General features: G+C 46.8%; 1 protein-coding gene and 1 long non-coding RNA gene across 10 annotated transcripts; one reads left to right on the top strand and one right to left on the bottom strand.

The window, feature by feature from the left end:
• Window positions 1-23,316: 23,316 nt before the first annotated feature.
• On the top strand, window positions 23,317-108,809 carry LOC144941935 (protein MTSS 1-like). Of its 9 annotated transcripts, none has more exons than XM_078868443.1 (17): window positions 23,317-24,292; window positions 29,117-29,178; window positions 31,957-32,030; window positions 83,883-83,967; window positions 86,162-86,253; window positions 87,204-87,278; window positions 87,942-87,983; window positions 91,101-91,258; window positions 92,635-92,742; window positions 94,361-94,458; window positions 95,162-95,354; window positions 97,998-98,078; window positions 98,799-99,032; window positions 100,327-100,491; window positions 101,215-101,362; window positions 102,271-102,687; window positions 103,827-108,809. In XM_078868443.1, exons 1-17 carry the CDS (start codon window positions 24,221-24,223, stop codon window positions 104,597-104,599), a joined length of 2,877 nt encoding a protein of 958 aa, XP_078724569.1. In that variant the 5' UTR covers window positions 23,317-24,220; the 3' UTR covers window positions 104,600-108,809. The 9 variants fall into 9 exon arrangements, with proteins under 9 accessions (XP_078724569.1, XP_078724568.1, XP_078724567.1 ...); XM_078868442.1 differs by having other exon boundaries at window positions 95,159-95,354; window positions 98,802-99,032; XM_078868441.1 differs by having other exon boundaries at window positions 95,159-95,354.
• Window positions 108,810-109,549: 740 nt separating this feature from the next.
• LOC144942157 (uncharacterized) lies at window positions 109,550-113,605 on the bottom strand. Its single transcript, XR_013639320.1, has 5 exons — window positions 113,518-113,605; window positions 112,205-112,273; window positions 111,264-111,437; window positions 110,654-110,759; window positions 109,550-109,664 (listed from the first exon to the last, which is right to left on the bottom strand). It is a non-coding gene; the product is annotated as an uncharacterized LOC144942157 (long non-coding RNA).
• Between the last annotated feature and the right edge of the window lie 1,098 nt (window positions 113,606-114,703).

The raw sequence follows: 114,703 nt of genomic DNA, 5'->3' as shown, positions 1-114,703 counted from the left end.
GCAGCTCGCCACTTTACATGCAGAGAGGAGCAGAGGAGAGGAACGATTTCCCGACAGCCATTTGAAAGTCCAACCTCATACACTGAGGCATTTGAGTTTTACCCATCCCTGCTTCAGCTGATTTTGGCATCATGGCTCCACATCGCAAGCTATTGCAAAATCACGAGTCCTTCCTGTGCTGCTTGGATGTCATTTACATCCAGAGTCTTAGCTCAGTCACACCATTTCAGTCTTTCAGTTGCCCTGGTCAGTGGCCGCGGCAGTGAGCACGGTGGATGTTGGGGGTAGGAGGGACGCGGCGAGGGAGTTGGAGGAAAGAGATCAGGAAAGTTCATCTTTGAATGTAGACGAACAATTGGAGGATGCCAAAAAAGCATTGCGTTTCATATCCATGATTCCTAAGGCACATTCCTCTTCGGTACATATTTTTGTTGATTACATTTAATCGTATAAACATCGCAATTCCAGTACTGTCAATAAGAGACAACAATTGTACATTCACATCCCCTTGTCAATCCACTGCTGGGTGATGGCTTCCCCATCTCTTGCACATCGTGGTCGTTATTTGACCATACTTCACCACGGCCTTATACACAGAACATCAGAAAATGTATTATAAAATAACTGCATGCATTTGGAGTAACATACATATGTTGTCTAATGCTGTGTGTTTTTGGGACAATACACATTGATGTCCAATCTTCTTGGTAACTCTTAGAGTTCTTCACCAAAGTGCAGGAAATAGCATGACTTGAGACTGCTTGTTATTTATCCGCTCCGCATGCTGCCCCAGCGAAGTAATGCGTGGGAGAGTAAACACAGCAACGGCACAGTGTGACCCTCCATAGACAACATATGGCAGCAATTTGCAAGATGTTTGTAAGTGTGCTTACAAAATAATACGAACCCTTCGTCAATCCACTGCTGAATTAAACACCTCCCCACAGTGTGTCAGTCATCGGGGTTGTTTGACTATACTTCACCGCACTGGTCATTTTGGGTTGGTGAAGTGGGGGGAGGATAGGGGACATCCAGAACTCAGACCACCAGATTTGTCGCAGTGCGGTGCACGAACCACTGCACCACCGCTCACACTCGTCTTTCTTTGTTTACAAATCTGCTCTTCATAAAGCAGGGAATAAAATGACACATGTCTAAAGGGGTTATTATATTCGTCTAATTTTGAAGAACAACACAGTAATCAAATTAAAATAAACACTCGTCTCCTTCATGAAAATAATCATTTGTGGCAATTGCTGTGGGCTTAATCTTGACATGTGTGATGGTGACTTGACCCTGTCATTGCAGGTAAAGCCTCTTCCAGGAAAGCCTCACATTTGTAGATAGAGGACTGCGCTTCCTGACTCCTGTAAATTGTTGCCACACTGCAAGAACAATGAGGCCGGCCAGTGCAGCTCAAACCCAAGCTCCGCATAATTCGACCTTTCGCATTTCATAAATAGGAAACTTTTCATCATGACCCAGTGGCCCACTTAAATATGTGTGCCAATTTAATGCTCTCTCTCACGCGTTAATTCATTAAAAAAATCTACAAAAACACAACAAAATACGTTGGTATGATAATGAATTTGGGAGTCAAAGAAAAACCTTCCAAATATGTTCAAGCGTCATCATATAAGCTCACAGCAGTCACACACAGGACATGTTTAACAGCTGCCCACCACACTGAACATCACGATTTTGAGGGTTAGAACTCTCCGGTGTTTGACCCTGACCCAGGAAACAGTGATCAGTACTAAATCGCTGCGGAGCAGAGCACAGAAAATGTGGTCACCTCCTCCTTCATCGATGGAAAATGAATAACAGTCGACAATGTTCCTGCTGCGGTCACCAGAGGCAGACGATGGCGTCAGCTGATGTCACGCTGCCGCCTGGGCCGCCCACTGGCGATCCGCGGGCCAATCTCACCGACATTCATCAAGCCTCCTGAGAGGCCACTGAATGGCTTAATATTCGCGATATTAAAACGTATACAATGTTGCAAATATCACCGTGCCATTTGAAAGAAGAACAGTTTGAGGGTTAAACGGGAGGATTAATGTGAGGGAGTTTCCTACGGGTATCGGGCAATTAGGTAAGGGGTGACATGTTTTATATATATAATAATAAACGAAGTGTGCACTTGTTAGAGGTGCTGAGCCAGATTATTTTAAAGGGCAGTAATGTTAATTACTGTCAATACATATAAAGCATGTTGACAAAATACACATTTTGTTATAAATGCAATTGATTGCAAGTAGCATCTGTTGCTTATTATTTCATGCAATGCAAGCTTTCCTTATTACCAAATCACCCGGAATGCAACCCATCGCATAAGATCTCAGGAGCTAATCAGGCTTTAGCCTGGCGCGTGCTTAGACGAGTCACCACGTTATGTCACATATTTTCGAACGGCTGTGATGGTAGTGGAGGGCAGTGCAGCAACATCATCCACTGCCGCAGCACACTTGCTGCCTGCCTTCAGAACCCCTCACCGCCCACTGTGGTCGAGAAGAGTCAATTAGCCTCACCACGGCCGACATAGCGTGGTGAGGCCCTCATCCAGTGGGAGTACAAATGCAAAGCTTTGGAGTCACCGGTCACACAGAGTGTGGAATTAGCTGTGATCACCGAGTGTTATTATTTCACATCGCATGCCTTCTCATTGTTTAATTCGTGGCTTGCTAACAAGTTGGCTAAAACACGCATTCATGAACGTCTCCCATCAGGACGGAATCAGCATTTGCTCCACTTACGAGTTGTACCCCCGCGGGAGTGATCTGACCACGATGAGGTTGAAATGTTCCCCATGCCACACGCAATACATGGAGATAAGCAATTAGAGAGTGGCCTGCGTCCTCGGGGTGAGATCTCAGATGGCTTCTAAAGGTCGATCCTTGGCAAGGGAGAGTAGCAGATACTTGGGCAGCGTCAGGATAAGCACCGTTTATACCCAGTACTTAATTTCTCACGGAACAATCCAGAAGGTTGTTCCGGCTGGAATTGTTTTGGTCACACCACATTCATTGCGGTGAATCCAAACATCTCATATTGTATAAACTTATCAATATAATTATTGAGAATATATGATACACGACGAATAGAAAGCTCGAGGGTATAAATTGTGTGCTTTAGAGTTTTTGAACAACCTTGGAAACAAGGCGACAAATCAAATGGATTGACGTCTGTAACACTAAGAGCGAGGTGAATGGCCGGAAGACTTTCCAAGGACATCCATGGTACCTTTGTAAAATAAACCGAATGCTATGGAATGCGGAGAACAAAAATCAATCAGCCTTGTTCCACACTCATCCAAGATCTTGCAAAGATTGATCACAAAAAGAATGGAAACATCGGCGAATGATTGTGTTGGAGGGAAAGGGTGTGGGACGTGAGAAGCGATGGCAGTGGTGGGAATGCTGTGTGCAAGGAATATGGAGCGTGACAATGAGTTCATGTTAACAACACAACAACGACGAGAATATCAAGGGAAGGTGGAGGAAAATGTCAAGATTGACGGACAACTTGAAGAACAGACGAAGACATTGAGGCGTTTGGGTGCAATGATCACGGAAGATGGACGGCGTATAACGGAAATCAAACCGAGAATTGGTGGCCAAAGAGAACTGTGAGTGAAAAAGTCAAGACTTTGGTGCGGAAATTCTAGATTTGAAGCTTTCGTGACTGCAAGGATTCATATTCTTAGGTTTTTTCGGTAAAGTCACGTAGGTAAAAAATTAAAATTAATAAAAGTAAAATAAATTTTTTTTAAAAAAAATCACGATGTTTCGGTGGCAACACAAGCTTCCGTCTTCAGGTGGAACCGTCACAGCACGATAGCTGTATTTTTATTTTACTTTTATTAATTTTAATTTTTTACCTACGTGACTTTACCGAAAAAACCTAAGAATTTGGTGCGGAATTTAGCTTTGCATGGAGCGGACATTTCGATGCTGAGAAAGGTGGGAGTGAGACGGTTTGACGCGTTTGAGATGTGGATATGGAGAAGGATGCAGAAAGTAAGCTGGAGCAAAGAATGCCAATTAGTGAAAATTAATTGGATGAACGAAGCCATTAGAAGGAGAGAGAAGTTCGGGCATTTCGGCTCCCCCACCCCCTTCCTTTTCTGAGCAGCGCGCTTTCTGTTTGGGTTAACAAAAACGTGCATGAATTTCGAGCGTTAAATTAAATTATCTCAGATAATAAACTCGGTGTCTTTGAAACGTGAGTTTACAACAACACGCACACAAGCTCAATGCATATATTGCTCTAATCTGCATGTGAGTTTGATTACAGAAGACGCTGATACACTCGGTTGTGGGACGCTATTCCTGACTGAGAGTTGACGAGGGGTAGCAAATGGCTTTCGTGGTACACACAATAATTACACACCATCATGAGTAGTATCGAATATAAACGCGAAACATAATTATGGCTCACCTTTACCATACTAAGTTAGAAACACGCTGTTGATATTGCCAAGTCAAAAATAGGGCCTTATAGTACCGAATTAATGCTACTAATATGATTGCAGCTACGAATTGTATATTTGAATCACATTAGCGATGGATAAATAGGAATTACGAGCCGTATTAAGTGGTAGGTAGGCCTCGTGACCGTGGGTCGTATGACATTAAGTTATGGATCGATTCCAGTCCATTATCCATAGGCTGTCGACCACTCTCTTAAACAAACACTGCGGTGTCATTGGTGTGTGCAAAGAATTGTTTCCCTATCATGAATTGTGGTGATACACAGCCATGATCCGAATAAAACATCTTATTTTTTACATTGTGGTGAATTATAGCGGCCTCTAGTTGCTTAAGGTATTACATAACCCAATTCATTGTGAATCAAAGCACATATAATCTTACACGTACGGTGCGAAAAAAGTTCAACATAGATACGTGAGATAGGAATATAGATAGATATATACCATCAATTACTTCATGCATCATTGCACCCATGAGCAAAGTACTGTACAATACCGTGATGAATCTTCGTTATTTTCCATCTTATGTTGAGTTGAAGGCCTCTCTAGCCACTGCTTTCTGTCCTAGACGGTCGAACTTTGCTCTTCAAACGCTCGAAGTGGCCATGACTAAAAATACATCCAGACTCGGGAAGAAAAGGAAAACCACAATTACAGTAAAGCTAATCATCATCATCATCTGTGAAACGCGCCGATCTCGAGAGCGTTTGACCTCAATGCTGCAAGAATGTACCTCTCTCTCTCTCTTTACAAGGGGAACACTTGAAGTCAAGGTAAGGACTTGAGATCAAAGTTGCTGAGGATTAATCTTATCTGGGGCGTTAAACGTTCCCACTTGGAGAGGAGAGAAACGTCGCTGTTATCGATACCGGGGCTGGTTGCGGGAGGGGTGGCACGGGGCAGGATGTGACCCCTGGCGTGAAGACCGAGCCGCGAGTGGCTCTCCAAGGTGGCAGCTGTGATCTTGTACGCGGTCTTGCACACAGGGATTGTGGGGTGCGTGTTTGCGAAGGGCTGGCAACTCTGTGATGTTCGCTCCTGATTTAGAATGCTCGCCTCCTTCGAGGCCTCCCCATTCTCGAAGGGTTCGTGGAAAAGTCAGAAGCGGCGTGGGAAGATGCCACGGGAATGTCTCACTGTTGTCGTCTCTATTTGGACGCCCAGAATGTGTTCCAGGCTGTTTATTTTTACCTCTCAAAAACCAGAAGAAGTGAAATCGCGAGAAAAAAAACAAGGGATTTAAAACCTAGCTAAGAGCTGCTGCTGCTGCTGAGAGCCTTGTGCACTTAAACCGCGAGTGTTGCTGGCTTTTATAATAACACGAGCTACCAACGGCAGCGCGTGTGGTTTTTATCTGCCTGGGCTATCTGAAAGCAGTGGTATAGTGGCTGAAAGCGGTTTGGCCCTGTTGGCTAGCCTGATTACACCAGGATGTCATATGTGCTGCTGGGCCTTTTATCTCCCGAAGATGTGTGCAGCCATCCCCCGCTTGTTTGTGACGCCCCCGTGAAAGGCTCAAAGTGTGGTCCGTCCTCAACAATGCGGTCGCCCTCCGCTGTGAATGCCGCCACCTTCGCCTTTGTTCCCACGCCGCTTTCAGAGCTGGTCATTTTCACCAAAACACATTTTCATGAGTGACCTACACGCCTTCAGTTTGTGATTTCAGTGTCCTTGTTCTTCATCGGCAGTGATTTATCCACTGCTGGGCACGTTACCTCTGAGTTGCCCGCCACTCTGTTGTTAGAATTAGCCTCGACCATCAGTCCTGACATTACTTAACAACCAATGACTTGCAACACACCAATGTGCCGAAAGAAGAAATCGTTTAATCGCTGAATATCCCCTGATGTGACATATAGATCAGAAACATGGGCATGGACAAATAAAATAACACAGAAGCTGAAAAGTGCGCAAAGAAGCATGCAGAGGTGGCATGCTGGGAATTACGCCGAGTTTCCTCCTCGTTACTGCTGGTACTGTATTTACATTCGTTCACTTTCCCATTTTTGTAATACATTTTAAGGATTTTCTTCCCAGGTAATTTGTGTTCGTCGTTAATTAATCGTCCATTGTCCTTGCTGTCTCCCCCTGGCATTTGTTGGATAAAAAGGCTTTTCATGTGAGTCTTGGTCTGACAATAAAATGAAATTGGAATTATAAACACCGTGGATGAGCCCTCTTTCTGTCAAGACACAAACTCACGGCGAGTGGGGCTCTGAGGATTTCACTGTCAGCCACGGTCAATGGCTTTATTTCAAAGCCAAAACAATGATTTGGAAATGTTTCAGATAGAAATGAAAACTGACATCTGTGAACCAAGATTTGAAATTTGAAAGACTTGAATGTGTGTATTATATTTGAAAGTATGGCCACGTAATTTTCCTCCAGCAGTGTTCACCCTCCATATTTATTGGGAACCATGTATTAATGTATAATTCAGTTTTATACTTAATTAATGACTCACCTTAGAGAATCTCACAGAATGTCAACGTTATTGCACGGGGATATGTTAATGCATTTGGAATGCACATTTTCAATCTTCATCATCGTCCATGATTAACCCATCGCTGGATGAAGGTCTCCCCAAGTTGTTGCCATTTATTATGTTTCTACAATGTAATAATGCATCGAGCATCTGCCCATGATTTATTCATTCCATCTCCACGGTGGCCATCATCCCAGACACATTTCCTCCCTTAGCTGCTGCTCCGTCATGATTCTTTACCATCAGCCATCGTTCCTTCTCGTGAAACGTCGTGTCCAAGCACACTTTTATGAACTGCCACAATAATGTCTCATACGTTCTCTAAACCGTGCGTTCCTCTTCATATCCCTCAGTGTAAAATCCAGACGTGCATCTCTCCACGCGTCTCTGTTTAAATGAGACATTCCTGTGGTAGAATACGAGTCTCAATCAAGCAATGCTCAAAACTCAACGGATGCATCTCATGTTGCATTCTCACTTCCAATTATTTACACATATACCCTCCTCTTCTTAGCGTCACCAAACTCTCAATGATTTATCATGACTTCACTCGCAGTTGCATTTGACATATATCCTTATTTGTTTATAAACTAATACTATAGACACCCTATATACAGTGTATCTGTTTAATGTTTCTGTAACTTGATTTGAAATTGTACAATAATAAGTCTAAAGATAATCTACCCGAGCCGACTTACACTCGAGAACATGTATAATTTAACGTTTATTTATGTTTATAAAAGACGTGGCACAGTTGTGTTTCTTCTGAGTTCTATTCGCCTGACCGCCGCGCTGTGATTGTGTCGTCATTCGGGGACCCAGATCACTCTTGCACAGGAGACGAATCCTGTTCTGCCACCACCAACCCGCGACACACCACCAGCCCCATCGCACGCAACGCAACTCATTCCTAGATGCCCCCTCCCCATAGCCTTCCCCTCATCCGTCCACATGATAACAGGGAAAGACTTGTTTGTTACACATTTATTTCACTGCGAACGTGTTTCATTTTCGCTTGTCTTAAATCTATATACATTTGCATTTCATGGTGTACATAATTCATGCGAGGGTGGAGCGGTGGCATAGTGGTTAGGGTCTTGCCATATGCGAGTGATGTATGCAATGGGTCTGGTTCCCCTTCGCCAACCCACACCTGCCCAGCGTGGTGAAACATGGCCAGACAATCCGCGTGACTCACGGCATGGGGAGGCCTTCATCCAGCGGTTTATTTACAAATGGACTGTAACAAAAATAATGAATGTTAACATTGCAGCAGCCTGGGCAAAAAATGAATCTTGATCGGAGAAATTGATGGCAAAAAGGAAGAGATGATATCTGAAGGCCACCGAGCTCAGAAACACTGTCACGTCGACTGGGACATGCCAAGCAGCGCTCCCCCAGGAGGCTATGAAAGACTCGGTGAAGTAGAATGAGATGACAATTTAGTGCTTTAAAAAATACTATTCTTCTTTGAACAAATAAATCAAGAAATAACTGATCTATGAAAACCCAAGAGGGATAATAAACTACCAATCAAGTAATCCGATTAAGTATGGATGTATGTTGAACTTCTATCGCAATGCACACAACCAACCATGCCAATCGGAGGTGCGGGGGAAGGAGGACAAACTAAACATAGAAACCAGTTCTGAAGAAATACGTTTTCAGTCGATATGATTTAAAAGTGCATAGCTCCAGTGGCTTCCGAATATCGGAAGGAAGAGCGTTCCAGACGGCACATCTAAAAGCGCGCAATGCAGTGACCGCCTTTGCTCGATGGCCAGCCAAATCCGCTGCAAGGATGACCAGAGTTCGCGAGATGGTTTATACTTCTTGACCAGATCAGCAAGGTACTGTGTGTGTAATGAGTGCAACCTTATAATGTAGTCGAAACCATCTACTCCACTGAATTTGTTTCCTTTGCAACGGCACAAAGTGGCACAAAGTGGCACCACGCACAAATTGCACCTCTATTTTAAGCTACGTCTGAAGAATCAACACGGTTAATTCTAAATATATCCTCTCTCCACCAGCTGCAGCATTTCATCAATAATTGTACCCTGTCACTTCCCTGGTGACATCGACTACTTTAGACACCCGAGGTGGCACGCGTCGCATCTAAGTGCGGAATTAAATGTCTGAAATGTTCGCCCGCCGAGCTGCGTGGCACTCGGGCAATTAACAATTCAAGCACGCGTGCGACTCACTTCATTTATATCCTCGAGGACGAGCCGTGCGCTGCAATTCCGACTGAAATTACACGTTTGATCGCGTTCCTCGATAAGTAAGACGAGCAATCAGAGACGCCGGCTGCAGCGCGCGACGAACGCGCGGAACGTCAAACAGCTGCAGAATTTGCAACTCGCGTCTCTGCAGAATCCACGTGGGCTGTCACCCCCCACACCCCTCACCCCTCCGTGCTGCTCACGTGCCTGGCGCGAAGTTCCGATACCGCCTCTCCGCTCCACGCTCCTGAACTCGTGCGTGAATCATCGGAGCCACGTGCCACGCGCGGCTCAGCGCATTCCTCCGGCCCCTCGTAATTCACCGCCTGCTTCTTCTTCTTCGTCTTCTCCCCCCCCCCCTCCAATGCGATGTGACTGGCGGCTCCCATCCCTCCCTGCCAGCGCCGTGCCGTGCTGTCAGTCATTAGACTCCTGCGCCGCGGTTAACTTGACAATCGGGATTATCCCGAACTTTAGAGTCGGGCTCAGCGGCATTCTACACCTCCGCTGTCACTGCCGTGAATCCCAAATGATTTGAACAAGGAGCGCAATGAGCCTGCAAGACGTGCAGCTTCCTAACACGGCCGATTACACTTTTAATTAAACAAATGTGACATTACCGCGATATGACTGGAAGAGGGAGGGTTTGGGCTCGCTGTGTGCAGGGCAGCCAAGGGCGCGCGCTGTGTCTGCTACGTTCCGTGGCCCGGCACTCGTCGTGGAGCAGCGCACTATTTCTCAAGTCGCACTTGGTGAAATCGGCGTCTGATTTTTTGGGATTATTTAAGCGTATTTGTCCTCATGGCAAGGCCATGAATTGCTCAGCTAGAATTCCCACATCAGCATCAAGGCAATTGCAGCTGCCGGAAAGATCCCACACTTCAGCCATGCTCTGCTAACATTTACGGCTCTTTTTGAGAGGCTTCTACCCCCCCCCCCGGACACCAAAGACTCTTCCCACGCTTCAAGAAGCGCTCAGATGTTTTACTTTGGGACACAAATAGACATACTGTACACGGAGTAGTAACTAAATGTTTAGAATTTACTTTTCCAAAGAATGTAGTGCCTTTGATGGGTGTAGTGAAAATAAACAACCCTTCTGACAATCAAAGGCAGGTCATCTCGAGACAAAACAAATGTTTTCTTCATGGTGGCTCGTTACGATCTATGTCGTTCAACTGTTCTTGTTTCCGTGCCAATTTCTTTATGAACCCAGCAGAGTTTGTTTATGTCGCCAATTACCCCGCTGCCACCCGCTGGGATGCGGACATCTCGAGCCACTCAGCCAGGGTCCAGGCAGTAGCCTTGGTGGGTTTCATGAAATGGCCAGGTCCACCGTGGAGAGGGGAGCATGACATATAAAATAACAACTATAAAGTGCTCCACTGCTGCATCGGTTGCAGAGGGCTTCTGCCATTGCCGTGCACTCTCATAAGTCGGTGCACATTCGTCTGCGTTGCGCATATTGCAGGGGGGGGAGGCTGGGAGTGGACGGGGGGGGCGAGCATGAGCACAACAGATGTGCGAGCTGGACATTGCGCTCTCCGTCCGTACACATTAATGCGTTTGTCAATGTAGGGGCATTGCTTTAATTGCTGTGCAACAATGCTTAAGTGGTGTACATTAGCATAAATATACCATATATATTTGCGCATTTACAGCGTGAGTGTATTAAATGTTTTCGTAAATGAGCGGTGTGTTATAATTCATGTGGAAAAACATTGTGTGAGCATTAGAAGAAAAAAACGATGTTGGCACGCGGTTTTTGTAAATTTGTTCGGAGCAGAGACCACTAAGAGCAGCTGTTTTTAAGGAAATCGACTCTACGATGATTTATGATTAACAATAAAAATTGGTGTTGATGTTTTGAAGAATTTGTCTGCCTTTTGCACGGACTTTAGTGATACATTTTGAAGACGTTGACAACGTGTTGTAAACAGCACAGAGCAATGCGCTGAATTTCGCTGGGGCAATGCAGGACATTTTATGCAAATAATTCAGGGAAGCAAATCAACAAATTGACCATTCAACTTTAAAGTGAAAGTGTGACTGCGCTTTAGTAGCAATCGCTGGGAATTAGACGTTGCTGGTGGGAGGCGGGGGGCTAATCAGGGGGCTGTTTGCCATGACAGGAATCGGTCGCCAGCACAGCATGGCGGTGCCATGAGCTCATGGCCAGCCAGCTGCCAACGCTTCTGTCTTCAATTTCCTGCGAGTCTCACTCGAGGGCCATCGCCGCCCACTGGCTTCCGTGGCGACGCTTGCGCTATCAAAGAGGAATAAATCTTGACGCTTTAATTTGCCAAAGCAAAAATGTAAACGTCGTGCGTCCGGCCAGCTGTTGAGAGACTCTATCGGGCCAATTTCAAATTTGATCATAAAAAAAAATGCCGTTCTGCTATAAAAAGTAATTCTGCTGATATTAAATGTAATGTTGTTTTTATTTAAGGGCGAGCTATGGGGAGAGCAATTCTTCGCTGGCCAGAAAATGATGGTAATTCGTTTTTATATGTAGAGAGTAGGGCTCTGCAGGATAATTTGGTTGGCACTAAATGCCAAAGAGACACTTCACACTTCGCTGTTCGTGCAACACATGGGCAGAAGTGACTTTGGCTGTCACCTGTCCACCGATCGAGATTAACATCCCAGAGCATTCTACATGAAACCAAACCAAAAAGCAATACAAAACATTTGTTATACCGCATTGGCAGTGGTGTATAAGCACAAATAACAACAAAAAACTCAACGAGTGTATCAATAACACTGCCCTAAAGATAAATAAATATATAACAGACGACGTTTCGGGTAATGCCCCACCTTCCCTGACTTTTTAAACAATAAAAAAAAACAAGTGCTCAGTGCACACCGCAGTCAACGGTGCCGCTGCTCCCGCCAACGCCACGTCGCAGCCCTGGCCGGTCAGCGCTTTAATGAATATTCCCGTTTCTCTCTCTCTCTCCTCCTGTGCGCGGCTTCGCCTCCACGGCCGATATTGAAATGTGTTGTGGTTACGCGCTTTTGCGCGGGGGGACGCCGGCGCGTGAGGGCGCACCGAGGAGGCAGCGGCAGCAGCAGCATACCAAGTGGTGTAGCGAGGCTGCGGCGGTCCGCCTCGCGGGGGGTGTCCCCTGCGGCAGGGCCGTGCATTCCGAGGGCTGTGCGGCCAATCCACCTCGACCAGGAATGCGCGGGCGAGCGTAAATTGTGTCCAGCTCCGCGGCGATTACGCCGATGGATCCCGTGTGCTCGGTGCAATTTTCTCGCAAAGAAATCGTGGCGCTTGACTTCAAGAATAAAAACACGAAGCTTCCCTTGAGTCCAGGGATTAACTTTCACGTGGTAGATTTTTTGGGCCCTCCCCGCAAAGCCGCGTACAGGGACGGGGGGGGGGGGAGAATATTCTCTGCAGCTCAGTCCCGGACAGCTCCATTTCACATTAAGCCTCGCTTTAGCCCATCAGTGTTTGTTCTGTGTGTGCTATTCTGTAAATGCTTATTGTGTCACTTTTCACTGAAGAATATTTTTTTAAACTGCGATGTAATGCTCAAGCAGTTTTTGCAACTTAGTTGATTTAAGCATGATTATATGTTTTGCAATAAATTATACAATAGATATATGATTTTATATATCCAGATGTATACAAACTCTACATATACTGTATCAAGCATACGGTGTATATATTTGTAATTTGATGCATGTGTTTTATGTTCTGTCTCTCGGTGTAATTCGAGCGTGCACCTCTCCACAAGTCTTTAGTTGCATTGTGTGCATGTCCATGTTTACCCTCCATGTCGCAGCAGACAAAATACACGAAATAACAACGTGAATTTTTGGCACATTTGTTGTCTGCAAGGTATAAACATAATTTTCACTATTAAAACAAGTTAACAAAAAACTATTTTTAATGTTACCAGGTAAGGCCCACTGAGCTAAATAGCTCCTTTTCCGAACCGACCTGGCCACATATAATAGCTGAATGAAGCAGCTTAGCACGTGGACATTTCTCGCAGCCAAACACTCTAAACGCGTGTTTATAAATGTGGAGGGAACAACCGGAGGACCCGGGGATAAATCCACGTGACCACAGGGAGAGCATGCAAACTCCAAATATACAGGTGTCAGTCGGGATAGAACCCACGGTCTTCTGTATAACAGGCGAGGTAGTCAACATCTCGCCACTGTGGGACCCCCACGGCAAGTGAGCTTGAGCAGGGCACATCATGGGTATGAGGAATGATAGCCAATGGTCAAGACTGATGAGAGAATAGCAGTCAAAGGAGGGAATGTAGCCCTTTGAGGACGACCGCCACATAGATAAGAGCAATGAGATTATCTGATGTGCAGGAGGTGGATGGATAGTTGCATTGCAAATGGATTGTGGCAACTTGGCGATGTCATCATTCAGCAGTGGATAAATCATGGCTATTGATGTATCAATGTATTTTCACATGTTGGGCTGTCTATTTTTACACTGCAAGTTAAGTAGTAAATGCTAAATTATGGCTTGTGTTAAGAGGAAAAGGTTGGACCCCAATTAAAACAAGCCAGCGGATTGCACTGAAATCAATGCCTGCACCTGTACGCCCTGCAGCAGCCCTTATAAATCCACGCATGAGTTGGTATTTAGCTCAGGAACGTTCCATTACAAATGGGGGTGTTTTGCATTCGTGACCCTCTAACTGGAATCCACTAACATCTGCATGACAGAATACACGTTTCCCGATGGATGTGATGGATGTCATTATTATTTTGTTCCCAGCATGAAATACCGCTAAATTCAAAAAGGTGGAAAACAATCAGCGTGTCCTGCAGAAGTGGCCAATATCGTGCCCCACTTCATTATGAGAGGGGACTACACGAAGGTTTACACGTAAAAGGTTTTAGCGTCAGCGTTCGAGTCATCGTGTTGCGCCATGCTCATCGTACACATTTTATTCGACAGAGAAGGCCACTGACTTCCAGCCAGCAGACTTTGAGTGGCTTCTGCCACCCACAAGAATTCACAAACATGAAAGAGCGATGGTGAAATGTCAGTGGTACTATTGACGGTGATCAACCCCTTTGGGGTATCCGCCGACAGGCTTGTCGCGGTGTGTGGATGCAGTGTCTCCGACAGGCTGGTCGCGCGCACGTTCCGCGATGAGTACGGAGCGGTGGTCTCTGACAAAAGGTCATCGATAGCGGGACGATGGTTTCTGTGCTCGGGCACGTGCGTTCCACAGGGGTTGGCGGTGTCAACCCAACCCCTGCCCTTCAACCCCCCGTCAGACTGAAACCGACAGCTGCATGTGGGTGTTGAGGAAGACGGGTCGTACTGCGCCCCAGCCCAGCGCGAGGCTCTACCTCTTTCCTTGCATGAATCACGGCCTTATCTCCTTCTATCGGCTGCTCTGTGTTGCGTAAACGCACCTGCACGCGCCTGCGCCAACCCGTCCAAAATTCCAGCAGCGAATGTCACCGACTTAAGAGGTCCTCTCTCGGGCTCTTTCTCTCTCCGTTCGTCAACTGTACATACACGCACAGGGTCTGTGAAGATTGTTTCCGCGCTGCATGTACACGGCACGTTGATGCTTAATGTCATCCATGGAGCATGAAAAGGCAGTGGACCGTGATATAAAACATAAAAAAACAAACATGAAGACGTGCGTCTCTGATGGCGCATGCTGGGTGTTCCTCTGTAATCCGATCTTTCCATTTGGAGGCACAAGCTGGCATCGTGCCACCGCAGAGAATCACTCATGCCCACGAGTATACAAATATATAATAATGATGCGGGCGTAACTCTGCCAAAGCTGGTCCCAAGCCCAGTTGGAAAAAATATATAGCTGGCGCCTGGTAAGCAGCCGGCCGTAAAAATGCCGCCAAACTATGATTTACCGATCGAAGAGTGGTACCCATTTCAGACGAGCTGAAAGAAAATTGATTCAAATGGCTACGACATGTCATTAAAAGAGAGGAAAACCAAATCGGAAGAAAGCTGATGGACATGGAAGCACCAGGGCAGAGGCCGAGAAGCAGGCCCAGATGTGGAGATGGCCCAGGACACGAATGAGTGGAGTAAGAGGCCAAGTGAGTGGCAATAACGCCAGTGTGAAGGAGACGAAGGAGAAGGCGTGACGCACACTGCCTGTACGCGCCGAGCAGGACAGCGGCACTCGAGCCGCCGCTCTCATCAGCCACGACCAGCATCGACCGATGAACGAGGCCAGTAGGTGCGGCGGATTAATCGAACCTTATCGCTCTTGTTTTCATTTCGCACGCCCATCCGTCATCCGCTGACGCCATGGGGCAACATCACTTGGCACTGGGTCTGTGCCGCGCAGGCTGCGTGCACGCAAAACCGTGCGGTCGCATACGGGTTGAGGACATACCGGGCGTGCACCGCCAAGCCCATATTCTGGGCCAGGGCAACTCTTTGCAGTGGCCTATGGCATTGAAAGCATTGTCATTGGTTTCTTGTCCTTACCCGCACCTCTGATCAGCACGGTTGGTTATGTACGGTGCGAATAAAGTTCAACATACAACAGCCGAACGGTGCGAATAATAAAAATCCGAGTCCTCCAAGTGCCTCTCAACCCATCCAACTTGAGGGTTTCAGATAATCCCGAGTTTAAGCGATCCCATTAGTGTTTGGCTTTGTACCGCATGTTGTTCAGCACGAGGTCGGGTGATTCATATGCTGGGAGCTACTTCAGCTGCTCTACAGCGCAACTGCGAACACTTACGCAGTAGTACGGTAATGATTGTTCTCCATCCTACGAAGAGGTTTTACCTCCCTGTTACGTGGGTTTGATCCCAACCATGACGCCTGTATATTTAGAGTTTGCATGTTCTCTCTGTGGTCATGTGGATTTTTGTTTTTCCATTCACAATTAGAAACATGCCTTTAGAGTATTTGGCTACTATACATTCCCAAATGTTATGCCACTTCATTTGGATATCACGTGTGGCTACGTCGCTGCTGAAAAAGAGCTATATAGCTCAGTGGGCCTTACCTGGTCAAATTAAAAAAATAGTTTAGTTTAAATAAAGTGGCATCTTTTTGTATTCATCATTGGAAAGAGCACCCAAAGCAGAGGCAAAGCCACTCCACACGCACGCACTTACATACGCAGTAACACAGGGCTCCCACGAATTTGGAACTTGAGCGCACATGTGGGTGTCGAAATATGCTCGTGAAACTTTCTTTTCGGGTGTTAACAACCGCTCAGAGTTAAAGGGGGCACCGCCCGAAATGCGAGTTTTGTTATTTTCCTTCAAATAAGTTCTGGCACTTTTTGACTCGTGTAATGACGTTTGTCACGCGTAATTGCTTGTGTACTTGCGGGAACGCTTACGCTTTGTCAGTCACGGCGGCCGAGCCCATTTCACTTGTGATCGCTCGCACGCTGCTGCGATTTTGTAACTTCTTTTTTTTAATGGATTGCCACAGCCCACACTCTCCACTCTTTTCTTACACTACTCCCATGCGCATGCATTTTTTCAATTTACAGCTACACCCTCGACTGTTAAATCGCAGTACGTTTAAAACAGTAATAGGTATAATGGTTTTACATTTGAAAGAGAAAAAAACCCCATCTGCCTTCACCCATATGTGGGATTTTTACAGTAGCTTGCATGATAAGACCCTAGACTATGGAAGACGTCGTTAATCTCAATACGTATTGTCTTCATCACATTTACTTAAAGGGCTTAGTGAAAGAATGTGTCCTCAAGGACCACATTGCGACCAATTTTTATAGATTTATTTTTCATTGCAAATATTTCATTATGTGCAACATAAAATGTATTGCAAACTATTCTGTGCCATTGTAAGGTGGAGCAGCTTCAGTTGAAAAGTTTGATCAAATATCTTAAAAGAAAGCTGTAAAGTGTTAAACATAGAGGTGTAGGCATATGCGGCAAGATAGAGGTTAGCACGTGGCACAATGGTGTAAGAAGACCGTCATCAATCAGTGGATTTACAATTGTGGCGTTATTTTTCTCAACAGTATTACTATAAGATACAGTGGCATAGCTATTCGAGTGTGCCGGCGGTGTAACTGCACTGGGCCCACGGGCCAGAGGGGCTTAGTTGCCAGACTTTTAAGAGGGGAGTGGAAGGCAGACATGGGGCCCCGTTTGATTCCTTACATCAGGGCCCATGCCAACCACGCTACGCCAATGGTAAGATCTATAGATAGGTGGATCAATGTGTACGGACATTTGAGAATTTTAGACAATCCATAATTTTTAACTTTTCTCCAACACAGGTATATTATTACCGTCGGAATGCAGTTAGGATGCAAAAGATTGCACTTTACATGGCTCATTACACCAGGTGAAAATCTGCCACCCGTATGACCGTCAGCTGTCCCGTTCCATGCCAGGAAATCTCAGCTGGGTGCCGCCAGGAGGCGGGAGGAGGCAGCAGCAGCAGCAGTGAGGAGGCAATCGCTGTCGAGTTAACGAGCGGCCTGATGGGGCTCGGTCGGTGACCCCGGCCCATGCGCGGTCAACAACAGAAGCGACTTCAATGTAAGTCGCGTCACATTAGGGTAGAGGGTGAAAACAAGGGTGAGGCTGGTCGTGATAGCAGAGACGCGACGGAGAGATGGTGACATCGTAGCATGGCCCTGGGAAAACGTGGCCAAGTCCAGGAGGACAAACCTATCGGGGTAGAACGTTGATGAGCCCTCGGGGTAAGGACGAAAGTACAACTCGAACAAACGTCAGGGAAAGGCAGGGCCAACCAAAGCAAGTACCCAAACGTCCCAGGGTGGGAACGTTCTACAATTCCTCGGCGCACAGCACTTTGGGCTGAACTGACGCCCATTACCTTACCATTGGCTGTCTTTGATCGTTCTTCTCCAACAGTGGCATAGTGTGGTTGGCATGGGCCCTGCACACCCGATAGCCACGCTGCCATTCTATACGATTCTCCATGGTTAGATATCGTCCGGTCGAGTTAATTCTGTATTCTCTCTTTCTTTGTGCCATGTGACCTGCGTCTAAAGAACGAAGTGCGATGGTTTGTGCGCACGTACAAAGTTTAGCTGCCGGTACGGCAGAGACACGGACAGGACGTTGTTCGGATTTCTCATTCTTCATGCGAGTTGTCAGACTTATGGGCCTAATTAATACTTTTGCAGAGATTGTTTTTGTTTTCCCACGTGTCCGGTTGCAGCTCATGCGTCATCCGTTCCACCTTGTGCGTTCCTGATGCGGCGATGTGTCACTGTCATTGCTTCGATCTCCGCACCGCACCACAGGTTGGCTTTGAGATTCACAAAACATGCAACCCCTTGTCTGAGCTGCACATATGTAATAGAGCCAAATGAACGTGTGTGGCGCTTACATTATGCATTACCATTACCAATGCATTGTTTATTTATGTTAATAATTTAACGCAAGGACGCACTCAGGCGTTGGGTTTTGTCTGTGGCTTCATGTTGTTTGCCAACCTGCCGAGATTGCATGCATTCGCAGATGGCGTTCCAAACTTAAACGCAGACAGTATTTTTAATCGTAGACGTGCATCGGCTACAATATGGAAATACGCTCGCTGGGTAAATTCGTGGGCCATTCTTGACAGTTCTTGTTTTAAGCCCCCAGGCTCAATGAAACCTGCTCGCGTACCACTTTCACGTTTATTATTCGCATCTTGTACGTTGCACCCAGAGAAATCTGCCAAGCGATTGCCAGCGTGCATCTCGGCTGCTCACCTTGCATGAACAGTGCATTCTGCCGAAGATGCGAAGAAAATATTATTCGAAATGTGGAACGTCATAACGTCTGACCACTTCCCAGAATAATATTTTAACATGTCAAAAACATATGATTCTACCGTCCAATCTGTTTATGTATCAAAAACAAATGACAGCGCTTTGTCAATGCTCTGCTGGCTGAAGGCTACCCCATGCTATATCGGTCATGAGGCATGTTTGACCATACTTCACCACAATGGTCAGTGCTGGTTAAAGGGTGAGCTCAAGACCAAGAGTTGATATCGCGTCTCATTGACGTTAGCCTTGGCCAGGAATCAAACCCAAGGCCCTCCGGCTTCGTAGCAATGTGCGCTAACTGCACTACGCCCCTGCTCCCACGTCTGTAAAAAGAGGGCGTGAATAGCTCACAACCCGAGCATGGCCTTGCGACGAGCTGATTCTCTAAGTCATGTCTGACACTCTTAAGGCGGCACATGGCACTGCAGTCTCGCACTGCTCCACTGCGATAGTGAGGAGTCTGTGCGGTCTGCCTGAAGTGACCTTCATTGAAGCGACCTTCACTGAAGTGGCCTTCACTGGCCTGTTTAGTTTCCGTTCTCTTGTTTGCATGTTCCATGTACAAATCCAGATGATGTAGCTACAGTGTAGAGAGGTTTCTTTGCGTGTGAATGTTTTCCCTATCTACTGTTTATTAGAAAACCCTCCTGGCGTTATCCGAATACATGAAGTCTAAATCAATTGGCATATTTGTCAATGACAACTTCATTTGTTTGGCTTTGTTGGATGGTGGAGGGTTATGTATGTTGAACTTCTTTCGCACCGTATGTAGCCAACCGTGCTCGTTGAAATTATAGCTGCACGATCTACCCCAAAATAAATCAATTATGAGTAAATAAAAAGTGATGGCAATAAAGAATGCTTCCATTTGTCAAATATTGTTGGAAGCCAAGCAGGCCTAAGCCTGGCAAGTGCTTGTATGGGTGACCACTGTGCATTAACCGGGTGCTATCGGCTGTTACGGGGGATAGTTTGCCAGCAGCAGAGGGAAATGCAGCAACATCCATTGTTGCGCCACACTATGTTCCAACCTGCAGCGTGGTGAAGTCAAATGACCTCCATAACCCCATCAGCTTGGAGAGGCAGGTATGCAGCAGTGGAATGACCAAAGGGCTGTACATGCACATGTTCGATAAAAGAGTAAACATACTCTCTGGTTCTTTCGGCAAAGTCACGTAGAGAGAAAACAATTATAAAAGAATACGACGTTTCGGTCGCAAAAACAGGCGTCCGTCACCAGGTGACGTCACCAGGTGACGGACGCTTGTGTTGCGACCGAAACGTCGTGTTCTTGTATTATGTTCTCTACCCACGTGACTTTACCGAAAGAACCAGAAAGAATGGATTCCTGCAGTCACGAAAGCTTAAAATAAAGAGAGTAAATATACATTTGTAGTGTAGTAGCTCTTGACACCCAGGAGACTTGTAGTTACTACACGACACATTCACAGAAAGGGATTTAAAACTTTAAAATAAAAAAACCCAAAGAGTACACGCAGTCGCAGGCTTAGGGAACCCAGTAAAATCGACCCACGTGCATTGTTCATTCATGAGCATCGGCAGCCGTTCGTGTACTCCATACAGAGGTGTTTAACCACTGACACATGATCGCATGTCTGGTGACATCGCGCGCGTGCCTAACGATGGCAATAAAAAAGCAAAAGCCATAAAATACAAAGAGACGGTGCCTTGGACATTTTACAATTGCTTCAATAGGTGAGCTGGTCCTCTGGTCTCGAGTGAGCCCGGTCGATACAGACACCACGTGTGCATCTACGTTGCGTTGCTATCACTCCACACGGTTATTTTCGGTTGTTGTGCAAGCACTCCGAAGTGAAATAGTTAGATACACTCTTCTAGGTAGATACAATCATTTGCTCTCTCTCCGATGTGTTTTTCAGGTTGTACCGCGTGTTTTTCAGCACGGTGTGCTGACGTGTTGCTCCACGCGCTGAAAGCTTACACAGGAACTGAAGTGTCAGGCACCATGCGGATCAACACATGCTCCAGCCTGAAAAACACATCACAGGGCTATACAGCACAACCCCAACAACCTGCGCTGCAGATAAAGTGAATTACCGCCGTTTGTGTATTTACTTTTTCCCACTGTCATTGGCTCTCCATCACCGGGACCTTACATTCATTCTCAAAATGCACTTATTGCATCTCCAGACGCAGGCGATGTATCTTCGTAAATTTATAAACTTGTAAAAACGATCCATTCGAAGGGTCGATGACCAATGTTTCTAGAAACAGAGACAAGCTACACATACCCCTTGCCCGCGGTTCACCAACGTGTAGGGAAGCTTTGCTGAACTGGGCAGGCGCCCATGAACACACGCCGTGCCTGCCAACGTGTGCGTGGTGTGCACAGGTGTGGGTCTTTGTGTGGAGCGGCCCGTTCTCCCGATGAGGGTGTTTCCTAACAGCCCTGCCGTGTGGGGGGCTTTTATGACCCAGGGCAAAGTGCACTACAGCGCCTCCACCCCTATGCCAGCACCGGAGGAGGCTCACATTGATTGGTCTTTTGTTCACGTCCTCCATTCATGGAGGCAGGGACATTAACGACAAAAGCCGGGGCAGGGACGTGCATCCCAATAGAAGCACAGGCGTGCCCCCCCCCCTGCACGCCCCAGGTGTGGTGACACCGCTGGAAGGACATTGAGCCGCTCAAGACCGGCTCCGTTTCCTTCATCCTCCCCCAGGGATCGGCTGCTGCCGCTGGACTCCCCCCCCAACCCCCCTCCCCCTTTTTTGTCCGGAGACGTGTGTGCATGTGTCCAATTGAATTTCTTACAGCTGCATTTATGATCAGACACCGGGTGCCGCACATGTGAATCCGCTCAAGTGGAACAAAACAACCGAGATCGAGGGCTCCGCTGCTGCTCTCGTGGTAAAATCATCAGCGCCCGCGTCGGTGGGTAGGGGGGGGCAGAAACATTGCACTCACAATGAGCGCTGTATATACAATGCACATCAATTATCATACACGCTGAAGGCATGCCCGGCTATCGCCATATAGGGCTGTGTTTGTGTTCGAGTTAAAATAGAGTTTGTCCTAGAACTAGAGCTTGGGTTTCGGTTAGATTATGGGGAAATGCTTTGGCTTGGGATAAAGTTAAATCTCGGGTTAGGGCCAGAGTTCGGGTTGCATTTAATGTTGAGCTAAGGGTTCAGGTTTAGATGTTGGGCTTGAGTTCGAGATATGGTGAAGGTATTGGCTAAAGTCTGAGTGAGTTTTAAGACTTGGGTTGGCTCGAGCTATAGCGGTGCCAAAGCTGGCATCGACCTGGATAGACCGCAGCCAACGCAGCAGCCCATCACTTGAATGTTCCAATACTATGGAATTGATTCGCATCTGTTTTCACTGTGATTGCTAGGCCAGTGTAGCAGCACAATGCACGGCTCTGGCTTCGTTATTTATGGAAGGCGAAGATTGCGCAATGCAGCAAGCACAGTGCCCACTTTCCCCGGCACTCAATTTAGAATTCAAGCAGGGCATGGAATTTTAATTTGCCTTCACCATACAGCCCTGGCACACTCGGGCTGCGATAACTCATCAACACACGGATGGATGAATGATTAGTTGAAGGAATTGAAGCGTGGACGAATTAAGTCATGAATGATGGAAGCAAGGAATAACTAACTAAATGACGAAGTGATGCACACGTACACAAACAAAGAAATGAACGCACGCATAAATAAAGCGACGGATGCATAAACGAATACTGTACTTCGCTTCTTTAACGAGGTGAGAACACATTGAGACAATGTGTGGACACTGTATATGCCATGGTAGATCCGGTTTGGAGTTAACAAGAAGTGAAGCGAACGCACAAATCAATGCGCGGATGAAAGGGTGAATAATCACAGCAATTAGCCCATTGGGGAGACGAATTAACGAATCATTTATTTGGTTAACACATGAACAGAAAAATTCACTCTGGAACGATGAATGAAACAACGTATCAATGAGCCAAGCGAATGAATGGACATATTACCGAAGGAAATCATGAATGAACGGATCAAAGAATGAACGAGCAAACGGACGAGTGCATACATGAGAGATGGTACAGATAGACGACCGAGCAGCGAGTGAACAGAAAAATTCACGAACAAACGACCGAGCTGATGAACGAACTGGCGGATGATCGTGGTGATGATCGTGGTGATGGTGATGATGGTGATGATGGTGGTGATGGTGATGATGGTGATGATCGTGGTGATGGTGATGAGCGCGCAAGCGGCCACGCGGTGGCGTGCGCCCGTGCGCACGGGGGCCGAGGGGCGGCTCTGCTCCCCCTCCCCCCTCTCAGCCGCCCTCTCAGCCTCCCTCTCCTCCTCCTCCCCCCGCACAACAACAACACCACCACCACGAAGCGCACAGGCAGCCAGCGTCTCCCGGGCTCCCCGCACCTCATCCCCTCCGTGTCGCCCGGCGGCGGAGCCATGCATCCTCCGCTCTCACGCAGCGCGCACACGAGACGCTAAAGAGAACTCCGCTCTGGTCGACACCCACCACCAACCACCAACAACCCCCACAACCACCATCAACCTCCACAACCACCATCAACCTCCAGCACCGCTGCTTGAGAAGTCTCCTCCATCGTCATCGTCCGCACCGATCCCCTCTGCTCAGTGGCGCGGTCGTTTGCGTTGTTGGCCGCGCCTCTTCGCGCTGCTCGGTCGCAAACCGGCATCGTCGGCTGCTGATTTGTGGGAAGAAGAAGAAGCAGCAGCAGGACGAGGAGGAGAAGAAGGAGAGCGCTAAAGCAGCAGGGGGACACAAAAGAATCGGGAGGGGAGGGAAAGTGAAAATTGTCGCCGCTCTTGGAGCTGCTGCAGTTGGCGTGGGGATTGTCGCGATTTGCGCGCTCGGGGTCCGAGTGTTTGGTTAATCCGGAAGCGTAAACTTTGTTATTTGTGCAAAGAACTAAAGATTATTGTTCATTTGTAGTCACTTCGGCTTACCTCCTGCTCCTCAACACCAGCACCACCATCATCGTTAGGCGCTCTGGAGTCGAGGAGAGGTTTGTCAACCGAAAGGAATCTACTGATCATCCTCATTCATCTCCATCATCCTCCTCTGCCTGCCCACGTGGGGACACTTCGCTTGTGATCTCTCCGCCTGCTACATCCTTCCCATAAGTCGCCATCGTCGTCATCCTCATCACCGTAATCATCAGCAGCAGTATCAGCAGCAGTATCAGCATCAGCAGGACCTCTTCGTCTCTCTCGCCCGTGGGCCGTCACGATGGAGACGGTCATTGAGAAAGAGTGCGGAGCGCTGGGAGGGCTCTTCCAAGCCGTCATGAACGACATGAAGGTAATGTCCACACCGCAGGTCCACACCACCACCACTTGGTCCACATCACCACCACTTGGTCCACACTACCACCAGTGGTCCACACCACTAAGTCGACACCACCACCGGTCCACACCACCACCGGTCTACAGGTCCACAAGGCGCGTGTCGTCGGTGTCCGCTGAAAGTCTCACAAGCGGCATTGCTATAGTACTCGCAGACGGTAGAGCGGTGGCGCAGTGGTTAGCGCACTGCGCTGTGAACCCAGTTCTCTCCGAGTTCGAATCCTGGCCACGGCTCTCTTCTTTGGGAATTGATATCAGAACCGCATCTGGGCTCACCGCCCTTCCGCCTCGCCAACCCGCTTTGACCTGCGTGGTGAAGTATGGTGAAGAGGTACTCATCCAGCAGTGCATTGACAAAGCGCTGCACAACATTGTCCACTCGAAGATAAACACATTCAGTACCTAACCTCCGATTATCAGGGGTGGCTACGTACGGTGCGAAAGAAGTTCAACATACGGTATATGGCTTGTTTACTGTTAATATTTGTTTATGGGCTTTGTGAACCTGCGTCAAAATATACAGAAGACCGCATTTTGTCGGCCTTAGTGTCACAACCCACGGGCAATGAATGACGGTGGCTGTCGTATGTGTTTGTAAGTGTTTAGTCGGAGAATTGAAGCGATGTAGAACTTTGGTGTCGCCCCAAACCGAGTGAAACCAGTTCAACCCCTGGCTGTGTGGGACTGGGCACAGTGGGTTAGCTTTCGGGTTTATTGAGTTCTAAGATTGACTATAATTGTTTCAGATGTCAGCCTTCTAGCCCTGATATAAATTAGCTTTGCTGTCATTGTGTTCCGATGCACGAAGCCACATTTACATAAACATGGCTTTAAAGGCTTTTCTTCCTTTATTCCTGGGGCTGCTTCTCTAACGTTGCCAGTCTTGGTGCACTCGTAATGCGATTTTCTCAGATTATAATTTACATATCACCCAGGACCGTCTGCCTACTTGTCATTATTATATGGGTTATACAATATTGTATTAGTTTAAGACAATCGGGATAAACGATGCCGTAGAGGAGGGGACTAACATTTGACACAAATATTCAGAGACCGCAATTGAGGCAACCCTTGTGTTAGGCTATCGATGTTGTGATACAATGTCGGTGGTACGGAATAGTGTGTGTACACGTGCAGCAGCAGCAGCATCATGACAATCATGAGCCCTGCTCTATCCACTGCCGGATGAAAGCCTCCCCAAGCGGTCGCCACACGATGCCACAATGAGCGTCGCTGGTGGCCCAGAGAGCCCCACTCCAGTGGGGCTCTCACTCACTCGGAGGTGTTCCCCACTTTTGGCTGCAACTGGAAATGTCCACGTGTTCATGGCAAGGCCACTTCGTTGAGCTAGTAAATGTGGCCAGATCGCTTCTGGAAAAGAAGCTAAAATCTCGGTGGGCTTTACCTGGTAAAATAAACATTGATATATATATAGTTTTGTTTACTATACTTTGCGCTCCTGTCGTATTTTGGTATTGTTGTTATAACTTTCTGACTGGACATCAGGAAAAAATTGCTTTATAGCTCATCGGATTCCTCCAGTTTAAATAAAGATTCTGATTCTGGTTTGCTTTGTTGCGAGAGCACACGGAGAGCGCGTGGAGGAGGTGAATGCGCGGTGATGGATGAGTACGTGACTGCGATTATGCGGGATGGAGGTTACCGGGTCACGGGGTCAAGTGGTTGACTTTAACAGAGGGCAAGGAAATCGCACAAGATGGAGGAAAAATGGGTGCCGTGTGTAAGCTGTTGGAGTGGGGAGTGGAGTTTTTGCTGGCAATTTAACTTTTCGCCACACAGTAAGTCGGCATGGCCCTCTTTATAAATCAACTGCTGGATGAAAGCCTCTCCACATATTTTTGTCATGGGGGTTGTTTGACCATACTTCACCACACTGGGTCAGTTCATATTAGTGACGGGTGGGTGGGAGTCCAGAACCTCCTTAAAGACATCATTTGCCACTGATGTCATCAGCCAATGCTGAGAGTTGAACCTCGGTCACTTGATTCATAGCGCGGTGCGGTAACCACCACAGCACGTCGCACCTTCAGGTATACGAGGGAGTTGCCTGCCAACAGCCAAGCCATGCCGTCATGGGTCTTGGCTGCTGGGTGGAACTGCATTGCATATTGCTCGTTGTACAGGACACGTACACCCCTTGCGTCAATCTGCTGCTGGATGAGGGCCTCCCCACGTGGTGCGTGCCGGCTGTGAAGGTTGTTGGAACATCCTTCACCCCGTGGCGATCAGTGTGGCTTGGTGAATGTTGGGGAGAGTGCAGTACAGCAGCAATTCATTGTTTTGCTGCACAATCCTCTGGTGCACACACCACCACCTATTACACCCGTCTCTGTGCATGGTGGTTGCCCATTCGTGCACTGTCCGGGCTCAACGCCGACTTGGCTTTCGAGGCGTGATCAGACCGGCAAATCCCGGGGTGAGTTGGACAGAGGCAGCCGTGAAACAAGAAACATAACCGCACTTTTTAGAAAAGGGGCATGTGTAGAAATACTCTATTTAAAGTAGCATATACAATGCTAACGACCCATAGCGACCTTTGCGTGATCTATATTGGTATTTTAGCATCACATACAGGAGTTAGACATTGTTGACTGATAATGGAGTGGGTGTATTCTTTGTAAATGTTTTAACATGGGACGTGAAGCAATTTAGAACTTTACCTAGTCTTGCCCTCTGAGTAAAAAAATCAACCAGCAGGCTGGAACATTTTGTGGGGCCCAAATGAAAAACAAATGTAGATTTCAGATGCATCAAACATTGAAAGCTCTTGCATAATTGACTCATCCACTCATGATCATCTATGCACACTAAGACACATTGCTGTGTTGGGGTATGGTTATACGTGTGTATGTGTGATATCTGTATTAGGCGTGGAACAATATTTCATAACCAGTCATTGCTCAGGTTGCTTGGTTCGTAATGCAATGTGCCTACCACTACCCCTCCACACCTCTGATTAGCATGGTTGGCTATGTACTGTGTGAAAGAAGTTCAATATACAAACACTGAATAGCCCCAGTCACGGTGGGTGATGCGGGTGGGGCACTGATGATGCATATGCGTTCTGACATTGGGTGCGTATGCATCTCATTTCACAAGCCCGACGTGCGTGCGAGGCATCGATTGCAGGGTTAAACAATGCCAGGATGCGTCACCACTGAGCTTTCCCCCCCCTGTTCTCAATCTTTACATTGAATAAGAGGGCGAGGAAGGGCTCAACTTGTGTCATTTGAGACCGGCAGGAAACAAAATACATATTCATTGACATTTTTAATTTATGTTCAAAAGTTGTTTATTTTTGTTGTTCTGATTTACATTTAATTTAAGCAATGTGTTCAAGTGTAATCTCCTCATCCAGATTACTCTTGCAGGTAATTAGGTGGCTTATCTGCCGTGGCTGGTGTGCCTCCCTCCATAAGCATTAACAACAAAGGGTGCCCTGTACTACTGGCACAATTATAAGGGGCTCAAACTGAAGAGGAATATATGCGGTGAATGATTTAATGAAACGAAAATTAGAATAACTTGACTCGGAAGTGTTTGAAATAGTCTGGCTGGTATTATCCAGTTATATATTTACACATGTTTTCAACCAATCATACTTTTTCACAAATGTATTGGCAATCAGAAATTTAACCAGAATGCACCTGGGCTCATCGGATCTCAGAAGCTAAGCGTGTTGAACCTGGTTAGTATCTGGATGGGAGACTTCTGTGCAGACGTTTTAGTGTCACCTCGTATGCATGGTGGCTTTTTCTCCAGGTGCTTCAGTTTCGTCCCACGTTTTTTTTTACAGTCTTGAGTCTCGTTCAGGATTTTTCTGGGTAAATAAAGAACATTATTATTATTACAACAATATTACAATAACATTTTGGACCATTTTTCCAGTGGATTGTTACTAATATTGTGGTGCTTCCTGCTGGCAAGTGGCAATTATTTTGAATCCGGGTGGCAAGTAGGCAAGTAGCCATGGTGACCCATGATCGAGCAGACAAGGTGGCTGATTGAGAATTTTTTTTTGATTGGCACAGGATATTGATTCTTCCCCTGCCTAAAATTGGGGCACCTACCCCCACTGCCAAATACTTTCCATGTACAAATAGGCAGCCTGTAGAACCCCAGGGTTGGACGAAGCCACCAGTCCGTCGGGGCATTTGCTCAACAAGTCTTTCCTGAAGTTGAACCTCTCGCAGTCTCTGTCCAACTTAAATCTCAATGCTAATCAGCAGGAAGACCATTTAACTTGCCGTACATGTGTGGTGGTACGTGAAATGCCTGGTGGCCTGATAGTACAGTACAACCCCGTGCACATCTGCAGGCAGACACAGGGGGGCAATTCTAATTGTGTGATTGGGAAATACATTACAATAACAGTGTCATTGTACAATTGTAATTTCTGCTAACAATGCTGCAATATAAATAATTATCATTGACTCCAGGTCTGACCCCAAATCTTATAACGGAGAAGAGACCTGTCATCCAAATGAGCTTCTCTCTAAAATATATATGCAAAGAGGTGTCTTAAATCAGCAAATCGTAACAGGAGTTGCAGCATGTTTTGCATGTCAAGAAAACGTCACAATTCTTGTGTGTATGCTGCACATAGTCATTTTGGAATTGGTTCCCTTTTTATCGAGTTGTAATGATATGCAGTCAGCAGTGTCTTTGAGAGGCTGTGCTGGGCCCTCTGCTGTGTGAGCTGTCCTGTCTGTTGAAGGCTGTGCTCTGTGCTAAGGGTGGCACGTCTGTCTGCTCACAGGTCAGTTACCCGATCTGGGAGGACTTCATCAGCAGAGCTTCAAAGCTGCATTCACAGCTCAGGTCAGTTCCATGTATTCACATTTCATTACAAACGATTGATTACGACCCCACTTGGCAACATTTTATTAGCAAATGCAAATGAAGTGCGCACCAGTTTAGTAACATGAGCTTGCACCAATACAACATTGCAGTGTCCTCACTGACTTGGAGAAATGATTGCACCTTTTTATAAATGTACTGATCTCTCCGTGCTTGATGTCGACACTTTGAGATTCCAGCGATGGCTCTTGATGATCATCGAAGTGGAGTTTAATGGCCAGAGTTACACACCATCAAATTCACAGGCTGTGGATGCATCCTCGGGTAATGTGTGAGCACTCAGAGCAACTGACTGGAGAGAGGCGAGCGAACGGCGCGAGACATCGCAGTGGTGCGCCGGCGGCAGCCAGATACACACGCACACACACGCACACGCACGCACACACACGCACTCCCGCGTGTGTGCACGGGGCTCTGTCACCATGCGGTTTTTTTGGGCACTTAGAATTCAGCAGACGTTGCTCTCGAGTCCCTGCCAGAATGCTGCCTCACTGAGTACAAAGTCAGATGAATGGTTAAAGGTTGTGGCCAGTGAGAGGACCGTGGTTGGTGCTGACAGTGCATGACTGCGGGACTAACCTCGGGGAGCTGAGCGTTGCTATCGTTGCTGTGCCTGATTCGGGCTGACCAGCGATCGAACTCCCGAGCTGTCTGAACCTCTGCACGCGACGGTGGTTGCATTCATTATGCGCAGATTCTCCCAGAGGCACCGATGTGCGAAATTTTTGCCTTTGCTCTCGAGTAAAGCGTTGGCCGGCTGCGGAACGCAATTACAAATCCGTTAGTCCAGACATTTGTGACAAAGCCTAATTGGTACCAGACGATGATCTGATTACTGGCTACAGTTATGATGCATGCTTACAATATAATGAGGCCAAGCAACTTGGTTAGTTTTTGATTTCGCCCCAACCTGAAGTGGAAATGATGCAGATTATAACGCCCATGCGTATTACTTCTGCTTGCTGTATATATATGCAGCAGGCATATGTGTTATATAAATCACTGCATATGTGTTATATGTGTTAAATAAATCACCAAATCCATTATTAACACAGCCTCATATCCGAAAAAATGTCTGGTGGTAGGCTGGAATTTCTGTGCTCAGGCAGTATTAATGACGAATGTGGTGATTGATTTGGTGCGTGCACCACTCGCCATGAGCAACACAGTCACTTAATTTGCAGATGTATGTTTATATACCTGTGATCCACGTGTTGCAGTTTGCTACGTTTCATGATCATTCTTTTACTGCATTGCGTTTGTAATGGTGTAAGTGTTTTGACCCCAAGCCTCCCTTGGGAACCGGACGCTTTATCGCAAAGGGCTCCTATGTGGTTATAATTATTTATAAAGGTCATATTCCTTTGCAAAGTTGCGCTTATTGCACATTTAGTTTGCACTTCTAGGTAACAATTAAACTCGCGTAGGGGGAGGGTGTCTCTTCACAGCCAAATCGGCCTATTTTTTTTATTGCAAACACACCACTTGGTAGAAATATTCTTAATTTCTCTCGTCGTTACGCAAGGTACGAGTGTGCCGGTTTGAACTGCTTATGCACAATATAATCCGCAGTTCATTTTTCACACGTTCGTTTTTACTCGGGACTTATCCTTGCACGGAATCCGCGTGCCTTTCTTGTCGATTTGTGCCACGACTTGGCGTCATTGGCATCAACGTGCATGCCCGCCGCCGCTGTGTGGTCGTTGGCTTGTTTGCAGCAGCCTGAGGTCAAATGAAAGTCATAAGTTAAAGCACCACTAAATAAGACCAGACGCAGGTTTCTAAGCACGACAATGGGCATTGTGACCGAGAACACCGAGTGCGTGCATATACAGTACGGGTTAAATAAGACGCGGTGAAACATTAAAAGCAATGTCCTCTGACAGAGAAAAAAATCAACACAAATAAACCTTTTTGATCAGTCGACTTTCAAAAATGAACGCTGTATTTTTTTGCAGTTGCCATTTGTGCAATCAAATGGACTTGGAGCTATTTTGATTTAGACTTAGATTTATTTTATAACATGCCATTCTGTATTTTTTTCATTTAAAAAGCAGTTAATGTGACATGCTTCATGGATATTAACTGTAGGTTTGCCTTTTGTCCAATAAAAATAATTTTCATTTTTTCAAACTGCCAGGGTTGCACATTTTATGACTTGCATATATAAAATGCATTATAAAGTACAGAATAGTCTTTGCAAGGGTACACGCACATGAGAATATTCATTTATATATCATTAAATTTGTGTCAAGCTCCTGTATAATAACAGATGCAAACACAGTGTACGCCAGTACAGGCTAATTACCGATTCACTTGCGGTCTTACGGCTTGTGTATCCAAATTCTTTAAGTTGTTTGTTTCAATAGACACCCAGAAGCACGAAATCAGACTTGACACGCACCATGCGTCGGCCCACCACCCGTCGTTGTCTGCGCATTACCTTTCCACCAGGTCGTAGCGCGTACATTGGGGTGTTGGCAGCAGAGCAAATCCAGAAAAGCAAACACACCATTCAGCAAAGGCCGTGTTTTCATGACAACGCCATTCTAATGGACGGTTCTGCGATCCTCGTCCCAAATCCCATGAGCTCTCTTCGCCGTTTAAGCATTGTGATGGGGATTACGGTACGCGCCGGTGTGTGCGCGCCTGGCTTTTCCGACGATTGGCCGCTCAGACAGGACGACGCGCGTGGCATTTGGACGATTATTTAATTTTTTATACTTTGGGCTTTTGCAGGACAACGCTGACGGCAGCGGGAGCCTTCCTGGAGGCTTTTCAGAAGGTGGCGGACATGGCTACAAACACGAGAGGTGGGTCCCCGGGGGCCGCCGAGCGACCCCTTTCGCGCCCCCCTCACTTCCGCCCTGCGGTGCACGTGCACGCCACCCAGCCCTTTGTCAGTGTAATATCTATAATAATGAGTGTTTGGATTTCGCATTATTTTTTTAATAGCACCAGGCTATCATGAAAATGCTGCGTATCATGGATGGGTGTAGTTTGCCAGAAGCGGGTGGTGTTGCCATGCAATTTTACCAGACTAAGTAATTTTTGGGATACGTTTTCAAATTTGACATATTTGGACCACGACGCCTGCACACGCTTTTTCAAATAACGTCACAGGATCTTTAACATCCACTGCGAAGCGGACGGGGATTATTTAGTGGTTAACGCACCTGCAGTATTAAACAGGGTAGCTGCTGGGCTCGAATCGCAAACCTTAGCAACAAGCGACAAGCTAAACTAAACTCTAAACTATATTTATTTCATCAGGTAAGGCCCACTGAGCTATATAGCTATTTTTCAGAACGTGACCTGGCCACAAATTATAGCTCAACGAAGTGGCTTATCACGTGGAAATGTATAGCAGCCAAATACTCTAAACGCATGTTGTTTCTAAATGGGGAGGGAAAAACCGGAGGACCCGGAGAAAAATCCATGCGACCACGGGGAGAGAGACATTGCAAACGCCAAATATACAGCAGGCAATTGGGGTCGGGATCGAACTCATGACCTCCTGTATACCAAGCAAGGTCGTTAACATCTCCCCACCATGGCACCCCTGACCACTGCTGGATGAGAGTCTCCACGTGCCGTGTGGGTCGTGAGGTTTAATTGATCATACTCCCAACACCGCGTCGTATCCACACGTTGTTGATCCTTCGCGCACGCAGTTGTGCAGCCTCTACTGAAGTTCCCAATTCAAGCCTTGAGAGTAGCAGCGTCTTTGGGAGAGTGTTGACAGCGTAGGGCACCGGTTTGTGAAACAGAAATAATTCTGGTTTTCGAAAGAAAAAAAGTCATCCTTTGTACTCGAAGTGTTGGGGAATTAAAGCTGTTTTGACTTGCAGATGACAAACATCAGAGTTGTGGTTAATGGGCTGGTCTTTAATCACCAGACCACATGCTCGCCGAGGAATGCAGACTGCCCATCTTGTCTACGTCGATCACAGTCTGAAAATTCAAGATCGCCTCTCGCAGCCTCGACGCACAACTTGGATGATACTCATAGCACATTCAGCTTGTAATGGGCACTGTATTTGCTCAATGTCGAAGATAGAGGACTGGGACAATGACACAATCCACACTGCCATGGACATTTATATTTAGTCTTTATCGACAAATACTCTTAGAGTATAAATAAATATTGTTTTAATTCACAGAACACGTGGCTGTATTTGCGTAGGAAGAGCTGGTGTCACTTCATGCTTCAGATAAACTTTGCCAAAGCAGCTGATCCAGTTGTCATGAAACGCTGTATAAATACAGGTTTGACCAAGCACTAAAGCAATTATCTACTTCAGTGTGAATGAAACTGTTTCCATCTGGTGATGCCCCAAGTTTGAGTGTTTGCTTTCATAACCGGCAAGCGGATACATTTTAGCAGTCAAACATGGGGAAGGAGATTCGACGTTAAGTTTATTTTTTGAAACAAACATTAAGACATTTTGTTTTCCCCTCTTATTACAATACCAAGCGACAGACATGAGTTTGGTTCCTTTTTCACTGAGTGGGATTTTTTTTGCCTGGAGGCCTCGGCAATGCTGGACCTTGTGTGTGCACGTGTGTGTGTGCACGTGTGTGTGTGTGTGCACGTGTGTGTGTGCACGTGTGTGTGTGTGTGTGCACGTGTGTGTGTGCACATGTGGGGAGTGTTAGTGTAGCGCTACGAACCTGGCCACCCGAGTTTGATTCCTGCTCACGACTAACACGAGTGACGATTATCTGAATGGCAGCCCTAGCCTCTCCTCAAATGAGTACCTGGTGTGGTGTGGAAATCACCACTGGGGAGACAAAGGCGGCCGGGCGTGGTGTTGGCCACCCACCCCTCGTGTGCCGTGCCGGCCTTCACAGGTGCTCGCTAATAGCACTTGCCCCAAAAGTCTATCAAGGCTATATGGGGGATCTTTGTCTCGTGTGCACGTGTACCACGAGCCGAGTGGGGGCATTGTGGTGGCTCTGGAGGAAGTTGCCTTCGGCACGCCCTTTCCTCTGTACATTTGGTGGTGGTGGTGGTGGGCGGCCGCCACCGCCCTTCCGCTCACAATTGCCTTGGCGTGAAAATGCTCACGACAGGACATGCCCTGGGTGGCTCGTGCTTTGTGCCGCCCGGTTCTCCCAGCGCTTTGTGCCGCTTCTCAATGAGCCACCACACGGGGACACAGCCACACTCTGGAAGTTGATGCGGTGTGAGTCCCCGGTGCGAGTCTCACGGCGTGAGTCCCCGGTGTGAGTCCCCCGGTGAGAGACCTGTATGCGAACGCTTTGCCGGTGGTTATTCGTTAGGTTACTGGTAGGATCTGGCGAAGTTTGCCCCCTACTTAGTCAATGATAAGAGGAGTTCTCCTGTACTTCTATAAAATCTACACAACTACTGACTACTGTCTCAGCCCATGAGTTTGTGCACTGCTGTGTATTTAAAGATTCCCTCATCAGGATTTGTGCATAATCAGCAATGAATTCACCTTGTTGAATGGAGAAAAACTCCAATAAAAAAATATGATTTGTCCAAAACTGTAGTGGGTGCCTCTTGAATAATAAAATTTAATAATTTGCGTCCTCTTGTCAATGCATTGTCTGATGAAGGTCGCCACACGCCTTCAAGGCCATGGGGGTTATTTTACCATACTTCACCATGCTGCTCAGCGTGGATTGGTGAAGGGATGTCTTCTCTTAGGCATGTCTGAAACTTCTTGGGTGTCCGGACACCCACGACACCCACCAGTGGCTGTGCCCTGGGTGGAACAGTTCATTCCAAACAGGAGAGAGGCACCAGCTTTAAAAAAGAAAACAAAAAAATGTTTACTCCCGATTGTTTCCATGCCATCGGAGAATGAACGGTGTCGGGTTTGAGATATGTCTTATCAAAAGTCCCATCGTCTTTACACATCTTGTAAGAGGGCAAAAAACGGGAGTTTTACATTTTTTGCGGTTTTTGTATCCGACTCCGCCATCAACCTCCGACTGAAATCCGGATGACCAGCATCTCCGCTGTCCATGTGGGCTCCGTTTCATTGTTCCTGCTTTTACCCTGTGACAAATTCCATACTTCCCTTAAAGAAAACAGAACTCCAGCATGCCAACTCCCGAGATAAATCTGTGAAGGGCTGCGCACAGCTGTGTCTGGAAATTTAGAATGGGGCGTGGGTTGGTAGCGGCTCCAAAAGCGTTTCAGCGCTTGTGAAAATCATTGTAAAATATCTTGCCGGGATTCACTACCCACCTCCAATGCCATGTTGTAAGTTCATAAAAAAAAGTAGTAATTAATTAATTTCCAAGTTATACAATTTGCATGTCACAGAAGTGCAAAACGTGGAATTTAATAATATTTACAAAACACTGTACCCAGAAAGGCCTCGCTGCATCCTTAGACCTCTTTTTCAGGATATTCCTGCAGTGGGATGTTTGATCAAATCCATGAATGAGTGTTTGGTATAGGCTTAGAAGGGGGGTAACGCTCATAGCTCCACACAGATGGATTCAAGCATCCAATGCTGTACTGCCATCATTTTCGTCACGTTGAAGCCCAATCTTAATGTCTTTCAAGGAAGCCTGTGAATTCTCAGGAAGTGTTCAGGTTCAACCACGTGGAACTTTTTATATCTGACAGGATCAGATGCGTTCATGGTGATTTAGTTGCAATTTCTGTCTGTAATTTTAGAATTAACAAATACAATAGAATATTTATAGAACTGAAATGGGTTTTCCTCCCCTTGCATCGCAGCTTGTGAGGAAGCAGAACCGTTTGCTTACATTGATTTTTTTTCAGCAAATGTTTGCTGACCGCTGTTATATCTCTGAGCGTGCGCTGTGTACTACTGTGTGTGACCTTTTATTGACACAGATCTGATGCCAGCAAACTAGAGGTCCAATGTGTGTGCACACAGACTGCTTTGGTCGACCTGACCTTCACGTACGCAGGGATATGGTCTGAGAGGTTGTTCAACCGTGCATGTGGTGGCTCAGAGGTCCGAGCGCTGAACTGGCACCACTGAGTTCCTGAGCTCAAATCCAGGTCGGCAGGTTGCCTGTGAATAAACCGAATATTCAAGCGAAATTAGTTGATGGTCTCAACCCGATCATGAAAGACTAACACAGTGGGTGTAATTGGGTACACCACAGTTTTTTGATTGGTGCATGTGGTCGGCGATGGCGTAGGTACTCTCATCTCTCCTGAGACGTCTGTTCAGCGTGGAAGAATAGGCCAAGTGCCCTCTCGAGGGGTTTTTGTAGAGCTCCCTGCAGTAGACGCCAACGGTGATATGAGCAAGAAATTGCAGAGCTGCACCTTTACCTCCTTTGTTAATCCTACACGGCTTCACTTTCGTGCGTTGCCGACGGTACATCCCCGTTCGAGCCTGGTGTACGGCGCTCTGCACGGGCTCTCACTTTTTGCGAAGCGTTTGCGCTCGGTCGGAGTGTGAAAAGCTAAGAGCGCCGCTGCGGATCGCACGAGAATCCACGAGGGACAGCACCGCTGGGGGTCAGGCCAGCGGAGCGCCATCGTCCCAGAGATGAGGGCAGCTGTTGTGATTCGGCGTACCGAGTCGCCTGCATCCCTTTGTTGTGGGGCAGATTCTCAGTCTCAAGGTCGGTAACAACAACAACAAAGAACCGGCACGCCTTGTGCATCTGGGCTTTAAAAAAAAAAGGGAGGCTGAGATCCTAGGATCACTCGTGACTCCGGATGGCCAAGTGATATTTTATTTAGGCAATGCTAAAATAATCATCATCGTCTTAATCAGCCATGGTCAATTCGCTCCTGGATGAACGCCTTTCCAAGCCACCACCATCTCTCGTGATGCCAAAATGACCAACATGTATACTGTTTAACACGTAGGCTTTCGCGACCAATATCATCCATAAATGAGGTTTTTTGGGTTAGATCGCGTCAATATATAAATGTGTCATTAAAACCCACCACCACCCGACACAGCCAACTAGTAAGGGTTGTCACGTAAACAGAACGTGCCAATTCGTCACTAGTACAACACACCGGTGTGTTGGAGAGCAAAGCCACAACATTTACAAGATCAAAGGACTCGCATAATGCGCATGCAGAATGTACGTTGACTCATGAATCCCCCCCCCCCCACTTTGCGCAAGAGCGCAGAAGCGTGGTCACCACGTCTACGCCTCTATAAGGAACGAAACAGGTGGACTTCTCCACAAATCTGGCTGTCGCCTGATGAAGCTAGTTGTTATTACTGGCGAAACGTCGTACTCGGATTGTAAATGTTGTGGCTTGGCTCTCCATCACACCGTTTAGTGCTGTACGTGACAACCCTTACTAGTTGGCTGTGTCGGGTGGTGGCAGGTTTAACGACACATTTATATATTTACGTGATCTAACCCAAAAAAACTCTTATGATATTTATACTGATGGTAAAACGTGAAACGAGAAAGATAAGGGTCTGTTTCATGAAAAAAAACTGAAACCTAAATACATTAAAGCCTATTTTGTCAATGGACCTTCTGGACCAGTGATCTGTAGCCGCTTTTAACAATACAAACGCTTAGAATAGTTTAAATTTCAGAGGCTCATCAGCAGGGCTTGACCCATTAAAATGTTGGTATTTATATTTATTTATGTATTACTCTTTACCGAAAGAACCAAAGAGTATGGATTCCTGCAGTCACGAAAGCTTCAAATCAAGATATATATTGTTAGCTCCAGTCCAGAAGGGTGATTCACAGTGGTTTTATTTTAAAATATATATATTTAGTTTCTTGCCAATGTCTCTTTCCTTGAAGGTAAGTCTCTGAAGAAATATGTGGTCATCGATGACAGAGTTACACAAACTGCTGCTGTTAAATGAAAATTGTACGAAACAATAGCGGTAACAATACATTTGAATAATAATTAAAGAAAGGCGTCCTACATATGAAACTGTGAACGTATATTTTCGATTACGATGAGAAAAACCCCCACCCACTCCTCTATCCCCCCCACAGGAGGTTTCTCCACAAATCAAATTCCTCACGCCCGCAGTAGGCAGCGCTGGAGGTGCCGTGTGCCTGAGAACACATTAGCGACGTGAGACTGCCTCTCGGAGGCGCATTTTAAACTCTCACAAGTGCCACCACTGCGGCAATGGGTACGCTGGCTTTCTTCCAGCTCCTGCTGCCGGCTGCACACACCCACACATCCACACACCCATCCACACACCCACACATCCACACACTCACCCATCCACACACCCACCCATCCACACACTCACCCATCCACACACCCACACATCCACACACTCACCCATCCACACATCCACACACTCACCCATCCACACACTCACCCATCCTCACATCCACACACCCACCCATTCACACACACACACTCACACACCCACACACTCACCCATCCACCGTTCCATCGCTGCACCCTCGAACCCCCCACTCTCTCCCCTCTCCCAGTTTAGAGCCTGCATAGGTTTGTGTGAGACTGTGTATGTGTGTCTGTGTATGCTGAGTGCAGTGGCATAGTGGTTAGTGCACTGTGCCATGAACCCATGTGACCTGGGTTTAATTCCTGGCCATGGTTATATCCGATTAGCACGGTTGGCAACGTGCGGTGCCAAAGAAGTTCAACATACATCGTCGACAGTAGCGAACTCTAGTTAACGCCGTCCTGGCCCTCCATCCTGAAGTGAGTAGCTGTTGCATGTGTGACTCTACCAGCATTGGGGAAGACAAAGACGACAGGGTTGTGTGCTCACCCCACCCCGTGTATGGTACCATTCTGGCCTCAACAGGCGCTCACTCACTGGCAAGTGCTGGCCCCATCAGCCTGTGCGGCCATGCGGTGCGCCTTTGTCTCCGAGTGTGTGTTTGTGGTTTCCTGGTTCAAACAATGCATTCGCTTCTCGCTCAACTCGAGCACAGTTTTCAGTGTGTCCGCTGCAAGCGCCATCGCCTCTTCTACTTCTTCTTCACACTCGCGCCCACTGCTTTACACCTCAACGCCGCGTCCGCGCCCCTGAGTGCGAGCGAGCGAGCGAGCAGCTGTAACCCCCCCCCCCACACAGCTCCCACTCCAGGTAGCTTCTACCTCCAGGCCAGAATAATCGGCCATTTCCCCCACAAACACTCAACTCTTATCTCCATGTGCATGCTGGCAGTTGTCGGGAGTGTAGAAACAAGAAGGCGAAGAGGGGAGGGCCGGTGGGCTGGTGTGGGAGAGCGGCTTTTGAATGCGCACTGGTGGCCCGCATTGTACAACTTTTGTTGGGTTTGGGGGATGGATCGGAGAGAGGCTGGGGAGGAAGAGGCTGGGGGGGGGCCTTAGAATGTGGGAGGTTGCTCGCTTAGTTGGAGTTCGTGCACGTGTGTGTACGTATCTATGAGTGTGTGTGTGTGCCAGTGCATGTCGGTTTGAAAGCTTGCGTGTTTGCTGGCGTGTTTGCCTGTGTCAAAGGGAGGGCAGCATCGTTTAACCTCTGCTATGGATACGGGATGCGTTGGCAGTGGTACGGTCGCACCGTCAATGCCAAAACCGCGTTTTTAGAAATATCGCCGTCATTAGCTGCTTCGCGTCGGCTCTGAAGAAGAGAGCTCTGAGGAAGAGAGCTCTGAGGAAGAGAGCCGTCGCGAAGCCACCGAGGCGACGTTCGCTGCCGAGTGGCCCTCGACGGGCGCCGAACCCGCGCGTGGTCCGTGCGCTGATTGGGACCTGGGAATGGGACCCCATTGTGACGTCAGTCTGGCTCAGAGCTGCGTCGGTGGCCGTTGCCAAAGGCGATTTGTGCACGCGAGTTGGCGATTTGTTAAAATTAGCAATTTTTTTTGGAGCGGTACTCCTACTGATACTCCTGCTGTTGTGGAGTGACTCATGCTGCCAGCTATGGCTGCAAAGTTTGGTCGTACATGTTATGTATAGCGTTTATTGTTTACATTTGAATCACAGTTCCTATGATCACTGTTACATTGTTTTTATAGCTTTATTTTGATGATTTCGAAAACGTTTTGGTTTCGCCATATTTATTTGTGGTAGTACAGAGTTAGACTGATAACTTTAATCTAAATTGTCTTATGGTTGTTATTGTTTGACTTGCATCCCACTGGGATTTTGCACACAGCGTTGAAATGCGGTGCTTTTTCTGGAAGACTTTGCCGCTGTTTTTCCCCTGGATTTTTCTGTTGCGCCTAGTCACTTTAAGATGTTCTTGTTCATGTTTTTGTTTGTTGCGGTTGCACCCGATTCAAGAGCCGCATGGCTCACAGGGCTATACCTAATACATGAAACTGAAATGAAACTGAAACTGTATGATAAAAAAAATCTTTAAATGCAGTTACCTTCATTAATAATGGAAACACAATATGGAAAGAGTGCCCATATATTAAACTCACCAGGTTCTCCATGTCAGGGGCAGTAGTCCATGACATTAGCATGCCCGTTTGGGGATGACAGTGTGGGGTTGGGTGAGTGGGTGGATGGATCGGTGGGTGGGTGCGTGCATTGCGTGGTAACTGCAGGGCGGCTGGTGGGAGTTGGTTGTACGAGGCGGTGTGGCTGTGTGTAGGGTGCTGTGATCCCTTTAGCAGCGTTTATTGACCTGCTTAATGGTGCCCCTTGCATACAATGGATTTAAAAGACGAGACCTTAGAATTCACGGTGCCCATTTCTTATATTGTAATACCAATGCAAATTGTTTACCCATGAAAGCTTCGTTGAGTCTTCTTTAGGAGGGTCCTCCATTGTGATATTTGCCCCAAACCATTCATGGATGTTTTGCTTCATGAGGGAGGATAGCAGAGTACATGGAGATAACCTGCCACGTATGGGGGGGTGGGGATGGTGTGACCATTGACACTGCCATCCCGTGTCCATCTTTAAATCCCATAGCTTACAATGCCCATCTAGCAAGACCTTAGTGGCCTGCCCTCCAATTAGTTAGCAGGCTGAACTCTGCTTAGCTTCTGAGATCTGATGGCGGCGTGCTTTTGAGGGTGATTTCCTAATCTCGCCATAACTTGTATGTGTAGCAACACGCAGGAAACAAACCATTAGCTAGAGTTCAATAAGAGGTCTTGTGCTTTGTTTAAAATGTAATTTCAAAGGGTTGCTGTCTGGTAGAATGGTCCGGACTGGCCCTAATAAGGTTGCTGTTTGTAAAGCCTCTTTAATGAGCTGCTGTTTACATTTCACAGCTCTCGCTGGCAACGTAAATTCAGTTGGAAAACTGAAAAGCCTCTTAGGCTTGCTGTGACGTAAGAGTCCCGTCTAACGCCATTCCCAGAATGTATCTTGAGAACTTTATGCCCTACTGTTACGGCTGCATTTAAGGACATGTTGGCAGTATATAAAAAAAAAACAGCGGCTGCATCTCATCAAAATTAGCCTCCACTAAAAAATCTATAACACGAGTGTTTAGATTTCGTCTGTTCTTTACATTTGTTCTGTTTAAGCCGAAGTATCGCTAGGTGTCGGCATAGAGGGCTCGGGTAGCCGTGTGATTGTGAAGAGATTTGTCAGTGTCCACGAAGTGGGGTGACATTCTTGAAGAGGGCTGGCCTCGTGCAAAGGTGATGAGTTACTGTCCCAAGCGCAGTAATTCACAGGTCACTTAGTGATATGAAGCTGGTTTGAGGCTATAAAATAAACAGTTGATATTTATCACCACCAAGCCGGGCCTGCGTGTGATCACAACCACAGAGAGGAGGGGTGGCTCTTGCCAGAGTTCGTCTCGGAATGGCACACGGTGGGACTTGACGTAACAGCGCTCCGAGGCCGTGCGCAGTGGACCGTTGCGTTCATAATCACGCACGCAGGCGCGGTGGCATGCCTAATGAATTACCTATTCACAAAAGCTTCCTGCCGAGAAAGAAACGGGCCATGGGCCGTGGGGGGGGGCGCGGCGGCATAAAACAATAATCCAACGGGCCGTTTCTCACTCAGCTGCGACAATCCGGCACACCTGCCCTGCGAATCAGATAACTGGAATTGGCACCGGGCACCCATTTATTCTTCACCACTGGAGTGTTTCGATTGCCCGCTTGTTGTTTTTTCTGACAGTCACTGTGCTGCACCGGGTTGTTTTTATAGTTGACAAATATCAAAGGGCGGACGGTGAGCTGATCTGCCATTGCTAGAGGCGATGCCATCGCGATTGGTTGGTGCACTCTGCCGTTCCGTGCGGGTGGACTTTATCCGCTGAGCTTGAGTGATGAAATTCGCAGTGGGCTTGCAGCGCTGGATCCTTCAGCCAGTACACCGAATATCAGCCACGCATAGCGGAGGAACGTGCCTTTCTGCTTCTGGAATGAAGCCGATGCAGATCGCTGTGACCGGTTATCTGTGCACTGGCTAGGTTACGTATTCATGGCTCGGGCCCTGGGGGATGGGACCTGTGAAGCTTGTCCACTCCTGCCCGGCCATGTGAGGCCAGTTCGTGGGAACACTCACACTCAGCGTCTCAGCTTGTGCTCATCAACACATTGCCCCTTTTTTATCGTCAAGGGGAATCATTGTTACATTGCAAGCAGGATATGAAAATGTTGGGTCCATCAGGACCTCTGCCTCTGAATAGAAGATTATTATTGCCATCTTTGTTTAGTCCTACAGTGTTTTACATGTTATTTTTTTAAACATTTTGCTTGGTAGTATTGTCATACAGTATTTGTAATCAAGATAATGCCCAGTGCTGTGTAAGCATTTACTGGTTGCCCGCATCTCATTTTTGAATCGGCCAATTCGGAGAACCAAACTCGGCGTCCTTGCGCGTGACGTCTGTCATAGCCGTGCGCCGCGAGGGGCCGTAATTGATCTTCACAGAGGCACAAGAGTAATTTATTGCAAACAGAAGCCCCTGTGGCGACTTGATGAGCTCATCTGGCCACTGCAGAGCTATTTAATGGAGTATTGTTTTGAAATGGCGACACTGGGGATAATGAGATTTGGAAACTCTTGGGTGCAAGGTTTGGCAATGTTGGTGCCTCGACGCTTTTGCGTGTTCTTGGTAAAATGCGGCAGTGGTGGAGGCGGCGGTGGCAGCGACTCCTCAAGCCGTACCAGCTGCTGTGGCTGCGTTACAAAATAGGTTTTGAAAATGACGTCGCACAGCGCTGCTCCACGTGAAAACCTACAGCGGTTGAAGGCCGATGGCAGAGTCCTTCATTCGCACGCAAAATGCACGCACGCACGCACATGCGCACGCATGCGAAGCCAAGACAACCGGCGTTGTTCTGAGAAACACCCAAGCTGGCAACACTGTGCTGTGAAGTATCAACATCATTATCCACCAAGATCAATCTACTTTTGGATGAATGAATGCCTCCCCAAGTCGTTGCCATCGCAAATGGTTCTGTGATGTAATAATCCAGAACCTGCACCCGACTCACTCCATCTCCACGGTGCCAGAAATCTCTGGGGCGTGTGCTATTTCTTTGCTGCCGTTCAGTCTATTATTTGGTCATAAAGAAGAAATAATCAGGGATGTAACACATCATTGGTTCTCCGATTAAATAGATGCTGATGCTTATGATACATGCATTGGAGCATGAATGTAATTAGCGTTTATTTCTAATTTGTGCAAATTTGACAGCAATGGCGTAGCGGGTAATGAATTGCACTAAAAATGTGGCATCCTCAGTTAGATTCCCACCAACTTCACCAACCTGCACTAGCCAGAGTGGTGAAGTATAGTCAAATCTCCATGACTGACTCGGCCAGGGGAGGCCTTCATCCAGCAGTGGGTTGACAAACTAAATATATTTATCATTTACCGTATACGAAAATAATATTCTCACGTTATATTTATGGTCTTGCCCCAAATGGAACCGAACAAGAGAAGACTGCACACTCGAGACATAATTGAGAGACAAATAATGGGTTCTTAAATCAATCTGTGACCCTGAATCTTTGATTAACCAATTTATTGAATCGTGGGTGTGCGGAGGTTTGAGTGAACCATTTGCATGCCTTATAAATTATATGGCAGGAAACAAGATACAGTATAAGGTTATTAAAACAGCGAAAGGGTAAAGTTTAAATGAAGTTTAGTCGATGCGGAGGAGAGATACAGAGTGGGTTTACGTGCGTCACCCGTGGCAAGTGTAGCCAGCTCGCGGTGATTGAAAACCCGGTGCGAACTGGCGTTCCACTTGAACTTTCGTACTCACACCTGGCATTGGGAATGGAGTGGGCAAACGTCGTGATGGATCACCATGCAGACTCGGACTCGCTTAAACTCTCGTGCTTGGCATTGGCACTAAAGTAACTGAGTTGGTAAGGACAGATCGGCAGATGTGACCGGGCTGCCAGAGCCATTGTCAACTGCCTCCCCAGGAATCCCGAGCTCATCCTATAATTGCGTGCGTCTCCACTCCGTACTTTGCGGAGAATCACCGTAACGGGCAGACAACATCAAGAGAGCCGGCTTGACAATCTGGCGCCCACCGATTAGGCCCTGCGGCGACGTTGTGAGCCTCCTGCCTTTCCTGCCATCGAGAGACCACGAGGAAGGAAGCACCAAAGAGTTTGTTGTGGCAATACCCTCAACCCACACTACGTTCTGGTTCTAATTTTGTCCTCAATAAAGTTATTCCTTAATTTTATTTTAAGTCAATGTTGACTACGAGTGTACGAAAATCATCTTGCATGCCGACGATTTACAACCAACCACCAAATATCCAACCTTGGTAACTATGGTGAGATGAAATGAACGAGTCTGAATGAATATGTAGATTTAAGAAAGTTAAGCAACGTTATTAGAGAATGCAGTGCATAGGTGATTGACTAATGTGGAGATTACTTTCAAATCTTTATCGAGTTCACCACTTGGCTGGCCTAACAATATGGGGGGGGGGGGGGGAATGCCCCTCCCACCCAACATTGAACCAACTCGATGTACGACTGCTTTGGCCTAAATGAAATCCAAGACTTGACTAAAACCCCACAGGTTGTTGTCGATGAGGCTGGGGGCCATTTTCTTTGTCGTGGCTCTGGCCTGAGCCGCTCGGTTGGGCGCCACGGTGGCCAGATGTTGACTACCTCGCTTGGTCTACAGGAGGTCGTGGGCTCGATCCCGACCCTTCACGCATGCTGTATATTTGGAGTTTGCGTGTCTCTCTCTCCCAGCGGTCACGTGGATTATTCTGCGGGTCCTCCGTTTTTTCCATCCACATTTAGAATCAACATGCGTTTAGAGTATTTGGTGGTTATGAATGGCCAGGTTGCTTTTGAAAAAGAGCTATACAGCTCAGTGGGCCTTACCTGGTAAAATATAAAAAATAGTAGTGGCTGGGGACCGTGCTCGTAGCTGGCTTCGCCTAACCAAGTGACTAAAAGGAATAAAAATGTGACTGAATTAACACTGCTGCCTGCCTGAGCTGAGGGATGCATCTTCGCACTGGACGTCCTCTGCCCCTTGTCGTGTTATTGGTCCCTCTTGCAATCTCTCCGCCGTGCGATGCATGATAAACCTCACCCCCCCCAACCCCATAAGACACATTGATTTGTGAAATAATCCACTGATGAGCAAGAGATGAATTAGGTCAGGATTTTTACGTGACGTCTCGCTTTTGTCACTTGATTAAGTGATTTTAAAAAGTCTGGCTGAATTCATCACGCTAATTTTATTGTCGCAGCCCTGCACCGTGAGTACAGCACAGAAATGCATTTCCTTTTATTCTTTAGTATTCTTCATCTAGCTCCTTGGCCGTTTCCTTCACTGACATCACCTTGCAGTGGCATCTCCACATCTCCGTCCATGGCTACGTCTTTTGACTAAACAACTTCCGTCCCGTGCAGCGTTTGATGCTTGACGGCCACTCAGATCCTGCTCTTTCGCTTCCCCTCGCGCCTTCTATTGTGCTCCATCACCATCCTTCACAGACAATCGCCATTTATCCTGGTCAATTGAAATGTTTACACGGCTTATTAGTTCATATATACACTCGTGGCAACATTAAATATGTTGTTGTTGGTCGCGGTGCATGTTCTTTGATAGTGAGTAAATCATTCCCTTTGCCAAACATCCGTGTACAGTCGTGCCATGAGCCTTGGCTCAGTATGAGTTAATGCTTTGCATTGGAAAAGTGTCGCTGTTAGATTTATGTAATTGACCGGCCAATATCTGGATTAACAAAACATCAGTTTGCAGGCCAAGACTGGAATATTATTCATCTGCCACACGTCTGTAGCCGGACATAGAGTCCGATGCTGCTGGTGCGAGTAGTATTTAGGACAGACACAAAGGAATCCCCCCTTTTCAAAGGCCCTGCATTTAGAAATGCCTTAATGTATTGGTAAGAGCCGTGTATCAAGTGATTAGTTCTATAATAGATCAAAGCAGATCCTACTTAGTGTAATAGTGTGATAAGAACTCAAGAATTAGGGCACTACAGTACAATAATGCTGTGTTGGGGAGACGCGATGCCAAAGATGAGCAGCGAGTGAACGCATTCTTTGATTTAGCGCCGCCGCGTGAGGGACCGTCTTGACGCACATCACAGAGTCGTCGTTTGCGCTGTGCGAGGGAGGCTTGTGTAAAAGAGTTTAACGGTAAGGCTTCTGAAGTTGAAACCTCTCGGCTTAAACCAGCAGCACGACAGCGCTCAGCTCCATTGGCAGCACTGGAAATTCCACATTTACTTGGCGGGCACCAGTCTATTCATGGGTCAATCACTCTTGACTTCCCACAAAGTGGTACTCAGGAGTATTAAAATATAATAACGATAATCATACATTTCAGCCCAATTTCAATCAACTGCGGGATGAAGGCCTCACCACACTGCCAGTCATGAGGTTTGTTTGACCATAACTTCACCACGCTGGCCAGTGTGGGTTAGTGAAGGGTTGAAGGAGGGGTTATCTTTGATCGGTTCAGAGATCACTCGCCACTGATGTTAGACATGGCCACGATTACCATTCCAGTCGCTGGTTTCACAACACAGTGTACTAACAAACTGCGTCACTGTTCTGCCCGTCATTCAAAGATAATATACACAGTAAATGGTTAACATGAGCAGTGTGAATGGCCGATAATGATCCATTATTAAGTATAGGAATTGATTAAAGTCTGCTCTTGCACCTGGCTGATTTCAGTGGCACGGCCCTGCAAGTGGGTCTTAATCTGAACGAGTCTGAACTGCCCACGCAGCTGTGCTGGTCTCTGCTCGCAGGTGTCAATATGGGGCGAGTCAATGATTCACGTTTAGTGCCCACAGCTGTCAGACTTACAACCTCCACGCCAACTTCCACTGTGTAAGGAGGCACGTAATCAATGACCCTGTAGAAAATTCTGCCACGCCACTGTTTTCTGATGGGATTTTAATCCCTTACATGTACTTAATGGTAGACCCCACAAGAAGAACCTCATTTCAATGTAATGCCCAAAACAAGTGCCTGTGTTGAAGCACAGCAGAATATTGCAAGGCAGACACGGCTATCTCTCGCACCAGTGGGGAAATTAATAATAGCAAAGTGCAACTAAAGTGGCCTATGGACCACACGGTAATGCCACTGCCCGTTTTCTGTGATTGGCGGGAGGCCGAGAGCAGTATCCACGTGAACGGCTTATTGCAGCCAACTCCGTGGCGGAGCCAAGGGGGGGAGATGCGGGTGAGACCCCCCCCCCCATTGAGACCCTAAATTGGTATTTTATTGTAGGGCCCTCCTGTATTTTAAAAGCCTGACATTTTGGGACCGCATTCCCTTGGGAGGTTTATGGATGTGCCTCTGAGCCTCCTTTGCATCGTTAACCAGATGGATGAAAAACACCCACTCTGGCCTTGGTGAAGCCAGTGACCTTTTAAAGGGAAAGACAAGCGACTCTGTGGCCTTTGATCGGTGTTGATATTGGCCTGAGGTGGCCCAAAACACTGAAACCTTGAGCTGTTGGAGAAGATACTGATGATACGAATGATGATGATTGATGATGGTGAGGATGAGATAGCGTCGCACAGCTGCAGGGTTTTAAAAGTGGGTGATGCAAGCAGACAAGATTTAGGCTTTGTCTGAGTCGTGGCCAGTAAGAGGGTATTTTCTTGAATTGGAATTTAAGCCCCACCTGTCAGCGTGATGAGACAACTCGGCGTATTAAGGGGACGGCCTGTTTGACAGGCCGTATATTGGAAAGTGGTTGCAGCTCTTGAACAGGTTGTTATTTCCACGTACCATATTTAGCATGTAATGATTTTAAATATTTGTATTTTTAGCAGTAATCGTCGTTTTAAAGATGTGTACTGTACTATTTTTAGGCTTAATGTGAAGTTTTGTTTTTTGTTTCTGCTCTGCCCAAACTCTGCTACTCGTAACTCCACCCTTGTGCATCTTTTGATATTTGCCAATATTCTCGTTTCAAATACAGATTCATTATTTAAACACTGCATGTGTCTAATGATTGCTAAACAAGTCCCATGTTGATCAACTTAAGAGCAGTCTCTATTTTACGTGAGACACGGATCCATCTGTATAGTCTACACAGGCTATTGGAACAAGTGCTGTTAGCAAGCCCCTTTCTAGGCTGGCAACAGCACACGACGAGGCGGCATGGTGACCACCGTACCCACCTTTGTCTCGCCACTGCTGATGTTTGCACACCATGGTCGGGGATCTAACTTAAGTGCCCAGCTTCGTAGTGGAGTGCGCTAACCACTATGCTACCACTCACGAATAGAGGGACACGCATACACACAACTCTATTCGCCACTAAGTAACGGTGACATCACTACGGCGCTTGTGCCAGGCTAGGTGTACCTTGAGGCCACGCAAAGTGTCGAAGGTTAGCTGGCAGGAGGTCACAGAACAGGCTCGGGTGCCGTGGGTTGACTGACTGAGATGATTGGCAGATGCACCACCTGTGCCCCCTACACACATAGACACACACAATCTCGATCTTTAATTTTAACCTCACTAGATTGGTGTTTAGAAATCATCAGGCAGACCGTGACAGGGTGCAAGGACTGGAGTTAGAGAAACCCTTAAGTGAAAGTCAGATGAACAACAAATGGACAAGCTTGTTATTGTTTGTTATTAAACTGAAACCCTTTGCCATGTGGTCGTAACCCAACACATATCGCCCTGCGTGCTTTGAATCCGGCTTCCCTGGCCGTTTATCTGTGATTTTAATATTTATGTACTCCAACCGACGGCACGCTGCCTGAGCTCCCATGTTCCGATGTCCCAACGTCCATGGGATGTCCCCTAATAGATCCTGATTCAGAGTGTTTTTTGTTTGCATTTTTACCACAAGTATTGTGGTTAATGCAGACATGATTCCTTGTAAAAGGTTTCAGTTTGGTGTTTTAACAACTTAACACCTGTTTTGTTGCCAGATTAAAGGGGAAAACTTATTCTCAGATCCTGATTCTTTTCAGCAAATTCTCAATCGTGAAACGTTATCGCATATGCGTGATTGTCAGCAGTAATAGCTGAACTATTGTGAACATTACAAATAGAACGCAAAAAGGAAAGAAATCTGTTATGCCACTTAAATATTTTGCGGCTATTAAAATGTTTGAGCATAGTAATTACTGCGAATACGGGCAATGAGCTATCTAAATTTACAATTGCAGCATTAATACGTTTATCAGCAGAGGGGTTATAAAGATCATCTGGAGTAACACGTTTATGGGAAGCTCCGACATGGATTATTCAAATTGGGAAGTAAAATTGCATTATGGTCTCTTAAAGCATAATTTGTTTCTGTGGGAAAAAATAATAATTCTCCATGATGTCCAATTTATTGCTGTTACAGAAATTCTACGGTAGGTGCAATGATTTGTACATTTTTCATTCTCTTAGAAACCCTATTTGTGCCTTGAATCTCTGACTTATTATGTTTATTAATGTTGTTAACTTTCACGTGGCTACGGGGATATGTTAAGTGACTGAAACATAAGTGCATCATACTTGTCTGTACCTACACGTTCTTGCCATACTTTAGGCACAATTGTAATTGATCAAGACTCTCTCGGTAGGTTTTATATAATTTTGCGTCGAACTAGGGCCCATATTGGCCCACCCTCTGAAGATCGGCAGTTTACCAGCATTGATTCAAGCAAGCCTGACTGATGATTAGACACCGTGTGTTGAAACCGGTCCAGAAATGTGCTGGTCATGAATCAATGCTGCTAAAATGATGCACTCCAAGAAGGGCGTGCGGCTGATGCATTGTGTTAAGAAATACATGGAGAGACGAATATGCGATGGAGTTGATTTGTCAGCTAATTTATTTTGTTATTAAAATCCATACGCTCACGAATTTATCTACTTTATTTCCAATTCATATGTTTGCAGATTTTTTATGAACCACAAAGGTAAAGATTTAATCAATTCGTGAATAAAATCGTGATACAATATAATCACCGTTGATCAAATAATAGGAGGGCTGAATTGTTACATTCCCATGCATGTTTAGTATACTTATTTCGATAAAAATCTGAAACGGAGATTTTCAGCCCTGTGTCAACTCACTGCTGGATGAAGCCTCTCAGGTAATTGGAGTTGTTTGACCATAAACCACCAAGCTAATCGGTACGCGTCTGTGGAAGTGTGCTGCCAAGGATCGGTTCAGGTAGCCACGCACCACCGGTGTTAGCCCTGGCCAGGAATCGAACTTAGGGCTCTGGATTCAGAGCGCCGGCACGCTGACCACTGCACTGTCCCATGCCTCTGCTCAATATGCCAGTGCAGGCTTAGTGACGTTATCCGGAACACAAACACATGGGCATCGTGCACAGCCTGTGCTTGGCTCACGTTTGCGTGCGTGTCTGCTCTTTACACACACGTGCGTGCGCACTGTACCACTCCGACGCTGCACGTCCACGCCGGAGTTTTTACGCCAGGGACAGAAATTGCAACAAACGAGCGAGCCGCATCGTTACACGCGCGGCGTCGTCGCACGCTCGGCGCTGCTGGGGGATGTTGATGGCTCGCGCTGGCTAACGACGCTTGCGTGCTCTCCTCTATCTCCTGACACGCAGAAATAATTTTTTTGAAAAATACTCTCTGTACATTTATAATAGACTAGCCTTTTGCCCGTCCTAGGACAGAAGCTGTAATATTTACGAAAACAATTGTATCTTGTGTAAATTTAATGGCAGTGAATCTTGCACAAACTACGTCATCAAACACTTAACTCAATGTCACTGTAGCACTGCATTTAATTCACCTTCAATTATTTCTAAATCACTGCTCTGATACTTTATTTTCTTCTGCTTTCACTCGCCGGGGTTGTAATCAATTTGAATTCGATACAATGTCTGGAAAATCACGGAGAAATGTAGAAATTTTATCATAATTTAGAAGCAAAAATTTTACCTACCTTTTGTTTCAAGTGCTGAAGAAATAAATAAAGACACCAAATACACTTTGTTGCTGCGAATAATTATTTGATTAACTTTAAATAAAGAAACGTCAAATTTAAAGCGAATTTGCGTAAAAAATGTCTTGCTTGTGATAGTAATGACGGTGGGGGGGGGCTCTTTCTGTAAAGAAACGTCATATTTGAAGCGACTTTGCGAAATAAAAAATATCTTTTTCGCTCGATCTCCTTTTGCGTGAGTGTAAAAATCCACCCGCCCATGATTATTGTATTATTAATGAGGGGGGGGGGGGGGGGTTGCGGCATGTGGAGTGACGTCACGTGCGTTACACACATTTCTGGGCTATTATAGTTAAGAAAGCAAGTTTACTTCATGTTCTGCTCCCCAATTGCATTGAAAAGGTCCCCCATTAATATTTGAGCACGTTTGTGCTGTGTAACTTAATGCGTCTGTGTGTGTGCTCGTGCTCGCTGTAGTTACATGCGTGCCTGCGTGCGTTCTCGTCAGCTTTGATTTTGTTTTTGAGATGGGAATTGCTTTGCTTTTTTTGTATTCCTCCACGGGATGCTCTGACGAGATTTGACATTTCATTATTGGTACGATCCCGTTGGTGCCTTCCTAACGTGGGGTCGCGTGCCACGACTTGCAGTTTTAATGAGCGCGCATGTGCATTGATGACAAGTAAGCAGGAAATTTGCCCCATTTCACGGTGGTGCAGCGCAGAGCCCTCCGTGTCTGTTCCACATGGATTTCCACCAGCTTCTCTCCGGTTGTCGGTATTGGCCAGAAATTGCAATGCTGAAAAATGTTCTTAAAATTACTCTTAATTGGGATTCCACATTGCGACATCCCCCTCTTACTGTGAAAACTTGGCAGGACCCTCCTGAAAGAGAATCTTGAGACTCATTGAGGCTTTCCTGGGATTTCAAGGGTAAATAAATGGGACGGGGGTAAGTTTACGACTGTGAGATCAGGAGGCCGCTGCTTGAAACCTGTGGTTCCAGGACACCGAGATCAGCTTTCGGGCCTTGTTGTCATCCCCTGCTACGAGTAAATACCCAAATGGTGTTTACCAGTTGAGCAGTAACAAAGGAACCCGATGTTTAGGTTATTTAAAAGAGCAAAATACCGAGATGCAATCTTACTCGGTGCAGTTCATTCAACGGCAGACGAATGTGAAATTAGCGTTTCAGCAAGCTTTGTGTCTGATGTTAAGTTGACGTGCTATGCACAATTTAGAATGAAGAGAAATCTGGCTGCTGAATCTGGGTGTAATTTACGTGTACCCTTTGAGCTGCAGGTTTATTTAAAATGTATCTCCAAGTGGCATCTCAAAGCAGAATACTTTCTTGGAAGAGTGGGGGTGTGTCGAGTACTTCTGCATCATTGCTCAGCTCATGTGAGGCGGCAACGTAATTCAAGTTAAATGTATTGCGAATGTCTACACCGACTCCACATTGGCCGCTCAGGTATTGTTGAGCTACGACCACATCAACCCTCAATGTAGTCCAATATCATCAGATCTCAGAAGCTAAGCAGCAGATTTAAGCCTGGACAGTGCTTGGATGAACGACAACCATGCTACTGCTGCCGGGTTACTCTGTCCGCAGGGGGCAGGGAAGCAAAAATCCATTGTTGTACTACAATTGCCTGCGCTCCCTGCTTTCACCAACCTGTACTGACCAGTGTGGTGAAGTATGATCAAATAACCTCCCATGACCCACACAGCACATGGAGGCCCCCCGTACAACATTGGATTGACAAAAGGGTTGAACACATACAATGCATATGTTAGCTTACGTTGAACAAATTACACAGTGGCTTTTCATGCTGGCCGCTGTGTATTTCACTATTATTTACGTGGCCACTTGCAAAGGGCACATGACGACCACACAGGCAGTGGGGTGACGGTAGCGGCCGGGGAATAAATCCAGACACACCAGCCCCCCTCCCCCTCGACCCCACGTACCACCCTTCTCACTGATCGCTTCATGATTCCACACAATTTGGCCTTTGTAAAAATATTAAAATGCTTTGCAGCGAACCGTTCAGAGTGCAGGCTACGCCACCGCAGAGTGGAACGAAAGGCCACTGAGATCTGCGCTCACTTCTCGAGTCAAACAATCGCGAGATGTTCAAGTGTCAATCCGTCGTGAATTTCAGACATCGTGACACCTGACAGCTCTAACCTAGACTGTCAAGATATCGCATTGATTTGAGTGCCAGTGACCTCAATCCCCTCTAATATAGTAATTGACAAACCTTTTCGAATCTACTGCTGGATGAAAGCCTCCCAAATGCTCTGTTAGTGATTGTTTCCTTTGAACATACTTCACCAAGCTGGTGAGTGCAGGTTGGTGAAGGAATGGCGCCATAGCAACGGTTTATACATCACACACCACTGATTTTAGCTTTGAACGGGAATGAAACTTCGGTCGCCGAGCTCAGAGAGCAGTGTGTGAACTGCTGCGTCACCTCTCTGTGCAGTAGCAGCAATTGTATTCTTAAAATCTGCTGTCAATATTAACACAATACGTGGGCGCATTATCATACGACAGCAACATTTGTATTTATTTTTGGAAAATGTATTAATAAATTATTAATAAAGCATACGTTGGTATCTGGTGCCACGTATGATTCTTTTTTCAAACTAGTCTCATTATTTATCTTAAAGATAGCAACATCTCTGGATTTCTTCGCATGAAGAGGCAGTGGTGTTTCATAGTCTGAGTGCGGCATACACAACCGTACGTTCTGAGATAGTCTCAGAGTAGATCAGATGTGATGAGTGTACGTGGAACGATGCATCGAACCATCAATTACAAAATTATCATGCTCACGATACATACGTCAAACTGCGCATCTCGGTTTCTGAAGATTATATGCAAATGAGACGGTGAAGTTGTTGCAGTTGTTGGCCTGTACCTTCCCACCTGCTGGGGAAATGATTCCTCAGTGTTCTTCTGTTCCTTCCTTTCATCAGTCGCTGTCCAGTCACGACCTCTGAACTCGTGGCTTTCAATGGTGACGTTACAGATGGGAAATAAATGAGAAACAATACAAACAAGTTGGTAAAAAACAAGACATTGTAAAATTTTTTATGGAATCGTGGCTTTGGATCCTGGAAATCCATCGACTCACTGGATGTGGATTGTAGTGGCCCTTGAGCGCTGTTAAATTACTCCTGCATGCCTCGTGGGTAGGAAGCGAACGGGACCACATGTTTGTGCTGTGAGGCGCTCTGGCGTTCCGTTCTGGCCGAGGTCGTAAATGGAAGCTGTTTCCGCACGGCCAAGAACAGGGCCAGCTCCCACATCTCAGCCACTCCTGTCTGCACTATTACCAAGGGCTCAAGGGCTCAGCGCCAAGAGGCGATGCTTTTAATTTGTATCCCCTGCACACGTTGCTGCAGTGGAAAACGCTTTGGAGGAGTCGTTGTACGGGCGATGCGGTCATTGTGCATGCCCAGCGCATTTCCTCTGCTGGGACTGACCTCTCTGTTACATTAGCGTCGATATGCAGTGCCTAGTTTGTCGGGAGGCCCATTAAAACTTTTCTTAATGGAATTCGTCTGAGAGGACGTGCCGCCACCACCAACAAGACGGAGCTTTGAAATCGTCTCGTATGCAGCGTACTCGGTGGATTGTTGCATCGCAGGATCGTTAGGAAGGCGACAGCTTGGGGAGGCTTTCATCCAGCAGTGGATTGATCATGGCTGCTGCTGCTGCTAATAATGAGATGCCAAAGTATGTAAAAACATGTTTAAAGCATTTATCACATGTTTGTTTAAAAAAATCCACATCCCCCCTTTTCTATGTTGGCATAAGGAGTGGTTACATTTTTTAAATAATTCATTGAGGACAGTCATTTAAAGACTACAGTATTGTGTATTGTATAAACACTTCACATTTTTTTGATTTTGCTCTTAATCCAGGGTATAGCTCTTAACACTGCCTCTTGTGTTATGGTGCGTGTTGGGGATTCTTTCTGTGAAATGCCACAAGGGCTCGCATTATAGTAATGTACTCCTACCCTTGATGCCACTACAAGCGAGGTTGTACTGCTTTAAAATTGCTATGTCCCTAACGTAAACAATTTAAAGACCTTTATTACATACGCTTTACCACTCGAGTGTTTAACAAAGTAGGAAGGTGTCATGGCGATGACTCAAGAGAAGTGTGTTGAAATCTAACACTCGGGGGCAAAAGGCTCTTTCCACTCTGGGGGGTGGCGGGGGGGTCCATTCTAAACAAATCAGCCGCCAACCGTGAATTGAATCAAACTTTGAAAGCGTGAGCAAAATTGGCCCTTGTGGTAATGGCAATGAACTGGTTAAAGTTTATCCCGAGCCCTTTCAGTTGACCGTCGGTCTCAAAGCACGCGCGAAAATGGCCTGTGAGGTATTTTTTATTTATTCTGATCTTCTTGTTCAAAAGCCTTTTCTACTTTTCTCTCTGTGGCTTCAGGGCCACCTTTTAAATGTGCCGAATTCCCAATGAGAGTACGCGAAACGCTGCCAAGTCCAGACATGCTCACGTTTTCGCCCTGTTTACCCAGTCGGCATCGAACACGCATTCAGCGGCAGTGGCAGTTAGCACGGGATTATACCTCTGTGGGCTTCCTCTCATCAGTATTACACAGCTGCAACCCAAGGAAATTTTAATAACGCTCATGTACACCCAGCTGCCTTTTGGACGAACCTTGAGAATAAGTCTTGGCTTTTACATGGTCTCCTCGCCAATGCCCTTTAATGCAGGGTTTGGCACACAAGACAAGAAATAACTACGCCTGTGTCGTTGTTGTTGTTTTGTTATTCCAGACGTGGCGTGCCTGTAAGAGCTGCGTAGAGTCATTCTAATTAATTTTCTGCTATTAACTCTCAATTGTTATTGTTGTATGTCATGGCAATTTGTTATTGCATTTTAATGCGAGGCATGCAACTGTACGTGGAAATTTTTACTATAATAAATCCTTAAACTTGTATCCCTATTAAACGCTTTAGTTTTAATGCATATCGCCACAGCGTAATGGTTAGCGCACTGGACTCGCAATCAGGACTTGATCTCCCTGCGCGGCAGTTCAAACGATGCGGCAAGTTTCGTAAATCTCCCGCGCTGCCTCTGGTCCACCCAACAGTATAAATAGGTACACCGCAAATTAGTCTGTGTGAGAACTGCCACCAAGGCGTTTGGGCAGTGTGAAAGAGTTGGCCAAAATATCCTCTACAGGGGTTCTATAGAACGCCGTAATGGGGAGGCCCTTTCAGCCAGCAGTGGCACAAGCAAACAATGGCAGGGCTGCTGCACCTTTATCATTATTTACTGTATTGAGATGTAATGCTGGAGTAATTGAGGTTGTCAATTGCCTCTTCAGAGGTGGCCTGAATTTATTGAAAGTTTTATTTCACTTTGTTTTTTTTCACTGGAGCGGAGAAGTAAAAATAAGTAATGCTGAGAAGTAAAAAAAAGCATTGCAAAGTTTGGGAGGGCGCTTGGCCCTGCAGATGTGGGACACATAAACTGTCTGGGCCATTGTTCAGCCATTTCATCACATCCTTACTGCTGCCACATGTGGAAATTTTGAACCAAAGTTAAAATTAAATCATGTGGTTTACTGGATGAAGAGTGTTAAAATAATATATTTCTTTGGCACTTCTTTGATATCCAATTTTTATGTTTTTCATTTCGAACATCTTAATTTTATGCTCGAGTATAAAGTTCAGACCTTGTATTAAGAAATTATTCATTCCAGCTTGTGGTTTAAACTTTCACCATTTCTGATTTTCGGTATTGTATTGTGTACACCTGTAATAAATAATTCTTAACATAATGTAACAAATAGCTGAAACGTGTGCAAAGAAGCATGGGGAGGTACATGCATTCGTGGAATTGCACCGAGAGACAGACGAACACGTGGATTAGAGAAAAGACGGAAGCCAGAGAGACACATCATTCGAGTATGGAGATAAGTGAATGGGCTTGGGCAGGATACGTCGCTCGAAGAGATGATGCACGGAGGCTGAGACGAACGACAGTGGCAGCCTCAGGAGGGAACGCCCAACCAGAGATGGAGCTCTGAAATTTATAGTGCAGCAGCTCGATGGATCGTGGCACCGTGGTTTTTTGTTGCCTTTATCCTCTTCGTTAGGTTAGTGGTCATTCCTCTCCGCCCGGTAGCCAGGACATCAGCCTAATGATCCTGCGCATACATTTCTGCAGAAAGTAATTTCATTTGCGCTGTCAGGTACCCCGTAATGTATTCAAAAGCGCACAATAGCGGAGAGGGGAGGGTGACAGCAGAAGTATTGAAGAAAGGCCGTTTCCAATTTCGCTCCCATAAATTATCCCTGATGTGTGGGGTTGCTGCGCCCAGGTGTAAGGTGCAGACTTCCTCCTATAAACGCGTCCCTTCTATTTATGAGGCTGCACTGTCGCGTTTGTAAGAATCATCGAGCACCCTTGCTTCCAACCTCTTCCTCCACCCAGCCTCGCTACTCCCCTCAAACCCACCTCCAGTTCTCTCCCCCCACACACACTTCAACATTTTTTCATAATAATGTTCTCTAATATTTAAGGGCTGACTCGCAGTGCGCATTCACTCACGCAAAAGCATGTACAGTACTTCATGGATTCGAAGCCAAATTTTAACATGAGACATTTCCAACATCCTTGTGGCTCCACGAGTGTTGTATTTATACAGTATGTACACATTCTTTTACGTTTGTACAGCATTTAATGGAAAATAAAAAGGTAGTAATGCAGGCTTTTGACATTCCGCTAATGGATGAAGGCCTCTCCCGTGATGTTGCTGGTCATTGGGGTTGTTTGCCCATACTTGTCACCATGGTCAGTCCGAGTTAGTGAGGAGAAAGACCCCGAGGCCGGCTCAGGTATCACTTGCCACTGATGTTAGCCGTCGCGAGGAATAAAACTCGCAGGTCGCCGGGTTCATAGCACTGCACAAACCACTGCTCCATCACGCATTCAGGTGTTGCACTTAGACGCCGTTTTATTGTTAAGTTTGCCACGGTGTTTACGACAGCCGTGCTATGTTCGATGTTATTGCTGCTGTTTAAAATCCCCGCATGTGAGTCTGCCGTGTATTTTTGTTGGAAGGCCTTGATGTGTTTTTACTCGAGTGTAAAGAGTACAAGACAGGACCACGTACCCATTCCATTTGACTGCGGCTTGCGATTTATTTGTTCCAATTCGCTGCTTTTGACATTAACATTTGGCATGTAAAATCAGGACAACGCAAGACATTTCCCAGTGAGGCGTCCACATTTAATGGAGACATTTTGTTTGGTTCCATCTTGAGCTGTTGCATTCCACATCAGTGCAGTAAATGCATATTTTATCAGAATGCGATAGTTTGCATTGATTGTGCTTGCGCAAATGTTACGTGATGCGGTGTGCACTGTAATGCTGTGTATGTGGATTTTATACTGTAATGTACAGTTTAAGCAATGGTGCCCTTTGGCTGTGCTCTCTTTACCATCTCATGGTTATTTTTGGAATATCTTCACAATTTATTCTGCTTGGACTGTTGGCTTCGAGTTGTGAGCTGAAAAATTCTCACCGAACTGCATCAGCACGGCTGCAGCAGGGATTTTTCAGGCAACTTCCTCCTAAAAATCCTTCAAGTGGCCTTGTTATCCTTTACACTCTAGGGGTTGCATGTATGTATGTTGAACTTCTTTCACACCGTACGTAGCCAATCGTGTGGATTGGACTTTTCCATGCGTGCTCTGTATGACAGTGAAACTGATTTTTTTTTATTCTCAGAGCTGGGAGTTTTCGCCAAATTACATGCAACATAAAATTTAACTTAACTAAAATCTAATTGAACAGGATGAGTTTCTTGGTGTGTACAGTCATTGATAACCAGGCTGGAACCATCACATCCGGTTTAATCACGAGGGGCTTGAACTCCCCATTCGAATCCACCTCGCCACCGATATCTTACCGTTCTTACGTCAGCTTCAGCAAAGTGTTGGCTCAGACTTCACCTATATTATCTTACACACGGAGCAGTTTTTTTTCATTATGACTGAAGTACAGCACACAAAGTGTCATGCTTAAATGTGAGCGTACCACGAGAAGTTTAAATCTTACGTGTGACCTTTATCTGCTGTCACACTGTTATGCGAATGGATGAATAAAGGGGCCTCTGAGCAAAGCTGCTGGCTCTGAAATTCAAGAAAAACACATTTCTCTTGCTAGGTCATTCGCAATGTGGAACATTAAGTTCTGCTTGCCCCACCACCACCACCCACCCAGCTCTGTGTACATTCTTGGTTGATCTTGGTGATAAACATCCAGATTTTAGCAGACTGCACTTTGTATTATTCTAATATGATACGTTCCAGGGCTTTATTCACGTGACTATGTGTTGTGGTCGCTCACATAATGGTTTACCTAGATGAGGGTATTAGCTATGTTGAAAGTTACATGAAAACGCGAAACAGGTGGGCCGCGAGAAACCAATTTGCTGCCTATGCGTGCATTGAATGAGCGTAATGGTTTTTTAGCACCTGTATTAGAACTCTTACCATTTCCTTACGAGAAAGTCTTTATGTGACAAAGGATATTGGATTGCTATGAATCAAACATTTAACTCCGCCAAATGAGAAATCGATCGGTATTGTTAAAGTGTGCTGTAACCAGACGCGCTCTGTGTATCCCGTCCGTGATACAACACTCCGAGGAGCTGGGAAGCGCTTGACAGCGAGAGCCCCTTCCGATGTGCTGTTTCTCTGGTATTGCACCACGTGTCGCTCGACGTGATTCATCACGTTTCGCTTCTTGCTCGAAGAAGGTCCCAGCACGGGGAAGTGAAACGTTGGGACACCGTGCCAAGCGGTCACAACCAAAAAACGGATCGCAGAGCTAATACAGCACAACTGCACACACAAAAACCTACGCAGCGGTTTGCTACGGGTATCGTACGGAGGTGTACAAGCCCAGCTGTGTGTAGTCTGGTCCCCGCGGTTTGTATTACGCTGGTAAATAGTATTTGCCCGCAAGTGATTGACGCCTGGGTACTCTTTTGCAGGATCAAAAAATAAAACCGTGACGTATTCTTCAGAGATCTTACATCAGCAGGTTCGTACACCTGAATGGCACGTTATTGCACGATAATAGTAACGAAAATGTAATATAAACCCAAACAAATCATTAAACCGATTCACTTGTATGACAATCAAAGGATTTACGCACACACAACTGTTGACTGTCTAAATGTGGCCACCAAGTGTGTTGTAGACGTTTGTTTGACTGCGGATAACGTGAGCCTGTTAATGGTTGTCTGGGGGCACAGCGTCCCAAGTCCTCTGTGTAACTTTCCGATGGCTGTAATGCCCATATTCGCTTTATCTTTGTCTGCCCATCTTGGTACAGTGGTTTGACTTTGGGCAGGAAATCATTAGGCAGGAGTGACTTGCAGTGGTATTTTCCACCGCCCGGCGCTTTCACCAGTTGAGTAGACTGTGTCCAAATATGCTTTACTTTCCGAAGGCCCTTTCATTGCAGACGGTGACAGCACGGAGCTTTGTCACATTGAGAGCTGGCAATGCTAAAGTGAGAAGCTTTCGTTTGGTCACTTCAGAGGGAGGGGTGCGGGGGACGTTATTGGGATGGGGACGGTGAAGATGCGACTCGTTACACCCCTGGTGACCGTGGTCTGTGCTTCTTGTAACAATATACTCTGGCGATGCGAGCGCCTTCCTTTTTATGGTTTTGGGTCAGGTGGCATTCCTCTTCAGAAAGTGGAATTGCAGGCCAGACGTCGCAATGACCACTGCACCTGCCACTGGTGCTATTCCCTTGTTTCGAGTTTAATAACCTTTTGCAACCGATCGCTAATTTCCTTTCCTGAAAGCCACGCTTGTAATGATATCCCGAGAGAGTGGCCATAATACCCCAAAGGGCCCTTTGAAGGTTGGGACCTCTGACCCCTGACCCGGATGTCTACTGGTCCGTGTGTGCAGCATCGCGGCGCATGTGCACAATTGCTTCTGCTGCTTTAGAGCTCTTGGTGTTCATCTTGGTTATTTTACAACGGGGCATTAAATATTACACGGTCATTATAGATGTTCTATTCTATTTCCATTTAATTGTCACTTTGGAGGATTGCTGCTTTATTCCCAGCTGCTTTTTTTCTTATAAAAAATGCTACCAGTGTAATCTACTATCGCAGGGTTGCAGTATTTAAATAAGTTGTGAACTGCAAGAACAACCGAATTACAAGAATATGGTTACTGTACCGCCACGGCATGCAAATTAACGCTCCTTAGAAAGTACAAGCATCACGAGTAAAACTAAAACCGCCGCTCAAACAACGTGGTCAAACTAAAACGAATGAACCGTACAGCATCTTATTGGGTACACGCATGGATAAGTAATGTGGAAATATATGCTTGCCAAGCAGACTCATTGTTGGTGTTTTGTAACAGATCTCCTTTAATGTGGTGGATCTCGGCATTAATTTGCTGTATGTTTGGGGGAGGAGCCGTGCTCATCTGCTTTGCTGTTTGCAGCCACTCTTATGGCTGCCAGCCACCTCTGTGCCACTGCCATCCTATCTTGGATGTTGCTCAACCTGCTGCCACCACCGCAAGCCGCTAGACTACGATGTGCGTGCTACGAGGAAGAAGGGCGCATTGCTGCCCCTCCCGCCCCCTTAACTTCAAAACCCCAGACTGAGAAAGAAACGGGAGGGAGGGAGGGTGAGGCAGTATGGAGAGGAGCAGAGCTGGGAGAGAAAGCAGCGAACAAGAGGGGAGAGAAAACAAGAGAGAGAGGAAAATTGTGCCCTTTTTCCTTTCGTTGCCTCGTGCCTCCGGTTGCCATGGAAATTGCTGGGAGGCCGATTCACATCCAGCGCAGTTAAAGCAACGCGGCCAAGCAGAGGCTCTCCCCGTGACACTGATGGATTTAATTTGTGCCGTTTGAGGGTGAAAATTACCCCTAATGCATCCAACACTTTTCATTACAATCCCTGCACTTCCCACGGTGCCCGCTGTCAAACCTCGAGCAATTATATTTTATTTTTTTCAATTCCTGTGAGAGCGTTAGTTTGAATGATAAATCAGTTTACAGTGCTATACGATGTTCAACACTGTAATTGTTCAATGTCATTAATCACGCACATCGCTTAATTCCTCACACCTCGTGGGCCCGTTATTTAAACTTACTCTTCCGTATGCGCTTTCGTTAGCCGCACGAGTGCCGCTCATTCCCCGCGTTATCATTTTCAACCACCTTCTTTAATCGGCTGAGTAATGCATTTTTAGCACCTTTATTTAACCGCGAGTGCTGATTCGCGTGACACTTTCACCGTTTGGCTTACGCGCAGTGGTCCTCCATATTTCTCAGTAGGAAATGTTGAAGGGGTTTCCGTGGAGCAATTTACCCCCCCGCTGCGACACAAACGCAAGGCCAGAGTAGGGAGAGCAGGCAAGCGGTGACATCATGGATTATGACAATTGTGTGCTCCAGCATTGGCGTGCTGGACAATTCCAAATTGTAATTCTAATTATATGGATATTACAAGGATGGCCTAGGGAGATTCCATTGACCACAACGAATTGACCACACACGGACCGGTTCTTCAGTGCCTCAGCATTGAGGTCTCCACCCAGAATACATTGCGGACGAATTACTTTTGGCCTCTGACTCAGTTGCACAGCAATGATGGCACCACAGTCTTGACCTCTGTGGCCTCAATGCCAAGGGGTAAGCAGGAAATGTCGCTGCCTCAACATCCGTGAATCTACGTCAAAGCGATGTGCCAACTACGCTCGCTGCAGGCATAATGTTCCACTGGACAGGTCACTACCACGAGCGAGTGTCATATTTCTTGATGTCAAGTGAGTTGTGGGCGTTGCCCGATGCTGCTTGACGTCAGGTAGCCTAGCCCCGCTTTTTGCCTGGAGGAAAGTGAGTTTCACCTTATGATAGCAATGGCATTTGTGTTTACTCTGCATTGAACTTCTCAACTTCGGCCCTTAACGTGCCATCGTGAGATGGCGGGAGAGAGCTCTGTTTCTCGACATTGGAAACAGCAAACTTAGCTCCTGCAGTGAACAATATGTGGTCATGTGAAGTAAAGGTTTTATTATATATCTCAAAAAATATTGTGTACCTCGGCAATATAATCACTGCATCAGCAGTGAAACATGTTCACCACCTGACAGCCCTCGTTTCTGTTCCTCAAATTGCACATGTGGCACATCGTCACTTTGCCTGAATGGAAGCAGCAGACACTAGTGCTCCCTTGCCGAATTCCCTCCAAAATATCGATTGATAGGGTTATGCCCAGTGGGCGTGGAGGGATGATTAGCAGCGCTGGTTGTTGGCGTTTGTGCCTACGCAAACAAGAGAAACTAATTTGCCGAGTGACCCATTCCTCCGTGGAAGCTCAGCATTGCTGACGTTCTCCGCATATCCCGAGATATGTGCTCCCCTCGAAGGGGTTAACGTCTTCCTAAATAAAACGCGGCAACAGCTGTCAGACTCTTGTCTATCATGCACGACCCTTAAGCAAACAGTTGTTGGGCTAAGATTATCATGCCTCAGTGGCGCTGGCTCGAATAAGGCACAATGATCTTGGGTCCAATCGCTCCCTATACCCCCCTCTGGCAGCACTGCTATGCATTACTGATCTCGGCCTGGGTGCTAATTTTAGAAAAGAACGATCACTTGTGATAAACTGGAAGGAAAAACAAATGAAATTGAATCGTTTGGACCACGCCTTGAATGCATATTTGCCAAAACTGATCCCCCAGCTGCAGCCAGGTATTAACGACAGCCCTGTAGCCAGTCGAGATGAAGCAGGTGAGCTGTGTACTTGAGCAATAATACGTAACAATACTAACTTACATCCCTTTGTCAATCCACTGCTGGATAAAGGCCTCCTCATGCCTTGTGGTCATTCGTGTTATTTGATCAATTCTCTAGCACGTTGGTCAGTGTGGAATTGTGAAGGGGTTTGTGATGGGGGATGACCTGCTCAGATATTACTCGCCATTGATGTTAGCAGCGAAAGCCTACTCAGGTTGCTTGGTTCGTAGTGCAGTGTGCCTACCACTATGCCACCACTCCCCTCCATGTACTTCAGTCTGGAGCCACAATTGTAATGGGGAGGCCTTCACCGAGCATTGGATTCGCGAGGAGTTGTAAATTATTATAATTATTGTTACAACAAACTACAGTAAGATGGGGAAAAGAATCGTTGGGCAAGTGCTGTAGCACAGCGAAAGTAAATTATGTTTCAATGCCAGGGTTGACAGAATATAAAATGTGCGTGTGTGCTTGTTTTTGTTTTGGTAATGAAGTCAGTTTCCATGAAACGACACTTTCATGGCACACTCTACTGCACACGCACACATGCACGCACGCACGCACGAGCATGCGCACGCACCCACACACTGCACAGTTGTGCTGCAGACACACAAATGTGTTCCGACTTGCCGTAAGTGTGATTCCATCAAGCCTGGAGCTGCCCCCCTCCCCCATCTCTTAGCCCTGCTCCCTTCCCTGGTATCCTTGGCAATTACATGAGGAATGGCTGTCCTGACATTGGGTATTGTTCTCGGAGAAAACTGGCCTATACAGGATCGTGTGAATGCACTTTCTCTCCACCAGCCCAGACACAATGCAAATACGGATCAAATAGGTTTTCTTTTTTAAGCTTTTTTCCCCCGCTTTGTTGTTTATTTACGATTTTTTTCCAGATTTACCGTGTTCCTTGTTTTGTTCAAATGAAACGTTATTTTGTTGTGAGATGGTGGATGACGTTTTCAACTTCTCTTTGGAAAAAAAATAGAATGGTGAAAAGTCTCTGCATGTTTCACAACGAAACGCTTTTGACATTGATCATCATGAAGGACGGGATGAGTAAGTGCTGGGGGTGCCATGTAGTGGCACAACGGTGGAGGAATGTTGATCTCCCCTGTCCAGACACGATGCCTTGCGACATCTCAGCCGCAAGCATGCGCGCTTCAAAGCCTGAAATGCGCAAAGAGAAATCCAAAAACAGTCGACTCATGTCGTAAACTAGTGGTATCCTTTCCACTCCCTCATTCGTGGATAGTTGGCATCATTTAAGGCTAAGGTTTCCTGAATTTGATGTCTTTAAATTATAAAATGTACTGGTGACAGGAGAACTGCGCATTGATCAGTTTTTGGAATTCCAACCTCATCGTTCGCAACGTGTGACATTATTAGGCGGGTTTAAGGCGGGTGGACAATTTTGTGGCCTAAACAAAACCTCTCCCTTATTTCCATTCTACCAGATGCGTGTGCGACGTACTTTGCGTGTTGCGCGTACTATGCGTATCAACTGTATACACGTGAAATGTCAATGTACTACGCAGGGCTCTCGTATTTCATAGCCGCGTGCAAAAAAACAACCACAGTGCTGCTCTATGTAACCCAATCCTGCTACTGTGATACTCCTGACTAGCATTTATGTCAGCCTGCGCTATGATGTCAGCATTATTCCAGGGTTGATTCCTGGGCCTTCCATTTTGATGTGGTGGAGAGGCTGAGCTTTCAAGCATCAACTTCAAAGAGAAGGATGAGAAGTTTCAAACAGCCCCTGGTTAATTTTTCAAGCTCATTGCAGACAGCGTCAGATAGACATGGGAACATACGTGCAGCTTACGAGCTTTGCCTACCATTGCATTGTGGGCTGCATCTGCAGCAGAACGTTGGCGGCTTCAATGGGGTAAGATGAACCAATATAGAAATTAATTTCACTTGACCCAAAACCTTAATTTTTCTGTGCGGATGAGATGCCAAGAACGCAGAGCTGTGTGTGAATTAAAGGGAAACAATACACAATTGAGCAGGGCTCCATCGTGGGTAGGGGATGTGTTGCTTAATCTTTTTAATCCCAGCTTGGTGGATTTTAAGTATTCTCACGCCACATGAGATTATACGATAGTCCTAATGAATGCCTTATCGGTTTAAAAGTTAACATTAATGTGTAATTTTCATAGCAGGCCAATGGAGCAGAGCAGATTGCTGCTCAACGTTGGTGGAGTTTTCAACGTAGGGAATTAATCCAGCGATAGTGGGGGGAACATTGCCCTTTTTCTCATTCTCCCCTGGTGGCAAAAAACAACAAAAATCATCAATTGATGTGCAGGTGGGTAGAGGGCACCGCTTATTTTCTAGGAAAAATGACTGCATTCCCTGAACTCTCCCGCTTGCTGTGTGGACGTTTGCCTTTGAGTGATGGCGTTTAATGAAACAAGTGACACGGTAGTCACAAGTCGTGCGCGTGATGCGTGGAAGAACGATTGCATTATGTCCTACTCAGGGCTTTATATCAGCCGGGTCTGTCCTGGTCGATGAATGCAAGTGTATTTCTGCACCCGGCATACCACGTCCAGTTACTTATTGTCATGGATGTGGCTACTAGTCGCTTCGCTCTCTTGGCCGTTTTCAATTCTAACCACATTACAAATTTCGTCCACGCGCTTTCCTCTTTCGTCCGATTTCATCCCAAACCTTCCGCGCCGGTCACGCCACGCGCCACATTTTTTGTTCAGTCTTTGAATAGAAGTCGTTCGGTGAGCATGTCTTATTTGTGTTTATTCATATATTATTAATACTGTACTTGTTTCTGTGATTATACTGTCAACAATTCATCGTTATTTTTTGTGATAACAGTATAATACTACAGTGTTCATAGTTATTTTCGTGATTATAAAACAAGTGTACAGTATTCATACTGTGCTTATTTTTGTGCTTTAATATATTTATAATGGGTCCTAAGTGTGGTAATAGTACAGCTAAAAGAACCCATGAGGTTCTCAATTTGCAATAAAAACTTGACATAGCCAAACTTAAAGAGCAAGGCATGTCCCATGCTGATAGAAGTAGCAAGCTCGTCGTACCTCGCCTAGCTTGCGACTTATATTTACTGTAGTTATCTGCATGTACGTTTTTCGCCGGCCAAAACAAGTGTGCAAGCTAAATAACGGCTCTGCTTTGACATTCGTCCATTTTTGACATGCGTCCATGCTCTGGTCCCTAACCAGACGAAAGTGCGAGGTATTCCTGGATGTAGCTCAGTGGGCCTTACCTGGTAAAATTCAAAATTGTTTAGTTTAGTCGTACTCTAGTCGACCATCGACCTGGAAATTATTGTTATAAAAATCTGCACATTTTTTCAATAATTAATATTACCAAATAATGATGAATAGCAATAATAATTAATCACCAAAATTAAGTGTGGAAGATGTTCAGTGAAAACTTGAGGCGTAGTTTTACCACTATGGGCCAGCCAGCCAGCCTGCCACCACCAGACAGCAGCTACGGGGAGCAGGAGGAGGCACGGTGAGGCAGCAGCTGCTGCCTTCCCAGGAACATGTTTTATCTCTCGGTTTGACCCCATTGCCCACCAGATGGAGGGAGCAGGTTCAGGGCTCATTGTTCAGGTGAGCAGTTAACCCACCCCGGGGTATATTTTAAGGACATATGCAGCATAGTTTTACACTGCACAAAGCAACAGTTACAAGAGCTGCTATATTGAATAAAGAGCTGCTTTAGTTACCATTCTTATTTTCTACCGACCGGATGTAGATTACACACGGACCAAGTCGGCTTAACGCTGACTATTCTGCCTGTCACAAACTGTAAAACATAGGCCGAGCGCAAACCTAATGCGGTAATTTAGTTACGAGTGTCAACACAAGTTCGTGCCATTAAAATGTAATTATTTTGGACGTGCCAGCTATGTGGAGAAAGCATTTTCGTTTTTCTCTAGGCTCAACGAAGATGCGTGGGTGCTGCCCACGCTTGGCAATGGTTTTTGTTGGTATGTGAACATCATTGACGAGCAGGCATAGTTCACCCATCGTCGCCTGAGAAGCATCGCTGTGCAGTTCACTCCAAACTGCTTGCCTACAGTAAAAGGATATTGCTCAGTATGGACATTTGCGATCGTACAGTTGTGACTTCATGCCCTAAAGTACAACAGTTCTCAAATAATCAATCGGGGAGTAGAAGCGGAACTTGGAAAAGAAGCAAACGACACAAAAAATCGGTTCCATGATCGCGATTGGATTGTTGCGTTACACGTCGTGGGGGAGGCCGTGAAGCAGACTTTGGTAACATCTCGGAGTTTTGATGCTAAATCAGATTGGGCATCGTAGTCCCACACAGGTGCCAATCCTCCTTGAATGGGACATAGCCGAGACCAGGTGGCAACTGCATTTCCCTGCCCTCCATAGCGGCGAGCTCCGGGCAGGGAGCTGCCCTCATTTCCGAGTCATCTCCGTGAACTCTGCGCGCAGAAAAGCCACCAAAGTTGCATTCAGTAGAAAGTTTAAAAAATAATTCCACCCGCCCCCCTCCCAGGATGTGCATTTGATGCAAAAGCGTGCGCAGCCCACGCCGCGGTACAGTGCGCGACTTCCTCCGTGCCGGTGTTTACACGCCTCGGGAAGGCGCCTCCCAGGGTGGGGCTCCCACGCGGTCGCCTTCCTCTCGCTCCACATGTTCCCAGCATTGACAGCAGCTGGGTGGGAGCGCAGACGTGGTGGTGGTGGTGGCGGGGAGGTGCAAGCCGGAGAGGGGGAGGTGGGGGGGGCATGAGCGATGTCCCGAGTTTGCTCAGGGGGGTGACGCCCCGAGCCACGGCGTGGCCGGGGGACCCAGAGATGTCACTCACGCGCGCCCCTCCATTGTGCTTGTTTATCGTATTAGTTTCAGCGGTAGCACTTCCATGGTGGGGGGGGGGGCTCAGATTACTGTGTAATCCCTGCAGAAAAAAATGAAACACTTCACACTTCATTTACTCAAACATAGACCCTCCACGCCCCCCCCCAACCGCATGTGCTGGAAAGCGCTGATACGGCCGTAGATATGCGGCGTTCGTGCCACCACCGTGAGATGCTCTGGCTGCGTCCGTGTGGAAGCCCTCTCTCTGTGTGCCCAGCCTAATAATTACAGCAGAAATTCACCAAACGAACTGCAAAAGGTCACCAGATGTCGCGAGATACACCTGAAGTCGTGAAATAAAATGTCACTGGAAAGCTTACAAAGTATTACACAGAGTAAACTGGTAGAGACAGGGTCCTGATTGCATACCTGGAATTGCACGTGAATTTGTATTTAGTCCTCGTCCCAGATTGACGCAAGATTCGTCGCTCGTCACTGAGACAACATTTTGCTTGATCGGCAACACCGCCGAGTTGGCAACGCTGCTGCCTCCCTCGTGTGCTGCGAGCTGGGCCCGGTGTGAAGAAGGGGGCTGGTGACGTTAAATTGGCCTTCACAGCTATTGTTGTTTCTTGCCCGACGACGTGCGTGTGCGTGTTCTCCAGGAAGTGCACACCGAGACTTCCTTTCTGTGGGGAAAGGGACGGGCTCCTTGTCCGAGGCGGGAAACGACGCCCACTTGGGAAAGCAGCTCAGCGCCACGAATTGTGATAGATTGCACTTGGGACAATTAGTCACTTCATTGCCAAACTGCTACAGGATCCCGAGAAAAGAAGAAAAAAACACGACCTACCTATTTTGTTTCTTTAAATCGCATTATTCCACTTCGTGTGTGTGTTTATTTATTTGTAATCGGGCAGCAGAAATAAATGTTTTAAGGGTGGTCATCATTAATATTTTAGGGCTCTTTAGTTTTCCACTCCACATTCATAACAATTACCCTGGACGTCGGGTGCGAATGGGTGGCTCACGGTGGCTTGGGCAATCCGCTTGGAACCCAGCAGCAACCTGCGAGTTTGATTCCCAGCCACGGCTGCCATCGGTGGCGAGTGATATCCAAATCTGTCCTGGATTACCTCGTGTTCACCAATCCGCGCTGAGCAGCATGGTAAAGTATGGTCAAAGTTTAGTGAAGTATGTTGTGCGCAAAACACCCGCCAATGATCCCCATGGTGTGCGGAGGCCTTCACCCAGCAGGGTATCGACTGAGGGCTTTGCATCACGTGACGTTTATCTGGTGTTATTTGTAAGGGACGGTGGCTATGTGCTAAATGAATGTTGATGGAGGTATGTGCTCAGGTTAATGCCAGCGCCTCCACTGTCTGACTCCAACTCTGGAGCCTCAGCCACCCGTGAGACAGCTCTGTGCCCAGCGGGCCTCATTATCAACATCCACGCATACATTATAACTTCCCCAAATTAAGGAAATCAATTATGCACTTCCCCCTCCCCGCCAATTATGCTTGGCCGCGTAGTCTCTTGAGTGTGTGGAAGACAGATGGATGATGAATCTCTCTGCATCGGTTGTGACGAGCGAGAGGCCGCTGCTTGCTTGTTGCTTGAAATCTTCACTCCCTCCTGATTGCAGCTCATCAAGCACCCGACAGGAGGGTTGCGCTGTGCATTTGTGGCGTTCGAGAGCCACCCACATGACAATGCCAGTGCTTTTATATGTTCGCAGACTTGAGGCGCCTACCTAAAATGACTCAACATAATGCCATCTGATGCTTCTGCTTCTCTCGTGGTTTGTACGGTATTGCAACCAAGTATAAACAAATTTAACTGATAAACATTTTTGGTGAAGTGAAGTCAAATGAGTCATATTGGGGTATCAGGTTAACTTTTTGTCTCATTTAGTCTTTTTCTCAACGCGCTTCCCTGTTTATTCATGGTGAAGGGCAGGGGCCAAGTCCTGGCAATCATTCTTCGGCTCTGACAAGGGGGCACCATTTTCTTACAGTTTATTTTAATTCCTCCCCAGTAATTGTTTTACACAATTGACTTGTTGAGAGTTCAAGATTACTGCTGGGTAATTTAAAAGGTTTTTTAACCCAGAGTGGGGGTTGGCTCGGCCGTTGGTGCAAATGGATCGACGTCGTTAAGCCCCCCCCCACCCGGCGGTCTCGTTCAGCCGTCATCAATCACTCGGCTATCGCCCCGCTGCACGACGCGCGCGTAAACACGTACACAATTACGCAGCAGCAGCAGCACCACCGTGGTGGGCAGCCAGCCAGCCAGCCATACTTGCGCTGGAAACTGAACTTCTCCGGCAGAGAGAAGGAGGTCGGCACCCCGGTGGTGGTGTCGCGCGCATCGACGGCAGGCACCGTGAAGCCACTTGGGCAATGAATTGTTTAGCCGGCGTCACCGCGGTTTGCAGTTCCACATTGAAGGAGCCCAAAGCCCAGAACTGGGATGTATCAAGTTGCAACTGGTAAGCCATGACATTGCAGTGTCTGTCTGCTGGTTATGAATTCCTCGTGATTTTTACAGCGGTTTAGGGGCAACCATAAAACATTTTTAAAGCCCTTTGACATGTTATACAGCGTCTCGGCTTGAAATGACGGTGTGATGGGTCGGAGGATTATCCAGAGCGAGGGTGCGGTATTTAATAGCCCCCTAATAAAAACCGAGACCATTCTAAGGCCTATTTCCAGCAGGTGTGGCTCACGGCGCGACACGTGCAGCAGCAGCTCGAGCGTTGATGCGTGGCTCGGGCTTGAGTTGCTCTGCGCTTTGCCCTGCAGGGGGGTTCAGCGTTGGAATGCAGAAACTCTGTCCATGCTTCATTTGACTCGTGTTTCACGTCATCGTTCCTTGTAGAACAAAGTCCAGTTCATCCCCAATTCTACAAATGTTATGTGTGCACAAACATAAAAAATGCACAGGCGTACGTTTATATATTCCAGATTACATATTCTGTTTGCTAGATATGCAGTTTGCTTGCTTACACTGCATATGTGGCCGAGTGGTGGCATAGTGGTTCGCTCGCTGTGTTATGTGGCCAGCAGCTGTGAGCACTGATGCATGGCTCAGACTTGAGTTGCTCTGTGCTGGGCCCTGTAGGGGGGTTGGGCATTGGAATGCATCAAATCTGTCCATGCTTATTGTGGCTCATATTATAACTCATTGTGTGTGTTTTTTTTAGAACAGAGTCCAGTTCATTCTCAATTCAGGGCCACAGTCCCATCAACTGCCTGCACCACTGTGCGTAATTATCCTCCAAGCGGTGTGAAGGAAGCCCATGCATATTTCAGCGAATCAAAGGAGCGACTGTGCTCTCGGCTTGCCCAGCCAGTTGAGATAAGCCCTGCTTGTTCCAATCAAAGCCACTCCCCTTTTACTGTTGCAATTCTCGAGTCACCCCGTGCCTGGGCGGGGGGGGGGTGAACGTTGCCCACGGGTGCATTGGCGAGTGCATCAACACGAGCACGGATCTTAAGCACAAAACCCAGGTGCAAACATCGAATATTTGCTCCATCTGGTGTCTCCATATGGAACGCATCGGCGCTTTGCGGTGCATTAACGCTGGCCGGGCCCTGTGCAGAGGACACCTTTTTTCATTCAAGCAAGCCCGCCCACACGTGGCCTCTGATTTATGAAACGGAGCGCTGCACTCCACTGCTGACTGTCGCCGCTCCCCTGGCCCCGCCGGACGAGCCCACGGATCCCTTCCCCCTGGGGCCCTCGTGTCAGGGTCACGACCGCAGCCCCAACCCTGAGCGGGGCCGCGTGAGCTTGTTTAAGGGGGAGGCATACAAACTCGGGGCGCAGGGCGAGCCCAATCAATGTTAAACAAACTTTAAACAAATGTTAAAAGCGAAACGGATACAATCTGTTTTTGTCTGTCTTGCCGTTCTCCTCTCTTGTTCTCGCGCCTGACGCGTTTCAGGATAGGATGTTGACGGCCGTCGCTAAGTTCTGCTTGCGTTTGTCCGGCCTCCCGCGAACTATTGCAAACACTTTGTAGATCATCGATTAAAGCTTGAAAATGTCAAGAATACTGCAGATCAGCCAGCGTGTGTCTGTGTGTGTGAGAAGTCATTGCAGCGTGTGAAGCACAGACGTCACCACAGCTGCACATGGTGGTGTGTAGATATTTGACCCACAGTTTTTGACTTGCCTTTAGCAATATTGAAGGGGGGGCAGCCCCCAAAGAGGTCTGGAGTAAATTAATGAAGCCTGCCCAGCTCTCACACAAGACAAGGGAGCATTACAAGTCATGGTTTTTACAAAATACAATTGTAAAAATAACTTTGCGGTGTTGGGAATTCTTAAGTGACGTCGATCAAATCATTTCTCCCATTTTCCGTGCTGTCCCATGGCAGCAGCTCGGCACAAATCAAAATCAATTAAAAGTCCCAGTCATCTTCTGCCCATGAGTCACTTCTTAATGATAAATGGCTTGTCTGAATGCGCGGAGTTTTCATGAGCATTACACAGTGCCACTCTGCTCGCAGGCAAGTTCCGAAGCGATTAAACTTGATGCATCTCAGCCGTGTCTATCTGAGCCCAGGTTATTGCCCTCAGGTTGATGCAAGAGACGGTTTTTTTTTTCATTATTTTCGGGTTTGTGGCGAGGAGCGTGTGTGGGGAAGAGGGAAGGGCTTGGCACAAACAGGACAAAGGTCGGCAGTTTGTGCAATACCTCTCTGTCTCGACACAACAGGTTTTGTCTTTTATTCCTTTCACTCTCTTCGAGAAATGCGCTTCGAGAGCTAAGGGGTGGGGGGGGGGACAAGGTGGTGGTCGAGTGGGGAAAACGATCCTTTCGCAAATTACGCTGGAGGCACGTTGACAGCCAGACATCAGGGCTGGGGTTTGGCACCGCCGCACGGTCTCAAACGCGTCCGTGACGCACCACCACCCTGTAACCACAACGTGGCCACGACCAGCGGTCACGCTCCTCGGTGCCCCGTTGAATTTCTCGGGAGAGATGAGGAGATGTGATGAGTGGTGGGCTGAGTCACACTTTAGGCATTTCCTCTTGCACAGTGTTCAGAGCAGCAAATTTTGTTAAGCTTGGGAAGGGAGACCAGGGATGGGCAACTAGGCTATTGCTTTCGGTTTTTACAAGGGTTTTATATATTGCCATTCATTGTGTGTGTGCAAAAGTGTGTTAGCTTGTGTGTCGTGTCGCAGTTAGCACGCTGCACTACGAATCCGATGACCCAGGTTCGATTCCCGCTCACGGCCAAAACCAGTGACAATTTTCCTGAACCGGTCCTGTTGCGAATTGTGAACGTCACATCGAGGGAGACAAAGACGGCTGGGCGTGGTGCTGGCCACTCACCCCCTCGTGTGCTGTGCCGGCCTTTATAGGTGCTCGCTAACAGCACTTGCCCCGAAAGTCTGTTAAGGCTATACTGGGGTCTTTGTCTTTGCCGTGGAGAGGGGTCATGTAATGATTAGTGCATTGCACTGCGAACCTGCCAACTCAAGTTTGATTCCCGGTGCAATGTGTAATGATCAGCTCTGGGGAGACAAAGGTGGCTAGGCATGGTACTGTGCCGGCCTTCATAGGTGCTCACGAACAGCACTTGCCCAAATGGTCTGTTTAAATTTAAATGGGAGATCTTTGTCTTTGTGTGCCATACTATCTATTGAAGTCACATTTAATACAAATGCTGAACAGCAGGCTTGAATTTGTGTTTTTGCGCATGCTCATGTGTAAGGAGCAGTGCTACAGCAGTGGGTGGTGCAGTGCACTGCAAGCCCCCCCCCCCCCCACTTAGTTTTACTCAACCTGAAATGAGCATCTATTGCATTCTTTCAAAATCGGTACATGGGAGGCAAAGGCGGTCTGGTATGGTGCTCCTGGCCACACCATTCCCACGTGCCATATGCCAGCCTTAATAGGTGCTCGCTAACAGCGGCTTCTGCCGTCTGTGCGTGTAAACACTCTGGTTTCAAGCTCTCTCTGTTCCCTGCGAGCAGAAAGGAGGAGCAGCATTCCCAGTCATGGCCATGCGTCAACGCACTTTCCCATTTCCCGCAAGATGTTTAACCGGGAAGCCTGGTGGGACCTCCTACCCAATTGTGGAAATGGGATCCAATTGCGTGTCTGCAGCACAGTTCCTTACGACTCCCACTATTAAACAACATAGCGAATATTTAGATATTTCAATTCCGCCACGGAACTCGCCGTGCGTATCGCCCCCGCGGGGGACCGCGAGGCCCTCGGAGCCGCCGCTCAGCGGGAGCCCTCCGGCGCCTCCGGCCCTCGGGCAAGAATATAATTTCGACTTAATGTTATCGCCACTGTGTAATCGCCGAGTCTTCTCCCCTGAACTCTTCTTTGAATAATCTACGCATCTGGAATTTACTCCGACTGTCTGGAACGGGGAATGGCACAACGCAGGCCGTCCTTTTAGTGTCACCAAAACATTCAGTCAAGTCGAGTTACAACTGGTTTCATTTTATATCACGATAATTATTTTAAATCTCAAAGGCAAGGCATGCATCTTCGTTATCATCTGGTTATGATCATAGTTTTGACATCTTAAAAAATGAAAAATTATTTTTGAATGAAATGTATGGCAAGGCTATTTTAATATAATGTGATTTACAGAATAGGACACTAACGTATTACATCGGTGCATATTATCTGCTATGATTTATGGATCACAAACATTGACATTGAATAACCAAAAGAATGCAAAAACATATTTGAGTGCACTGAGAAGCATGGCGAGGTAAGTGCTCAGAGTTACCCTGTGAGACAAAAGGAGGAGCAGCATGCGCATGAGAGGGCACGTGATGGCCGATGGGCTTGGCTAATGACAGATTGGCAGGCAAACAAATGAACCACAATACCTTGCTGATCTCGTCAAGGAGCATAAACCATCACGCAAACTCTGGTCATCCTCGCAGTGGCTTTTGGCTGACCATCGAACAAAGACGACCACGCATCGCACGCTTTCAGATGCGCTTCTGCGGCCATCTGGACATTCTTCCGATATTAGGAAGCCACTGGAGCTATGCACTATCGAGATTGAAAAGTAATTTCTTTTTAGAACTGCTTTTTGTGTTTAGTTGTCCTTCCCCCACACTTCCGATTAGCATGGTGGGCTACGTACGGTGTGAAAGAAGTTCAACAAACATACATACAAACGAGGAAACGCACCCAAGAGGATGTCCACCGTGAAAATGGAATATTGACATCAATTAATTTGCAGCTACAAGATGATTAGTTATATATATTGATAATTATCAATGATGGCTTGGGGGAGCCCTTCATCCAGCACTGGATAGACCATGGCTGGTATTGATAAATAATTATGTTTAGTGGCACCCAGGGGCTTCTGATGTGTCAACACCTCTCGGTTGCTTGTCGAGTCTCACCTGTCCTGCTAAAAGTCACGGCTCTACTGAAAGACGCCCCTTAAGATCTGGCACAGGTGCAGTCTTCTGTTGCTCGTCAACGTCATTTCCTTATGCACGCTAAATGTTGGCTTTATAGTCACAGAGTATTGTTGAATGCAGGAAATTCCATCTTTTGTGTGCATTCTGGTGTTCATCATATTTCACTGCCCAGGCGTGACCTTGAAATTGACAAACTGAAAAATAAAAATCTGATATTCGCCGTGCCCTTTGTCGAGCGAGCGCAGGGTGCGTTGAGACGTGAACGCGTTTGCGTTACTCGGAGGCCTTTATTTATTTCTCTTCTCTTGAGGCTATGCCAAGTTATGAACATTTCAGCATTACCACAGTGGAAGCCTTTCTCCGGGGCAATATATATAGTAATAAAAATCACAGTTGTGTAATAAAAAAAAAACTAAAAAAAATCACGTTTGGAAACCCATGGAATATGTTAATAATTTGTCATGAGATCGGCGGTGCATTGAATGTGAAGGCTCCACATAAGAGAAGCACTTCTCCGGAATGGGCTGCTTATGATTGATGCATTGCTTCGCTGGTGTCCTTCACCCCAATAGTACAGACTGTCCATGAAGGTATCATCCTTTATTAAATAATGATAATTAGGCAACAGTTTCAGCGAGGTCGATAAAACTACACACACATTCCACACACACACAGAAGCCACACACTTGGTAGTACGAAGGTTGTATCGTACGATTGTATCGAACGAGTCTCGTCCCTCTTCACCTCCGCGCGCTCGTCGCGGCGTTGGCGATGCACGTCGCATTTAGATTTGAGTTCCCCACGTCTTCTCCAACTTCTCGGTTCTCATTCATTTCCAATGCTTCTGTCACGCGCTGGATCAACGATCGTCCAAGCTTTTCGATTAAAACAAACAAATGCAATAATATAAGGAATATGTTGGCAATATTTCAGCTAGCAGCTCAAACTGCTGTCCAATTATAATTCTTCAACAATAGATGATACCATGATGGACACCTTGTATATCCAATAATCAAGGAGATAGATTATTGGATTAGTTATTGGCTGGCCATTAAATATGAATGAATCTACCACACATCCATTTGCCTTCCTTACTCGTGATGAATACGAATCACCTCGTGCATCTGGTGCATGGCACTAAATATGGCATTGCGAGTGGCTGCATTCGGTGTGTGTATGCGTCGTGAACACACAGCCACTTTGAGCCTCCTGACTGATCCCATGTACGGCGTTATTCCGCATTTAAACTTTAAAAGCAGCTCGCCCTTCTTGGGTTATGTTTAAAATGAAGCAAGCTGTCTGAGTGCCACGCACTAACCCTGTCTCGTCTTCACTGCCATAAAGCCACCGTATATGTTCACCAGTGCACAGGCATCACTATTGCCTGCTACTTTCTAACCACAATCCACCAGCTGTGGACTTAGAGTCCAAAGCTAGTGCTAACCTCCGATTAGCACAGTTGGCTACGTATAGTGCGAAAGAAGTTCAACATACACACGTACAGTGACTTACTCTTGAGCCCAAGGGAACGGCTCACAACACCAGCCCATGACTTAATTCCATAGAGCTCTCGGCCACAATGGATCAACCACTAATCCGTCACTGCTAGCATCTTAGCCACACTTAATTGGCTACTCGAGGGGAATAGTGTCGACCTGTGACAACAACGTGTTTCTAAGATTAGCATGCTGGGTCACCTATTGTCTTCCAAGTAGTTCTGAACACACGGCCAATGCATACAGTCCGAGCATGATGAAGCTAAGTGTCAACAAATGTGGGGCCCCCAAAACAGTATTTGAACATTCTATTCGGCCCTCGGCAAGGAAAAGGTTTCCTTCCCAGGCTTAGATGCCAGACTGGGTTCACACTTCCTGCCTTGCATTGGACAGACACCCAGTTGACTTATGCGCGGATCATTTGCTGGCTGCTCAAACCATGGAGATATTTTCTTAGGCAGAGGATTCCCAGCCAAGGCGCCACCCCAGTGCGGGAGATCACAGGGACCCGGGTCACGATACCCCTTGCCAAATTGTCATTGCAGACGCAGGGTCCTGACCCAGCCTTTGAGCCAAGGACCGGGGCTGCCCTTGCTCTGGTCGCGTGTCGCGCTCGGCCAGAGCCATGACCTGACAATCAGGGGTATCGACCGCCGGGCTTGAAACGTCGGTCCTCCGAAATAAAACTCGGTATAGGGATCGTGATCTGTTGATGAAAATGCCTTCAGCAATATGATTCTGTTTTGTCTTTATTATAAAATTATTATTGGTTTTTGCTATTTTCTTTCATATTTTAATGAATAAATACAATTTTAAATCAAGGTTAAAGATGACTCAACCAATTGTTTTTGCATAACTTTGTAATAACAAACAATCTAGCATAAACTACATTGGTGGAAAGAAAATCTAATTGCCACAATTCAGCTTTCCATATGTATGTCTGTGAACACCAGTCACATTACTCTTTAAAAAAAATTGTACAAGGAAAAGCAGAACATTGAGATATAATTTTCTATAAAAAAATATTTAACACGAATTTGATAGGTCCAGTCCATATGTATGTAAACAACTCTTAATAGCTTGCTTGTTTAACATTTGATAGCGTAGTGCTCTGTCTCTGTACAGTAATGAATCCTGGGTGCTTGTAGAGGACCTCTGAAGCGGAGAAGCGTTCGATGCCGTGGCAGGCAGCGTTCGATCGATGTGATGGGTTCAGAGGGGGTTGGGGGGGGGGGCGTTAGGGGGGTGAGGGGGGGGGGAGCAGGAGGCTGCCGGTAAGTGAGAGTTGCATGCGGACACGGATGGAGAAGCTGGACACGAGAAGCAAAATGAGCTATTAGCCAGGGCGGGCTCGTGTGTCCGTCACGCCACGTGGGCTGACAGCTTGGTACAACTGTTACATCCTCAACACAATCGTTAGCTCCAACGCCATCCTCAATGCCGACCCCAACGCCATCCTCAACGCCATCCTCAACGTAGACCACAACACCATCCTCAGCACCGCCATTCACACTGCTATCACACTCGTCATCATTGCGCTTGTCTTCAGCTCTGTCTCAGATGACGGCGGTGTAATATAAAGAGCACATGTTGCTCGGGATGCACACTGGCCACGTCTCGTGCTCCTGGCTTTTTTTTACGTAACATGACAGGTTTGTGACTCATGCAAATGGTTTTACATTTCAAAAGGTGTACATTTCACGGTGTTGGAAGTCAAGGTTTATAAAAGTTAATGATGCTGAAATTGAATTTCCACGTCGGGTTTCTTGGTGCAACTTGACTTGACATCTTGGATATTTTTCGACGTGTCGGTCCTGTCAATGGGTGAATTGGCTGAAAGTTTTTGCAAAATGAGACACAGCCTCTGGACGGAGCGCGTATCGCGCGATGCGATGAGCTTCGACTGCAATTACTTTTGGAGGAAGTGGATAAATGCAGGTTAAATGGGGCTTCGTTTTATACATTACAATTTTCTGATAATTACTGAGCTGCATCATCAGCCCTCGGGGATGCTTTGGCAGGCGTAGTGCATTTGCCTTATTTAATTAATCGATGTCTACTTAAAAAGAAATATATTTTTGATAAAAACGCATTTAGGGTTTGGCCTAGAAACCGGCATTGCAATATTATAACTATGGCTGCTGCTGGCAAGGCAGTGCAGCAGAGAGCGTGGAATTATTCCTAAAGGCCCGTTTAAAAATATAATAAAACTGGAGACAGCCTTGCACTGTCAAGGCCACACGAATGGGGGAGGGCACATTGATGTATTAGTCAGGGCACCTGGCCCTTCCGCCTGTCCTCAACTCTCTACTAGTGCCTTGGCTTCAGCTGGCTACAGCACCGCAGTGCTCTCCACATTTAGCACACTTTATTGCAATGCAATTAGTTAATTATTTTAAAAGAGCTCGCGTATTACTACGTGTTGCATGAACCACTGGAACATTTACTCATTGATAGTATGATTATTATTCATATTCAAGTTGCAGGCTGGGTGAGAGTATTCAGAGTGACGTGCACATGCCCTCGTTTGCCTCGCAGTCCGAACGGCTTCCACGAGCTCTCAGGTTCATTGTCGTGTTTATAAAGCAATCACACTCCGTGTGCTGTACGAGTGACGAATTGGCATGTTCTTTTACGTGACAACCCTTACTAGTTGGCCGTGTCGGGTGGTGGGGGGGTTTTAATGACACATTTATATATTTACACGATCTAACCCCAAAAAAACCCTTTTATGGACTCCTTTGTTGAGTTTGGGAGTTTATTGGTTTAACACAACACAAAAGATCACTTTTCCCTGACCAGGTCGGGGCTTTAATTACTGCCACTGTAAGCTGGGCCAGGTTCAATCCCCAGATACCGGGCCTCGGTGTATGTAGTCCACAGTAACGCTCGCACAGCCGGCATTGTCAAAAAAAGTTCTAAATTTTCACAGGAGCACGATCGGCACTGGCGGTGCTCTGCTGTTTTTTTCCGCGCCTTGAAACACTGTCTTGTTTTTCACCACACATTTGAATAAATGGGACATTTCTGTTGTTAGACCGGTTAATTTCCATATTCAAACGTGCGTGTTAAATTACGGTAAACAAATGTATAAATAGAAGTTCTTTACCACCTCTCGCACAATGCAGGGTACAGTACGTACGCTTTGCTCATTGTTAATCTGAAAAGAACCACCAGCTTTTGAAATCACCTATGGATACGCTGCCATCATTCTCGTGAGCTAGTAAAGGCACCGGGCGTGTGTTTTACTTCTTCCTTGGCTGAATAAACAAGCGAACAGGAGGCAATGGATTCAGCTGCTCGTGCCACTTAGCTGAGAAAAGTCATCCTCTCCCGCATTCCGTCAGTGCTGCTCTGTAAGATGGACCAGTGGGGCGTTTTACTTCGCCTTGTTACGCAGAAAGACGGCCTTGCAACTTGCATATGTTTTGTTTTCGAGATTGTGCTCTATCACGCTCTGATGAACCTTTGGGTTGTGCTATGCGTTGTTCGTCACTATGTCCGACGTTTTGCTCCCGAGTGCTGGGAAGACCTTCTTCGGGAACGCCGTTCAGCACTGTGAGCGAAACGTCTGACATCATGCAGGATGACACGCGGCACAACCACAAACTCGCCGGCGAGCCGTACAGCACAACAGCATGGAGAGGCTTCGGCTTCACCTCCATGTGAATATTTTAAAACGTGTTTGTCTTGAGTCTCTGCCCAATGGTTGGGGCATTGAGAGGCTGCCGAATGCCCATTACCCCTGTGTCATTTAGGAATGCGTAAATTGAGGGGAGGGTCGCAGCTTCCGTAGATGTTACAGTTCAAGGGCAGCGCGTTATTTGTTTGATTAAATCGTGAAAGGAAAATGTGACTTTTGCGAATCTCCCCAGAGCAAGGAAATTATAAACAAACACTCATGGGTGGAGACACGCAGTGGTTACCACGATGAGCAGCCACCGCAAGTTCTCGTGGCAGTCCGACGAGATTACGGCAGCAATATTTGGGGTGTTGTGGTGGGGGAGGCTTTTCACAAAGTGAGCATGTTAGCACATCCGACATGCACTCCCTTTCGGTTCTTGTTTTGTTGGTTATTTTGCAGGGTTTCACTGGCATGTTTCGTGTCGCTTTGATTCATAGTTGGGCAGAAATTATATGAATGTTTTCTGATATTTAACAAATCGGTGGAGTTTTGCCAATTTAATATTGAAAATGCAGCTTCTAGTTTAGGTTTTTTTTATTCTTTCAGTTTTATGAAATAAATTCCAAACCGTGGAAAATGAACGCACAGGATATAAATGTGTTTCCAGGAAAGGAAAGTGAATGCCATTTCACGTTAATTTGTGCGAGGCGCTGCCTTGCAACGGCTAAGTTTTATGTTAAGTTCATTTCAATTATTTACGTGCTTGTTTGTGTGTATTTTTTTAAGTGTAGAACTTTTCTGGCTATGATACATGCCAATTTAAGCGAGGACTGTTTTTCCCAGAGCTCTGTAAGGGATCTTCCCTCCAGAGTGATGGAAGGCATTTCCTGCTGAAAGGACATTGGGAGCGGATCTAGCCTCATGTGAGTTGTGGCCAATCACCCTGTGGCTTCCGCCGAAAAAAACAAGTTTCAAAGTTATGCGGTCTTTAACCCTCGATCAGATCCAGATGCCTGCGAGGCCCTCATCAAATATGCTCTTAATCACGACAGCACAGCCACTGATTCTCAAACAATCCCCACGAACGTAGTGCTTTATTACGAATAGAAGAAAAAAAAAGAAAATACCAACTCGAGAGAAATGTCTGCGTCAGGGTAGGCTCCATTCATAGCTCACCCCCGCGCAATACGGATTCGCTCTGCTCTAGGACCTTACGCTGATTTCCCCAGTGGGCCTCATATCCCCGCCACATTAAAGGTTAAGATGCGCGTTGGGACATCTGCACGCTCGAGATGGATCGCGCGGTGAGGCCGCGGCGGTTGGGAGGTTCTCCGAGTTGTGCCCGTTGTTAGTCCTCGGCAATGCCGAACAGCTGGGTTAAGCTGCCCCTGCCGGCCGAGTGGCTTAGCACAGCTGCTGGCGTTGAGACGCCTCCCCCCGTCCTCCTGCCGCCCCCCCCAATCCCCCTGCCCCCCCCATCCCTGGGCAGTTTGCCTTCACTACTTACACAGTGTTCAGTTACTGTAACCCCCCCCCCCCCACGTTTATGCTGGGGGTGGCTTGCTTTATGAAAAGTAGTTTCAATGTTTGCCCTGTGGTGTTGTGCGCTGGGTTGGTTTCTACTGCCGTTTTCCATAGCTGCTTAGGTGTAGTGTTTACAAATATAATCATGTTGTTCTGAACGTCACTGGGGGGTTCACGGAGGTGTTTTGTGGACTGTTGTTGCCTTGTGCGGCACAAGTGCATGCAACAGAAAGTGCCGGAGCTACGTATCTCCCACACTCGCGTTGCTTACTCGACGTGTAATGAACCCTGCTTTCTGACGTGATAAATTGGCATGATTCAGGGTCATGAATCAATTCAAACACTCGGTTATCTGTAGCTGCAGGGGTCATGTTAACCTATTACATGCAACATATACGAATTGTAAAACATTATTGTGATATTAACAATGATATTAACCAATTAATCGATGCACCGTTACACACTTTTATATGCACATTGTTCGGACATATTACATTTCATCAGATGTACTTCTTGCCTAGTAAATTGCCCCACAATCAGGAAGTTTGGAGGAAGTTCAGTCTTGCGAGAAGAAACTAAAAATGCTTGAATGGTCTCAAGGTTCTTGTCATGTTGCTGATGTTTGTGTGTCGCCCTGTGTCTCTGTGCGCGTCGCAGGAGCCACGAGGGAGATCGGTTCGGCCCTCACGCGCATGTGCATGCGGCATCGCAGCATCGAGACCAAGTTGGCGCACTTCACACAGTGAGTTTCACGATGCCTTCACTCTTTCTGAGCACAGGTCCAAAGGGACACCAAAATGCCCTAAAGCAGTAAGTAGCAAACGTCGCTATTGAAGGGTGTAAGAGATTAAACGTGAATACATTTCTTGAACTGAGCAAGGTTTGTACGAAGAGTTACGCAGGATCCTCTCATTTTAAACCCAACAAACGGCAAGAAAATAACCGCGCCTCACTGTCACTGGAAAATAAAGCTCATTATTCTCAATCGCACCTGGGGGTGGAAACCTGACATGACGACGTGCACTGACGTTCGTTGTGGAGAGGTTTTTTTTTCCTTTGACCAGAGGCATTGAGACGGGTAGGGGCAGCGATCTCTGGCCCTGCTGTCGTGTCCGCAGGCGTCCGTTTGTCGTGGCGACTGTCAGTGTCGCCATGCGCCACTCGCTTGCCTGGGACGAGGGGAAGGACAGACACTGTCTCTCAGCTGCCTGGGACACGAGCTGAAGGACAGACACTGTCTCTCAGCTGCCTGGGACACGAGCTGAAGGACAGACACTGTCTCTCAGCTGCCAGGGACACGAGCTGAAGGACAGACACTGTCTCTCAGCTGCCAGGGACACGAGCTGAAGGACAGACACTGTCTCCTAGCTGCGCTCCCTGTGCGTCTGCCGCCAAAAAGCGGATTGACCGCCTCGTCCAGAAATCTCTGTTCGGCAAATTCATCTTTGATGCAAAATAGCCTCCTGAATTCCCTCATCTCCAAACTCCGCATGATCTAAATGCTACTGGCCAGACCTCTCAACCGCACTTATTAACATGACCACAGAAACCCAATTTTCCAATCCCCTCCCTCCACTGGCTGGCAACTCGATTTTAGTTGGAGTTCAAGGTCTCTCTTTAAGATTTTTCATGGACTCGCCCATGTATATATGTAAGTATTTAGAACTTCTTCAGCAGTCTACGTTGCCAACCGTGCTAATCGGAGGTGCGGGGGAAGGACAACAAACTAAACATAAAAAGCAGTTCTAAAGAGATGAGTTTGCCTATCTCTCACCTCTCACCTTTCTTCCATACTCTTTGCTTCAGCAACCGAGGCTTTTTGTCAAAGCCTCTACTCAACCGATGTGGGGCATTATTCATTCTCCTACACTGCCCAAATAGCTTGAACCTCCCGTCCCCCAGGCATTTAACTCCAAGCTCAAGACATTCCCTTTTCTCTGCCTAAGACTGGATGCTTCCTTCTAAAAAATAACCATTCCCACCGTTTCTGTACAATATTTTGTGAAGCAGTCATATTTAGGCACGATGGTATATAGATTCAAATTGGAATGTATTTATGTAGACACTGAGTAGATATTAAATAGTTTTTTTTTTCCATAAGTATAACTTCTATCCAAATACGGAGCAGATATATTAAATATCCGGAAAGCTAAGCCTCCGGAAACGTATTGATATATCTATACACAGAAATAGATCGGCATAGAGATAGATAAAATAAATGCATTGGTGTTTCGGTAGATGAAAGGATACTGCTGCTTGGCTTGGGATTGGGTATTTCTCTCTGTGAATTGTAAATTATGACCAAATCACCCAGAATGCATCTGATCTCATCAGATCTCATCAGATAAGCAGGGTTGAACTTGGATGGTGCATGAATGGGTTAACACCACGCACAAACCTCCATTAACCCACACTGGCCAGTGTATTGGCAGTGCCATCAAACAACACCCACAGCCTGCACGGCACGGGGAGGCCCTCATCCAGCAGCGGTCGCACTCACTACACACAAAGTGCTTGCAACAAATGAACCACAATACGTTGCTGATCTGGTTAAGCAGCATAACCCATCACGCGAACTCCGGTCATGCTCGCAGCAGATTTCGGCTGGCCATCGAACAAAGACGGTCGCCGCATCGCGCACATTCAGATGCGCTTCTGCAGCTGTCTAGAAAAACGCTTCCTTCCGATATTAGGAAGCCACTGGAGCTGTGCACTTTTAAATAATCATTGAAAACAAATTTCTTTAGAACTGCTTTTTGTGTTTAGTTTGTTGTCCTTCCCCCGCACCTCTGATTAGTGCAGTTGGCTACGTATGGTGCGAAAGAAGTTCTACATACATATATACAGTGCGTAGACGAAATAGGCTGTGCATGTGCATATGCGTGTGACTCGAAAGTGAGACATCACCTTGCGGCGGCTCCCGTGTGGCCCCACAGAGCACTCGCCAGCAACCTGCTGGGCCCTCTGCAAGAGAAGCTGGAGGAGTGGAAGAAAACAGCGGCTCAATTGGACAAGGACCACGCCAAGGGTAAGCCGTTTGTTCTCTGGACCACACGTCTGTTGGAACAAGTGCAATTAGCGATTGCCTATTAAGACCAGCATGGTACAATAGTGGGCATTGTTGCTAGAATTATGCCAGGCTGCTTTAGTCGTAGCAGTAGAGGCGTAACGAATTGTCACGATGCAGTGTCATGTGTCGATTCAAGAATCGATGCATTTTTTTTTACATTGCGGTTGATGTTAGGATTATCTAGTGGCTGCCGGGGTCACGTGAACCCATTGTATACAACATGTTAACTTAAATACTTTTTTAGGCTGATTCGATCAAGGAGAAGCTCAGGGCCAGGTTCCTGTGCCATGAGCCGTGCTGGGCATTGTAATGAATTTTGCACCAAGTTTTTCTCACTCCTTTGTTTTGCCCCTTCAAATTGACATTTTCCTCTTCGGGGGGTTGCGGAAGAGTGTGGGGGGTGTCTGTTGTAAAAATGACACGGAGTCTTAGTGGGTTACTAACAAAGCTGGCCTACCTACTGAATATTTCTCATTTACTCTCCCAGTGGTTTCCATGTCACAGATAATTTAAATAATTACTCAAGTATGAATTGGGCAGACATTCCCAAATGTAACCTTTCCTTGATTAACAAACAAAATAGTTGTGAATATGTGACGAGGTTAAAAAGGGTAAGTTATCGTTGTCATCAACATCATTTATTTATCCAGTATGAAACAATTCCCTGAGCCCCAATGTAAAAATATTTAAACTGATCCTACTGGAGTTTGCTGCAAGCACAAAGGTTATTGGCAGTGCCTTACTCCTGCCCGCCTTGCGATGCAGCCACACTGCACAGCACCATAATTAATAAATGTTGCTGTGAGGCAGGGGTAATTTCGAGTGACATGTCTTGCCGCAGTACAGCAGCGAAAGCAGGGCCAGGATTGTAAAATGAAGCGCGCACGCTCTCTGCTTCCTCGCCACAGAGTACAAGAAAGCGCGGCAGGAGATCAAAAAGAAATCGACAGACACCATCCGACTGCAGAAGAAAGCCAAGAAAGGTAACACGATGGTGAAATGGGGAGGGGGGCGAGGGTGAGGGGGGCAGGCAAGCTGTTGGCACCATGCTCCAAAGGGGACAAAGCCAGGATTCAGTAAATAACGGGGCACCCAAAGCTAGCTCCGATGTATGTTTGCGTATACTTTCCGTGCATATAAATAATGGCCATGATATTATTCACTCTCCTTGTGATTTGATAGTTTTTGACGGAAGGGATGGCAAGATGAAATAGAGGCCACTATTGGACAACAACAGGCATCTAAGAAGAAAATGGGGGAGGCCTTTTCCCGGGAGTGGGAAGTTACGTTCTGACAGCAACAACAACATCGGTTTGGCTCCCAATTCGAGAACACATTTTTTATATATATATGAAGAAACAAAAAATGTGTAGCGCATCCAGTGACTGCAGCGGTCGCATGCACCCATTGGAGAAAAAAATACTAAAATCGGTTCTCACACACGATTGTAAGCGTGTATCTTCAGCATAAGAATCTGTTTCAATCGATGATTAATCGGATCAACGTAGCACGGCCAATGGATATCTGTTGCCATTCGCAGTCATGGCATTGCCTTTCGGTGTCATCCATCGCTCGATCTGAGCGCAAATTATTCCTTGCTTTGCCTAATAGCAACACACTGGATTGGAACCATTTATCAATTTCAGAAACCTGCTGTCGAGAGGAACCCAGGGGCATAAACAAGAGAGGTGAGGTGTGGGAGGGGCAGTGTGTCTCGGGGTGCCCCACTCTTTCTTGGCTTCTTCCCTTAAGGACAGCGTGTTTTCTTTCCCCCCCCCCCTGCGTCTTAACACAAAAAGAAAACAATGGTGCAGTTGTTCTCTATGGAAAATAAGAACATTACTGCCACTGGTCTCATACACACATTTATATATATACAGTACAATGCTGCATATCCAACTCACGGATATGCAAAATCTCCGGATTAGTGAAGGTGGAAAATTACGGTTATGCTATTCGCAAATAGGTTATCAGACAAAAATGAAGCTCAAAATGAGCAGCTTTAAACGTGGGAAATTGCCTTCATGTACTTTAGACATAAACGAATATACAAGAGAGTGACAATATATTAGTCGATTTAAAAAAGTCAGATTTGGGAACATCTCTAGCGAATGACGGACACACTGCGCCGGGCGTGGCTGGCTAATGAGTCGTCGGATACATGACGGCCGGATATGCGACATTGTACTGTATACATTCTCCGTTCCGTTTCCAACTTTGACCCAAAATACCCATGACAACTTTGACAGCTGCATGGCCCGCACGGGGCGTTTTGGGTTGGGGAAGTGCGCGACAAGGGCGTCTGTGTGTGCCTGTCGCGAGCTCATGCGCCGAACCCCCTTAGCAGAAGAGCCGTTACGGAGCTGACCTAATTCTTCCCCCTTTTTTCCTCCCCCCCTCTCCTTCATTCCACTCTCTTCCCAGTAGAGATAATAGGTAAGTTCTGGTCACGGCACCAGTGCCACCTTTCCCTGAGCTCTCTCCCCCTTCTTTCCCCCGTGATCCCACTTCTTAACCCTCTCCCCACTCCGCTGCATGAGCGTTTCTCCGTGTCACGGTGCGCCTGGCGGCGGGTGGACCTGCGTGTGTCCGCACTGCCCTCTGCTGCATGCGGTGTCTCGCACTCTCATCAGCAGCCTACACACTGCTGCCAATGCGCTATCATCTCGGCCTTGGTTTCCTTAGAGGTGGCAGCCCCCTCGGTCAGGGGAAGCCATTTCAGCGTCCATCGCGTTGATTGCTTGGCTCTCCATTGTCCAGCCTTGAGATGGTGTCTGTCTCTACAGCAGTGCTGCTAAAATTCCGGTACTCATGACTTCCCCATGGGTCAGGTTGTCAGTGATTGCAGATCTTTTCTATTTATAATCATGTCCAGGATAAGCAGGACTCGGTTCTGTATCTTCACGTTAGGCCATCCCACACCAATATTATCCAGCAGTATTTGTTTAAACAAGCCAAATTTGGACCAGTTTTTGTCCTATTGGGATCTCATCAACAGAATTAGACTTGTTCTTATTTTTCTATTTGTAAGCTAATTAAGCCGCTATATGTTGCACTCACCTGGTGGTTGGTGATCCGTGGAGAGATGATACTGTGGGGGTTGCAGGCATCGGAGTTTGAGAAACGCTGCCCTAGTCAATGGTGCAATGCAATAGGTTTGCAAAATTAATTACTGCACCCTTCATTCCTCCTCCGGCTCTGCTGCCTTAGTGGTAAATATTTAAAATTTGGAGCTGCAGTGAATATTTTACTTGAAGACGGAAAAAGCCTTTGATTAAACAAGAATAACGTTATTCACAAACCCACACTAATTAAGCATTGCCAGTGGCTTTAATCTTACCAACAGATTAATAGTTACATTCATATCCGATATGGAATACTTTTGAGGTGCATTTCTGAAAACTTGGTCAGGAGAGGGTTTATAGTGGCTTTTTAAAACTACAGTGACATGTGATCGAAGCTGTGGACCAGAATAGTTTGACATTTAATAACCCGTTACAACCTCGGCAAATAAACTTAATTGCTCTGCGAGTCTTGCTTACAAGTGCAAGGCGCCATGGTTGTGAGATGTTAACTACTGCGTCTAGTATACAGGAGGGCATTGGGTTCTCAGTCCCTGCCCTGACGCCTCTATATTTGGAGTTTGCACATTAAATTTGCTCCGCGTCCTCCGGTTTTCCCCTCCACATTTGGCTGCTATACATTTCCGCACGATAAGCCACTTCGTTGAGTTATCATTTGTGGCCAGGTCGCTTATGAAAAATAACTATATAGCTCAGTGGGCCTTACCTGGTAAAAATAAAATGACAAAGTAAATTTACAGCAGCGGTGCTGATGAATGAGAGTGGTGAACGCCACCCTGCACCGAGTCCCCCGATGCCCCTCATCGTGCCCATCGCCCTCCGGCGAATGGCTGCAACTGATTCAAAACCAACGGAGTAAAAACAAAAGTAAAAGCCTTCTCGGGCACGAGGGGCCTGAGCTCGCGAGGGGGGGGGGGGGGCAGCGCACGCCGGCATTCGGTCGCGTGCAGCCGCCTCGTAGCCGGGCTCGTGCGAGAGGGCGCAGGTTGTGCATGCGGAACGGTCATGTTGGAGAGCCTTGGGGTGGGAGGGCTCATTGCGGTGGAAAGCCTCGGGGTGGAGAGTGACGTGATGGTGAAGCCTGTACTATGGCTAAAAGCCCTAGGGTAAAGAGTGTAATGGTGAGAAAGCTCCAGGGTAAATAAACCAACCTTGGGTTAAGGACATAATGGTGAATCGCACAGCGCTAGACGACTCTGTGCCATGATAGAGGTACCCAGGTAAAGGACAGTATGGTGGAAAGCTCCATGGTGGAGAGCACGTTTGCCACTGTTAGCTCCACGTCGCTCGCACCCAGATTGTAAGCACATCGGCTCTGCACGTGCCAAGTCAATTTTTTTTTTACCTCGATTAGCGGATTACTTCTAAATGAAATATGAATATTTATCATTGTAGTTTTTCATTGATTATATTTTATTTACGAGTTTCATTATTTTTATAACAGTAATGGAATTAAGATAGCGATCAATACCTGAGCGGAGCTCTGTTTTTATTTCTTGGTTATGATTTACAACGTTGCGCTACGAAAGTTGTAATAGCATAGTGCCACGTACGGATCGACGTATCGATCCGTTCGGGTCGCGCTGTCCGGCGCTGACAATTTACTGTTGTCCTTTGTCCCTTCTCTCCGACCTTTCCCTTCCTCTCTGTGCAACGACAAACACCCCCACTCTCCCGTCCCTCGCGCTCCCTCCCTCACGGTTACCTGGCGGCCGCTCGCAGGCAACAGGGAGGTGCAGCCGGCACTCGACTCGGCACTGCAGGAAGTGACGGACACGTACCTCCTGCTGCAGGAGGAGGAGAAGCAGGCGGTGCGGCGCGCCCTGCTGGAGGAGCGCAGCCGCTACTGCACATTCACGTACATGCTGCGTGACGTGCTGGTACGAACCACACAGACGAAATTCCCCCCACGTACAATAAAGTGATTGCCAGGCAAGAGCTGTTAGCGGGCACCGATGAAGGCCGGCACGGCGCACGAGGAGGTGGTGTGGATAGCACCACTCGCGGCTGCCTTTGTCTCCCCAGTGCCGATGTTTACACACTGCACCGATAACTCATTAAGGACTGAGGCGGTCAAAGGACGGTTCAGGACCGGTTCGGATATTCGCCACCGGTGTTGGCCGTGAGCGGTAATCGAACTTGAGTCGCCGAGTTTGTAACGGAGTGCACTCGGCACAATTTCTGCTCCCCACGAACCGCACACATACGCACACACGTACGCACACACGTACGCGCACGTACGCGCACGCACACGTACGCACACACGTACGCACACACGCGCACGCCTATGACGGCCTGTCACCAAATCTCACTGTGCCTGATCCTGGAAGTGAAGCAGCATGGTTTTACCGGGTTTGTACTTGGGTAGGAGATTGCCGAGGAATACCGGATTGTTTGACCAGGAGATGGCAGTATAACGATGCATTGCTGCATCTATTTCGTACAGAGGACTGATTGTTAATCCCACAAATACGTGGACACTTTTTGGGAACTCTGCTATCCTTCCTTATGCCAAATGCCAATTAATGAAATTGGCCAAACATCCCGATGTAATGGGACCTTCTTGAAAAGAGTTTTGAAGACTTTGAGGATTCTTGGGTAAATACATGGAATTATTGTTAGGAAAGTAAACAATTATCCACTCCCCTGATTCAAATCAAATATCAACTATTTGAAACTTGAATACGAATTTACAAATTATCTATCTCCATGCATGTTTTGTAAGTGTAACAATCAATTTGAATCCATGAATCAATACATCATTAAATGCCAAATTATTTTTACTCGTGAGCCCGTGGGATACATCTGCGGAACTCAAGGTATGCTGCTGGCGGCCAGTATTTGATTGTATGCTTCTATTACCTTAAATCAACAGGAAAGCTCCATTTCTGTAGGCTCCTCATACTTCCTCTTTATGCCCTGCCCCCTTACTCCTCAGCCCCTCCCTCCACAGGGTTTTGGTGGTGTTGGGGGTGGTTGTGGAAGGGCGGGAGTGCAGGGGCAGTAGGGGTAGGGGTGGGGCGGCTTCACGACCATGACCAATATCCCTCCTAGAGCAGCAATATAACAATAGATCACATCCAGCACACACCTGAGCACCAACTCTTCCCCCCACCCAGAGCCTTTCACCCATTCCCGCTCACTCGCTCGCTCTCTCTGCGTGATCTGGCCATCACGACGGTCGTACCCACCGAAAACAAACCCAACGAGCAAAACGACGAATCCGTTTCACGAGCCGGAGTGACGTTTCCCCCAGACCCATGAGGTGGCCATGCTGGGGGACGTGACGCACCTCCAGGCCATCCTGGACGACCTAAGCTCGCTGACCAAGGACCCGCACGCCCTGCCGCCTGCCAGCGAGCAGGTACGGCTGCACGCTTGGTGTTGTCGATCAGAGCAGAATGTCGCGGTGCGAGGAAATGTATTTCCAGAGTGAGAAATCCACCGTTTTAATGTTGTTCTGGTGCTGTGGCTGAGCGAGTCTATAATAGTCTATTCTTGAGTCTTTCGGTAAAGTCACGTAGATAGGTTCAAAGAAAGTAACAAGAATAACAAAATGTTTTCTTTGTTATTTTCTTTGAACCTATCTACGTGACTATACCGAAAAACCTAAGAATATGAATTCCTGCAGTCACGAAAGCTTTAAGTCTATAATAGCAATTGTCAGTTGTTAAAATAGCAAGTTATAGGGTAAAGATTGAGGATGAACAATTGCAGGAATTCATATTCTTGGGTCTTTTGGTAAAGTCACGTAGATAGGTTCATAGAAAATAACAAAAAATAACAAAACCCATCTTCTCGGTTGAAATTGTGTCTGTCTATAAATATGGATGGCTTCATGAACGAATCTTTGTTGATAACCAGTGGGCTTGCAAAGTACCATCGTCTTCGAGAATTACATTTCGTGTGAGCCAGCTGCATTAAAACAATGATCAGCCACGGCCGAGGTATTGGTCCTACCGTGTTTCAGATCTGCCTTGTGTTCACGAACACGGTCCGAGACATGTCACTTAGTTTCCCCAATGTAACCACTGCCGCAGACACAGCTTAGTTTGTAGACGCCGGGGTATTGCATGTCAGGGATCACATCCTTCACAGATGGGATCAGATCACGAATCTTATGTACTGTGTTAAATCGAACCTGGATCTTGTGTTTGCACATTATTTTGGAATTATTTTTAGTGACCGCTGCTATCTATAGCAAGGTGATAGTTTTGATTGGGTCCTCAGAGGGTTCTTTCCAAACGGTTGGGGTGATAGCTTTACGGATTGTGTAGTCTGAATATCCATTCGTCTTGAGAGATTGGTGTACGTGTTCCAGTGCACTGGCTAGGTGATGACGGTCGAAAATAAATCGAGCTCTATGGTGTAGAGTTTTGATGAGGAAATTCTTCTGGGATGGATGGTGGCGGGAGTCAGGTTTTAGGTAGGCATCCGTATGGGTAGCGTTCCTGTAGACAGTGTCCCATTGAGCCATCTGGTCTCTTTTCGAGTTTATTCATTGTCAACATTTAGAGTCATAATTCATTACAGCCTTATATTGGTAACCTTTTGTCTTGTTCTTACCATCTCCTTACCATCTCCTTTGTATTGGTTGTGTCCTCTCCATAGCCCAGATTGTGATATCAATAAATAATTTGTAATACATCGTAAATAATAATATATTCTCACATTCCGAACGTACAATTTACAATTATACGTGGAATTATATAGCAATCTTCCTGCGGAGCAACCCAGGGAGCTTTATAATTCAAAAAGTAATTAAGCCATTGCCTATTCCAGCTGAAAAATAAGCAATGAGTTTTTAAAGTTGATTTTAAAGATTCGATTGTGCCAGCAGCAAATCCTGATATGACTTGAAACAGATTTCCAGTGAGAGGCATGGAGCATAACAACTAAAAGGCTCTTGCCCACCACTAGAGGAATCTATATTTATCGATAAGTTGATGCATGGTTAATGTTTCTGGTGTCCTTGCCTGCAGCTCATCCTGGACCTGAAGGGCTCGGACTACAACTGGAGCTACCAGACGCCGCCCTCCTCCCCTAGCACGTCTGGCTCTCGCAAGTCCAGCATGTGCAGGTGACACCAAAGACAAAGATCCCTGTATAGCCTTTAACCTACTCTTGAGGCAAGTGCAGTTAGCGAGCACCTATGAAGCTCGGCACAGTACACGAGGGGGTGGGTGGCCAGCACCACGTCTGGCAGTCTTTGTCTACCCAGTGGCGATATTTACACATCGTGACAGGTACTCATTTGAGGCCGAGTCGACCCAGGGGAGGCCCAGCACCGATTCATAAAATCGTCACTGGTGTTGGCAGCGCACTAACCGTTGTACTACCGATCCCCACTGCAGGTGACACCTTGAGTTCATGCACACACATTTTGCCTTTCTTTAATTGTTTTATTCATTCATAAAAAACGAAGAATAAATTAAAGATTCTGACAAAAGGTCGACACCGACGCTATTGTGTGGCGCAGTGAGAGAGGAGGGGGGGGAGTGAATTCCAAACGAACAGAGCCACGACAGAGAGGTGACATTCATCTCGTCTGCTTCGAGAGACGGCCTCGATAATGTGCTGGCCACTCGAGGCAAAAATCGGAGGTTGTGTTTCAGGGGCCCGCACCTCGCAATAATGACTTTACCTGTCTAAATCGATACACTTTTATCGCCAAAACGATCGCTAATGCATCGAGCGCCCGAGTTGTGACCTGGCCGCGGTTTGGTCCGGGGCGTCTGACTTCCTCGGCGTGTCGTGTTCCGCGCGTGTCGCGTCCTCAGCAGCCTGAACAGCGTGACGAGCAGCGACTCACGCTCCAGCGGCTCGCACGCACACTCGCCGAGCGCGCACTACCGCACAGGTGGACTGGCGCCGCCGGCGCAGGCGCCATTGCGCCTCTCCTCCGTCTCGTCAGACTCGGGATTTACCTCCCAGGACACCGTCTACTCGAAGCCGCCCTCGCCCATGTTTGGCCAGGTCGGTTTGCGACGATGGGTGTGCGTGTTCTGTATTGATGGGCAGCGCGCGTGCTGCTAGTGCAGCCTGTTTACTGATGTTATATGTGAATGCTTCTCTCCCTGTTGGTAGAAAGTGCCGCGGCTGGAGCAGATAAAAATCTAAAATCAATTAGGGTGCCATGGTGGCGAGATGTTAACCACCTCGCCTGGTATGGAGGAGGGTCGTGGGTTCGATCCCAACCCTGACGCCTGTTTGCATGTTCTCCCTGTGGTCACGTGGATTTTCCCCTGGTCAGCCGGGTTTCCCCTCCACATTTAGCTGCTATATAGATTGGTGGGCCGAATCTGGTAAAAGTAAAAAATGGTAAGAAAAATAAGTAAATAGTCATTGCGGTGAGGTGTGTTTTAGATTCACATAGGCCCTTCATAGCATCTGCTTGCCTATTTGATATTCTTAGGTTTTTTCGGTAAAGTCACGTAGGTAAAACATCAAAATTAATAAAAAATAAAATAAAGATCACGACGTTTCGGAGGCAACACAAGTCTCCGTCATCAGGTGGGACCGTCACAGCCAGATTAGCTGCATCAAGTGAGGCAATGATTCAAGATGTAATCCCTTAAAAGCGAGTTGAGGGGGGAGGAGAGGGAGGGGGGAGCTCATCAGAATGTGGTAGCCAATGAATGGAACGTATCAGGAGGGAGGGGGGGCGGGGCCAAAAGGGTGGGCGACGGCGTGGAAGCGATTGTGCGCAAGCGACAAACTACTGCACACGCCAACGCATTGGACAGAGAGGGGGGGGAGGGGGAGGCCTGATACACATGATAGAAAAGAACGGAAATGTCCATGTTTATACCAATGCTGGCTGAACAATGAAGAGATTACTGTTAAACACTGGGGATGTTAACACTCGGTAAAGTAAAGTAAAATAGTGCCTGTCAGATAAGATGGTCCAAAAAAGTGTAATTAAGTCTTTTTTGCGTGGTTGATAACATCTTTACAATGATTACTAAGTTTGTACCCATCATCACGGTTGAAATTATGTCTGTGTTTGTATATTTGTATGGCTTCGTGTACAAACCTTTGATGGTAGCCAGGAGGTTTGCAGAGAACCTTGGTCTCGGAAAAGACAATTTCATGAGAGCCCACCGAGTTGTAGCACCGATCGGCAACGGCCGAAGAATCAGTTCTGCCGTGTTTCAGATCTGACTTGTGCTCGCGGACACGATCAGAAACATGACGTTTCGTTTCTCCAATGTAGCAATCACCACAAATGCAACTCAATTTGTAGACTCCAGGATACTGTAAGTCAGGAACGACATCCTTCACAGATGGAATCAGATCACGGATTTTATGCACTGTACTGAATCGGACTTGGATCTTATGTTTGTTTAGAATTTTGGAGATCTTTTTGGTCACGCCTGCTATGTATGGTTTTTTGGACCATCTTATCTGACAGGCACTATTTTACTTTACTTTACCGAGTGTTAACATCCCCAGTGTTTAACAGTAATCTCTTCATTGTTTAGCCAGCATTGGTATAAACATGGGCATTTCCGTTCTTTTCTATCATGTGTATCAGGCCTCCCCCTCCCTCCCTCTCTGTCCAATGCGTTGGCGTGTGCAGCAGTTTGTCGCTTGCGCACAATCGCTTCCATGCCGTCGCCCACCCTTTTGGCCCCGCCCCCCCTCCCTCCTGATACGTTCCATTCATTGGCTACCACATTCTGATGAGCTCCCCCCTCCCTCTCCTCCCCCCTCAACTCGCTTTTAAGGGATTACATCTTGAATCATTGCCTCACTTGATGCAGCTAATCTGGCTGTGACGGTCCCACCTGATGACGGAGACTTGTGTTGCCTCCGAAACGTCGTGATCTTTATTTTATTTTTATTAATTTTGATGTTTTACCTACGTGACTTTACCGAAAAAACCTAAGAATATGAATCCTTGCAGTCACGAAAGCTTCAAATCTAGAATTGCCTATTTGAGTTTGTAAATGAGCTCCTAACAAGTGGGTTTACTATCTGTTCTTTATTTGTTAATTTACCTCATTGATAATCATAAACTGGGCTATATGTAATGAAAATTATCATAAACTGGGCTATAAATAATGTAAATTTGCTATTTTATTTTTACTTAATTGGCAGAATAAATGGGGTAAATCGGCGGCATAATGGTTATCACATAATGGTTAGCACCTGTGAATCTAAAGACCTGCGCTCGATTCCTGGCCACGGCTATCTTCGGTGATGAGTAATATCTGCATCAATCAAACCCCCCTTCACCAGTATGGTAAAGTACAGTCAAGCAAACTCCATGACAAACAGCAGTGGTTTGACAAAGGGTTGTACAATTTTAGTTATAAATGTACGGAGAGAAATACCATCTTCTTACGTAAAATAAATTTGGAAAATTTTTTAATTGGTCTATGGGCATTCTGGACCAATGTTATCTGGCACCTACGATTAGCACGTTTGGTTATGTACAGTGCAAAAGAAGTTCACCATACAATTATTTGATTAAGCAAGTAAACTCTCGATTAGTTGAGACTCGGGGTCTCATCATCAGCGTCATGCCCAGCAAAATTGGACCAGAAGAGATACGGACTTCCTGACAGTTCATACGGAATTCCTTGCCATTCTTATTCATTGCACTCCTTTCAGCTGGCCCAGAAGTCCATGAGCCTGGCCGCGGAGTCTTCTGCCAATGAGGGCAGTTTACCGGCCTCGGCACTGCCCCAGCAGGTAAGCTGCCCTCGTTTAGTGCATCGCATTCTCCCGTGTTAGGTGAATACCGCCACCCCATTACATTTAAATCCTGTAATTATGTCGTGGCATTTCGTAAGGGTAACTGTCAGAGGGTATCCTATGTTCTATCACAAGCTTTCAGGTGCTGAAGGTGTTTTCGGATTGACCTGAACTACGGCCGCTTGCGATGACTTTGCAAGTCTTGTGATGTTGTGAAATGTTGTCCCTTGCTGACATTGACTTGCTGGCTCTGCTAAACCTGTTGCTTTTTGTCAAGGTCTTCGCGTCTGCCGACAGAGAGCATTGAAAGGCTGCTCGTGGAATTTGATTGTTTTGTTATTGCAGTAGATATTGTTTGGAAATTTCCTTGTGAGATTCTGAAAAATTTTCAGATATTTTAGAGTCTGATTTTTATAAAATTGAATTGTTTCCCATAGGCTATAACAGACATTGTTATTGATCAAAGTGCAGTCTGCAGTCAGCTCTGAATTGATATTTTAGAAGTTGGTGCAAGTTTACAGAATTGTATAGTCAACTGTAACAAATGCACCAACGCTTGGTTATTTCCACTGTCGGCTGCTTGAGCTCCGAGGGACGTTACGTCAAAGTGAATGTGTCGCTTTCAGCGTCGTTGGTTTTGGTTTCTGTTTGATTTGTGTGTTTGTCTTATTGTTTTTGTTTTCCCCCCCGGTGTTTTTGTTGTGTTTTCGTGGACAGCAGCTCTCATGCCATGATCCTCCGCGCTCATCCCACAGTGCCTGCTTCTCCTTCCCTCCACTCCCGTGTGACGCCCTCCCGGTCACTAACCTCAGGCCGACCCCCCACCCCTCCAGCCCTGCCCGTGCCTGTCACCCCCATAACCCCACCGCTAATAAGCACCCACCCCCACGGCTCAACGACTCCCCGCCGCTCTCCCCTCTCCCCCTCTCCTCCCAGGTCCCCAGCTGGAAGGTTGGTCCTAACCCCCCCGTTCCACGTCCCAACCGAGGGCTGCCTCCCGTTCCGTATTTCGTAGAATCTGCCCATCGCCGCTCGTCGGATTCAATCGCGTCGCTACTCGACAACCAAGCCTCCCTTGATTAGCCGCCATGCCAGGTTTTGTTAGTGCTGCTGAACAATCAAGCTCTCCAGGGGTGGGCTGGTGTGTTTTTGATTTGGATGGGATGTTCACTTACAGTGAATGTTTGTCTTGGCATCATTGCTGATAGCAATTTCGTATTGACTTGCTGCAAAGGAAGGTCACTGCTTCATATGGTACGGGAGGCAGCCCTACCCAACCCTACTCCCACCCACCCACTCACCCGTGGCCGATGTAGAATCATAACGTGAAAGTTTTCCGCGTCTCCTACCGGCTATCTAAACGGAAAAGTCACTTTGACATCTCACCGCATTTTACCTTTGGCCCGGTTTGCTCAGCAGCCGTAACAATAAGTGACCAAGCACCGCCTTGTTCCACGCCAACTGGGCATTAAGCTGAGTCATAGATGTTTTTTTTTATTAATGCCGCTTAAATTGAAATGTTCTAGATCTCTGAGCTAAAATATATATAAACATCTGGCATATAAGCCTCATCCGAGCCACCACGCCAGGCTGTTACAGGGCTTGTATGGTGGGAGTGACAACAGATTGATCGCTCTTAATAAGTCTCTCGCCACATTTAATTAACAAGAAGGAGGCATCTGTAACAGTGATACAGTATAATACCCAGTGTCCATTGGACATTCCTGCTTCACCGCAGTCGAGGGCGTAACATCGTGTCTTGTAGTCGACCCAGCGTTAATCTTGCCCTGCCCCCTGATCCTGCCATCCAGATCCGCCACTCCACCACTTACTCGACCCTCCAGCCTAACTTCACCACCTAACACATCATCCTTTTTCTCCAGTGTTTCCTCCACCAAACTAAGTGCATTTTTCAAAAGTAGTAGCATGCAAACGACACGAAACTAACCATATTGCAAGCACGACATTAATTTGCATTGTGGAAGTCTCCTGCTCGAACTAGATTTCTGCTAGGCCTTAATATTGCACGATTTAAATATAAATTTTCCACATCCAATTTGTTTGTTAATTACTGTACCATTTCTTTGTAAGTTCATTTCAAAATGTTTCACGCAAATTATGAGAGATACTCTTCAACTAAAACCTATGATTAAAGCAAGCACAGTATGTTTAGTTATGTCCTGGATTATTAAGCCAGTAGCAGATGCCAATATTGTGCTCGTCCTCCTGCATCCACGCTGTGCAGGACTGGGTGAAGCCGGGACCCTACGATCTGCAGGTGGCAAACACTCTGGCGCGGCGGAGCGAATCCAATGAGAGGCCCGCGCCGATGACCATGCCAGCAGAGATGATGGCACCGCCCACACCAGGAGTGTCCGCTGGGCCAATCATGCCAGGGCCTGTCCACAAGGTACAGTGTCCACCCCATCACCTATTGTCCACCCAACGAGGTGGTGTCCACCCCATGATTTATTTTCCACCCCATGAGCTATTGTCCACCCCATGAGCTATTGACCACTACATGAGCTCTTGTCCACCCCACAAGGTGCTGTCCACCTTATGGGCCAAGGTCCTTCCCGGGCTAATGTGTCAAAGTTTATACAAGTCAATAAGTAAAAACGCGTGTGTGAACAGAGGTATCTTAAGGTTTTCATACAGATGGAAATATTAAGTTTTTAAATTTTCTCCACTTCCCACACTTCATGAGTTGCCTTACTCAGGCTTGTGCCAGAAAAGCCATCCTTAACCAGCTTGTGGTCATAGATGGACCGCAGCAATAGAAGCCAGGGGATGTGGAGTGGGTGAGACTCATCCTTCTGCCCAGAAAAAACCTCAAGTCTCTCCGGCTCATTCCCCTGTGATTGCTAAAATTATTTATACGCTTGTCATACTTTACTAAAATATGTGAGATAATAATTTATGAAATTTGCATATTTTCTAACGTCACATTTTGGCTAAATGAAGCGAACAAAACTGTGCAAACGAGACCGAGAAAAAAATTATAACAATACATACTCGACTATAAAAATGGGACAGAGATCCGATTGTTGAATCAAGTGAGGACCCTGAATTGTTCCAATTCCTCAAATGACTGGGAGCGCGGTTGCCTCCCGTGCTGCTGCGTGGCCTCCAGGCACCGGGGGACATGGCGCGGGCGATGCTGGCCCAGAGCCTCCTCTCGGGGGGCTCCCAGAAGAGTAGCCAGGAGACGCTGCCCTGCTCCAGCGGCTACGGCAGCCAGGCCTCCACTCCGCGGTCTGACGACTCCATCTCCATGCACGGTAGGGGGCTAGCCATCGAACAAAGGCGGTCACCGCATCGCACGCGTTCAGATGCGCTTACCGCGGCCGTCTGGAGCGGTCTTCCTTCCGTTATTGGGAAGCCACTGCAGCTGTGGACTTTTAAATCTAGATTGAAAACTCATTTCTTTCTAACTGCTTTTTATGTTTCGTTTGTTGTCCTTGCCCCGCACCTCCGATTACCACGGTTGGCTATGTACGGTTTGAAAAAAGTTTCTACATTTATACATAGATCCTCCCTCCCGCACATACACTACCTCCATATCTCCCTCCCCTCCCATGTTCCCTGCCTCTCTCACTTCCAAATCTCCCTCCTTCCTATGTCGCAACATTCATGTAACAAAAAGAAACTGTCGCTACATATCTGAGATACAGTGTAGTGTGAAAGCCTCAAAATGTGTGTTCTGTTACATGTGAATGAATGATCTATGCTCTCTTCCTTCACCAACCAGCAGTGATCAGTGCAGTGAAGTATGATGACACTAAAACTATTTTTAAAAACTATTTTTATTTGACATGGTAAGGCCTACTGAGCTATATAGCTCTTATTTAGAAGCGACCTGGCCACAAATGATAGCCCAATGAAGTAGCTTCTGTGGAAATTTATAGCAGCCAAATACTCCAAATGTATGTTTCTAAATGTGGAGGGAAAAACGTGAGGATCTGGAGAAAAATCCACGCTACCACGAGGAGAACATACAAACTCCAAATATACAGGCATCAGGGTCGGGAACGAACCCACGACCTTCTGTATACCAGGCAAGGTAGTCAACATCTCGCCACCGTGGCGCCCACAAACAAAAAACAATCCCACGACCCACACAGCATGGTGAAGCCCTCATCCAGCACTGAGATTGACGGAGGGCACGTGCGTGTCTGTAATCCGCAAGGTGGAGACTATGGCTACTACACGATGAATGGCGAGATGGACCGGGCAGCGCAGTCCGACTTTGACAAGTGCGCCACCATCTCGCGCAGCAGCGACATCGCGCGCGCGTACCGCCACATGTTCCAGAACAAGCGCGGCGGCTCCGTGTCAAGCGCTGCCGCCGACTCGGCCGCCGCGGCGGGGCTGGCGGCGTGCGGCGTCGCCACGATCCGCCGCACCCCCACGCTGCGCCGCACCGCCTCCAGCGGCGGCCCCATCCCTATCCAGACGCCAATGATCCCCCTCGTGCGAGGCCCCGTCGTGCCGCCCGTTCACGTGGGCGGCACGACGGGTCGGGGCGGCGGCGGCGGTCGTGGAGGCCGGGAGCAGCAGCATGATGGTGGTGGTTTGATGTCGCCTAAGCACGGCATGCTGCCCGGTAAGGGACACACCCCCCCCCCACCTCTTTCCTTTGTGAAGTGCGTGATGTCACACAGTAACAGCTGGCTTGTGGCAATATATACCATTGATCATGATGACCAATGGTTTTGTTGGTGAAAGCAACGTTGCCAAAACGCCACTCCGTAAGGCTGAGACCAAGGCAGGTTTTGGCTCTCCCCATTGTGATGAATGTTGCGAATCGGAATGACTGCGTGTCACGTATCGCGCACTCCCCCGCAATTCTGTAATTGTAACGATTCGAGGTTGCTATAGGGTTTAAGAATTGATGCATTTTTGTAAACCATGTGGTGAATATATCGCCTCCAGTGGCTACAGGGGTCACTTAAATCAACTACTTATTTTTAATATTGTTTACGAATTTTTTATAATTGGCACGCTTCTACGCATGAATAAATCATTTATTAGTGCATCATTATATCGTAAGTATTGGTAATAGCGGAAGTATGGACTGTGGAGAGTTCTGAATTGCTGTTGCCCAATGTTAAGACAATTTTCCTTCAAAGGTAAAGGCTCTCACAAGGTGGCAGCAAACGACTGTCTGAATCTACACAATACATTATCACAATCTGAATTTATACTTATTCTGGAGAAATCCGATGAGCTATAAATCTCTTTTTGACAGATGTTCAGTAGGGGCGGGTAAGAACGTTACAAGAACAAATGTAAATAATATAGTACCGACTAAAGTAGATGTGAAAGTATTGTCACCATAACTGTTATTCTTCTTTCCAGAGGGCGTCATCATTGTTATTATTATGCTGGAAAGCCTCACTGAGTCTCAAGACTCTTTTTCAAGAAGGGCCTTCATTTTGACCAATCCGTTCATGGGTGTTCACTTAGAGAAAACCCTGGGAGTTTACAGAGATAACATTCAAAGCTCTATACAGATGGATTTAATCCATTTGCTGTGCCACTGTTTCTTAGACATTTTGCAGCCCACCAAGCTCTCATTGAAATAGCACTTTTAGTTTTTTTTGTACAAAGCAACCGCACGCGGTGTCCCACACGTGTACGTTTTTGTGCACGCAGCTCGTGCGCCACACGACCGAGTGCGCTTCGTGTGTGCATCCCGCTAAATCCCCCGCTCGTGCCACGTGTCCCCTGCGCGTGGAGCAGCGCGCGCCAGCGCCTCCAGCCGCAGCGGCAGCGAGGAGCGAACGGACGGCGGCGGCAGCCCCCGGCACGTGGCGCCGCCCGGCAGGTCGTGGTCGCGCAGCGGCAGCGAGGAGGCCCTGGAGCGGAGCCTCTCGCCGAAGCGTAGCACCCCCAGCGGCAGCAGCAGCAGCACGCCAGGCACCCCCGGCACCCCGGGGCCACGCGGCTGGCAGGGCGGCGGCGGTGGCGGTGGCAGCAGGAGCGGCAGCGAGGAACGTCTGGAGGAGCGGAGTCTTTCTCCCCGGCGCGGCTCGCACGGGCCCGGGCGGGGCGGCTGGTCAGCCGGGCCGCCCCCGACCTTGATGAAACCATCGGCCGCGGTGATAGCGGCCGTGCAGGGAGGGGGAGGTGGCGGTGGTGGCGGAGGCGGCGGCGGCGGTGGCGGCGGTGGCGGCGGCGGCGGCGGAGGCGGCGGCGGCGGTCTCCAGCGGGGCGGATCGCAGGGCTCGTACTATGCGCAGGCCGAGGAGGAGCAGCGCATGGCGCAGAACTACCAGAGCATCGCCGAGAAGCTGGAGGCACTCACGGCCGGAGCGCACGCCCTGGCCGAGGAGCAATTTCCGCCTACCGTGCCGCCGCCCGGTGCTCTGCCCAGCTCCCTCCCCGAGGAGACGGACACGCTGAGCACAATCCGGCGTGGCGTGAGGCTACGGCAGACGGGCTCCAGGAGCGACCGCTCGGCGCCAATGTTCGCTTACTATGCCCTGCTGCAGGGGGAGAAGCGGATAAAGTGACGGTGGTAGGGAACGCGGGGGCTAAACGAGCAGATGGGGTGGACAGATCGGATGAAGAGTTTAACGAAGGCAAGACATGATGTGAAGGAGAGAGAGGCACAGAAAGAGATTGTTACTGGAGGAGGAATTGAGCGGATATGTGGAAGATGTTTCCAAGCGACGGGTATGTCGGTGAAACTTTGTAGAGGCCCCTTTTGTGCACTTTTGTGCAGTGTTTTAAGGAAGGACCCTGAAAAAGGCCTGCACTGGGGTTACCCATCAAATTTGTTAGCGTGTGAAAATTCATCCTGTCTTGCATAACGTAACCCACGTGATTTTGAGCAACATGCATTTTACGGCTTTCAATATTTTTTACTTTTAAATTTGTGGCGAGACAGCTCCTAAAGTTTTATCCTCCTAGAGAGGGAGGTCTGTTGAAAATGAAAGCCATAGGAGTGGGTTTTAGAAGCCAAAATTCTGACCGATTTACTTGAGGTGGCTAATTATTAACGAGTGGAGTTTACTTTCATTGAGGCCAAGTATCCATAGACAGCGTCTCCAAAATGGAGGCATGAATTTTGTATTGATAGTTTTTTTCGTGATTTAAAGCTATATTAATACAACAATGTAATGCAGCAAACACAAGCGATGTAGATATATAAAATGAGTGAACGTGGCTTCGGAAGCGCACGTAATCTAACACCACAACCTCATGCGCACTATTAAAATAATTATTGCAGTGGCATGAATCACGATTTTTCAAATGTCAACGGACAGCTGAAAATACTCGCGGCACGTCTGGAAATGAAATTGCATCGAGAGTAAATGGCTTTATTACTTCAATATTGACGTGCCGTCAAATTACCGCAGCATTCCCAATCCCAGTAGTGTTTGCAACCACCTCCATTTTTTCCCCTCCGACTCGACCCAGCGAACCTTCATGACCCCTTGCAGAGACTCGGTGCTGAACGGGCACATACACATTGGTGTGCAGCCCTCGGTCGATCCACTGCAGGACGAGGGTCTCTCTGCGCCGTGAGACTCTTGGGGGTTAGGGTTAACCGTACTTCAGCGCATGCCGGTCACTGCGGGTTGGTGAAGGCAGGGAGCATTGAAGTGCAGTGGAACAATTGAATTTACTTCACTGCCCTCTGCTGCCAACAACGTAGCTCCGCGTGCGCCTTGCACAGTTTAAACGACGAAGGTGCACATCGTAGTGGGTGATTCAGATATTGGAAAATTGAGGAGAGATTGGATTGACTGTGTATATGTGTGTGTGAGGCAAATAGTGGAATTTCATCGATAGTACCTTGTGGATTCTCGAAAATGACCTAATAAATGTCAGCCGGTCAGTCAAGTTAATGCAAACGTGCGTAGGGAATGGCTGAAATATGTGCATTTCATCAATGATGTAGAGTTTCGGTGTGAATATTATGCCAAAAGCGAACGTTCTTCTCAAGCATGATTTATTTATTTATTTTGTTGCTCGTTATTTTTTTAAATGGGGACCACGCGCAGTGGCTGAGGTGTTGTGTGCTGGCCGGATGTCGCCCGTGACAAACCACGGCAATAAACACACGGATAGCGTGCGCCGAGTAACAGCATGCGATGACTGTTCCTGTAATAGCCTGAAATAACAGTTACGTGTGTTGATGCTGTCTCAGTATTATAAATTGACAAAGGTTGAGTATTCCTAGGTTTAACTCTTTACGAATGCAATCGGTTGGTGTTTGTAAAGTGAATTGCACAAATCTTACTCCTTGTGGCGGTTAGCACAAATATTTTGAAAATAACTTAAAATTTTTGTTCAGGGATTCTACTCTAGTGATTTTATTTTCGTAAAAAATGATGACGGTTTTTCTATTTTCTCTGGCACACAACTGATATACTTTTCATTGCATATAAAACACGTGTGGCTAGTGTCACTGAAAACAGGCCTCGGTATATTTCTTTTCTGTTTTGGCATTTTATGGGCACACACACGTATATAATAATAATAAAAGGGTGGTCAAAATGTTTTAAGATCGAAATGCAAAAAAATACTGGGGTCAGATAAAACTGCTTTGACAGCAGCATTTAGCATTAATATCTGTCTTCGTGTATCTCGGCATCAAATCGGTTAGATGAATCATTATATAATTATACATGGTATATATATATTTTTTAAAATGTTTAGTAAAAAAAATCTCTAAGACAAATACCCTTAAACGTTTATTTTGAACATTGTTCTGAAAACACTTTGACCACCTCTTGCGTGTATATTTGTTATATGTACGCATACATATATGTATTTGTTAATACATATGCATACAGTATATCGTTTAGGAATTTGTCTCTCGTGTGTACATTTACGTTGGTTAGTGCTGGATCACCTTGGACATGCAAGTAGACTCTGCCATCCTCTTCTATGAGCCAGAATTGTGTTTGCGCGTTGTCACATGCTCCGTACATAGCCCCAGAGGAACACGCGGACTAACCCCCAGGGGGGGGGGCCCGTGTGCGTGCTGTGAGCCTGCAAGTTTTTCACGAACACATCTTCCGAAGAAGAAAAAAACTGCACTACATTGTCCCTCCTCTGAGCCTTAACTTGAGTTGCCTGTTGAAATACTGTGTGGCATTTAACCTATTGGGCTTTAGCTGTAACTTTATCGGAAGAGCTAATATATTAACACATGGTTCTTTTTTCAGGCTTCATTCGATACATAAGTGACTTACGAACATATAGAATTGTCTTACAAATGTACTCGCGTTAATAACTAAGAATATCGTATTTTTAAATGTATAACCAGAGCCTGTGTTATAACAGCCAATTTAGTAAACGTCACAGCTCCAAGTAGTCGTCCCTTCATTTTGATGTGTGTCATGTATGGCCCCATTTGTTAAATTGATTTTCACGGTAGCCTAGAGATTGGCACAGTCTGATTTTTGGGAATACCCTAATTATAGGCCGACAGCAAATACCACAAATCGCCGATGGCAATTTGTCAGTGGCCAGACGCCTTGACACGTTAAAGACAATTCTCATTTTCGTCACCCTTTTTTCAACATAATGACACGAATGCACAATCTATTGTTTTTCGTTGCGTAAATTTCCTCGCGATTGGCAGCGTTGCGTGGTGCGGCCCACCGCTGCCCCCAGTTAAGAGCCAAGTCCCAGAAATCAGACTGCTCGCCCCGTACACTTCACCCATCGGCTCGTGTGCCATCCGACACGGCAGGGTCCACACAAACGGTCCTGTACCTCGAACAAAAAAACACCCTTTTGCCAGTGGCATATCCAGTGGTGTTAAAACGGCTAATGCCGGTATGCTGTGTGAACATGGGAATGAGCGCGGAGAAGCTGTCGGTTTGGGAAAGGCAAAGCTCAAACACACAATTGCTAATACCGATTTTGGTAATGCAGCAGAATGCAACTTGTCCCAGGTGTGGAATGTACCGCGTGGGTTGAGGGGGCCAGCCGCAGCAAGACGGGGAAGGGGACAGGTTGGGGGTGAAGAGAAAGAAATGGCCCCCCTCGTAGGATATGCCACTTCGTCGTTTGCCGTTACGATCTGCTGAGCGGCGAGCGGCGAGCGGCGAATACCAGTGTCACCTCAAACAGTTGCAGTGAATTGTAAATATGTAATAAGTAAAATAGAAAAAAAGTAATGGTTTCAATTTAATTAATTCTCTAACTAAATGTATAACTAGAAGGAAGTAACATTAAGGAAAAACATGCTTTAAAGTTGCCTGCATTACGAAATAATTGTGATAACCGCTTTTAAGTGTACAGTCCAGAAAGTGTCGTCACCTCGGGTGTGTTGCGTCAACTTCGGGAGTGACCGAAGCAAGCGGGGGAGTTCCACTCGGAGGTGAAGTGCGGGGTCCTGTCGTGTGCATTTCCATCGTGACTGACATTAACACAGTGTTCCCAGGCTCACACGTGCTTGTATTTAAAAGGCAAGTCTCTAGTGTGTTTGTGAAAATAGTGCTTTTGTATGACGCACTCAATTGTTGGCCAAATATTCAAACCCAAGAAATAAAGCGCTACTATTGCACACATTACTACGTGGGCTATCTTACTTTTGAAATCGCACGAATGTCACCCGTGTATGTGTGTTTGGGAACCATTGGCGTAGTGGTTAATGTGCTTCGAAACGAACCTGGCAACCGGAGTTCAATTCCTTGCCACGGTTAAAATCGGTAGTGAGTGATATCAGAACACAGTCTCTCCCAGGCCGACTCGAAAGTAAATGAGTACCTGGTGCAATATGTAAACATCAGCACTGGAGATACAAAGGCGGCCGGGTGTGGTTCTGGCCACACCCAACGTGCACCGTGCTGCCTGTATGGATGCTCGCTCACATAACGTGCCCCAATAGTCTATGCATGTCTGTGTGTGTGTAGATGTAATCTCAAAATGCAACAAAACTTGTATTGCAGACTCCAAATTTGAGTCTGAGTTGGAGATCAGTATTGAGGAACTAGAAATTCAAACACTTGATAGAAATTAAGTTTACTTAAATCGTGTTGAAATAAGTTAAAAGCTTAAAGGAAACAAAGCATTACACATTTGCAGCACATCACATTCTATACTATGATAGGGGTGGCTAAATGTCCTGACTCTACCAGCCACATAATAGAATATGTATATTGCCATGAGCCACAAGACCCACGGCCGGTTCGCTCGTGCTGGTTGGCTGTGCAGTTTTGAATTCAGAAATCTGCAGGAGCGCCCGGGAGTACGCACGTCTGGCTCTGCTGTCAGGGGAAAATGTCCACCTTCGGCAGCTCTTTCCAGTTTCAAATGGAACTATATTGAAAAAGTAAACAAATATTCCAATCTCTATTGAGTTGCACTTGAACAGCCAGGGAGCCACCTGTGGCTTGCAAGCCACGGTTTGGCCACCGCTGTGCCATTTAGTTAACTCATACTAGACAACAGGCACGATTACATAAACATTCACTCATATTCACTGCAGCGTGGTTTTGATTATTTGGAAAACATTTTCCAGCCGTGTGTATTTTCCTTTGTGATGTTGAACACCAAGTAGGTCTCGAAGTTTGGAGGCATCGTACAAAAAGTAATATCAGGGATCCCAGCTGCCTGTAAAACAACGCAGGCATTACCACCAACACTTGTGCAGTACTCGAGTTTGGTTTCAGACGACCACTGCCTTAAGCGATCACCTCAGAGACTGAGGGGTCTCTGTTCGGATCAATTCACAGAAACTGATTTCAGTTCGATTCAGATAGTTCAAGCAAGCAAGACACCAACTCCATAAAAACATTTTTTTTGGAAGAGCGCGATTTTTAGTTGCGAGAGATTCAGTGATTCAAGAGAAGCCTTGCATTCTAGTGAGCAAAGCTTGTTTATGCCACTTAAAATAACGTTGCAACTTTTAGACACCATCCTCTGTTACCAAATAATATGAATACAGCAACATTAACAGTGGAAGAGTGGATGGATAGACTCTCAATGAGCAGTATTCAAATCTCGGGATAGCTATGCTGTTCAGCACATATAAAAAAGCTATTTGTGATCATTGTTGTGGTTAATGTGAAAAATTTCCTTCCTCGGCCATTCTGGCACACTACTTTGTGAATGTTCCGAATAGATTATTTATCTCGTGAGAAAATACCGAGACCACAATTGGAATACACGTGTCGAAAGATAAAGAGAGAACTCAATAGCAATAATTATTTATAAATAACTACGATTTGCAGTACTTGTAATTGCATTTAATTCGAGAGGCCTACAATTTATGGAATCGATTAGGTCGGTGTTAATTGTGGTCAGTGGTTAAGCTAATATTGGGATTTTTGTGTAATTAGTATTCCTCTCGTGGTGACATTTTCATCCGATGTTTCTCATCATTCATTGTCTTTGGCAAATGGGATTCTTTGATTTGATTTCCGCTGCAGCCTTTGCTCACCACTTTGTGGAAAAAGAAATTGAGAATGTTCTTGCCGACAGCAGCCGCTCACCAGTAAAGTACTTTTGTACTTTAACGCAACGCAGCTGCGTGCCCTGCAATTCACGCGCACGTCGTTTTCAATCTCGCCGGACAGAATCGATGGGTGTCTGCTACTCACAGTTAAATGTGGATTTCATTGTGAAGTAGATGTTGTCGATCATATTCTTTGGGGTTCTGAATGACCAGCTTAACGACCGGATACACTCCTCCACCTCATCTTCCTTCTGCACGCACCCACACACATATCCATTTGTTAGACATTCATCATTATAATCCTGCCACAGCTATGATATTGTGTTTCTATTATATATAATGTCATTGTTTTGGACTGTTTTCCCTTATGAATTGATATTGCATTTTCTCGCAATGGAATTAATTTCCATTCGACTGTATTGGATTTAGATCCATTGCATTGTATTGAATCGCACTGCATATTATTGGATTGCATTGGATGGTTCTTCCCATTGGATGTGCATTGCATGATAGTACTTCGTTGCATTGCATAGTATTCGATTGTATTCCAATTTATTTGAATGGGATTTAGTTGCTCTGCATTACATTACATTGTATTCTATTGCACGGACGTGGATGGCATTCATTTGCATGGCAGTGTGCACTTATTGCATTGTATTGGGAGGCCCACGTCGACCACGCTACGCCGCTGGTCCCGCCCAATTGCATTGCGTTGAACCGCGGTGCATTTCCACCGCAGCTGTGAATCGCGGTACCGTGAGCAGGTGGGGGCGCAGCAGCAGCTGGTGCCGCATGCCCAGGATGAGCAGTTGTAGGCGCCGGGTGTAGTCCCACGACGGGTGCTGCCGGTGCAGCTGCCCCATGAGTTGCTCGAGGCCCGACACGCTGGCCGAGGCCCAAGCCAGCTTCTCGTCGCAGCCCCGCATCCTCTGGCGTCCGTTCGCCGCCGCCCGGGATCACGCAGGCCAAGGGGTTCACGGTTGGCACGTACGGGAGAAAGAGGCGCAGGTGCAAAGTAAAATGACGTTCGCTTTTGGTCGGTGCTTCGTGTGGTCTCGTCACCACTATTTGTGTCCTCAGTGTGTGTGTGTATACCTCGTCTTAATTCCAGGTAATGCGACTATGCTTTGTTTTTTTTATATTTTTTAGTGTATTTACTTTGCAGTTTAATGAATTGCATTTAATGTAAATTGTGCAGCTAAGTCAATGTTACAGCACCAGCAACGGGCCAATTCTTTTCTGATTGTGGGGTTAAGTCGAGGCGAGCCTGGATATTGCTTATATGGTTCGATTGCCATAAAAAAAAACACCTTTTGTTATACTGCTTCGAGGCTGTGTGGATTACTAGCCCTGGTTCTACGTGGGTAAAATTATATAGAAAAATATGTTATAAACGAGTCAAATGTGTATGAGACTCCCATGAATTAGTATGTAAAGTCGAAAAATAAGTTCATAGAGCCGTTCGTGAGAATACAAAATTGGAGCCATTGCTTTTGAGACCCTTTATCAGCAGAGGATAGGATAGAAACTCACATTGTTGTATTGTACATTAATTCCAATTATATGCTCCCCACCTTCACCAGTATGATGAAAACAACTTCCATGATAGGGGAGGCCTTTATCTGGCAGTGGATTGACAAAGGACTCAAGCTATAATTAATCAAATAAAAGATGGGATTAAATTTATGCAACTGACCAGTTTCTTCAAGTTGAGTTTGGTGATGTGCCTGATGAAGAGCTTGTAATTTTTGGGGAAATAGTGCTCCTGCAAAACAAACAACTTCACTCTTAGTTTATGTAAACTGATGGCCACATTTTACTCCTATTACTATTTTTATTTCACAAAATCAACACCTTGGACTCATAGGGCAAATGTAGAAACACAAAACCACGCTTTGCTCCATAAACAATTACACAGTCACAGTCTTTTGTAAAGATCACGTGAATGTGACCAGATTATCTGGCACACATGTGAAGATCATCCCTCGAGTGTAATTTAACAATGTGGCTGCATCATGTGGCTGTAATACACTCTTATTTCCTGCTAGAGCATTCCGGATTAAAATGGATTTTGCCCAAGGTTTCAAAAAAAACCCAACTTGCTCGCCTAACTGGCCTCGTATCCCCATGTCACCCCGAGTCTAATGTCTTGCCACTGCTGACGGCTGGGCCTGCACTCGAGGAGGAGCTCTAGAGAGCTCTAGAGAGATATTTTGAGAGGATATTTGGCCGACTCTTTCATGCCGGTCAGATGTCTTGGAAGGGGTGGGAGTTACTCCCACGTCACCCCACAGCACACGATCTGTCAATCAACCAACTGTGGTGCACTCATTCATACTGCTGGGTGAACATACGCGGAGGGATTTAAGAAACGTGAACCATTGTGTTTAAATGCCAAACAAAGAGATGGAGCTGGTCACCTTAAAAGGTCCAACATGTTAACCATTACACAGCGGCCGTATCTCAGCAGCAATTTCCCATGGTACAGGGGGGGGGGGAACCGAACACTATTTCCCTGGGCCACTTTTCTGCCAAACAACTTCCGAAGTTCTTTGCCCAAGGGTATGTCCTTGGCTCAAGTGCTTTCAATCTCATCTAATCACTCTTCGCCTCCAAGCACCACACTCTGTACTGTTCTAGGCTTCTGATATTTTTAAGGTGACAACATCACATTCACCGGATGCAATTTAACATCTCGAGGACATCAACTTATTGAGAATGATAGGTGACCGTTGCTGATGGCCTGAGGCTTAATCTGTTACCAAGAGATGAGAGATCCCAAGGGTCAAAGGTCTACCTCGTAGCGAACAACCCAAACTATAACCAATATTTCACGGTCAGGAGTTCAAAGTGTTCGACATCACCAAGGCAACCGACTGAGCATGACACACACACGGCTGTGCAACCAACCCAGGTGCTCTGCATTAAAATAAGATCCCGAAAATATAACAGACAAAGGAGGGTGGATTTGACTGCAAATGATCAGGAACCGGCCACCCCCACCCGCACCCCCACGTGTGGCTTCTCCCCTGCCTTGTATCTCAAGCGGTTGGAGCGATGCAGCTCGGAATTGAGCGCCTCGAGGTCCCAGCACTCAGACTCGGTGTACGGGGCGCCCCACTCGCCACCCGTGCGGGAAGCGAGGCAGCAGCACAGCAGCAGCAGGGCCGCGACGCGCACCGCACGCTGCCGCTGCTGCCGCTCCTGCGGCATCGCGCTGCTGCTGCTGCCACCGCCGCCCAGTGAATCCTCAGCGAGCCGACCGATCGGCCGGCCGGTAGAGCCGCAACGTAAACCGACAATGAGCGCACGCCTACACATCGGAACAAACAACAGTAATAGTGAGGAACAACGAGACTACGGTGGCAATACTCATCGCATCAAATTCCAAGTGTTAAAAACCTGGTTTGGAGGTTGGCTCAGACAATAATCCGTTCGATGTACATAAAAGCGGTACCAAATTTGTGGGAAAGTCAACGGTGGTCGTCCGATGGATAGGGTCTCCCCCGCCATAAGAATGTGCAATTTTCACCACTGGTTCAGGGCAGTAATCGGAAGGAGACCACCACCTTAATGCTTATTTGAGCAGGATATTCCTTAGACTTGTTTTTAAAGGTTCAGCCATCGGTGACCAACCGAGACCGTAAACTCGCGATGCTTTAGAACCTGGTTTAATCATGGGTGGCTGAAGCCTAGTTTTTAATTCAGTATCTCAGAATTGTAATACCAATTCGGTGCTCTAAGCCCGAGCCATCCGTCCATTAGGGCCTCTACATTTAAACGTCAATCCACCTGGTGCCGAAGGTCAAGTGAGGGACATGTTGAGTTTAATAAATATCGGCAATATCATTAAAACACATCAACTGTACGATTTGTTCCACTGTGGGTGACGGATAGAAGGAACAGTGGCACATTGCTTAGCGCACTGCACCATAAACCCAGTGACTTGGGGTTGATTCTTTGTCACGGCTAACTCCAGTGGCGAGTGATATCTAAATGGATCCTGAGCACCCCACCTTCACTAGCCTGCACGTGTGAAGTATGGTCAAACCCCCTATGACCCAAATAGTATTCAGGCCTTCATCCAGCAGTGGATTGGAAAATGTCTGTATATTTTCACTGTATCGCAGTTATACTAATGCAATGTGAAATTCAGAATAAGTCAATAACAATAGTACTGTACTGAAATTCCACA

The sequence above is a fragment of the Lampetra fluviatilis genome, chromosome 26, assembly GCF_964198595.1.
Source record: "Lampetra fluviatilis chromosome 26, kcLamFluv1.1, whole genome shotgun sequence".
Classification (NCBI taxonomy): Eukaryota; Metazoa; Chordata; class Hyperoartia; order Petromyzontiformes; family Petromyzontidae; genus Lampetra; species Lampetra fluviatilis.
This window is presented reverse-complemented; position numbering and strand designations above follow the sequence as displayed.

Coding starts and splice junctions, on each gene's coding strand:
- LOC144941935 (XM_078868441.1), top strand. CDS start 24,221: ATGGAGACGGTCATTGAGAAAGAGTGCGGAGCGCTGGGAGGGCTCTTC. Junction 86,254..87,203: donor GGACAAGGACCACGCCAAGG/GTAAGCCGTTTG, acceptor TCCTCGCCACAG/AGTACAAGAAAGCGCGGCAG. Junction 87,279..87,941: donor GCAGAAGAAAGCCAAGAAAG/GTAACACGATGG, acceptor TATCAATTTCAG/AAACCTGCTGTCGAGAGGAA.